The 140,405-nt window shown below is 40.5% G+C and overlaps 5 protein-coding genes and 1 pseudogene across 9 annotated transcripts; 2 read left to right on the forward strand and 4 right to left on the reverse strand.

Annotated features, from left to right (window-relative positions):
* Positions 1–2,167: 2,167 nt before the first annotated feature.
* On the reverse strand, positions 2,168–4,216 carry H1-0 (H1.0 linker histone). The gene has a single exon (XM_007439096.4). It carries the CDS (start codon positions 3,727–3,729, stop codon positions 3,151–3,153), a length of 579 nt encoding a protein of 192 aa, XP_007439158.1. The 5' UTR covers positions 3,730–4,216; the 3' UTR covers positions 2,168–3,150.
* Positions 4,217–9,687: 5,471 nt separating this feature from the next.
* TRIOBP (TRIO and F-actin binding protein) lies at positions 9,688–76,139 on the reverse strand. Of its 2 annotated transcripts, XM_088141052.1 has the most exons (20): positions 76,003–76,139; positions 70,302–70,447; positions 67,941–68,070; positions 63,723–63,897; positions 60,016–60,406; positions 54,938–55,070; positions 51,313–52,704; positions 50,455–50,541; positions 27,284–27,340; positions 26,448–26,516; positions 26,017–26,106; positions 25,164–25,273; positions 22,795–23,338; positions 21,743–21,838; positions 18,067–18,214; positions 14,838–14,949; positions 13,897–14,056; positions 13,138–13,248; positions 12,317–12,403; positions 9,688–11,101 (listed from the first exon to the last, which is right to left on the reverse strand). In XM_088141052.1, the coding sequence occupies exons 1-20, from the start codon at positions 76,114–76,116 to the stop codon at positions 10,922–10,924; spliced, it is 4,332 nt and encodes a 1,443-aa protein (XP_087997178.1). In that variant the 5' UTR covers positions 76,117–76,139; the 3' UTR covers positions 9,688–10,921. The 2 variants fall into 2 exon arrangements, with proteins under 2 accessions (XP_087997178.1, XP_087997176.1); XM_088141050.1 differs by lacking the exons at positions 63,723–63,897; positions 67,941–68,070; positions 70,302–70,447; positions 76,003–76,139 and having other exon boundaries at positions 9,689–10,447; positions 10,948–11,101; positions 60,016–60,401.
* Positions 76,140–82,889: 6,750 nt separating this feature from the next.
* On the reverse strand, positions 82,890–90,587 carry NOL12 (nucleolar protein 12). The gene is made up of 6 exons (XM_007423218.4): positions 90,432–90,587; positions 88,475–88,580; positions 87,807–87,855; positions 86,657–86,799; positions 84,980–85,071; positions 82,890–83,637 (listed from the first exon to the last, which is right to left on the reverse strand). The coding sequence occupies exons 1-6, from the start codon at positions 90,509–90,511 to the stop codon at positions 83,466–83,468; spliced, it is 642 nt and encodes a 213-aa protein (XP_007423280.1). The 5' UTR covers positions 90,512–90,587; the 3' UTR covers positions 82,890–83,465.
* Positions 90,588–90,692: 105 nt separating this feature from the next.
* LOC103063321 (arf-GAP with dual PH domain-containing protein 1-like) lies at positions 90,693–108,921 on the forward strand. Of its 4 annotated transcripts, none has more exons than XM_088141053.1 (11): positions 90,693–90,838; positions 94,998–95,128; positions 96,570–96,661; positions 96,764–96,846; positions 101,334–101,446; positions 101,716–101,862; positions 102,528–102,611; positions 102,869–102,931; positions 103,896–103,967; positions 107,142–107,373; positions 108,584–108,921. In XM_088141053.1, the coding sequence occupies exons 2-11, from the start codon at positions 95,123–95,125 to the stop codon at positions 108,610–108,612; spliced, it is 921 nt and encodes a 306-aa protein (XP_087997179.1). In that variant the 5' UTR covers positions 90,693–90,838; positions 94,998–95,122; the 3' UTR covers positions 108,613–108,921. The 4 variants fall into 4 exon arrangements, with proteins under 4 accessions (XP_087997179.1, XP_025019169.1, XP_025019168.1 ...); XM_025163401.2 differs by lacking the exon at positions 90,693–90,838 and adding an exon at positions 92,910–93,269 and having other exon boundaries at positions 107,142–107,226; XM_025163400.2 differs by lacking the exon at positions 90,693–90,838 and adding an exon at positions 92,913–93,269 and having other exon boundaries at positions 103,899–103,967.
* A 3,150-nt stretch (positions 108,922–112,071) lies between these two features.
* Positions 112,072–114,135, forward strand: LOC103064819 (urotensin-2 receptor-like; annotated as a pseudogene).
* Positions 114,136–124,834: 10,699 nt separating this feature from the next.
* LGALS1 (galectin 1) lies at positions 124,835–132,750 on the reverse strand. The gene is made up of 4 exons (XM_007423220.4): positions 132,612–132,750; positions 129,818–129,897; positions 126,128–126,299; positions 124,835–125,051 (listed from the first exon to the last, which is right to left on the reverse strand). Exons 1-4 carry the CDS (start codon positions 132,615–132,617, stop codon positions 124,905–124,907), a joined length of 405 nt encoding a protein of 134 aa, XP_007423282.1. The 5' UTR covers positions 132,618–132,750; the 3' UTR covers positions 124,835–124,904.
* Positions 132,751–140,405: the final 7,655 nt, after the last annotated feature.

The raw sequence follows: 140,405 nt of genomic DNA on the forward strand, positions 1-140,405 counted from the left end.
AGGGACTCAGGAAAGTGCCCACTGTCATCAAATAAGGTTGGAAAGCATTGACCAGTATGCCAGGATTATTATGCTCCTCCATGCAATATTTACACATGGTTTTATGCTACTCTTTTAGATCTGTTCTGTTTTAGCATGTCATTTACATATGATGAATATTTTTATTCTGCTTGGAGAATGTGTGTATATGAGAACATCTTGGAAAGTAGCTGAAAAGGAGGTGTAGAAGGTTTTATAATTAAAATAATACATTTACTAACTTGGTAACACCAATAACATTATCTTGACATTCAGTAGGATTGCTTAAAGTGAAGTGAACATATTTAGCTGGATTTGTGGGTAAAAATGCAAATCTTGGAAAAAATGAGGCTTGCCAAAACTGTCCTATAGTTGGAAGGAGGATATGCTCTTATATTCACTGTTCTTCTTTGATCACCTGTTTTTACAACTACTACTTTACAGGACTTTATTTCTTTTACACTAAATTATTGCTTCCTCTGATTTTTTGTCACTAGCCAGGATGGAAATGTTCAGGTTTTTAAAAACTGCTCGGGTTTCTACTCTGGTTATATTTCAGCTAAAACTAGAATGACAGTTGTTCCTATTCTATTTGCACAGGGTTTTTTCTTACTTTTTTCAAACTGGAAACCCCAGAGGTTTTGTTTGTTTGCTTGCTTTTTTCAAAGCCAGAGAATAGAGCATTACACTCTATTTTAAAATATGTATTTTGTCTACTTTGTGTTTCAGGAACAGCCTTGTTCCAGCCCAGAGACTTTGGCTGATTTCAGGGATATTTACAGCAATGTACGGTGGGTGCAGGCAGCCAGCAGCTAACGACCAAGCACACTGGCTTAAAACAGTGATTGTGGATGCACATTCCCCAACTGCATCACAAGGCAAATGACAAATATATATCTTCAGCTGTGCTGTGTAGTTCTGTATGGAGAGTGATACAGATGCACACCTCCATCCAGTTTCCCTTCTCTATTTGCCCTTATTTTATATTAATCTTATGGCTAGATGCGTGAGTCATTGTGAAGATTCTGCTACAAAGTAAGGATCCCTGCACAGAAATCTTTCATTTGGAATTTTGATCTTAAACATGTCATACAAATGTCAGTTAAATGTCAATTAACATCTGCATGGATATTCTAGGAGGAACAGATGCATTTGTTCTGTGAAAGTACTCTCTGCATTCCACAAATTCCAAATATTCTATCCAAGTTGGTCCTATCTATCCACTGTTACAAGTTCCAAACCAAGGACTGCTAAGGCCTACTTGCAGGAAACAACTGATGATTTTAATGGCAAATGTGTTTGCAATCTATGTAATAGTATGTAGCAATAGCAGAGTTTTCAACATTGTAGCAGACAATTGTGAGATACACACATATTTGCAATATAAATGTGATTTGGTCTACAGTTCATATAGGGTTTAGACAAGGAACTAAATAGCAGATTGGTGATTTTTACTGCAAAACATTTTCAAAGTAAAATGAGATATCTTGTTAGGCTGACATCTGGTGGCCAAATTATATCGATTTTTCTATGATTAAAACTTCCCTTTTCCAGCCTGTCAAATATCCAGATCCTTCATTAATTCTCCACCAATGGTGCGTCTATATATAATTATAGTAAAGCTTTCCCAAACTCATGCTTTCCAGATATGTTTGATGGAAACTCACATGGTGGCCAAGAAGTATCTGGAGAGCACCAGAATGGAGAAAGCTAGGTTTTGGCACATTTTTTCTGACTGCTTTATTTTAATTATTGGACAGCTATCCCTTTTTCCTTTCAAGTTTATATATTTGATCAACAATAATGCTTTTGATCTGTCTGGTGTTGAAGATATATAACTCAATCTGCAATTTTATAAAAATGATTTTTTACATAACTGTATATCAAAATAATATAAATGAAGAATAACTAGAATGTTAGTCTGTTTTAAATTTTATTTTAAACCCTAAAATTACAAAGACAGCTAAATCTTCCTTGCACAAAATTACACATACAAAGTAAAATGAACAGATATCAATCCTATAAGAATTTGCTTTTGTTTAAACATAAGCATACCTAATTTTTTTTTAAACTGGAGTACTTAAAATTATGTTTTCCATTCCCCTCTGGGGGGAAAAACACTCCAAACCTTAGCAATAATTGTATACAGCTTCCTAGATTCAATATAGGCTACATTTGTGTTATCTATTATCCCCTACATTTGTTCTTCCTCCCTTACCCAGTCAAAAGACACATAATTAAAAAGTGAAGGGGGGGGGAATCCTGTAGACTCTACTCCTTATACAAAAGTTTTAATTTTAGGTGGCAGACACTGCAGTTGGGAAGCATCCAGACTCCAACAGTAGGTAATAGATAGCTTTTGTAACACTTTCTCTTGAAATTGCCAGAACCAGATGGTGGTCAGAGTCCATGCGCACACACACAAATACACTCCGAGTGTTTCTATTATCTTCTGAAGAACAGAATTAATATCTTCACTTTCTTTACTCCATTGTGGCCACATGTACAAATATTAATAGGGAGAAATTCAAACATTTGCAAGATTTTTCACTGACCCCATTTCAATCTTCCCTGCAAACAGCACAGTCCCCTTCTGAAAGAATGAAGTCAGTGGAAAGCTTATTAACCTCAACCGATCCAGCCTTCACTAGGTCTAGAAAGAAACAATCATCCACCATATTAGCTTAATTGGAAGCTTATTCATCCATGAAAAATCAAAGTTGTGTTACAGCGATCAGTTGTGGGTATATTCAGTTGAGGAGATCCAATTAAGGAAGGCCCCTAGCACATTCCCTCCATCAAATATTTCTCAAATCCTCCTCCAGAAACAAGAACATTAAGAATGTCCCTCATTAATCTTCCCTCATGCTCAGAACACAAGTATTGCATACCTTAATAGAGTAGGGAAACAAAATAATGACATAAAAATCTCTTTCAAATTACAATAGAAAAAAAAAACCAAACCAAACCCCAAATGTAGCTTTCCATACGAATGGTTTCTTAAAGTATAGGGCAAGAATTGTTCAGTCTTTATAAAGCTGCAATAGAAATGAGTAGAGAATAAAGAAGAAATCTATTTACAGAGTAGAGGTCAAGAAGAAGGTCCAAGAAAGAAGGTCCCAAACTTGCCCCTCACTTTTTCTTGGCCGACTTCTTTGCGCTGGACTTTGCTTTGGGTTTGGAGGCTTTTGCTTTTTTAGGCTTGGAAGCCTTCACAGGCTTGGCCTTGACAGTCTTTGGCTTCTTGGCTTTCTTTGGAGCAGGTGCTGGCTTCTTTTTGGCTTTCTTCGGTGCAGGCTTAGGCTTTTTGGCCGGGGACTTGGCAGCAGCTTTCTTGGGCTTAGCGGCTTTCTTGGGTGTTGTAGCCTTCTTGACTTCCTTTTTGGCCTTCTTGACCGGAGCCTTCTTGGGTTCATCGCTCTTGGCCAGGCGGAAGGAACCTGAAGCCCCGACCCCCTTGGTCTGCTTCAAGACACCTGTTGTGACCAGCCTCTTGATGGACAGCTTGATTTGGGAATCGGCATTCTCCCCTACCTTGTAGTGGCTCTTGATGTATTTCTGGATAGACTGGCGTGAAGAACCAGCGCGGCTCTTTTCAGCCTGGATGGCTGCCACAATCATGTCAGAGTACTTGGGGTGGTCCGTGGACTTCTTGGCCGCCTTGGCCCGCTTGGGTTTGGCAGCAGGTGCCGCGGTAGAGTTTTCAGTCATCCCGCTGTGCAGTTTCCCTTCAGAAAGAGAGGTCTGCTGTCTCAGCCACCGGTCTTGGGGCTAGTCCTAAACTTTCTCCAGACACGTGGGACTCCTTCCCGGCAACCTGCGTGGTACAGAAGATCCTGCTGAGATGTACTGAACTTTCCCCAACAGTTTCCTTTGCAGAGTTCTCTTTTAATGCCCAAGGAGGATGCCACCTCCTTACAGTCTCTTCCAGGCAGCTGTTGGCAGGGTGTGGTCAGGACAGTCTTCTAAGGGAATGCCCCCTCCTGAGAAGGAGCTCTGGCTAAGGCCTTTCTGCTTCACCAGTCTTTTCGGGAAGCAGGTGTCCGCTCTCAGGCTCGGGGACTGCTTTGTGCCCAAGCCCAGCTCCTGCTTGCCTTCCTTTTTCTCCCTCTCAGGGACTCAATTCCCCACCTCTTCTGACAGCTTCTGCTGCGCCCTGCCTCCGCTTCTTGCTCTGTGTCTGGCTCTCTAGGCAGCAGCCGGCGCATCCGGGTATTTAGCGCTCAGGCGCGGACCGCGGTGAGGACAGGGTTGCTGGCTGCCTGTTCAGGCCCCGAATGGCGCCGCGCCGCCGACATCTGTGTTTCTTCCGCCGCCTAAAGCGGCTTTTTCCCGCTTCTCCCCGTGGCTCTTGGGTTCCGCACCCCTGCCGCCGGCTGCTCCGGTCCTTGAGCTCTTGGTCCCCGCGGCCGGCTCCCTCTGCAGCCGTCCTCCGCCGCTTCAGGGCGCCCCAAACGGCGCTGGGTACGAGTGGGGCGCCTCGACATTTCCCCTTTGCTCCCCCCTAGCGAAGCAGCCGAGGGGAGCTCGGGCAAGAGGGAAAGCGACAAGCAAGGGGCACCCCTGGGCCGATGGGAAACCCCCGTTCCGGCACTCCAAGAGCCCCAAGAGCCGCGCGGGGAGCCCTGGAGCAGACCCCAACTAACACAGGGAGCCCCGAGCCAGCCGAGGCTCTGCTAAGACCTGGCCGGGAAGGGTGGGGGGAGCGGCTCCCCCCGGGTTGGGGGTGTCTCTGGGGGGACCCTCGCCCCCCATGCCGTGGGTCCCGTCCTCCAGCCGCCCCCTCCCCAAGTCCTAGCGCTGAGAAAACTTTCCTTTTTGTTAGATGGGAAGTTTGCAGCCATCCCCTCCCCCAAGGACCACCTGGCAGCCCCCTGCTTGGGGTTGGGGGGCACCTAGCTTGGGGACGCAGCTGGATCTTCCCTCTGACTTCGGGCGGAGAGGGGCAGAATGGGGTCTTCCTTCACTCGCCCCCCGTTACCCCCAAACGTACTTCATTGGCTGCAATGGGATCAAAATAATAAGTATGTCCACATAAGAGGGAGAGGGGAGGGGGACACAACACCCCCATAGCCGAAGTACCCCACTGCCGACTTATCTCAGACACCTCTCATTACTCCCCAGGCTGCACCTGCTTTCGTGCCCCCCGCCCCCCCAATTTGTTTTGTCCCCCACTAAAAGGCTGTAGAGATTTATACGGGCTGTTTTGTTTCTGGGCTTTTCAAGGTGGAGCCTCTCCTCTTACTTAAACACTTTCTCAACATAAGTTCCCGAGAAGGGAAGGGGGTAAGAGGCGACAGGGGCTTGAAGAGCCATTTCCCTAAATGAATTAACCCTAATTTGCCAGCCCTGGCGGAGGGCTTAACTGTTGGAAGACTACATGTACGTGCAATCGCCATCTTGCTGGAAGAAATGTGGTTGTTTTTTTCCCCATCTCCCCTCTTAGGAGTGTTGTTGTTGTTGATAATAAAGATATTAGTGAAAAGCGTCGTGGCTGCAACCCGAAAGACTCGGAGCTGCAAAGTGTCGGCTTGTGGTATCGGAAAAACTCGGGAGGAAGAGTAAAAAAAAAAAAAAAGCACACCTCTAGAATACTTCTTTTAAAAGAGGGAATTATAAGATCGAACTGGCATCCTAGCAACACGGAGAATACCACCGAAAAAACACACATCCAGGTACATTAGCATCTCTCCCCACTTTCAGGATACCCCGTCGCTGCTCAGTTCCAAAAACTGAGTTAGCAATGTGTCTTTGTTTTGTTTTTTTAAGCAAAACCATGAGATGCAGTTATATGGCAGCAGTAGAATGTGAATAATAAAACGTCAGCACCTTTGCAATGCCTGCGTCTTTTCTCTTGGGTGGCTTCCTTAGACTCTTCACAAAAAGGAAGGGGGCAAGCAGGCGTTCGTCGACTTGGAGAAAGTGAAGACCCCCATGTAATGTCAGGGCGTGGGGGAGGGAGGGGGGAGAGAGAGGACAGAAGAATAGAGTTAAACCACAAGGCAGCTGCGGTTTGGGAAGTTGTTCTTCTGCCTCTAACTCCCGAGGTTGACTTCCAAGTAAGATGATCGTAGAGGGGTGGGGAAGGGCCTTGGCCCCAGCCCCCGGCCCGTCTATCTCGATTCAATTGTTTCGACTCCGACATCGCAGATGAAGATTGGGATCGCTAATCTTACTGTTTTGCCAAATGATTAGGTTTCAGGCTCATCAATCTCTATCCTTTGTCTCTATCTCAGTATCCTACGCATTATTCAAAATAAATATTTTTTTATATCTAGGCTACTTTTAATTGGGAGAGTTGGAAAAAAATATGGGGAGGGGATACACGCTCGTGTAAAACTTTTCTTTTAAAGCTGCTTTTACCCTTGATTTGTTATACCGAAAAAAACTGCGAGAAACGTAATAGGGAGAAAGATTACGCCAGTAAATTAAATGTAATTTCAAATTTTTCCACATTCCAGGATTGTAAAGGGCCGGGGGGTGTAGAAAATTAATCGGTGGGATCGAAGGTTACTTACAGGATTCACATAAGATATAAACATGTTACACAAAATTCTAACAAATGTTTTCCCGAAAGTTAATAAATACTGTTTAATTTATTTAAATTATAAAGTGGGATTTTGCTTCCTTAGTGTGTATTACGAGCCAAGTTCTCCGGAAAGTAGTTTTGTATGAGCTGTGTTAAGTATTTAGTGAACAACTGAAAAGGATTGAGATAAGGGCCAGCGATAAAGCAGCCCCATGGGACGTGAGCCCGTTGACAATTCTCTATTGACAATAGCAATAGCTGCTTTGAAGAGCTCTCATCAATCAGCTGATTAATTCTTACAGAGGGAGGGGAATCGGTCAAACTAAACTGGCTTTCGTCGCTAAAAAGCCACCGTAGAACGCGCGAGCAATGTTTTGTGGGAAATGTAGTCGGTGAAGGAAGGCTTGCCTCTACTGTACTGGACAGCACCAACACTGAAAGAAACGAATAAACTCCTCCTCCCTGCAATTCGTCTCTGACAGCGACAACCAAACGCTTATGGATGATCAAACGCTCACGCTTCCTCTTCGCCACAGACTATTTACACGCACGCATCGCCCAAAAGAGGCCAGCCCCCCTTTCCTTTGTTTCCCTTAGCGAAGCCAGAGATGGGTTCTGGGCGCACGTGCCGTTCGGTTCCTGGGCGCTTGACTACAGAATTTGAGTTTAATCTCGGCTTCATCCTTCAGGGACCCCATCCGCTGCTTTAGAAAGCCATTGTGGGGGGCGGCTTACAAAATGAATGAGAGAATGAAGGAATGGCCGGATTAGGGGACGCATATGCGGCTCTTTTCGCCGGCAGCGTGACAAGAACGCGAAAATGACGGTTTGCAGACTGACGGATGACGACTTTTAGTAGGATTTCCTTAAGGTGACTTTTAGCTGTTTAAAATCCAACCATCTTACAAATATTTGCTAGGGCCACGTCTTCTGTCACAGTAGGTTTTTCATGACTCTGTTAGCGCGACATACCGATTCACAACCACCTTACAGCCAGCGGGTTCTGCGAATCCAGCTTATGGTTAATTTGGGTTGAATAAACTATGATTAACTGCAATAAGGTTGTAAAACCAAAGTACATATAACGTCTTCCCAAGCTGTACTCCAGTATTTATGCTAACTATATTCTCTTCTTGGTTCAGTCAAGGTCATTGTTTTTAGAGGGAGAGGATTTAGTAGCTGTGAAACAAGCCTGTTTTTCTTACAAATAAAATTACAGTATAGCTCAAATTGCTTTTTTTTTTTAAACTGGGCTTATATTTTGGCATATTTTGTGAATGAGAAGCCTGACATGCCAGAATTATGACAGAAGGGTGGTGTGTGTGTGTGTGTGTGTGTGTGTGTGTGTGAGAGAGAGAGAGAGAGAGAGAGAGAACAGCTGATAAATACAAGAAATCCTGGTTGTGAACTTACTGCAACTGTGTACCTCATGAAGAACCTTGGATAAAGCCATGCCTATTAAAAATTGGTTATGTGTCTCTGCTTGTTTTATATGGGAAAAGGAGACTAATTGTGGGTTGCCTAATTAAATTGCATGATAGAATGGCAGTGATGGTCTTGCTAATTTTTAATTCAGAAGTTTGACCTTGTGTAATATAGTTAATACAATGATTGTACTAAATGTAGAGCATGATTTTTTTAAAAAAGAGGCAAATTGTAGGTGGGAGGATATCTAAAAGAGGGTAAGAATGTCTTTCATATTTTAATTTTCAAAATATTTACTACTAATAACAGTATTTTAACAATGTTCAAAACATTTATGTTTTATAGATTTTTATAACAGATTTGCAAGAGAGTAGAATCTTTATCTGCATACTTTAAACAGCTTGCAGATAACTTTGGGTTCAGCTGTGGTGTGCCACTATAGTAGAGTCATAGAGTAAGAGCAGAGAAATAAACTCAAGTTCCTAAGTTCCCATTCAGATACAAAAACTAGCTGGGTGATTTGGGGTCAATCTCTACACCATGCTCGTTTACCTTGCAGGAGAATTATCACGAAAAAACACATTTTGCTGAATTTGATCTTAGATAAATAGGTGAACCTTATGATTTATTCAGCAAATGATGGCTTAGTGCAAATATCGTCTGTGGCAGGAGGGAATCAAATCATGCCAATCCCAATTCATTATGTGGTCCCCTTGGCAGAACATTGGTATTTCTCACTAGCAGTTAGGGCTAATGACATCTTAAGCAGCTGGTGAATGGGCTATTCAAACTGTTAAAATAAAAATTATCTAGAACGATCTAGTCCTGCCTTAGGCACAAAGCCAGCTGGGTGACCTTGGGCCTGTCATTCTTTCTCAGCCCTAAGGAGGCAGCAATGGCCATCCCCAACCACTTCTGGCGATCTTGCCAAGAAAAATGCAGGGACTAGTCCGGGAAGTTGCCAGGAATCAACACTGACATAAAGGCAATTAAAAAAAAAAAAAAGAGGAGGATCAAGTTTGGACATTGTAACAGCTGTAAATATGCAGTTGCATTCCTATTTAAGGGATGATTACAGTCTCCAAGTTGAGTCCAGTATCTGGTGATTTTATGTCCATGTAGTTTTCTTGGCAACAACAGAGAAGTGGTTTGTTATTGTCTTCTTCTGAGGTGGCTCTTTGACCTTCCAGTTTAGTCTGCTGTCCTGGGATTTCCTGGTAACATCCCATCCAACTTCTAGACAGGCCAAACCTTGCTTAGCTTCTGAGCCAGCCAAGTTCAACTTACTGAAATAGCCCAGAGCAGTGGGAAACTCACTGATTTACTGCCATGCAGCAGGCATGGATGGATTTCATAGCTACTTTTTCTTTTTTTTAAGGACTGCAGCTTCTATCAACTAGGGCCAAATTACAAAATGCAAAACTACATTTGCAAAGCACTGATTGTAACAGATGAATGTAGGAGTAGAAAAGTTTTCTTGTTGCTATTGTTAAACAATTGGGAGTCAAATATTTGCTGATCTACTGCAAGTCATCCAAATGGTAAATGCAGCTTTCCCCCCCATTTCTGCCTTAAAGGGTTCTAAGATTACAAGATAAAACAGGGAAACTGCTTTGAACCTCCAAAGAGCACTAAGTGCCAATAATGACAATATGAAAACAGAAGGTGCCAACTTTTTGAGAATGCAAAATGGTTCAACATTTGTATCTTCTGCTGCCAAGCAAAAACAACAAGTTTCTATAGTCAAGGATTTTATTAAGTTAACTCTGCAGAAATAAAGAAAATCAGCCGCCTTCATTGTTTGGCTCTGGCAACATCAGCAGTGAAATTTCTCCCCATGAGAACACATCAGTTGAACACAAGCTTTGGGGATGAAGACGGAATTTACAATGGGATGCAAAAACATTTAATCAACATGTTTAAAAAAATCTTCCATTGTTTTGAAAACAATTGGTACTCAAAGATTCTAAACATAAACTCTGCATGGTCTTTGGACAAACCAGTTCCATTGACAAAGTAACTGATACAACATTCTTTCGGCACAGCATATTGCAAACACGGACTGCTGTGAAGCAACCTTATACATCCTGAAGTTGCAGGGTGTGTGATATTGTCTCTCCACTTGAAGAAAATTGGAAGCAGATAGACACTTTTATTGTAAATACAACTAAATATTTGGGAGAAGGAACAATTAGGTCTAAAGGAACTTTAGGGAGAAAAATCTGGTCCACCTTTGTGGTTAACTGCTGGGAAAACTTAAGTATAAAATTTTAAAACATATCCCCCCATCCCCCAAAATATAAAATTTATTTTCATATATAAAGTCCCCAAAAGGTGCTAGCAATAGGATCCAGCCCAAAACATGCCCAAGTTATGCAGACGCATGTGATGGCTATTCTGATAGAGGGTCGCCCTGTGTTCCTGGAGAGGAATGCTGCTTTATTCCCCAAAGTGGTGCACAGAAGGGTAACTAACCTATGGAACAAAGAAAGAAGCAGAATTAAGAAATTGAATTATGTTCAAAAAGTATGTCCTTCATATGTAGCGGGACTTGTGGCCATGCTAAGAATGATGGAAGATTTAGAGTGTCTTGGAGATGACAATTTATATGCTGTAGCTGTAACAGCCTTGACTTGTAAACTTATTTTAGATGCAGAATGAAACTGAGCTCGCCCAGACCTATACAGTAATGGGGACCAACCTGTGGCTTTCCGCCTGATTTCATGGAGCCTTCTGCAAGCAGTTTGCTTATACATTTCTCCTCTGGCATCCCACAGAATGGGGGAGAGAAGAGGAGGCAGTGGTGGCAGGGAGAAAGATTCTGAGCTCTGCCGAGCAATCAGCGAGATATCCAATACAACTGGCATCTCTGCCGCTGGAGAAAAAGAGACCCCCAAACGCCTTCTGCCTTTGCAGCATGGCTAGGTCCACTTTACGTGACATATGTCTTTAGTGCAAGCGTGCTGGTCTTTTACCAGTACTGTTGTGCAGCATCTCTTTCTCTTCTAGGGCTGCCATGGCCAGGCGCAGATGTTCCTTCAGCTGTTCAATCTCTTGTTCTGACCGCTGCTTGATGTGATTCAGCTCCACATAGATATCCTGGTATTTCCCTGAGGCAAACTTCTTGTCCTACATGGGGAAAGGAAGTACCATTGTCCAGAAAGAATGGAAAACAAGGATATAAATGGAAGACATAGGCATCTTCTGACATGAAGAGCATATTATTAATTATAACAGGCTCAAATTATGGAATCTCTTGTGTTGAAGGTTTGTTGCTGAATGTACTAACAGTGGTATACAATTGTAGCAAAGCATATGTAAGAATAAATTAAATGCTTAGCAGATAGTTCAGTATTGAATGGGGAGTAAGACAAGGATATTTGATGTCTTCCTGGTTGTTTAATGTATTTATGGACTTGCAGAGATGTTAGAGGAATATTGGACATGAATGTACATGTACGCAGATGATACTGTATTGGCTGAGAACTTGAATGATTTGAAGTGAATGTCAGATTGTGTGATGCAACAGGGACTATGGATCTGAAAATTAATATATCAGACACAAAGGTAGTTGTGGGTAATAGGGAAAGTGGAGTAAATGTCTGCAAGTAGTACATAAATGGCAAGCAAATGAATTGTATACTATGGCAGAACATTTACTAGAGATGGGAAACTGGATGGAGAAATTTTAAGGTGTGCAAATGCTTCTAGAGAAATAGAGGGTAGGTCTATTGTGAGGAGCAAAAGTTTATCAAAAGACAATAGCTGCATATAAGAGCATGCTTTTGCCCACCTTGTTTTATGAAAGCTACCGCTGGGTATATCAGGAAATAAACATAAAAGCTGAATGCAGTGGTAAAATGAGAACAGGGAGGGTTAAGAATGAATGTGTGCTGAATACTAAATTGAGTGACTAGTATGAAAGAAATCTATTAGTCAAACACAATGAATGAGAATCAAATTGCAAAAAAAAAAAAAAAAAAAGTAAATTGAGATGAAAAGGATGACTGAGTTTGGGGGATTTGATGAGACCTTCAAAAAAGAGAGCCAAGCAATTTAAAGAATAAAAGGCAATGTATAAGGTGAGATATGCATGTGGTGAAAGCAAGGATGATTTGCCAGGACAGAAAGGTATAGAGAAATAGAGAGAACAATTTGGTGAAAAACAGTTTTAGTTGGGTTTTCTTTTCTATCTCATGCCTTTAATTTCTTTGGCTTACTACTTTTCTATACTTTGGATAACACTGCATACTGTGAGAAGGAATGGACTGATGGGTTTGTACTTATGTGTGTATGTATTTCTCCTTGCAAACCAGCAACTTTGATTTTCTTTTAGGAATCTACCTTCTGCATCATTTGGAGTTCATCCCTCAGACACTGGACTTCTTGTTTCTGATATTGGAGTTCATTCTCCTTCACTCGGAGAAGCACCTTCAAAAAGAAGATGGAAAGGGAAATGTTAGGGCACAATTGTCTACTACAGAATCCACTTTCAATGTGGTAAGATAGATATCGCCCTCAGAAAAGAGCAAAAATTAGGTTACCCAAGTATTCTCCCTAGACTGAAATGACTGATACAAAGCAGAAAACTGACAGTGTTCATGAACAAGCCAACTGAATTTCCATGGCTGGGTTCACCTAGCCTGCTCAACCACGTTTGTTCAACCATACTTTATTGCCTGGTGGCTTTCTCAAAAACAAAGCAAAAAAAAAAACAACTTAGGAGTTTGATGCAATGTTTGCAAAATCCAGGTTGATTTTCCTTCAGCAAAGCTTCTTTCTCTATGTCCTTGATTACTATTTCTACCAATTGTCTTGAAGAGGCATTAAGCTGATTGACCTGTAATTTCCCAGATCTCCCTTTTAAAAACTGGTGTCACACTGGCTATCTTCCAGTCCTCTAGTACCGAACCCAATCACATCTGAGCTTATTCAAGAACTCTTGGGTGGATGCTATTAGGGCCCAATGATTTGGTACTGAGTGGACCTTCCAAATCTTCTTGAATATCTTAGGAAGTTGCTACAAATACCTATGTGCTTCTGCCTCTGAATTCAGCAAGAGATTTATTTCAGTCACAATATTATATAGCCAAACTATACCTGAAAGAAAAACTGCAAATTTGGCAGACAAAAAATATCAGGCAACAAGCAACCGTCCTCCTTACCTCTAGCTCACAAGAACTCCTTTCATTATGTGAAGCACCATCATGTGAGCCCCGAGCAGCGATGAAGGCCCGTAACTGGCCAATCTCCTCTGAAAGACGCCTCTGTAACTCCTGGAAGGAGGATGAAATAGTTTATCATATGCATCCTGTAAAACAGGTGCGGACAGCCTTTTTGCAGCTTGTAAACTTTTAAACATTTTTTTCAATAATGGAGGGAATGCTAGTGATATGACAATGTCCTCAAGGGAAACAGATTGTTTCCTACTTTCCCCACTCAATTTCTAAACTTTTTAAACTTATTAAAAGATGAACTATGTATAGGAAAACCACATCTATTTAATTTATTTTGACAAAAGACTCTGGACAACTGCACCACCTTTACTCAGTGGCCTGCTACCATCTTTCAGTAGTGCAGCCTTGAGGAGATAGATCTCGGGTTGCATGTCACCAGGGCTATCTATAAAGCTTGTCTTTCTAGAGCTTAATACAGTGTTTACTATTCTACTGCTTAATTTGACTGGGCATCCTAGGGATTCTAAACAGGCCTATGATTGACATCACAAAAATTGTTGCCAAATCTCCCAGAATTAGCTGCTAAGACAAGGACCACCAGGTGAGATTAATGGAAAGCTCTCTGGAATTTAAATTTAATTTTAAATTTAAGAGATTGCAACTGTCCTCCTTTCATATATGCTACTCTGCTTTGTCACTGTTCTTCCCTTGGAATTCCTGTTACTGGCAGCACCACCAGCCCCTTGCCTGGTTTTGCCGAAGCAGTTCTTTCCCCTCCTGTTGACAATGCTGCAGCATTTGTTCCTGATCTTCTGCCTTTTGCACCAGGCCCCCAATCTCCAGGCACTTCTGGGAATACTGTTCTGAAAGCACCTGCAACTCCCGCTTCAGAGACTCCACATCAGACCTGCAGGAGACATCAGAATTTCAACATCAGCGGATCTACTTCCTTCTAAGTTCCTATGATAGCCTCCTTACAACCTGGTCCCCTCCAGGGATCTTATTTTGCAAATCCTGAACAAAACATGACCATTATGGGATAGAAGCCAGTTAGGGGGCTAGTCTATACAAGTACAGCCTATTACTATCATCCCCATTCCCAGATTTGATATGCCTAGGCATCTTCTTAACTGAGATGTCAGAGTTCCTCCTGTAGACTAAAAATGGTGCAAAAGGGCCTTAATGGTCCTACTTAATTACAGTCCTAGCTGGTCCCATTTGTGGAAAGAAAACAATGGCTTCTAGTGAAAATTGACAGCACAAGCCATGAGCTTTTCCCATAAAAAGGTTTAAATGAGCTTGGAGGTGGTTGTGTATGCATCCCAAAAGCGAATGGGGATAGGTCAAAGAATGAAATACTGTAGAGTTAGGACAAAAATTTAATTTGATCCAAAGCATTAAATTAACACATAACATTAATATGACTACTCCCCAGCTATTTAATATTTTTCCTTTCTATGATATTATTTAAAATAGATGGCAATGGTGGCAATGCATTGCACCCAAAAATTTAGAGGCACAGGGATCACAGGTTTTGCTCTTCCAACAAAGTAATTATACATTCAGCACTCAGGATCTCCCTTTCATCAACTGCCACAGCAGTCAACATTTGTGGAAATGTACAATTTTATCTCCTATCTCAGTTCAGGAGTCAAGATTCCATTAGTCATTCTTCCAGTGTTGCTTACCGATGCTGTTGCTGGAGTGCATCTGGATTTGAAAATCCTTTCTGAAAGTTGCGTGTTCTGCCCAACTCCTTGTTCATTTCCTCCCTGTGTGCCTTCTTCAGTGCTTCAATTGCTAGAGCAAAGGGAAGGGTAGGAGTAGAAAGGCAGGATACAGAAAGGGTCTGTAAAATCTGCTAAACTTGAAAGTGTATGCATCTTATGGATTCAAAACTAAAACCAAAATTTTCTTGGGGAGGAGAAAAATCCAGTGGAAGCGCACGTGTTTTGCACCCATACATTCTATCAAGTGACAAAGACATTTGCTTACTGATGTTTACTTTTCAATGACAGAGATTTCAGTGGCTAGAGCTAAACACAACTTACTATATGTGAATGATACTTTGATCGATCATTGTGAATATTCTTTTCCAAAATGTACTGACATTTATAAAAAGTATGCTGAATTACCAAATTATTCAATTAACTGGAGAAATCTCATATGTTCCCAGTTAAAATTCCTAACAAATGAGGTTTTTACTTTGGGGTTTTACTCTAAGTTTCTCGGCGCAATTATTTGGTGAGAAATTTCTCTGCCTTTTGGACTCCCGGGGCAGTTATGGTGAACTTTCGCAGAGCCAATGGCCATGGCAAAGACCAAGGAACCGGTGAGTAGACCAGTTCTTGGGAACCTCTCTGGACAAGTAGAGGACAGGATATTGTCCACATACGCTCTGGCAGCTGCTCCTCATGAGGAGATTGCAGGACAGTGGGTTTCTGCAGGTTTGAGGTCCAGGAGACAACAGGATCAGCTATCTTGCTTGCAACCATGGCAGAGCCTTTTAAAGGACTCTAAATTAGCAAACCTCACTTTCTAATCACTTTCAGAAATTGCCTATTAACCCTCTTAAAGCTATTAGAGACTTTCAGAACAAGAAGTCTGAAAAGTCTTCGTTAGGTGAGTTTATCTTCGACTCTGAACAAAAGAAAAATTAATTATAAGCTTAAGAACTTTAAAAAATTGAAATAAACAGCAAAAAGCTAAATAAAATTTTGATCTAAGAAAGTTATAAATGGATTAAGGGTCCAGATAAAGTTGGAATACTGACTTTTTCTATAAGATTTTGAAATTAACTATAAAAAATAAACAGCTTCTTGTGGGAAACAGACTTACTTCGGCTACCCTGGCTATTGAAAGTCATAACAAAGATAAGTGATGAAACTGGACACTAGTCATTCCCGAGGTTAAACCCGAGCCCCAACCCTGCTGGCCCTCCGGCAGGCTCTTGAGACATGGCTTTATCCTGGTTGTGCCCGGGGGGTCCAGCGGTAGTGCGGAGCCTGCTGGTTGGCTGCATTGTTAGTAATTCATTGTACTCCCTCACAAATTGATTTTATCGTTTTAATTAACTGTTTTTAATGAGTTTTAATGGCTTTTATTTTGTCTTTATTTCTAATTGTTGCTTTTTAATTATGTAAGCTGCCCAGGGTCACTTAGGTGAGATGGGTGACGATATAAATGTTTCAAATGTTATTCCAGATTAATATTGGTATTAACAAACGGTTAAAAATCCACTTGAGTATACAGGGAAAGACAACTGTGTAAAATGAGTATTTCTTCAAGACTGATGTTTGTATTTAAAGGGATTCCTATGTTTTTATCTTTAGAGATACTATTTTAAGCAGACTGGCACATTATTGAAGTTTTTATGGGAAGAAAAACCCCTATATTCTCTTTATTTAAATTATGGCTATTATACAAGGATGAAGGTTACATGCATTAACTTCACTGATTTTCTTGGGCATCTATTTCAACTCTGCTTCCTTATGGAATTCAGATGATCAAGCTCAAAAATCATTATGGGCATGATTAGAAAGTTTCTATATAACTCTTTCAACAAAATAACAGGGTCCTGGTTCTTTTTTTAGTTAAAATTCTACTCTATTTCCAGCACTAAAGGCTGCAAGGCATATTTAGGGAATGTTGGGATGTAAGCACAATTTGGACTTTTCTTCACATGATATACATTTCGGGATAATTTCAATTTTAAAATTGCAGGTAAATCTTTTTTGGGTAGGAGGAGAAACTCATGGGTCAAAAATATTTTAGATCAAGTGTTTAAAATACCTGATTTATTGCAAAAGGAATTTGGATTGTCTAAAAATGCAGGATGGCAGTTAATCTAATTAAAACATCTTCTGATTTCACAATTTGCTCCTGATGCATTAGCAGCTCTATAGCTCCTGAGAGACCATCAATACTGAAATGCATTTTGGATGATTCTAATCTACAGAACTTCACAAATAAAATAATATTTTTAAGATGGACATCGGGAATGCCCAATGCTAACAAATCAGCAGTTGCAGGTTCAAACTATTAAACAGCATGACTTGGCAGGAAAAGGGGAATCTAGTTCAATGAATCCAATCCTGCTACCTCCAGGACTTAGGCCAATGGAGGGAACAGGAGGCCAAAGCAAGAATCCATACAGTTTGAAGCTCCCTAATGAGGACTACTGAAAAATGAAGTGACAGCTCTTCCAAATCTCTAGTGGAAGCTCTATCAAGAATTTTATAGCTCTGTTGCTGATTACAAGATATCTAACATAAAATCATGGTTAAATTTCCCACCCTTTGATTTCTCCTCTCCTTTTCTTCTCTTTTGTTCCCATTTGTACTGTGAAGACTATCTTCTGTTTGTTTCCACTCTGAAGATATTGCTCTGGTTGACAGCCATATCTTCCTAATTTTTACATGCCCTTTCCTTGGCATTTAAAGGGGTAAATGCAGAATAAGGCCAGCCCATGGACTTCAGTTGTTTTTGATGCTTAGTTGTTTGCTATCAAAGTGCATGCTCTGCTTCTCCCAATCAAGAGAGGGCAGCACTACATGATTTTAAATACTTAGGAAAAAATTGGAATTCATCAACAAAAGACGTATGTATTTATCAAGCTTGGGGCATTAAAAAAACATTCTGTTACCGAGAAAAGACTGCACTCTGAATCTACTTTCTTGGCTTGATGATCTATGGTCTCTCTCTGCTTTTGAACTGGCTCTCTATTAATAGAATGGAAAATTTTATCAGAACTATTGGGCAAGGTTTAATGTTGTATTTAAAAAACGAACTGTTCGTTTGAATATGTATTTGCATTTTTTCTTCTTTTTGTTTCCCTTTTCTATATTGCATATAGGAATAAAGATAAGCATTATGACTTCGTGTTGTGTGTGCCTTGCGCCACTGAGTAGCTTCTACCTGCAGCTGTTGCAGCTGCCTCCTCGGATAGAAGACGCTCCTTTTCCTGCCGCAACCGCTCCATCTCCCACTGGTGGTGCCGCTGTAGTTCTGCCATGACCTGTTGATGGGAAGTTTCCATCTCTGCTAAACTGTGCTCACATGCCTCCTAGAAGGGGGATGGGGGAGAGAAGAATGGAAAGACACACTTTATGTGATGAAATATGAACAACAAGAAATGCATATTCTCCATGGTTGCATCTCTGCCATGGCTGAACACTGAGAACAGGTAATCACAAAAAAATGAACAGGGACTTCTTAACATATTAAAAACGGAGACACAGATATGCATCATGCAGCCCTATTAGGGTTACATTTTAAGACATTTCCAATGGAAAGGCTATGTTAAAATGCAGTGAAAAATTGAGCAATCATTCTGAGGACATTATAAACCAATTTGTAGAAGTCCATGTTTGGGCCCACACGGTGGCACTGAGGGCATCAAAACATCAGCACTTCTGCTCACACTATTTAAGGTAACCCACACCCTACTGGGGAAGGACAGGTTTGACCGCTGTGACAGCAAAACACTGTGCAGATAAAACTGCTTGCATTTACTCAGATCTTGACTTCCCATCAGCAGAATCCAATTAAATAATTGGGGCACCGTCTTGCGAGGTTTCCTCGGATTCTTTTGATCTTGTGGACTCTGAGGATATCAACAGCGTTCTAGAAGGCACAAGTTCTACCACCTGTTTCCTTCAGGCAGTTTAGGGGAGTCAACAGCTGGACTAAGGAGATTAAGGACTTTGAGGGATGGGCTAGTAATTGTCATTTCTTGATCTCAAAGTTACACAACTTCTGTCTGGACTCCAACCTTCCTTTTTTGAAGGTTCTGAAGAAGGTGGTGGGATTATGCTTGGAGAGACTCCTGAATGAAGTGGATTATCTCAATCCTTTGGGTCACGGTTCAGACCTGGATGTGGGATAGAGATTACTGCATGATGCTGTTGGGATCTAGATGGTGGGAGTATGGTTCTGCTGGTCCTATTACATCGCTCAGTGGTATTTAATATTTTGGACCCTGATATTCTCCTGGATTCCCCATGAGGGTTAGGAGCTGGGGGGTTTGTTTTATCACGGTTTTTCTCTTGCCTGGGCAGGCAGTTCCAGTCAGTAGTATAGGGAGAGGAATAATCAAACTCTTGGCTGTTCATATATAGGCTCTGCTCTTTATTTAATATCTATATGAAACTTGGGGAGGTCTGTTGGTTGAGCATCAGATATTATCAATATGCTGACCCACTTATTCACCTCCATCCCTGGCCAAGTAGGAAATGCCGTGGATATCCTTACCCAATGACTGGTAGCAATAAGGCTTTGAATGAGATTAAACAAGTTGAAACCAAACTTTAGCCAGATGGAGCTGCTATTCATTTAGAAACCATTGGATTTGCTGTTGCCCCTCACTGGATAGGGTTACACTTCCCTTAGAGGGGCAGGTCTGCAACTTGGGGGATCTATCGGAGCAGCAGGTGGAATTTGTCCCAAGGAAAGCTTTGCCCAACTTCAGCTGGTCTGTGGCTCTTTTTGGGAGGCCTCAGCAACAATGACTCATGGCCTTATTACCTTGAGACTGGATTACTGCAATGTATTCTACTTAGCCTGCCCATGAAGGCTACCTGGAAACTGCATGCTGGTGGGCGAGAGTCACTTCAGTAGTACAGAATGTATGGGTGCTATATTTGTTATCAATATGTTTTTAATACAATTCAAGATGCTGTTATTGTCCTATATAGTTTGGGTCCAACCTATCTATGGGACCTCAAACAGAATCTGTTCATCCTATTTAATCAATCAGGAAGGGGTGATGTAGCTTTTCTCTCTGAGATTAGGGTGAGAACGTGGAACCTGGAAGTTTTGTTGGTAGTGGCCCCATCTCTCCAAAACATTCTGGAAAGCAATGAAAACATGGCTTTTCTGGTGAGGATTTGGGGTTTGAGCTGTGTGCAATGCAGGGTCACTTTGAACTTTTTAACTGTAACTGTTAATTGATAAGGTTTTAAAATAATTAATTTTATTAAAGTCACCTAGCGTTTATTGAAGCAAGGATACAAACAGTGTAATAAATAAAATAAATAAATCTCATGATCAAAATCATAGAGGGAAATCTAGTGATAAACATTAACATTTTAATTTGTAAATGTACATGTAAATTCAAAATTTAAGTTTAATCTACGCAACTCAAAACACAGCACACATTGTATCTTACTATCAATATGAGTATGAGGCATTATCTTGACATATATTTTAGAATGATTTTATAATTGATCTAAAAAGCTTTGGAGTTTTCTATAATAATAATATAGAAATACTTTTAATAAAAATAAATAACAAAAAGAGTTTCAAAAAAATAAAGATGTCTCCAATTTAGAGTTCCAGTCAACAAGTTCAGCCTGTCCAATTGCTTTTTATTAAAATAATTTAGTTGATGATACTAACTACATCCTGTTTTGCACTGTGAATTGCAGTATACTCCTGAACCTCAAAGGCAATTACTCTTAACTATATGTATGTTCAACCATCTTATTATCTGGAAATGCTACACTATAATTTGGCATTATAAAAACAAGACACAGTGAAACTTGGTCTCACCTTCTCTGTTGGTTGTGCAGCCACCAAGAAAGCTTGAAAACTCTCCCTTCCATTTCAAATTAGTTATAGCTACTGTCTTGCCTGGCCTCAAAAGCACTCCAAAAAGCCTTAACTAAAATTAAAATAAACCAAGTTCATATAACTATGGGTTGAAACTAGTTTTTCAACAAGTCATAGCTACTTTATTTATCCATTCAGTCAGTTTTTAGTCTATAATCATTGCTAAAAGCAATCCAAAAATGGGAAGCAATTAAAAAAAATCTATTTTAATGAACAGATAGGACTTAAGTTGGTGCTAAAAATTCCCAAGAATTGGCAACAACTGTAACTGAGCACATAGGAAACTCCACAGTGGAGTGCCTTGTACTGAAAATGCTGTCTTGAGTTACTGCAGAGTAAATTGTTGCCAAATACAGCAACTTTGTGAATCCATGCCCACTAGATCTTAGCTGATCAGTAAATATGCAAGAGATTCACTCTGTTCAGATGAGGATAATGGCTTCTGGTTAATATGGAAGTAGAAGTTTCCTGCCTCGTCCTCACTCCATATCAGAGGACTCAGGCAGACGTTTACAGTTACTATCACTGGTTGAGACGGAAACAGGCTAGGATGAAATCACTAGAAAAAAATCCTTCAGCCAAGTTGGTAGCAATTTCAATACCTGCAGCCCCTTAGCTATTGCTGAGCTACCACCCTGCCTTAGCCAGCATGGTCAACATCAAGGGGTTCTGCAAATCAAAGTTAGCAGCTCCTGGAGCTCCATAGATTCCTCATTCCTGCGTTAAAGAGCAACGCAATAAGGAAGGGCTTGCGTTAGAAGTCCTTCCCTTCCAAGGTTTGCCACAGTGGCCAGGCACTGACCATGTGTTTAAGGGCATTGTCTCATTGTAGATGCTCCAATCATAGATGGCTCTGGCAGGAAAATGATGGGCATAGTCCCAGCTCTCTTCTTTTCTCTATCCTCACTGGCTGGCTGTTGACTGGAGCGGAGAAAGGAAAAGCTGGAGGATGCAGAGGATTATGCTGGGCTATTACCATTACCTGAGAAATGTATCCTTGGGGCACGTGCCCATTTTTATGGAGGTTTGCTTCACTGTGGGAATGCAAGGACTCCAGCTGTGACCTCAGGACTTGGACCTGTGTCAGAAAAATGATTTAGTAAAAAAACCCAACAACCAAGCAATAATTTTCTGCTAACCCGAGTCCCAGCTCAACAGGCTAAGGCAAGTGGACTTATTTCCTAATCCACCCATATACCCTTGACATTATGGCATAATGACATATTGGCATGCTGATACTTCATTTTAGTACATCCATTTTAAACCCCTCAATATTTCCCTCTTACTGCTGCTCCAAAGTATCATAATCACTGCTGCATGGAAATTTCTATGTGACAATGGATTTTAGATGTTGCTGGCACCATTCAACAGTCGTTTTTCTTTATAGATGACTCTATGCTGTGGGCACTCTACTCAGGTAGCTACAAGGTGCTATTCTGTTTCTGCGAGTACTGAAACACAGAACCCCCAGTGATCTCTATGTGCTGGTTTGGTTCATATTATTATTTAGTGTTATGAGCAAACCACAAAGTTGCATAATGACTTTGTGGATGTGACTGGTTTCATGTACTGTGTTAAATTAAAATATGGTTTGTTCTGTTTTGCTTTAGCATGTTGGGAAAACCCAGACACTATGATTTGTAAACCATGGTTTGTGTCTTATTCAACAAACTGTAGCTGAGCCAGGCCTATGTGTGTGAGAGGGTCAAGTGATCATAATTTAATTGGTGGGTGTTTCAAATTACTCAAAATGAACCTGGCTGGGGACATCTTCTCTGCACAATGATAAAAGCATGGAAGGAGGTCTTTTCCTATTCATGCAGTGTTCTCAGTGCACCAGACTGATGGCATGCATCTCTACAGAGAAGCTCATGTTCCTCCTTCCTCCTTGTTTCAACACCTTTCAAAATCAGCATGAAGATTAGGAACAATTCAAAGAATGTACACATTTGCATTATTCAGGCTTGTGAAAGGGATAGAGGTATTTTCCTGCCCCATATGATGATGCAGAGCTTTGCCAGTGACTACTTCTACCTCTTTCTCCAGTGCCTCACTTGCATCCTCACGGTTCCCTTTGCCCTGGTTCAACAGTGCCATCAGCGGGACCCGCTTGGACTCTTTTAGAGGCAGACGTTCCAGCTCCTGCCACTTCTTCTCAATCTCTTCACTCAGCCGACTCCTCTGAGCTTCAGTAAGAGGAATCCCTGGAGGTTTCTTAGGACAGGGATCCTCTGTTGGACCATCTGTTTGCAGGCCCCCACTGACTGAAGACTCAAACCACTTGCGCCTCTCCTCTGAGCGGAGGGCCAGGTCCCGCTCCAGCTCCTCCCGCTTGGCTGCTCCATCTGCAGTTCTTGTGCTCCCTCTTGGCTGCTGTGGGGACCCCTGATTTAAAGCTGACCCCTGTTGTAAGGGGGATAGCTCAACATAGTCAAAAGCCTGGTACCGCGCTTCAGCCTTCCTGCGGCCCGGTCTGGATATCACCTCACTTCCAGTGTTGGGCTGCAGCTCGGTTCTGAAGGAGCTCTTGGGTGATTTGTTGCTGCGGAATGAGTTTTCCTTGTTGTAGTCAGATAGCCTGGAATCAGGAGAAAAGTCATGCAAAGCTTAGAAGTAGGAATCATGCAGGAAGGTGTTTCAGAAGCTGCCTACAATGGCTCTCCAATCTCAGTGTGGGTTACACCCAGATCTGGAAGCCAGCCAAGTACAGTCAGCCCTATTACCCCACATGGCAATTCAAGAGGAACAAGTTCTCAAGAAGTTACAATAACTAGGTTGCTGGAAATATAGCCAAACATGATGATGAATAATACTAGTAAATATTTTCACCTGGCTGAGTTGGAAAGAAGAGTATGCATTCCAGACTGACAGCAATGGATCAGACTAGACAGTCTCTGGGAATCAGAAAGAGATCCAGCATAGCAATCTAGCTTTCAATCTACATTTAAAGGATCCTAGGTTCAATCACATCAGGGTCGGGGAAGAGGGATTTGTGAAATCTGGAGAAGAGCTGCTGACAAGTGCAGATGGTACTGAGGTCAGTGGGACAAGACTTGATGTAAATCAGTTTCTTCTACTCCTCAACTCCGTAAGAAACCTGTTTTTCACCAAAACCTTTAGCACAATCCTCTACATTTGCTTTGCCTACAATTCCTAACCACTGTGGCTATTAAAGAGCATCAGATTTAAGAAGATTTAAGAAGCTCTGGCATCCCCATTCCATCACCCTTGTCTAAGAAGGAACCTACAGCTGCCAAAGTTTCCTATAGAGCTCTAGGAATTCCCAAATGCCACTAGTTCTTGTCCAAACATTGCCCTGTTGTTGTTGCAAGCCTGTCTTGAAATAGTTGCCAAGGATTTGCTGCAGCAAGTAAAACAACAGGCTTGCAGACTGAGACTGCAGCTCTAGACATGGCTACTCAGAATTAAACCCCCTGAATTCAATGAAACTTATTCCGAGGTAATTGCAAACTGGACTGCAGTAGAAGGCAGTTTAGATTTACTCAAGATAAAAGATAAATTTTTATTTGTTTATCTATTAATCAAATTTGTAAGGCTGCCCATCTATCTAAAGAAATTCTGGGTGATGATCAAAAGTAAGAAACAACAATCATAAGATACAGAGGAAAAATGCAGATCGAGGCCTCCTCACTGAAAATCTCAAAAAACAGCCATACTATACATCTATGACAGAGCTCCAGAAACTAACAGCCTGGTCCCAATACCTTGAGGAAGACCCAGGTTTTCACAGCCTTCTGAAAGGCTGCTAAGGTTGGGGTCATCTGTATCTTTGCAAGCTGTTCTATAGGGCAGGCCCCATGACAAAGAAGGCATGCTTCCTAGGACCCACCAGGTGACACTGTCTGGAGGGGACCTGGAGATTCTGCCAGATCTGGTGGGATGGGCAGAAACCAGTGGGGAAAGGTGGTCCCACAAGTAACCCAGCCCCATACCATGCAGGGCTTTAAAAGTGACAACCAGCACCTTGAATTGCACCTGGAAGCCTACTGGGAACCAGTGCAGCTGACACTGCAGTGGTGTTACGTGGATGTACTACAGTGTACTCAATATTGCATCTACCACTGCTTTCTGGACCAGCTGAAGCTTGAAAATGCTCAAGGGCAGTCCCATGTACAGCACACTGCAACAGTCTGATTGGGAGGTGACAAAGGCATAAATGACCATGAGCAGTACCTCCCGATCTAGGAATGGGTGCAACTGGTGCCCAAGATATATTTGTGCAAAGGCTCTCCTGGCTACAGCAGCCACCTGCTCTTTGAGCAGGAACTGCAACTCTAGGAGGACACCCCCTATTGCACACCAAATAGAAGAACAGTGTTCAACAAACTTTCTCAGTGTATTTAATTTATTTCATTTATTACTAAGCTTAATGCACCACATACTTTGTGACATCAGGCACACTGACTGGACGAATACTCTTCCTTAGAGCCTCAATCCAATTCCGACGGATTCCTGATGTCATTGCAGATAACGTAAAAACACCATCTTTAGTCTGGAAAAAAGAAACATGCAAAATATGGCTTGATTATACATCTCAAGCATACCTATGGTTCATCTTCAACACAGGAAAGGTAAATGGGGCAGATGGAAGCCAGCATATACTAGCAATAGAAGAGAATATATGTAGCTCAGGGTTGAGCTGCGGAGTCTTTCACGCTCTCTGAGCTTGGTTATTTGCTTGCAGACGTTTCATTACCTGACTAGTAGGGTAATGAAACGTCTGCAAATAAGCAACCAAGCTCAACGAGCATAAATGACTCCATATGCTAGCAAGTATTACGAGCAAATCTGATTCACACATTTGAAAGAGTCTTCAGTTTTGGGTTTTGGCTAAACTGGAAAACTATTAGGAAACAGCAAGATTTTTATAAGGATAAAATCACATAAGAACTTCCATACAAACCAAGTATTAATTGAAGCTGAATCCCACTTAGTTTAAGCTTCTGTTCAACAATATTTATGCAAGGTGCAAGCCTAATCCATCTGGAGAACTTCAGTTTAACAGACAAAAAGGTAAGCACTGGGGTTCCTTACTGCTATAATTTTATGACTGTGGCTTAGAAAATAATTTCAATTCACAAGCTAAGTTGCCATCTTTGAATTTGCCTCATGGTGGCAAGACAGAAGCATTTTTTCTGCAGCAGTATTAAATCATCTTATAGTGCTTTTTCTGGACTCTGTAAACTATATGTCCCTTTTATTTCATTCCCAAATGCTAGGGTTCTGAGAACTTACATGTATCTGGAAGCCATAATTCCTCTGCACTGCATATTCTGTCACATCGGTGCATGTACGTAGGTCAATCTCTCCATCTAGATCATCTGCCTGAAATGACCTCCAGACCATCAGTGTTATGCGAGACACCTAGTCCAGGAATTTTCCATCTCCTTAATATGTCCCATGTACACCCTCTCCAGTCTACCCTAGCCTCCTTCCTCTTATCTACTTCAGTTAAATAATTATTTCCAAGCTAAGCAGTCCCATGTTCTCCCTATTCTCTACAGTGTATACAAAAGTACACAGCATTTCTTTGCCTTTTTCAACTAAGCACATCACTTCAAATTTTTTCTCCAAGGAAATACATGCAATCATTACACAGTACTCTTCCCTTGAGTACCTGACTACCACATCCAACAGATTTCATTAAGGCTAGGAAACTTTCTTACCTCTTCAGCATTGGAGTCCCTGTAGTATCTCAGACTTGAATCTGTCAGCACAAACCAGTGCTTTGTCCACTGTTGGCCAAATTGTTAATGGAAGGAGAATGGCAAGACAAAAGAGAAGATTTTTATATGTTCTCAGAAACACAGACCATTCAATACATATGCTGTTCAAAAAGCACTTAGCCTCAGTATGTGGCCCCATAATTTTGAAAAAGAGACCTTCCTGTTTATTTATTAGGATATCAGCCATTTTTGACAGGGAACATGCAACAGAATTGTGAAACATGGAAAACATGCTAGGGAAAGTATCAGTCAAAGGTGATTTATATGTATATATTTCATTTCATGTCACTTTGAAGATTACTCATAAGATATTGCTTGACATGTAAAAACATGAGATAATTCATTTATGTTGCACAAGCAAAAGCTCCTGAAAAGCAACACATTTAATTATGAAGAAAAGTCAAAAGTATTGTCGAAGGCTTTCACGGCCGGCATACGGTGGCTGGTGTGGGTCTTCCGGGCTGCGGAAGGGAGAACTGCTCCTGTCTGTGCTCCTGCACTCTGAAGATGCCGGTCACAGGTGCTGGCGAAACGTTAGGAAACAAAACTTCAAGAACACGGCCACACAGCCCGGAAGACCCACACCAGCCAAAAGTCAAAAGCATATTTAATTTCTACATTTAAAAAGGATTGGTGTAAAATTCTTGTTTCAGTGGGGATGGAAGAGGAAGAGTGGGAAGTAGATTGTGCCTTAATAATTCTTCAAATGAGGAGGAGGAGGAGGAGGAGGAGGAGGAGGAGAGGATGATTGTGTCTTAATAATTCTTCCAGCTTACCTCTCCTGGCTCATCCAATATGGACATCCATCCCTTCTTGAAATTCAGAAGATCTGGCTAGAAAGAGAGATGAAGACAGAGCAGTTTTAATACAGGGCACAAGATTAAGCTGACCCTTCCTTGCCCTTGTACTCTTCAGTGTGTTATGATTATCATTCACAGCTATTGACCAAGATGGCTGGCACAACAGCATTTCAGTGCATTTAGAAGATGGGAAAAACTAGATTAAAGCAAACATTGAGGAAATACAGAATAAATCCTTATGTCTGAAAACTTGAAAGAGAAGTCATACAGACAAACTAGATCCACTGCTGCATTTTCTCCTGCTTATAATTAACTCCACTTTGTAAATAAGTCTCCAAGATAGATAGATAGATAGATAGATATCCCTCCCTCCCTCTCTCTCTCAGCCTGCTGGGTGTTGTAATAATAAGGAAGGACTCAGATGAAAGGGTTTCCTTCCTTAAAGGTCTTACTTGGTTTCTATGCAGGGAGAACTCGAGGGACCAAGTTCTCTATCTCTCCCCAACCAATCCATACTGTCACACAGAATGCTTTTATGTATTCAAAACATTAACATCCTCCTTTCTCCTAAGATCAGAAGAATGTACATTAAAACTGATCTATGCAAAGAATAGCAAGCATCTACACTTACAGCTTTCAAAGTGTCTAGGGGGGTTATAAGCTTACTTAAAAACAGCAGCACACAAACAGGTCTCTCTCACCATATTGCATTATGAGTACCTTTAGGGGAATACAGTAATAAGGATTACTGCTTTTCCCATATTACAGTTGTAGAACTGAAAAGAAAGAAACGTGTTGGCCAAGTTCAGTTATCAGATCTATGACAAAAATGGTACCAAACCCCAAAGCAAAGTGAATTTACAGTACTGTCACTCTAAAAATATAGGAAGGATTTGTTCTTAATATAAAATATGTGAATATACATGTGTGTATAAATGATTTGAACTAGCTGGTTGCATTTGGCCAGATCTCTGCTATCCAAATGAAAATGCTGTTATATTCCATTTTCAAAGAATTAAAATATAGTTTTATTTATTACTTAATATCCTGACTTCCTTCAAGGAGAACAAGATAGCTTATGTGGCATTTATTGCCAGATAAGCAGTTATTATACATACATGACATGCAGCTTATTCTGTGCTTGGCTCTATCCCCCAGTTGCAATTTTGCACTTCCTTATGGCAAACAAAATCTAGGGATTTTAACAAAGAACAAAGTTCCCTGGTCCTGGCTGGTTTGGGTAGCAGGCAGCAGCTGACAATTCTTCTGGTAATTGATGAGTCAGGAACAACTTGTAGAAAGTGAGTTGAGTGTCATTGTGTTGTCTTAACAGTTTCACGCACTGGCGTTATTTAACATTAATGTTGCTTGCAGTTTTATTAGCTCATGCTCATTAAATATGTTTACATTACTACATTAAATCTCTAGTCAACTGGTAATTAAATCACTGATAATCAGATGGACACATGCATATAGTTTTCCTGGCACCAACACAGAAGCTGGTTTTCACCGGTTTCTTTTGGGATGTTTTCTCGATTTCATGGTCTTGCCTACAGCCCTTGTATTCCATGGGGCTCTCAATCCATAACTAGGTCAGGGGCTCCCTTTTCTGAAACATTTTTAAAGGCACTTCTTTGTCCATAGTGACTGAGTAGTGAACACATTTAAACTTACCTACATGAATAATCAGACTTGAAATAAACAAACCACCCACATTAAGTTTTTCTTCAGAAATGACATATTTTTCAGTCATGTAGTCTATTCCAGTGATGGTGAACCTATAACATTTGGGTCAAAGGTGACATGCCATGATGTTTTGGGTGACACACCAGCATTCACCAATACCCAACAAGTATTCTCCCTGTTTGAGTTACCAAAGAAACTGAGTTCATTTTACTCGTATTTCATTTTTGTAATTATTTGATGTTTCTTTATATAATACATAGCACCACATGTGATTGGACTGTTTTTTTTTTAAATAAATGAATATGTAAAGAATTGTTTCTGTTCTGTTCAGGGGGGGGGTGTGTGTGACATGCCAGCAGAGTCAAATTAGGCATTTTCTGAATTTTTGACATCTTGATCCCAAAAGGTTCACCATCACTGGTCTATTCTTTTACCATAGAAAGACAGCATCTTTTTGTGTATTTGAAAAAAATTGAACTTTATTTTAAAGGGGCTATCCTGCACTATGAATCACATCTTAAAACAATACATTTTCCTTTTCCCTTGCATAAGACATGGAGCAAACAAATTAGGGTTAAGCTTTGTTATGTGTACACAAGAGATGTTACTGTATAAATATTAAAATCACCACCCGAGGCTATGGCACAGTCAGATTTGAGAAAAACAACCTTAACATAAAGAATGCAGTAAAAGCTTCTCGGGTGAGCCACAAGCATCTCACCTTTGACCTTCCCTCCCTGTTTCTGCTAGCAAACTCTTGCACCTTATCAACATATGCAGGGTGGATGCCATTCAAACCAAATCTGTAATGCCACAAATGCCAGCTGTTGCTGCACCCCAACCAGTTTGGCTTCCTAGTTCAGAACAGCTGCCATAGGAAGATCTCTCTTGTTTCCGAAAAACAAAAAGGATACTAATCCCTTCAAAAATAATATCTGCATGCACTACGTAGTTATAATTACGAAGAAAAATAAGATGCAAACAAAAATATTAAAATCAGTTATCTACAACTGCTCTTTGCACAAGAAAAATGTCCCTATGCTTATATAGCTTCAAATCCTAGGCTTCCATATGTTATTCAATAGTATCTAGAGCTGATATGTGCATATTTCCACTTCAGCATAGGTTTTCTTATTTCACTATAGTTCTTCGCTTTGTCCTCCCTAAAGTGTCAGGTTCCAATCCTGTTCTAAAGCAATGGGTTTAGCCTGGAGCAACAATAATTCTCAATGCAAATGCACAAGCAGAGCTCTAAAATAACTAGGGCAAGGGTGAACAGATTCTTGATCAATTGCTACTGGTAAATATAATTAGTTGTAGATTTCAGATTCCCAAGTGTTCTACAAACAAAAACTTAAAAAAGACTTCCCCCTACACACATTCCCCTCCTCAAATTCTAAATTATGCTGATAAATAAGAAAGCTTTGGGCAAATGCTGAATTGTGAATGGAAGCAAACTTTGTTCAAATCTGGTATTCAAAATATTGGTTGGCTGAGAATTATTTCAATATAATAAGAAGTCATATCTGATTGTAGTGGTGAATCTCAAAATTCTAATTAAAGAAACCACACCTGCAAACCTGGGATCTACTGTACTTTCTAGCATAATCTTGAAATTTCTAAAGGAACATTTGTTTCCAGACTGTAAGAGTGAAACTTCCATTTCTAAATGCTTATCTCAACCAGGTGAACAGGAAAGCATAAACAGTGAAATAATATATCCATACCAGACAGCTGTCTGCATCAAGAAAAGCACTTAGAGATAAGCCATCCAATGGTCTCATCTGCCACATTCTCCACTCTGGGACACAGTAGTTAGCAGCAGTTCTTGGATGGATATTCAGCTCTTGCTGAGTTTCCAACACTTCTAAGGAAGGATCAAGATGAGTCTGCAAGTCAGCTTGGATGAAACTTTCTCTGCTTTCATCTCAGAAGACTGAGTTCTTTGGTTACACCCAAGCTGATGGGCAGGCATACTGAAGCATGTGTGCTAGGCCCATCCCAGATTGTACAACCTGATTGGATATGGGGGAGGGCCACCTGTTGCTACAACTATAAATCCCAGCCTATCCCTAGCTTGCTGGGGTGTCAGATTGCAGGGACTTGATATCAATAGGAAGAGGGAAAGAAAAACCCACATGGAAACTAGAGCCAGGTAAACAAGGATTCCTCACTCTTCATTTCCATGTGTCTAGCCACTGGAAGGTGAGAGATTGTACATGAATGTGTGAAGACAACAGGGAAGATTAGGATCTTATGTTTGCACATCCCCAGAGTTTATCCATTTGTATTTAATACAGTTGCTTGAGTTCCCCAGTATAGCAGGAGACACCAATGTATGTATAGACATGTCCTTTGATGCCCACCAAGCTTCCTGCCATCCATGACTTGGGACATTTTTAAAAAGAAACTTTTAATTAAAAAAAAGCATCAGCTAATGACATTTTTATTTTCAAGAGTGCCACTGAGCTCCATAAGCTTTTTTTTTTTTTAAATGATGGGCAGCTGCTACCCAAAGTTTTTTTTTGGAAGTATCCCAGCTTGGTTAAAAAAAAAAAAAAAAGACGAACATAATAGGGAGCACCCAGCAGGGGAAGAGAGATGGAGTTATCCCATGTGAATCAGAAAGAGCTCCCCAGCAGCTATTTCACAACAGTGCCTGTGATCTATTCTCAAAATTACAAATGTGCCCCCCAGCCCTAATGGGTTGGAGACCCTGATCTAGGCCATCAGTTGTAGCCCACCATTCTGTACAGATTTAAATCTCATCAGATTCCTAGATGGCAGGCAGGTGAGTAGCAGCAGAAGACAGTCATGAAGAAAATCTGTAAAATTTCGTTATAGTACATGAAAGAACTGCAGGGTGGGAAGTACTTTTTGTTGCCCATTGCTAAGCCTCATGTATGTATTCTACCATGATATCCTAGAGCAGCAATGCATAATCTGGTACCTATACAATGGATTCAAAAAGGTGAGAATCAGTGTATTTTTAGATGGCCTAAGATCAAGGTATTTGAAGGACCATTTGGGTCCCTAGGCGCTTCAACAACCTAGGACCTTCCACATGCCTTATGCTACAATGCTCATCATTCTCCACCAGGTTATAGAACAGCTCTAAAGTATCTTATTCAGAAGTTCTGCTATGTGAGACAACCTGTCTCCTACAGCATCTGCCTGGCTGATTTGATCCTGCAGGGTTGGTGCACTCTGGGTTCCTTTGATTAAACAATGTCATCTATCAGGACCCTGGAAGTATGCCTTCTCTGCAGCAGCACTTACCCTCTGGAATGAGGTTCCCCATAAGATGGCCCCCACTATGCTGTTGTTCAGAAAAGCGATGAAGACCTGGCTCTTCACCCAGGCTTTTGGCAAGGGAGGAGACCCCTTGCTTCATTCAATCTGGTCTGTCACATTTGCCATCTTTTATCTTTAGTATGTTTTATTGATTTTATTATAATTTCTTTGATTGTTGTGAGCCACCCAGAGTTGTTGAGAGTCAAGTGGTATACAAGTTTAAATGATAATAATAACGATCAGATTACTGAAAATTAGAATTTGGGCTTCTTCAGTGAAATTGTTTCTCTGGAGAACTTTTTTTCCTCCTTTTAAGTAACCACTGAAAATTTTTCATCTTTCTTCTTATCAATCATTTCTACTGGCACGTTCTAAATACTTCATATAATTTGTGTTGCATTCCTTATGATTTGCTGGTAAGCAACTATGGTAATATTTTTAATTTTAATTGTAATGTATTCCTGGTTAACTAGGAAAAATGGTGTATGTAGGGGGGAAGTTTGATAATTAATTTTCCAGTGCCTTTTATAATATATGCGCCATCTCAGCTTATATTTAAATACTTAAAACACACAGACATATCCAGTAAAGATACCAGCTTCAAAGTTCACTCACAGAGTAAGCATATCAAATTGAACCAAAGAGCCCCTTTTTGCATCGTCAAGTGAAAATATAACAGGAAGCCAAAAACACATGAGACATCTGGGGCCTGATAAACCGAAGCTTACTTTAAATAAGACTTACCCAAGCTAGCGCCTCATTCTGGCTGGAGTGATAGGAACTATAGTTCCACTGCAGCTGTCTTACACAACACATCTGACATCATTAACATGACTTTCTAACTCCAAAGAATCCTATCCTAACTCATCCTTTTGTCTTAGAATCGTCTGTTATGTTCCAGGGTAGCCAGTGTCTTTAAGTTGCCATTTCCTTTTTTTTTTTAAATATAATTTTTATTTAAAAATTAAGAATTGTAATTACAAAAATAATACAAACTAAACTTAGAGAAAGAGAAGAGAATGGAAAGAAAGAATAAAAAGTACAGGAAAAGAAAAGAATATAATAGATAGAAAAAAGTTGCCATTTCCAGAAAAAGTACTTAAGGAATTTTGCAAGAACTCTAGATGACTAGAGGAACCTGAATAAATATCAAAGTATTTAAAAAAGTAATTCTAAGCATTTACAACCAGATTTTAGAGTGGGCGAAAGATACCCAGCATAAATATTTACGCTGTGCAGCCACTTTTTCCACAGCATTGAAAATCCAGATAGACAGGCTGTTATGCAGATCTGAAGCAATGATATTCCTAATTGCAACAAACATCACAACATGGAGATGGAACACATTTGTCTAATAAAGTTACACGTGTAAGTATTTTCCCCAGTGGAAAAGTAGCAGCACATATTTTAAATATATTTGCAGGTGATCAAGAAGAACTGCAAGCTGCAAGGAATTATACCTTAGCTTGATCAACTTTTTGTATTATATTAAACAGAATTTTAAAAAAATAGAAGGCCATTGATTGCTCTGATTTTGAAAAACATAATACTACCCCCCATGGAAATGACCTTTCTGTCCTTTAGTCTTGTTTAAGGGTTGTACTTAAACGTCTGCTCCTGGTTATTGGCTTTAAAAAGTTGCTGCAACAACTCTAGAAAGAATTTCTATAGGAATGAAACAATGGAAAATTAACAATCAAATGTACCGTTCAAACTTCAAGAGTAAAGCCATGGTTGTAGGAAAGATTCATTTGGAGCTTTGTTTTTAAAAACATGAGACATTGCTGCTTAATGAAGCATTCAAACTCAGACCACACAAATCATCATTCCTCTCTTAAGGAATGAGCAGGTGCTGGAACCAAAGCAAAGTTCTAGTTTTCCTGCTGAAAACTAGCATTTTGATACTGCCACATTTAGGCATTAGACAGCTAACAGCTCTGGCAGTCCTGAACCTCTACTCTAGCCAAAAAAACAGGAGATTTTTGGATCAACCTCTGGGATCCTTCTCAATCTCAGAGCCCAGCAGGACAAAACTAGAACAAATTAGAGCAAGTTCATTGTTTTTTGCTTTGATGCCAAGACCAGCAGTCCAGATGAAGTAGCACATATCCCACTAGTCGCAGAGCGGAACATTTTCCAATGCTTAATTTTTCTATGGAAAATTTTCCACTTCACAAATGCACTGGGAACAATAGATACTAATGGTGAATACAGCATCAGAGAAGTTTGGCAATTCCAAAGCTGAACTGACGTTTCAAGGTGATTATCCCTGGCAAATACATAACAGAAATATCTCTTGTCACAATGTCCAAGGACTCGGTGGAAGAAAAGATGTTTTGCAAGAATAGAAAATTATGGAGAAAATAGCAAAAGTATTGTTGTAAACTAGTTTTAGTGATGTTTCCTTATCTCAAGCCTTTCTTTGTCTTAATATTTCTTACTCCTTTCTATGCTCTGCCTAACACTCTCTACCTCGAAAAGGAATAGTGTGATGGATATGTATGTGCAAGTGCATGTCTGACAGCTCTATCAATGATATGGAAGCTTTCAGATTCAAAATTTAAATACAGTATTTTGATGTAAATTTCCAGAAATCCATGCCAGTTAGCATTATTAACAGACATCTTAGAAACACGGGATCAAATCAAACTAATTACCCATCTAATAAAGTATTGTCCATATCTGTCATCAGCATCCTGGTGTACATTTGAATCCTGCTGTACATTTCCTCTGATCAGCAGGGAGCTTTCCAGGGACTCAGAAAAAGGGTTTCTCTACCCAATGGTGTAACACTTTCCAATCTGGTCTTCCAGGCATTGTGATTTATCACAGGTAATCCTTGCTTACCGATGGTAATTGGGACCAGGAACTCTGTCACTAAGCAACACGGTCGTAAATTGCAATGTCATGTGACTGTGCTGACTTACAACAGCAGTTCTGGCAGTCCCAGTTGCCATCATTAGGCGAATCCTGCATGGTCCCAGCATCCTGCAGTCACTTGCGACCTCCTGATGGCTTCCCCGTTGACTTTGCTTGTCAGAAGCCAGCAACGAAGGTCGCAAATGGCAATCATGTGACTGCGTGATGCTGCAACGTTGTAACTCTGAGCTGGTTGTCAAGCATCCAAATTGTGATCACATGACATAGGGATGCCGCAATGACTGCAACTGTGAGGACCAGAGGTTGTAAGTCCCCCTTGTTCAGCGCTGTTGTAACTCTGAATGGTCGCTGAAAGAGTGGACATTAAATGGGGACTACCTGTACTCCTATCAGCTCTAGGCCATAGCCAGGGGGAAATTTGTGCTACCAAACTCTTCAAATGGTGATGCTAGTGATTGATCTTGGCACCTTCTACATACACAGCAGATGTTCCGTCTTTGAACTCTATTGCCTTCTCAATGCAGCCTGCCCAAGAGAATCCACACTGCTCCCAAAGAAAACCTAGAAAAATGGAATACTGGAGAAGAATAAGGTAGTCCAATTAGATGAAAGTTGGCAATATTAAATTAACAAGATCAGTAGGAAAGATGTGTCATGCAGGAAAACAACCAGCCAATACATTAAATTACATCATAATTGTTACATTTCAGCTTAAAGCAACATGCTCCAAGATGCAGCAAAACAAAATATATATATAAAGAAACCCAAATCCTCTTCCAGGTTTGAAGAGGCCTGTGCTGCATGAGATTAAAAGGAATAAAAAATGCTTAGCCTGCTAAAATGAAGTCGATGGGGAATATGATAACAGTGCACAAGTACGCCAAGAATGTAAATACCAAAGAAGGAAAGGAATTGCTTAGAATGGCAAAATGGGTAGAAGAACAAGAAAAGAATGTTCATAAGACATCAACCAAGTGTGAGGTCTAGTAGTCAGTTTATAGCAAGATCACATAAAAGGAGAGTCCAACAGTTCCTGAGGGAATGACAAATATCTTGTATGTCTCAGCAGTTTGGGGGCTGCTCTCATGCTGTTAAGGACAAAAACTAAATTGTAAAGCCATAAGGTTCTGAACAGTTTCCTCCAAGTCAAAAACAGAAGCCGGGGGAAAAAAGGAGTTAAGCAGATCAGTGATCTTTGGAGCACAATAGCAATCAGAAAAGCAAGTTCAGTGCAACTGCTGCCCAGTTTAAGCAGACTGGTTTTCTGGTAAAATCAGTTTCCTTGCCTATGGTTATTTTGCTGGATTGTTGAGAGGATGAAAATGGCACAGAGTCCATGCAAACTTTGAGCACCAAGTCAAGAGAAAATAAAAAGTCATTTGTAGCATAGACATTAGGGCATCCCTCCAATTCCATGCCTATTTTTGATTTAACAGGGAAAGGTATAATCTTTTTCACATGCAAGTCACAAACAAATACTGCCAAAACCAATTAGTAAATTTAAACAGATGAAAGTTAGCACACAAATTCCCTGCTAACTAAAAGCTCAGAAGCAAGAGTTGTCCACTGAATAAAGATCTAAACTTGATGCAAAGGAGCTGAGTTTGAATTTCACTGCTGCCAGTGGCTGACTTTGCAGCCTAACCTTTCTCAACTTAGTCTTCCAGGTATGCAAGACTTCCTACTATTGTTAGCCAGCATGGCTCTGTGTAGTCAATACACTGGAGGACACCAAGTTCAGGAAGGCTACATTAATGAAATACTTAATAAAGGAATTACTTAATGAATACATTAAGGCATTCTTGGTCACTGTGCAGTTATGCTAAAACAAAACTGTGCCCTCTGCAGCAATGATCTACTTCTAACCAAACTGCATGATCAAACATAAAAGCTACTGGTATCTATAACAGTTTTCTAATTTCTCTGAACTATGTCACATCCCCAATATACCTGAAATTGGGAAACAATGACCTGTTTATGGTTTTCAGAAATGAGATTACAGAACCCGATTGAAGGTGTTTCACAAAATCCATCAAATCAGAATGGTTCATCACAGCTAAATATCCACCCCACTCCAAAAGCAAACAGGACTTCGTAACTAGGGCAGAGAAAAAGCAAGCAAATAACAAGCCATTTAATAAAAAGGTTATGTGACAGAGAATGAGAAATGTTCCGGACCCAGCAGTAGTTTAGTTACAAAGAGAAAACCAAACATGGCATTCTGTTCTCCACCTTAGCTCCAACAACTTCTGTTCTTCAAAAGTAAATCAGGCTTTCTAGTCTGGCACCTTACTAACAATGTGTTGGGACTATCATAATCAAAACCCACAGCTCAATATATCTAGAGGATACCAGGCTAAGAAAGTCTACAAAAGGCCTGACCAAAACTTAAATTTTTTTTTAGTATAACACTGAATTATTCTAGGAGTGTGCAGTCTTCGGGTGGACAAAAGTCACACTTAATATTTGAGGGGGAATCTGAGGGCCACAAAGTGAGTGGGGCTGGGTATTGTTTTGTTTTTAATATAAATTTTATTAAAAGTTTTTAAAAGAAAATAAAAACTAACAAAAACAAAAAAAGAGAAGAAAGGAAAAGAGGAAAAAGAAAAGACAAAAGTGCAAAAAGAAAAGAAAAAAAATAGAAGAAGCTTCCAATTTTCTTTGCAGCAAATACAAGTATAATTACAAAATTATCTCTTACTCTATGGTTACAAAAAGAAAAAAACTATTTTTTCTATTATCTAGTTTGTTTCTAATCATCAAAACTACAAATCATAAGTTCATTTTTTTTCTGTTTATAGAAAAAGCCTATAAGGGGTTTTCAGTCAGCAATAAATGGGTGGGGCTGAGTTTTGGGGGGTTTCACTGTTGATTAACTGATAGCATCTATTTATCCTGTGTTTCACCTTAGTCATGCCCACAGGAACATCAAGAAACCTGAACAAGGATACCTGAGGACTGCATGCAGCTTTGGAGGACTGGAGCATCTGGCTTCCCAACCTGTCCTCTGGATTCAAATTTCCAGTTTCAGAGTTTCATCTCTACAAGCTAGTTACTTTGCTTTGCTCTCTCCTGCAAGACTTAGCACATTTTTCAACACCAACCTGTGGTTTAAGCCAGGAGGAAACTCTGTACATGAAGTGTTATCACCCAAGGATACTAAATTACAATTGAAACTGTTAGGGATTTTGAGTGTACAGAAAAGAGTTGCATGTAAATTTCTTAAAATAAAATTAGAAAACAAAGTAAAAAAAAAATTGTTTTACTGCACTTCACTGCTGATGCAAATTTTCCTATGCAAAGCAGCCTAATCTGCATAGGAAAAAAAACTTCTTTTTTTTTTGAAAAACCATCATCATGAATGGCCATCTTTGCTGCACTGAACCAGACTACTACCAAGGTCATTCCAATCTGCAAGATACAGATCTGGAACCATCACTATAATGTACCAGCCAGGTGAATGTCGCGTACACATATCGCACCAGGATAAGACAGTTGTGGGTATGGAAAAGTCAAATGTTATCCTACATTTTCTTAAAAAGCAATGTTCCCTGATTTCAAATAATTTCTTCTAATAGAGTCATAGTTTTCAATGCTTCTGATTCTGCTCATATGTAAATACAACACATTAGTTAAAAGAACTTTTAAAAAATATCAGTCACTCACTTAGATTGCCTCTCTTGTATACAGGTGATCATGTCGGAACATCCTGTAAACTGTCTCTTCCCACTTACACATCACAAATGATTAACAAATATCTGTGTAATGTGCACAAAGGCTCACTTTTCTGAATTTGACACTTCTACCATCTTTGCTGAGAACCTTGTTTGTTTATTTGTATAATTAAACAATCTATATAGCCATCCATTTTGTAACTTCAACCCTGGGCAGCTCATTAAACAAAGCCCTATCTTAGCAGCCTTGGAATAATTCAGAAAGCTTCTACTGTATCATCATCATCATCATCATCATCATCATCATCATCCATATGATCTGTCAGATAAAATTTGTATACTTAAAGAATTCTGTTTTCTAATAAGTGAAGACAAAATATTTTGTAAACCTCTTCCTCCAATCGACAAAAATTGTATAAAGTATCCTTCAAAGCTATTAAGACCATTTTCCTACTGTGAAAACTGTCACATTGGTTAGACTGTTATTCCCAAAATGCTCATCCAGCACAGGTGCTCAGTGCATTTACAGAGCCCAAAGTGATTTTGTACACATGTATTTAAATGAAATCTTCACTATCAAGAACATTTGAAAATAGCAAGGTTTGCAAAAAAAAGAAAAAATCAAAAACAGAAGGGAACAATATTCAGCTTGATTCTGACTTAGGTTTGGGAGTTGGCACCTTCAGAAGCAGCAAGAAAACCCATCTACTGTGTAGAATACAAAACACTAGAGTAGATCTTTTCTGACCTACAGCAAAATGTAACAAAAGGGATTCTAATTTCGTGATATACATTATTAGGCATCATTCATACATTTGTTTTAATACTTTTTTTTAAAGCACAACTGCTACAGAAATTGGGAATACATCGTGCAAATAGCACGTAATAGTGTACTAACAGTTGAGTTTTTCATATAACTGCACTCTCCCCCCAAACACGTAATTCCTTACTCAAGTTACTTGCATAAATCATATCCATGCAACCACTTTGGTTTAAATGAATGCTGAACAACTCTAATGCCTACATGGTTCTCATAGAAACAGTTAATGGAGAGGACAGGAATAGATTGAGTGGCAAGGCTCTTGCCATAATGCTAAACCATGGGTTTTCCATTAAGAGAACAAATAGCCTCAAACTCTCGCATTTCCTAGTTCATAGTTATCAGAACCCCCCAATTCTTACATATGCCAAGTCTTAAAATTATATCATACTAAGCCAAGGGTTGGCAATAACTACTCTAAGGGTCACTGACTGACTCATTTGCATCATTCTTTGCAGATAATGTCGAAAAGATGCACTTTGACTTGTGAAGCATTGGAGCAGATCATAGAAACAATCTCAGCAACTACTTGTATGTTATTTTAGATTATTTTCAGTTTGTAGATCTTGAACATGCAGAAGATGTCTGCAGAGATGAAGACTACAGTTGGTTAATTAACCCACACTACTCCTGGATCCATACTTGAGATGACCAATGCCTCCTTACAGGGGGAATATCCCCTCCCAACCAAAGGAAAGAGTTAAAAGATGCCTATTGACCAAAAGATCTGTGCAATTATAAGTCACTCTTAAACGTTCAATTTCTGGGAAAAGTAATCCAGACATATCTGAATGTTGATGTTCTGAACCCACATCAGTTAGATTTTTGGTCAATTTGGTGATGATCTACACTGAAACTGGAAAATGGGGAATGCAATTCTGCTAGAACATTTAGACCTCTAAACTGCTTTCAATATTATCAACAAGATATCCTAAATTATCTGATGGGATTGGGCCTTAGAGGCAAAATTTTACAGTAGTAGTTCCACTCTTTCATATAAAAGAATACCCAGAATGTGGTGCTTGGGGACTTCTTAATATTAAAGCTTTGACCTAAAGTATCCCATAGATTCCCTTGTGTCCTCCCTGCTGTACAATATCTACATGAAATTTCTGGAGAGGTCACTTAAAGCACTGTATCCAGTGCTGTGTTATCCAGACGGATGAATCCAGTTCTAGTGCTTATTAGCATCCAACTCCAAGATACTTTTGAGTGCTGCTTAAGTCTGATAATGGACTGGATGAAGGAGAACAAGCTGAAACCTAGATAAGATGAATGTGCTACTGGTAAATAGGTAATTGAACTGAGGTTCAGACTCAGTTGTGTCAGGGTTGTGCTCCCCCAGAAAGAGAAGTTCCATAGTCTGTGAGTGTTCCTTAATCTTCAGATATATTGAATTCAAAGATGGCAACTATGGCAAGAAGTGTACAAGTAGTCTCCAGTTTAAGAACAAGTTCCATTCCCAAGGTCTGTCCTTAAGTCAAATTTGTATGTAAGCTGGAACAGTATTATTGTATAATACTGTATAAGTAGTATTGTGTAATTAACTCAAAGCACTGCGTATTTAACTTGAATTTTGCTACAATAGGCTCCTTCCTTAACTATGAGTCGTCCTTAAACCAGGTGTCCTTAACTTGGAGACTACATGTATTTGCACAATTGTGGCCAATGCCAATGCACTAATAGTAACTCTAAGCCATTTGATAAGTATGACTATGCTGGTTACATCTGACTGTTGCAATCTACTATACATGGGCTACTCTTGAAAAGTGTCTAGCAACAGTACAACTAGTGTAAAATGTAACAGTTCTCTTGGCTAATTGGCATAAAGTATATCATTCATGTACTGAAAGTTGTGCACTGTTTGCCAATAGCTTTTCTAGCTTAATTTTGGGTATTTGGATTTTTTATAAACTCTAAATGTATATAGTTCTGTTTATTTCAGGAACCACTTTTCCTAGTATGAACTTGTTAAAATCCGTAGAAGAGTCCCTTCTGAAGATGCCCTTGCTATCAGAGGTTTGCTTATCTTACACACAGCAGAGGGGTTTCTCTTGGATTGCCCCCCCCCAAACTAGAGAACACATTTCCTTGGGAGTGACATATAGCCTCCACTGTTTTAATGTCTAGAACAGTGTTTCTCAACCCTGCCAACTTTAAAATGTGCAGACTTCAACTCCCAGAATTCCCCAGCCAGCATGTTTAGTGTTTGAGAAACATTGGTCTAGAAAATCTATGAAGGCACAATTTTCACTAGGTTTCTAATTGTTCATGTTAGTATTAACGTTAATTTATGTTTTAATCTGTTTGTTTTTGTTTTTTTAAATCGTAGATGCTTTAAAAATTGCTTGTAGTAGTAGATGGAACATAAATCAAACAAACAATGTTCCACACACTATAATGGCTAGTTTTTACATGCTAAATCAAAAACCAGTAAGATACATTATAGTTTAGCACGGTTGATACTGCATCTTAACAAGCAGTCCATGGCTTATCATAGCTTGTAAATCAAAAACTTAAAACTAATCCTTGTTTGTAAGCTATCACAGATCAGTTACCTCTCTGGATGAAACTCAAAGGCTTTGTTGCAACATGAGGATCAAGCACCGCCAAGTAAGCCTGTGCAGTGTTTTGTGTATATTTCACAAAGATTCAGCTGCTGCAAAATTCCAAAAACTTTTTCTTTTAGCATTTGTCCTGCTTGTTGTGGAGTCTGCTTGTTTGCTCTGTGCTTGCCTACTTCACACAGGAAAGCCATCAAAGCATGATGCAATGAGAGGTTTGTTCTTCAGCTGGCTTGTCAGAGAACTTGATGTTGTTTGGGGGCTGAGAAGCAGGGACCGGGCCAAGGTCATCCAGATGGCTTCCGTGCCTAAGAGAGGACCAGAACCGTGGTCTTCCTACTCCAGCACCTAAATCATCATCACAGCATACTGGCACTCATTCCCAAGAAAAGATGCAGCTGCTTTAAACTCTTGCAGACACATGTAACATTCCTATCCCTGTGTAGTCCACAGCACCTTTCTGGAACTGAACTGGAAGCACTGTCCTGCCCTATCTCCAACTGCCATGCCTCAGGAAGACTGAGACTCAAAGCTCATTATCATATTAAATTGCTTAGCATTATATTTGAACGAACCCCCTATAGCAGTTTTTCTCAACCTTGACAGCGTGAAGATGTGTGGGATGTCTAGGAACTGAAGTTCACACATGCTGGCTGGAGAATTCTGGGAATTGAAATTCACACATGCTGGCTGGAGAATTCTGGGAGTTGAAGTCCACACATCTTCAAGCTGCCAAGGTTGAGAAACACAGCCCTATAGGCAGCTACCATGAGTGACTTATTCCCCACATACTTCTACACAAACTACTGTTTATTGCCATTTACTGTTCTATGATCTACTCATTCCTTTTGTGAAATGCTGAGGAATGCATGCCTGTAACTCAGAGACTTTACAGTATACAGGACATACTGTCTCCAACAGATTCTTATAGAAACACAGCAGAGGTCTGTTTAAGAGTAAGGAAAGATCACCTTACTGTTATGCATACAACAATCTAGAAGAACATTCCTGTGTAAGCATTCACCTTGAAATGTTCTTGAATGGGAACCCACTAAAACTGAATTAAGAAAAATAACACTGTCAAAAGGAAGAAAGAAAAGCTAATACATAATAGCAAGGGGTAAGCATTGCCTATCCAGCTGATATGGAATTCAACATTCTTAAAGATTAAAAAAACCTCTCCCTCTGTACTGTAGCCAAGGCTTGACAATCAACTCCACCCACCCCCAATAAAAACAGGGAGAATGGAAAACCAAAAGCAGGAAAATCTAACCAGGAATTATGCCACTCTTACTGGGGAGGGAGGGAACTGGGGAGGGAGGCTCCACAGGCCTTAAGAGGGAAAATCATCTTCACATGCCCATTTCCTTCTCCTCCTCCTCTCTCAGTAATTATCCTGGGCCAGGAGTGGGGGGTGTCAGAAGGGTAAGAGAAGAGGAAAAGGAGTGGTGTCTCCAGGAAGGATAGGAAGGGCTGCAGGATGTTAACGCGGCAGTAGGAAGCATGGAGCAAACTCAGGGTCATTGCTTTCCCCTAATATGGATGTGAAATCACTTGAAGCCTTCATTCTTCATGCAGCCAGCATAAATAACTAAATACTACAACCGTACACACACTCCCTAATTATCCCAGCCCTCTCTCTCAGACTTCAGGAGATTAAAAATATTCTTAGCTCTGTCTTCAAACATCTGTGGGGATGCATTTCATGGCTGCTAAACTGAAAGGTAAAAGATCTGAGATTCCCATTTATTTTCACCTCTACTTCAATAACAGGCGCACTCATCTTACAATCTAAAAAGCAAAAGGCTTCACATCAGCCACCTACTATCAATGGGCAAACCTTTTTCTTGCCAACCAGCCTGAGAATGTAAGATTATTGCCAGGGACATCAACTTGTTGCTCCATTCGGTTTGTTGGATCTCACACTAGGTAGTTCTGCTCCACAGTCCTAAAGGCATTGAAGGAAGGTCCATAACCCACATTTACAAAAAGCAGCCCAAAGCTTTCAATTGTTTCAGCATCAGTTCTCCTCCACCCCATCCCTTTTCTTCAGGAACTGGGCCCACAACCAGCCCATCATCCTTTCAGGAACAATCTCCTCTCCCTGTTTTGTGAGTTCCTTATTTTCTTATGCATGATAAGAAATACCATTATTGCTAACTGACTCAGAAATTCCACAAAAGGTTGGATGCTGCTCTTCTCTGTAAAGATGTGGAACGAAATGTTGAACATTTTCAGTAAAGAGGAAAACCACATATTGTTTATTTACCGCAATATTTTTTTATAATGTCCAATCCACAGGCTAAGGAGGAGAAACAGATCCAGAGAATCTCTACTTGGCTAGTTTTTTTTTTTTTAAAGCTTTCCACAAAGTAAGCCTAACAACTCATACTTAAAAAAAAAATAAGCTGTCTTTTCCAAATCAACATAATGTTCATCTCAAAACTGTTCCATGCTCTGATTACAACACACCCACTCCCAGGAGGTCAGAGTGGAGAGGAGGAGAAGTTGAAGAAAGGAGGACTGCAACTACACAAAGCCTGTTTTAAGAAAGGCTGGTAGGTTCTGGGACAGGCCAACAGTATTTTCCTACCCAGGAACAGAGGCTCTTCCTAGTTACAAGCATACCTGCTCCACAGATACGGATATCTTATAGACACAATACCCTCGTGGGAATAATACCTTTTCGGTCAGAATAAGCACTCATCATGTTTTAATAGACTTTTCTACAGAATCCTTCTTCAGTTCTCTTACGAAAGGATTCTGTGTTACTGAGAAAGCTTACATAGCTCTGCCTCAGTAACAACGTGAAACTTTTGCCAAGCCGCAGTTGCTTGTCCTGCCCGCCTCTTTTCCTGAGGGAAGAGGAAGGAGCGAGCCGGCGTCCACCGCTTTGAGCAGAGCGGGTTCGGGGGGGATCTCCCGTTCGCGCTCCCTTCCCCAGCCGCCGACGCAAAATCCACCCCAGGCAACACGGCGCGCGCACTCGTGTACAAGCGCGTGACCGCTACCCAAGAGAGGAGAGCGCCCGTGGAGGCGGCAGCAGGCCTAAAAAGGGGCGCCATAATGGGGAGTACAGGTATCAGCCCACCTTTGGGAGAGGAGAGGCGGGAAAAGGCCCCGCGAAGAAGCGACATCTCGAGAACAGCTCGTAGCGGAAAGGGAGCGGACCGCCTGGGGCGGCTCAACCTGACCGGACACGCCCTCCAGAGACGGTCTACACGACCGAGGCCACGAAAGTCCCCAGGACCGACACTTACCGTCATGCTGCCGTCTCAAGCGAACAGCTGTCAAGCCTCCGGGTACGTTTCAGTATCAGCCCCCCCAAGCGACGCTAAAACCAGCGCCGGCAGCAGCGGCACCGATGGCCATTTCCCCGCCTCCCGCCCTCCTCCGGACTCGTCTCACTTCTCCGATCCGCCCAGGAGAAACTTTTTTCCTCAAAACTTCCTGGGAGGCTCTTCCCCGCCAATGGGAACGTATCGAATGGCAACGTTCCTGGGGGGGCACTATTTGCAAGCGGCCAATGAAGAAGCAGAAAGGGAGGTGGGGCGGGGCCCGGCTGCCCAAGGCTAGACGACAGTAACCAATGAGGTGGAGGCGGGCGCAGGCGGGGGGAAACTGAAGCGGCGAGCAAGCAAGGGAGCGGGCGAGATTCAGAAACAGGCGCCCGGGAGTCCCCTTCCCTTCCAGGCAGCGCCGCGTCAACCCGCGCAAAGGAGCTGTTGCCTGAGCCTGAGAGGAAAACACGTAAAGGAATCTACCATCTTACGGAAAGCCTCGAGGCGCCCATCCCGAGCTAAAATCCGAACGGAAAGGCTTGCAGATCAGATTAGAACACGAGAGTTTTCCCTCTTTTTATCACCCCTCTAGATTCCCGCGCGTACTTCCTCCCCTGCCCTTCTCCAATACTGTACTGGGAACTGTTGGGAAGCGGGGAGGCGTCTGGTTGCAATTTAGAGAAAGGAAAAGAAGGCACCCTTAGCTCGGCCTTCTCTCGCGGCATTCTTCCCAACTTTGCATTAATTTTGTAAAGAAACCTGAGAGGGGAAACCTGAATAGGATAAGGGTGTTTTGTGGAATTCATGATGATGGTTTACATATAAACTCTGGCTTGCGCAACTGGGAGTCCGAAAACCTGATACTTCAGCCTTAAGCACACTGGTGGGGGGTGGAATCTGTGGCTCATGTTTCTGTACAAAGGCTGACAAGATCTGACAGTGTATTTGCTCTGAAATATGCAGTCAAAACAAGTATCTGTATTTTTGGCTTTGCCTTAACCAGAGAAACAGTTACAGTTTCTAACCTGCAACCCAAGAGGTATAATAAAGAACAGGAAGCTGAGAATTATAAATAGGGAGCTGAGAATTATAAATAGGAAGATCAGAGTAAAATCTGAGGGTGAGAGCACTATTAGAGCAAGTGAGAGCACCATTAGAGCAAGAATTGTGCCAATGAAATTTCTTAAATCAAAACAAGGAGTCTTATGACAGCTTCAAGAACAGCAGTTTTAAGTATCATCCTTTTTAAAACATAATCTTCTCACATTTCATTTTACTCTGATCTTCCTATTTATAATTCTCAGCTCCCTATTTATGCCTCTATTCCTAGATTAGAATAACTCTCACTATATCAAGTGGGCCGTTTCCATTCACAAAAGCTTGTGATCAAACAATCAAATTGTTAGTCTTTAAAGTGCCAAGATAATGATAATGTTTGCTATTTATGGTCAGCAAACTGAGATGACTGTCTCTTTGGAAACTTAAAAAGCAGAAAACACTATCCGTGCCTCTTAACCCAATAAAGATTGAAACACCTTTGTTAGCAACTTACATACAAACATCCTAATATCTAAAGATGAGACAAGAGAAACAGTTGGGCTGACAACACCATTAAATTGTTTACAAACGGAGTAAACACAACATTCTAGGCCAAATTTAGGTTTCCTCACCCACTACCTGTACCAGGAACCTATTTCCACTGCTCCAGTATGCAGAAGGGTATACAGAAGAATATTTTGGCCCTCAGTGTGGCTAATGAAGGTATTTAAGAGTTATACACAGACTGGACACATAACCGCACCTTGAATTTCCTTACGGAGGCTGCCTCAAAGAAGCCTTTCCACACAGTTGAACTGAACTGCTATCTATCCAGTTCTGAGTCAGGGGAACTAAGGTGGCATGAAATTTGCTGTCCCTTCTGCTGATCCCTATCCTGAGTCTGTTTCAGGTCAGCAGTCTCCTGATTTCCCTGGCAATGGGTAACAAAGGCTAACAGATTTTAGATACCTTGAGGCTGCCTTGCTTAATGCCAGAATGAGGGGGGAAATACTGCTTTAGTAATAGTACAGCTAAGGAAGACTTAAGACTCATTCATGGACTGGGGATGTGATGAAGGCAATGCTATGTTTGTGCCATACGTAAATGTGAAAGGTGGAAAGGCTCCAATAATCAATATGCTGAGTAAAAGTACCCAAACACACTAGAAACTGTCAGTTGACCATGGACACGCTGTCCTTCCAAAGGATTTTCTCTTTTATTATTAAAAGAGGGAGGAAAAAGAATGGTAAGGATTTTCTGGTTAAGGAGGGATTGCATTTATATAACTATACAGATGGGCAGTTTAAGCGTGTAGCAGATTTAATAATATAAATACATCCCACAGAGAAATCTGAATTACTGTTCATTGTTTTTTCTTAAATGGAGTTCTGTCAGGCTCCAAATGAAAAGCTTTGTACTTCAGAGACAATGTCTCTTCCCTTCACATTTTACCAGCACTAACTGGACTTGTAATGACATGATCTCTGGAAAAGCCCTAAGAAATATGTGGCATCACCATCAACAGTTCATTCAACCATGATGCAATAGGCCCTAACTCTGCTTTCCGGGAACTCAAATGACTCTGCAACCTAAGAACCTCTTAAATATATAAAGTAAGGAAAAAGCTATAGGTCTCAAGTACACACGCTTGGAAACAGAAGTACTTGCTTATTGTACAACCCAGCAGCTGAAAACACTTATTTCACTTGAGAAAATCTATTAGTGCTCACTGAAAAAAAGAGAAATTGTTTGATGAGAAGGTTAGCTGCTAACAAGAAAAATGCAGGATGCTGGGAAAACAACACTATCTCAATGATACCCACAGACAGAGAAAACAACTCCAGCAAGCCATCTTCTAAACAAGGTGCTAAGCAGCTGCTTCTGTCTCCCACCTGCCAACCTTGCTTAGTATTACATCTGTTGTAGCAAATCACTTAATTGCTTCCATCTTCAGTTTAAATTACATAGCTGCACTTAAGAAATTGCCAGGTATTTACAGGTTGCCTAATACAAGACCATTTCTTTCCTAGAAGGATCAGAAGCTATTGGCAAAGGTACTTCTACATTCTTTATTCGCAACATACAAATTCTTCACTTTGAACATTTAGATTACAATGCAATCATGCACGGCTGGATTGCTTTATGAACAAAAGGAATGAGTCTACTGCATCATCATCTATATTGCCCAACTCATTTTTGTAGCTGTACTGTTTATTAAAATATGCCAATAGAACCCTAAAAAACAAGTTTCCTTTTGCAGCCATGGAGCATGACATCCAGGGCAACTCCCTACCAGCTGTACCAAATCCCCTCCTCCCCAGAAATCATGCAATTCAGAAAATAATACTTAGATGTAGAAATTCTTTGTAGCTGGTATCTGTAAAAATGCAAATAGAGGCCAATTTTTACTGCAAAAATTTAACTGGATATTGGATTTTGTCTTAAAAAAAAAATTAAAAAGATTGTATATTTGCAAACTTTCCTCAAATGTTATCTAGTGTGTATTACAGAATATAATCTGATTCCACTCCAGAAATATTTGCATATAGCCTTGGGTCATTTCAGTGTCATCACTTCTAAATAGGGATAAATGGTTCTTTCAGGCTATTTACTTTGCTGCTGCCTCCCTTGAGGTGTGTAGCATGCTCAGTAGTGGTGTCTGGAAGAGCAGAGATACAGGTGCTTAGGCTGGCCTACAGCATGCAGGCAGATTCATATCATTCTCTTGCAGCTGCAATTCGAGCAGAGGCTTGTTCTCAAAGTTTTGGGGGTTGGGTTAGGCATTGATGCCAGCTGGCCAGCCATCTCTACCTGAACAACAACAAATAATAGTCCCCAATGTCATCTGGATTCCCTTGCTATCCATGCACCTACTTTCCTAATCAGGTTTTCACAGTCCAGATTCAACACTGCACTGTCCCTGGACCCCATAAATTCAGACCAGTCGGTGGGGGGGGGGGGGGGTTCTCAGTCTTACACCCAGGCATTAATGGAACCGGAATCCTTTAATCTTAAAGGATGATCTAGTACTTTTTAATTCTGTGTATTTCATTTAGTTGCAACTTAGGATCATCTATTTGAAAACAACTGTCATTGAAATCTTCTGCGGGGTTGAATCAGTAGTGTATTTCACAAGGTAATGTATTGTTAAGTCTCCTTCATGTCAAGCTCCAAGTCCTGATGATTTCATAGGTACTTCCATGTGATTTTCTTGGTAACAATCTGGAAATGGCTTGCCACTGCTTTCTTACAATTTTTTTTAAGCTAGCCAGTTTAACTTCCAATCCTAGTATTTCCCAGTGGTATCTAAGTCCAACCCTGCTTAGTTTCTGAGATCAGCCATGGCTGGCTAGGCATCTATTTAGACCAGTTCTGCCAGTCCTCTAAGGAGAGGCACAGTTGCTCAGGGACAGAGCACAAGCTTTAAAAGTAGAAAGCATGCAGCCACTGCCATCTCCTGCTAAACGCATCTGATAAAAAAGGTTGGGAAACTCCTCTGAAGAGCCATTCCCCATCAGAACAGACAGCATTTAACGAAATAGAACAACAGGCTGATCAGATAAAAGGCAGTTGTCTGTATTCCTATGAGAACACACGAACCTCCCTTTCAGATTCTTAGAATTATTTGTCCAAAATATATTAACAGGTATTCCTTATCCAGAGATGCTAAGGATTGAATTTGCACCAAGGAATTATTCTTTCTAAAGAAAAATGCAAGACTTTTTAAGATGCCAACAATAAGCAATCCTGAACAGCTAAATCAAGAGTAGACAACCTGTGGCCATGCAGATAGACTTCACCTACCATAGTCCCTTTCCTTTGACCATGTTGGCTGGAGTTGAAGAAATCCCAAAACTTAGAAGGGCATCAAGTTGCCTATACTTGAGCAAAGGATAAAGTTGTACTGTACCTTATGTTTCTTACTGGTGTCCAGATAAAGGATTTGACTTCTAGAGGAACAGGCACTTGTCACAGCGTGCCTTCCACCTTGCTGCTTCTGCAAATAAATGTGCAGAAAGAAAGCTATATTTTAAGAGAATCTCCATTTTAAACACTGATCTCATTTTCCCCACTCATGGGATAATGAAAAAATGCCTCAAAAAGCAAACATCACTTTGGTTCAAAAGCTGATGCAGGTCTTTGTCAAGGATTTTTTAAAATTAAATAAGCATATCCATACGTCTTTGTAAAACAGCAATTCTAACCTATTTTAGTGCCTTACACAATATCTATGTAAATATATTACTTTACATCACACTGAAAATGTTTATATTCTGTATAGTTCTGATTGCTTATAGCAGTCCTTTTCTATTGTCCCTTCAATATTTCAGATTTGTTCTACTGATCAGGGAAGCCTTCATCTATATTGATATTGCATATACAGCAACCATTCATGGACAATTGGCTAGTTACATAAATCACGGTTTTAGAAATCCTGAGAACCAACATTAGGACCACCCAATCTTCTCACACATGTACTAGCTGCAATTTTCTGTTTTTTATATAATTCCACTCCTTGGCCAACTACTCACACAGTAGCCCAAACTACAAATTTTATAGGCATACACACACGTCTGTCTGTACATACTGACTTAAAAATGAGACATATCAACATTGCTTCAGGAGGCAGAAAATAGGATTTTCAGAAGCATGCCTGCCCATCCCTACTGCATTTTGAGGACTGAACTGCATTCAGAAAACAGAAACAAGGAGTAAATATGAGAGAACATGAAAGCAGTTTCAGGCAGGGTTTTTATCTCTTCCTTACCAGATGGAAAAGCTTTTCCTCATTTCCCAGCTGCTTCTCTGCTGTTGAGGGACTGGGACACCTCTGCCAGTCTATCCATTTATCCTCTGCCCATTTTACTGGGCTTCCTTGGTTTTCCCTGTTATTCTCCAACTGTTTCTGCCCTGGCTTGGCAGAATGGAAGCACTCCCCTTGGCTTACCCACTCTTTTTCCAAGGATGGCATTGGATGCACATGGCTCTGGGAGCTTTCTTGGATTCTTGGACTAGTCCCTGGTTTGATGGAGTGTGCAAGAGCTTCTTGGACCATACTCTTCTGTCCAAAAACTGCAGGGTCTGTGGGGCCAAAGGATGTGCAGCAACCCTTCAAGTCATTTTCCTTCCTAGAAGTGAAAGCAATTGAATGGTCTCTTTTGCTCAGCCAATCACTACTGGTACTGGCCCTTAAACTCCTGGCTTCCCTTTGACTTTTCCAGTTATTCTCTAGGTGTTGCTGTGAAGCAGCACAGCATCTTGTCTGCTCAAGGCACATTTGGCTACTCTCCATCAGCCTCCCAGGACTTGGAGAATGTCTGAGCTCTCTCAAGCTGTTCCAGTTGTCTTCGCTGCATCTTCCTGGGCTGCAAGTGTGTCTGATCTCTCTCTGGCTTCTACCAGTAGATCTTCCAGGACTAAAGCTATTCACGGTCTCTGCACTATGGTTTTTCAAATTGATTCCCATTTCTTTCCTAGGATTAAAAGAATGCTTTTTCTCTCCTTGGGCTCCCCACTGATCATGCCCAAGCCTTGAACAGACTAATGGCTGCTCACCTTTCCCTCTAGCTACAATTCCACTCCTTGGGCCAACAGCACAGATAACTTCTTGGGAGTCTCTTATGTCCTTTTTTGGCTGGTCAACTGTACCTACAAGGAGCAAAGGTTTGCCTCGTGCCTTCCGGTCACTTTCTTTATACCTATCTAGTTGCCTTGTGAGCCTTGCTTGATTCTTGTCCAAAGTCTTTGACGGATTAGCAGCGTGCAAGGCACTCACACAGCTTTTCCATCTGGTCTCTAAGCCATTCTTCCCAGGGCTTTTGTGATGCAAGATCTCCAGTTGGTTCTTTCTACTGTTATCCATTTGCTTCCCATGAGTCATAGGACGAAGGACAGCCCTCTCTGCACTGGAACTCAGATGGGACACAAGCTCCTCCAATTTCCTTCCTTCTCTCTCCATTTTCTGAGAGGTTGAAGTTGCTGAGTACAAAGGCATCCCTCTACTTTGGGTTTCTCTCTGTAACTGCTGAGTTGGACTCCTTATGTGCGAAGATTCACCTTGGCTCTGGCTACTTATCTTGAGTTGCTGTTCTGATCTTCCTATGCAAAGAGAGTCTCTTTTCCTGGACTGTTCTGGCTCCCATGGGAATCTTTTCTTTACCTGAAGCAGGGAAGGAAAGAGAACAAATCATGCAAGTCTCATCTGGGTACCCACTGCAAACAGCTAAACTTAATGAATTATCTTGGAAATTAGAAATCCATCAGAAAAGCATCCCTCTTGCTGAAATTTGTAACTTGGGAATTCAATTTCCTACAGTGGCTGGTTTCCTCATATCCCTGTTTAATTTTTAGTAACGAGAGTGTCCTGCTGCATTTCCCTCACTATTGGATATTCAAGACAAGCCAACATAGTTTGTTAAACAAAACAGAAAACCCAAAAAGCTTGTTCCCATTAGCAGGGGCCAAGATAGCTGCTTCATTCCACTTAATGGTAAAGCGATCCTTACTCAACTCAGACCTGCTTGGTCTTACTGAGATGGCTTTGCTGGCACTGAGCTAGGTCTTCTGTGTATCCTCCACTGCCTTATGTTCCCAAGCAGAAACATTTAATTAAGGCAATATTTTAAAAAGAAATACATATTCTATGTTGCAGGAAAGTGCTGCAATTGCCTTGTTTAGAACAGGAAATAGCAGGTTCTCTAAATGTTGTAGAACTACAATTGTCATCATTGGGAGTGTTGGGATTTGGAGATAAGCAACTAGTGGTCAGCTATTTTTCAGGTATTACAAAAAGAGACAGTGGCATTCTGGTGCTGTAAGATTTAAGGAGATAATTAGGGTTATGGGTATTGCATATGCAAAAAAACATTCTACTATAAAGCTCAATAACTCAAGATCAATCTTTCTCAATCTGACATCCTTCAAGTTAGTTGGGATTGCAACTCCCACAATTCCCCAATCATACTGTCCTGGAATTCTGGGGAATACAATTTCAGCACATCTGAAAACCAGTAATGTAAGTCAAACAAAATGATTAAACATTACTTTGTTGGAGTTAGGCAAACCACTGATTGCTAGTCAGATACTTTTCTAAGACTTCTGAGATTTCATTAGACCTTTTCCACATGCTTACAAGCCTGCTTTGTGGTCCAAGATGCTATGACCTATGCTCTGTGTATACGGTAGGGAGTTCTATAAAATAAATCCAGAACACTGAAGATGCTAAATTCTGCAGCACTAAGGGATTTGCAAAATATACAGAACACTTTCAATAGTCCAAGAAAAGCTCATATACTGCAGTCAAAAAATCAGTATCAGATTATTTGGTCAAACAGGTTATTCTGAGCTCCTGACCTCTGACCTTGAATCCTATGTACTTGCTGCCCTCAGTGATTACTATCAGTATCTTTAAAACAAAGAAACAAACAAGGGTTATTTTGTAAGGACAAAGTAGATTCCTATATCATGTTGGTTCATACATAGTGGCAATTTTTTAGATCTCATGCTCACATCTATTATTACAGGAACACACACGCCTTGGGACTGGGCCACTGGCAGCCACCACTAGCAGTTGAGGAAATTAAAATATAGGTTTCATCTATTTTTAGTTGCCATGCCCACCCATGAAAATGTTCTGCCATCCTTTGGCAAAGGAGATGACCAAGCAATTTCCTCCCAACACCAAGCTGCAAAGATACAGGGGATTTCCTCCCCGAGTTCCAAGGCTGCAAAGTTGTGTTATTTACAGTTAGGGCACCCAAAGCTTTGCATCTTGGAGAAGCCTGAAAGCCCCATCTTTCCTCACTGATTTTTTTCTTCCAAGAAGAAAAGATGCTAGGAGTCCCTTATACTCATGTATCTGCAGTGCAACTCTGGAATCTTTTCAATCCTTTGAAGCCATGGGAATCTGAAAATGTTGAGGTTATTATACAGCCAGAAAGAGCATTCAAGTTCCTTACTGTACAGTGTAAAACATCAGAAGGGAATAACTTCCCTGAAAGGGTTCTCCTGACAAATTTGGTATCCTTACAAAACTAGTACACCAAGGGGAGGGTTGGGCTGGTTTGCTTCTCCCTCACACCATGGTGAATTTTGTGCAACCTGGAAGAGTTTGCTACAACAGCATTTTCAAGCTAGCAACTCTCTACTTGTTTGCTTTGAAGTGGTACAATCTTCAGCTGTCTGCACTATGGACAGGTCTAAATGTCCTCAGTATTCCTCCCCATAGTTGAAAAGCAAAGCTGAGAAAGCAAGAGCTTCATTCTTCAAGGTAGACCGTCACAGGAACCAAAACAAATTAAGAAACACAACACTGAAAATATATTTTCCTTTTCCCCTTCAATATCCAGCTGCTAAATGAAACTGAAATTCTGTGCTGTGGACCAGTCACTCACTTCTCTGCACAGGGTGGGGCTCGACTGCCTTCTGACTAACCGCCCTTCCTTGGCCAGCTTCAAGGACTTACTGTCCAGCCGTTCTAGGAGGCCCTCCTCCAGAGCTTGGAACACTTCCAGTGTCTCTGACTTCCTAACAACCAAAAGGAAAAAAGGCAGTCATTCAGAAACAACTGAAGTAATCTGCAAAGGGTCTTCACATTCAAATACATGGACAATATGAGTATTTATACTCCAGGCAATGTTTTTAAAATTAAACTATTTGTAATATCTATGCAAATGGTTTCAAGGTCTGGTAGCCTTGAGTCATGTTTGATCACAAAACCCATTACTCTCCCAAAGGCAAGGGTATGCTTGGGATAATGGGAGCCTTAATATATTTCAAAGCCATTGGAGGGAAGGCTACTGATTTCAGTCTATATGTAGTTTGAACTGCAAGGATTTTTTTCTGAATGGATGCAAAGATTTGGCTCCCATATTATTTTGAAGTCATGTTGTAAGTTGACTCAATTTTGGAACCCAGAAATTATGGTTTTAAACCATAGTTTATAATTCCATATATTACATAAATAATAATTAAGCAGTGTATGAACCCTAGGTTTGATTACATTTCCTCCTGCTACCCACATCATGCTTGGGATTTCACCCTCCCCTAGGACTGATGTTAGGGGAAGCTCCAGTCTTTGTTTCTCTAGCTTGTAACTGAAGAGTGTGGGTATGTTCCTGTAGCTATGTCTCTGCCTCTTCTCTAACTCCAGGCTAGAAATGAAAAACAGAGCTAGCAATCCCTCCATCTTTCTGGGAGAAAGCTAGACCCAGCCATTTTGGTGACAGGTAACAGCAAAATGAGAGCAAATGTAAAGCTAGGATTATAACAGATCTGCACTAAATGGAATGAACAAGTTCTCTGGTAGCAACCAATGTTGGCTTGAATGACAAGACAAGGCAAAATTGATGAACCCTGAAACATGTTACATATGCATTGGAAAACTACAGTGAATAGTGTAGTCCTTTGTTGATACGCTCAGTGAAAAACCTGAATGTGCAGTCTCAACTATCATTATATAGGTAGCATGCCACTTATGGGGAAGTCTTTTATGTACAGGAATCTGTTGGCACTAAATCTTCTCCAGAATCATAAGAGTTGAAGAAAGTCCTATAGCGCAGATACTCTGGCACTAGAAACTCTCCAACAGATGGGTGTTCAGACTGTACCTTAAGAGAGAGAACTTAATCCCACATGATTGCCTATCAAATTACCCACCAAAAAGCTTCTACTAACATTCATCCAAAATTTATTTTCAACATAGCTTAAGCTCAATAGATTTTTTATAGTAATAAAATACAAGTCTTTGCCTTCTTCTGAAGGTAGCCCTTCAAATGTTTGAAGTGTGCTATCATGACCATTTAGTCTTCTTTAAGTTGAACATGCTCAACAAGCTCCAACCTGTGGCCCTCAGTAGGGTACTCCAACACCACTCACACCCACAGCCTCTTATCAATGGCTAGGCTGTCTGGAACTTGTAGCCCAAAGTATATGGGGGGCTCCAGAATGTTTGATTCTGCTCTAAAGAGACCAAAAGGAATGCTCTCCATATTCTCACAGATAAATCTATGTGGTAATATTATTATCACAAAGGCTTACCCAAGTCAAGTCAACTTTATTACAGTCAATTAGACCAGTACAATATTAAAAGGAAGGGAAAGACATGAGGTATGTCCAATCCAAATAAAATATTATATATCTGAAACTATTCTAGTCAAGATACTTGTCAATTATAATTTAAAAAGTCATTTTACAATAATTTATGTACCATGGGTTAAATATAGAAACACAAAATGCTTATATCAATTTTTCACTATGATACGTCGGCTCTTGAGAGCTGCTGCACAGAATTTTGCCACCTGCGCTGTAACAGTACTCCACTCATCTTTAAGAAGAATTTGAAGATATTCGGTGTCCGAACGGCCAGGATATCTGCTAATCGTTGGAGAAATAAATTTTGATCGTATTTCTCTATAAAATGGACACTGTAAGAGGACATGCCTGGTGGTTTCCACTTCCCCAGAACCACACGGACACTGCCTTTTAGCCAGTGGGACTCCCTTATATTTACCGTCCAGCACGGCTGAGAGTACATGACATCGGGTGAGTGAAAAGGCCCTCCGGTAGTTCGCTACCTCTAGCTGATTAAGATATCTGGCGGCGGCTACAATATATCTAGTGGATTCTGGGGCCAAGAACGATGGAACTTTTTCTAGATCGGCTTGCCTCTCCACGTCTTCCACCCTTTATCTCAGGTTCAATTTTACCTTGTCAAAGCCCAGCTGGAGTAACGAGGATGGGGAGATACCTAGCCTTGCAAGATTACCCTCAACAGCCTTGATCTATGAAGAAACAAATGTATCTTGAAGAATTAATGGAGCAAGGCCTTGAGGGAAAAGGTTGAGTTTTAACCATAGATTTAAAGATGACAGGCAAATTCTTGATTCGACCTTTAGAAGACCGGTCTCCAGGCGCAAGCAGGCATTTGAAACACAGCGAGGCAATTGTAAGATTGCTCTTAAAAATTTGGACTGGACTCTCTCCAGGGGTAAGGAGGAGGAGGAGAAGGGTCCAAGGTATGTCCCATACAGCATCTGAGCAAGAGATTTCGCCTGGAAAAGTTTGATTGCGGTGGGTACATAATGTCCTCCTTTTAAACGTAACAGTTTGAGGATGGCATTAGCTGACCTCTGTCCGACTGCAGCTGCATATTCGGAATGCGCAGTCCTTGAACCAGTAGCATGTATAACCACACCCAGATATTTAAAGGTAGTCACCTGTTCTATACTGTGCCCATTGAGGTACCAAGAGTGTGGTCTTGGTCTTTTGGCAAAGGCCACAACCTTGGTTTTCTGGAAACTGATTTCCAGTTTGTCTTTGTTACAGTACTGGAACAAGACTTGCAGGGCTCTTTTTAGGCCCACAGGTGTCCTGGAGAGAATTATGGCGTCATCAGCATAAAGCAATAGGGCGATACTGCGATTCCCTATTTTAGGGGGGTGATGGTTTGGATTATTTATCCATTTAACCATATCATTGATGTAGAAATTAAAGAGCAAGGGAGCTAAAATGCACCCCTGTTTAACCCCCTTTTGAACTTGTATCGGTTCTGTGAGAGCCCCTTGCATGTTACACCTAACCTTGAGGGTCGTGTTGGAATGTAAGACACGTAATAAATAGAGAAGCCTACAATCAATAGAGGCAGCTTCTAGCTTCTCCAATAGCTTGGATCTGGTGACAGAATCAAAAGCTGCCTTTAGGTCTATAAAGGCCACATATAATGAAGCTGCTCTGCTGGACACATATTTTTCAATCAAGTGCTGCAGGATCAAGCATTGGTCAATTGTGCCTCTCCCCTCTCTAAAGCCTGCTTGTTCTTCAGCAATCAAATTGTTGGAGTTCAACCAGTCCTTAAGTTTGTCTTGCAGGTGTTTGGCATAAAGTTTGCTAATTATATTTAGCAAACTTATTGGTCTATAATTAGCAGGGTCATCTCTATTTCCCTTCTTGAAAATTGGGACCACAATCGCTAAGCCCCAGTCCGCTGGGATATTTCCTGTGGAATCAATGTAGGTAAATAGTGATGCCAGGACTGGGGTCCACCACTCCCTATTATTCTTCAGTAGTTCAGCCGGGATGAAGTCAGCACCAGGGGCCTTCCCTGTCTTAAGTTGATCAATAAGAAATTTAATTTCGGATTTTGAAACTGGATGCCATTTGGGTACATCCTTCAGGTTGTACATTTTTTCCTCGCTGGGGGCATCTTCGTACAGCCTCCGAAAGTGAGACTCCCAAACAGCAGGTGATATGTGGGAATCTGTTGGAGTATATGTTCTAGTAGTTTGGGAAGCTATTACATGCCAAAATAGGGAAGAGTTCTTACTCTTTGCTGCCTCTATGAGCCTTTCCCAGGTGGACCTAATGTCTTGCCTCTTCTTATTTGCCACTAGTCGCTTGTATTGTTTTTTGAGAGTGAGATGTTTGAGTGTCATTAAATTCCTGTCTCCAGTCTTGGTTTTGTATATTTTATATGCTGAGGTAAGGGCTTTCTTTGCTTCCACACAATCCTTATTGAACCATGGCTTTGATACAAGGACAGGCCTCTTAACTGAGAAGTCAGGATCTTGTGCCAATAACGACTGTAACTTTTGCACTAAATTGTTATATAATTCTAGTGCATTTCAAGAAGGGTTGGCTGTTATAAAGTCCAATCGCAGTGTTTGAATATTTCCCTCTGCTAAAGCTCTCCTTACCTTCTGATCAAGGGACTGGGACCAAGCGACTCGACATCTTGTTAAGCCTGCAGAAGAAATTGCAGGCCTAAAATAGACCCCAGAAGGCGTTTGCCAGAAAGAAGTTTTCAGTTGTATAGAGAGCGGTAAATGATCACTTTCTAATGATGGTAAAACTTCAAAGTGTTCTATATCTTGTATTAGGTCCATAGATGTTAAAATATAATCAATGGTGCTGGTTCTAGCTCCCACCATAAATGTCACTTCTCCAGGATGATCTCCTACATGCGAGCCATTTGTTATAAAGAAATTGAGCCTATTTGCCATCGTTGCGAGGCAAAGGCCAGCATAGTTTATTCCTTTATCTTTAGAGAGTCGATTTCGGGGGATACTAGTCAAATCAGAATCCTCCACTGGGGGGAATTGCTGATATTTGGCATACAGTGCATAATCGTTTGTCCCCAATCTAGCATTGAAATCTCCACCTATTAAGACTCTAGCATTTGCATGTTCCATGAGGAGATTACTAACGTAGTGTTCCAAGTCCATCCATAACGCAGTTACTTCAGATTTTCTTTGCATTGGCGGGAGATGGACATTGATTATTAAAAGTGAGTCTAGATCCACCTTAAGCAGAATGGCCATAGCCAAATGTTTTAGAGGGGGAACAGCTACTGGCTCTACTCTCAAGGAGGTTGATATCAATATACCCAACCCTCCTTTCAGTCTCAAAGGCTTACCCAGTTCTCATGCTTGTGGCTAGCAAAGGTTGCAGTTTGGGATGCAATAGCATCTCTTACCTGCGTTCCTGCCCAAAGATCCGTTCTACCTCTGCCCGACCTGGACTATGGGCACGGCTGTGCTCTTTTTCAAAAGCCTTCTGGTGGTGGAGCCGCTTTGCCTTGGGCAAGTCAGCCAAGACTGTGTAGTTCTGCCTCATCAGCCCATGTCGGCCCTCACTGCTGGCACTCTTGCACCAGCTCAGCTCTGAATCTGCCAAGCTGAGGGAGGAAGTGGGCCACCTGCTTGCTCCTGTGGCATTGCTAGAGGCAGGCAGCATGCTATGATTAGTACAGGAAGCGGAAGAGGTCCAACTTGACTCTGATTTACGACACTCCAAAGAGAAATAGCCACTTTCAGCTTGATGCTTCCTCCTACTATTCCCATAGTCCTGGCTCATAGTCCTGGATTCTAGAGGGGAAAGAAAATATGACATGAAACAGTTGCTCAGAAAGATGCACATCCCTAGATCAAATGCACCTCTGAGCAGAGTTGCTTTTAAAACAGAATTGGGCAACAGAGACCCTAAAGCAGTGTTCCTCAACCTTGGCAGCTTGAAGATGTGTGGACTTCAATCTGCCAAGATTGAGGAACACTGCCCTAAAGGACTAACAAAAAACATTCTGATCTATTCTTTTTCAGAATCATCCTTCACAGTGATAGAGTAGTATTATTACAGACTTTCCAGACCAATTGTTCTCCAGACATGTTGAACTACCAGTTCCTATCAGCCTCAGCCAGCCTGCCCCTTGGCTATGCTGGCTGGTGAAAACATGAGTTATAATCCAAATATGTAAGTGATGTCAGTTTGGTGAAGGCTCTTTTATTATCAGTGATGCATGTTGGTGGCCAAACTGACACAGCAGACCCTTCTGGCCAATAGAAAGCTTAATTTAAAAATACTTACAAGACTAGGAAATGTAAAAACAACTTTTTGGAATTCGCATGGTGAGCAAACAAGGAACCCCCTCAATTTCCATCTAATTATTTCAAGATGGTTGAAAGAACCGTGAATGGATATAGGGTAGGGTAGGGAAGAGAAGAGAAGAAAGTTGGTTCTGATGGGTTGCAATTGCAGCTTTTGCACCACTCTTCAGGACAAAACAAGTCTTCATCTTCAGTGATGAGAGTAAGCTGAAAAACAGATAATCTTTACAAAGAAGATTTCTACTAATTTCTTCTAAGGCAATGTGCATTCCATTCCTTCATGAGGCCATTCCATGAACAGAGTCCAATTTCTAGCTCTGAGATGTTGTTATCTGCAGAATATGAGTTTTCAAAGAAGGGAGAAGAGGAGTGTCTAGGTCCCTGGCACACATTTGTATGCACAATGTATGGAAATGTTACTAAATATATAAATATTAGCATTTACTAATACTAAATGTTACTAAGAAATCCAATGAAGACAAGGCTGGGCTTTCACTGGTCAAAGGGAAAGACTTCAGTGCCCAATACAGGTTCACTTCCTCTTCCTCAGAATTTCTTGTTGTTTTTTTTTTCTGTCCTCTCTGGGAGGTTACTCCCAGTTTTTAACCTGCTTCTTAATATTATTTCCTTTTGCGGCTTCTGGATGACGACCTATGGCAGGTTAGACATCCCTGCGAGTGTCTCTGTGAGCGAGGACCGCGGTGAAGATTGGTGGCCAGGCGGCAAGTCCTGGCCGATGAAATTCTCTCCTCAGAAGGAGAGATCGAGAGATTGCCCACTTGTGCTCTGGACAGCTGCTCCTTGCGAGGATACCACAGGAATTGAGTTTCTTGCAGTTGATTGTGGGTTGAGCAGCTTGGACAGCTTGAGAGCTGAGGGATTACCATTGTGGTCAAAACCGCTGGGCAGCCTTTATGGACACTTGACCCACAAAAGCCTCACTTTCTTAAACATTTTCGGATATAATTAATTTACAACTTAAGAGAGATCTTCTAACCAGCAGGAAAAAATAAAGACACTCAGTGAGTCACCTTCGATTTGAAATTGTATTTTGCAGTTTGTTGTTTGGTTTGGATGAAAGAATGGGTGTTGCTGAGAAATAAAAGACTTTTAGAGTCAGAAGAGCATGACCTGAAGTTTGGATGGCATGGATATTTATGGTATGATAAAGTTAAAGTTAATGTGGATTTTAAAAATCATTTTATTAGACATGCCATATTGAGAATATGGAATAGATATAAACCCAGGCTGTGCTCGAAAACACCTCTATGGATTTCAGCACAAGAAGCATTTTACAGAAGAGAAACAGGCAAAGACAAATGATTAACATAGCAAGAATTATTGGAGAATCACCAAGGGGAATATAAAATTAAATGAAGAAAGCAACTAATGGCAGAAAGATATAGTTGTCAATGGTTTTCCCATTTATAATTATCAGAAAGATTTAAGATGGATAAAAGACTTATGGTATGGAGCAAAGAAAGACAGAATTTGAAGTGCAACTGTGTACTAATGATGAACATGTAATTGCTAAAATGTATATTTTGTTGAAATTTGAAATGGAAGAACAGGTTATGAATGTATGATAAAGTGTGCTAAGAATTTTGGTTATAATATACAGATGGATCAATGGGAAAATATGTGGTCAAAAGAGTTGAAATTTACATTATGTTATCATCTTAAAGAGAACTTTTATAAAATGATGTATCTCTGGTACATGATGCCAGCGAAATTATCTAGCGTGTATAAAGGCGCTTCAAATGTATGTTGGAAATGCGAATAACATAAGGGACATTCTATTGTGCTTGGACATGTAAAAAAGCTAAAAAAATGTTGGATTCAAATACACACATTGATACAGAGGGTTTTAAAGATTAATATTCAATTGAAGCCAGAACCTTTCCTTTTAGGTCTGATGGATACACAGAAAAGAGTCATGGAAGATTATTTCAATATATGATTACTGAGGTGAGATTATATGCACAAAGATGGAAAGATTTGGCACTGCCCACCATGGAGGAATGGTTGGTGAAATTGGCCAAACTTGTTGAGGTGGACAAACTGACTTTGAATAGAGAAAGGTCATTACTGACATTCATCAATGACTGGAAACCTCTTAAGGACTTTTTGTGTAAAAAAGAAAATGATTTTGTGACTTATGGTTTGGATGAGAAAGAATAAGTTATAAAAAGATGGGAATTATGATGTAATTTTAGAGAGAGTTTTGATTAGAATTGTATGTATAACTGCTGAGAGGAAGATCAGAAGCCATTTGTTTATATTTCTTTTCATGTTTTCTGTTCTGTTCTTTTTTCTATCTCCTTTCTTCTTTGCCTCTTTTTTCCTTTCTTTTCTTTTTCTCACATTTACTGTATCTTTTTCTTTGAACGTACTTATTATATATATAACATCTTTTAATAAAAACTATTTAAAAATATTATTTCCTTTTGCCCTTCGACCACCTCCAACCTGTCTAAAACCTTCAGGTTTTTTGAAACCTAGATAGGTCTTTCCCCAAAGAACCAAATAAGAGTTAAAATCCAGTATGACAGAAGATTATGTGAATTGAAGACTAATATATCTGGAAGGCACAGTATTAGGGAAGGTTGATATAAATGGTGGAGCAAAATTGTGTGTGTGTGCACGTGTGTTTTGAGAGAGAGAGAGAATTTTTATTTGAATACAGATTTGTCTTCCTTTGCGGAGCACTAGGACAGGGCTCTTTTTTATGAGGTAGTGTATTTCCTAAAAATAAGGTCTACAGAAAGACCAGAGCTATTGTGGTGATAGAAAAATGTACCTGGTTTCAGACAACTCCAGGACACTGTTCTTCTAGAGGATGTTGCCTCAGCCCATCTGTGCCTATCAAAGTGCAAGTTTTCAGATTGTACCTTTTTCTTCTGACTTGCACTGGGTAGCGTGTTTTCTTTTTCAGACTCCAAAATGTTGCTGAGGAGTCTAGTCATTTCCTGGTCCTAAGAGAAAAAGAAAAGAATTAATGTGTCACTGAAAAGGTCCTACAGAGAAGCAGGTTGATTCATGTACTTATATTTCATACAGTGAGAATGCTGAAAAATAGTAAAGCTGCAGGTATCTGGAGGAGTATTAAAATATTGATGTTTTGCTTGTGGAATGGATGTGGAACCTGTTTAATGTTTGTGTGAAGACTGCATCAGGTTCTGACAATTAGAAGAATGCTATTCTTCTTCCTTTGTATAAAGGGAAAGATAGCAAGAGTGAATGCAAGATCTATCAGGGTCTGGTTTGTTAACCGTGCCTGGAAAAGTATTTTGGCAGAATTCTGAATGCAAGGCTACAAGAGGGGTCTATGAGCAAATTTTGGGAAGTGCCATATGGCTTTACACCAGACAGGGAATGTGCAGACTAGACTTTTGCCCTTCAGGTCACTGAAAAATGTATGAATGGAGAAAGTTCATTGTACATTTGATGATTTAGAGACAGCATGGTAAAGAGAATAAGGTTAACTCTGAAATATTTTGCATGCATATGGAATAGTAGGTTGTTAAAGCAGATATGAGAGTAAATTGAATGCTTAATTGTATAGGTCAGCGCTGAGCAAGGAGTAAGACAAGAGAGTGTGATGCTCCTGTGGCTGTTTAATGTATTTATTTATGGTATAAGGAATCCTTATGGCTTCCCTATGGTATGTTGATTGAGGAACCAAGTATATATATATATTTTTGGATGCAGGTGATGCTGTACTGTTGTTTGGGGACCCAAATTATTTTTAGCAAATGACAGATTGTATGATGCGAGAAAGTATGGATCTGAAAATTAATGTCAAAGAGCAAGACAATTGTCAACAAGGAAAGTGGAGTGAGTGGTTTTAAGTTATACATACATGTAAAAACCTAGAGCAAGTAGATGAATTTATGTACCTTGGAATGGTTACTAAATATGAGAAAATGAATGGATTTCATTTTCAAATTTAAGATACACAAATGCTGGTAGAAACAGGGTGGGTAATATGTGTTCGGTTATGAGGAAGGAATGTTTGTTGAAATAAGTGAAAAGGGCTATGTATAAGTGTCTGCCCACTTTGCTACATGGAAGCAAGAGCTGGGGGTGCCTGGAGAAATATGAAGGTTTCATGCAATGGCAATGGAGTACTTAAGAATATATGATAAAATGAGAGAGAAAGTCAGGAATGAATGGGTGCTGAATGAATGTACTAAACAAGTCCCTTTATGTGGTTTGGTCATAAAGAGAGAATGAACGAGGATCAAATTGGAAAACAAATATATGGAGGAGTGAATGGGTTGAGAGGAAGGGGAATACCACGAAAATTGTGGTTGGATGGAGTTGATGAGATGTAGTGGAAAAAAGAATTAGCAAGAATAGAAAGGTATAATAAGATATAGTGAATGGTAGAGTTATACATTAAAATTACATACGTATATATTACAAAATTATATATAATATTCCATTCCACTGTGTCCGATTCTCGGAGACTGCCTAGACAAGTCCCTACAGTTTTCTTGGCAAGGTTTTTCAGAAGTGGTGCCCTTGCCTCCTTCCTAGGGCTGAGAGAGAGTGACTGGCCCAAGATCACCCAGCTGGCTTCGTGCCAGAGGTGGGACTAGAACTCCAGGGCTCCCAGTTTCTAGCCTGATGCCTTAACCACTACACCAGACTTGCTCATTTATTTATTTATTTTACTTTATTCCTTTACATTGCTTTGCTTACTATTTCTTATTCTTTTTGTGCTTATTCTGCAAGGGAACAGTATGATGGGTATGTAGATATGTGTATTTTTAGCGTGCCTTTCAGCATGCAGTCCTTACAAAGTAGTTTACCATAAATAAAAATATAATTTTAAATGAAAATAATCTGGAATAAGCAATATTTTAAAGACCCTTTAAAAAACTGGCAACACTGAAGCCATAGCATTTTAGTGGTGATTGGGTTCTACAAACCTGGGAGCCACCATGAAAAAAACTCCATCTCTCATGAAAGCTAAAATCTCATCTCATATTGAACTCAGCTCCTGGTGACACCAGGGCCACAGCCACATAATTTTCTCAGCCACATTAGAGAAGTGGTTTGCCAATGCCTTCTTTGGGATTTTTTTCCAACTTCCCAATCTGTCTACAGCCCTGATATGCTTTGAACTATCCTCATACTATCCATACTGGATCCAGCTCAGTTTCTGAGTCCAGATAAAGTTATCTAGATGCTTATACTCCTTACCAAAAAAAATCTTATCAACAACCTGGTGAGCAGGCCTCTAAGGCAAATCTTAAAAGATGCAGATACCTCCAAATAAACTGCTCTCTAATCTAAAGCATGAGGATAAAATCAGTATTCTGAATTAGGTCTGGAAATGAATGCAAGGATACAGAACTGTAATTCATGTTCCATTCACTTGCCACCACTAGTATCTAGAAATTCCCATACTTTTGGAGGCAACAGTTCTATATACAGAGCTACTGTATTAAGAGGCCTCCTCCCAAGCTCAATCCAGGAAAATATCCCACAGAATATCATGGGTGGTATTATCAGAAGAGAAACCAAAGAATTGGAGCCAGCTTGGGTTTATCAAGCATAAGCCATGGCAAACAAACCTGTTCTTTTATGATAGAGTGACCACAGGAATGCAGTGGACAGAGTGTACCTTCACTTTAGCAAAGCATTCAACAAACTATCCCATGAGTAGAAAATATGACAAAATGTGGGCTGGACTATGCTACCATTAGTTCAATATACAGCTGGTTGAATTAGTGTATCAAACAGATATACATCAGTGGCTCTGCAGCAACCCAGAAGTGCTGAGTAGCATACTGCAGGGTTCCAATCTAGGCCCTGTGCTGTTCAATATACTGGATGAAGAATTAGAAAATATTAACAAATCTTCAGAAGACACTAAAATAGGGGGAATAGCAAATACAGTACCTTCGAAGGCAATATCAAGATTTAAGAAGACCTTGATAAACTGGAACAGACAGAAACCAGCAAGATTAATTTCAACAGGGAAGCTTCTTGTTGTAGACATTGTAAGGAGAGAGACATGTTAGTTTATGGTGGAAAAAAAATCAAGAATCTGGCAGCATTCCCTTTCATGAGCTGCAGCTCACTTCAGCAAATGAAGTAAAAGCTGATGCCTTTTAATAAAAGGTGTTAGTTGGAAAAGGTGCTGCCAGTTTCTTGATTTTGTGCAACAGGGAATAATATAAAGTCCTACGTGAGTAGGTAGTGGTGATGAGGAACAATGCTGAGCAACAGGACATGCAAGAAGGATCTAGGTGTCTTGGTGGATCGTAAGTTGAGCAAATGCAGCCCTAAGATGCAGTATAGTATCAGGATTAAGAGAAGTCATTGTTAACCTTCTTTCTGTGTTGGACAGACCGTACCTACAATGTTGTGTCCAGGTCTAGCCACAGCAATTTAGGAAGGACATAAATAAACTGGAGCTTATTCAGCAACAAAAATAAGAGGCCTGGAAGGAAAAACATACAGGGCATATCCCATCTGGCTAGTTTCTTTTGCCAGCAGGGAAAGTTTAGAAGTTTCAGAAGCTATGCAAAGTCAGAGATGGGCAACCTTTGTGTGGCCAAAGGCTGCACTTTCTAAAATCTATTTTTTCAGCTACCTAGCATGTATTGTCATTATTGAAGGAGGGGTGGATTTTCTGCTTTTTAGTAACATTTTAAGATTGTATTTTTCAAAAAACGGTTAAGTATTTCAGAGAGTGTATAAACTTATTTTTCTGTTTATTTTTTTTTAATGGAAAAATGTGTTAATATAATCCAGCAGTTTGGTAATAAATATTGGTCATGAAATCTCAGGGTACTTCCCTTTAACTACACCCACAATCAAAGGACCAAATTGTTTTGGATGCTGAAGTAATTTTATCTGCTTTTATTCTGAGAGAGGATATGGAGGAGTGTGTCTGCAGGCATCTAAAGAAGTTCAAAGAGAAGGAATAAAATTACATAAAATAGGAGAGGGGACAGCTTTAGGCTATGAAACAGAGATATTACACACACTTACATCTCACCTCGCTAAGCATGGCACTGCCATCTGGATCAGTGCTGGGGGTGTTGCTGGCATCAGGGCAGATATTTGCTGCTTCAGATTCCTCTTCATTTCTGCAGTTGAGCTGGGTGTACTCCAAGCTTTCCTGCCAGCTGTGGGGCAGGTAGAAGCCAAACAACTGACCACCACCACCATTTCAGGTACAATTATAATGTTAAGAGCTATGCCTATAACAGAAACTTGTTTAGAAGGCTCAGCCTTGCTTAAAAAACCAAGTAAAGGTGGTCAGCGTCAGTGGTTATACCAGTTAGTTAATCTTAATCTCCAGATTTAACAGTTTTTCTTTGTATTACTTTACTGACTTAAACATGTGTCACATGAGGCTGATGCATTTGGAAATTCTTCTGCTCATTCTGCTAAGTGGAATTCTATACTTTTCCCCTGATGTTCTGCTCCTGTAACACCACCGGTCTACGATAAGAGCCAAGAACGAATGTATTAATTTCACCGCTGTACTCTTAGTTGTCTGAAGGAAGAAGGGTGGGTGTCTCCTGTCAGCCAAGAAAGATGTAAGGCTGCAGTTTAAGCAGGAGAAACACTATGTAGAATCTAGCCAGCAATATCCTCCTTTGAGGTATTTTTATATGAATGATTCCTTTCCTAACGTAGCATTATTTCATCCAATTAAAATAATGATTTTTCTTCAGATGTCCCTCTCAAGGAAATATGTATGCATGTGTGCAAGGCACCATTCTCTGATCGTGCTAAAACTGGAATACTAGGTTACTGAATGTTTTAGCTTCCTGGAAATTTAGATGATGTAAGGGAAATACACGCTGCCAAATGGTCATCTGTTAAAAATATTTACACGTCTTCCAATAAAAATATCATTGAAAAGAATGTTTGAATACAATATTGAACCACCAGTTAAATGGACCATACCCAACATCTTCCCCTTATCAAATATTCCAGTTCAATTACTTGGCATTAATTAAAAAAAACCCTTGAAATTAACATATCACACTTTAAAAGAACTGCTTCCAATGTTAATTTTGTGCTTACATTTAACATGCAAAGAGTGGAGGGTTGAGGATAACCATTGACATCACAGCAGGTGAGATAAAAATAATGTATTCCTCTGCTCACATGCTGTATCCCTGCAGAAAATCTCTCCTGTGAGGCTGATATTTATTTCAATAATCCCTCAAATACTAGTTTATGAGTCAAGATGTAATCAGGTGCCACTCCTCCCTATCTGTTGAAATCCCAATAGCTGTCAACTTTTGCCCAGCTGATACCAACTATCTAGCAAGCCAAACTTTTAACATCACCTGGAGTTAGGTTCATTGAGTAACTCATTAAAAAAAGTGAACTCAGACGTGAGAGTAATGAATTATGTTTTGATGTTTTTCCAAAAAGGGAGGAAAAAAACACTATCTTGCCAAGTGCAGGATTAAAAAAAAAAATTATACACTGTTGGTGATAATCTGAGTTTGAGAAACTATCCTCAAACTACGCTTAGGAATGACTGGGATAAGGAGAGCAAATTGCCTTTTGGTGAAATCCAATTCACCAAGTTATTGCCTAAGAATTAACATTTAAATATCACACCAGCCAGCTAGCTATACTTCACACCTACTATCTGGTACAAGAACCTTGCAGATAGTTTACTTGTTGCCATATAAAACTATGTGTGGAGTGAAAAATGTGGCAAGAAAACATTTCCACTCATTCTTATACTATTAAAAAAACTGTGATTATCCACTGAAGCTGTATGAAAGGAGATATGAGACTTTTTACTGTACTCAGGAAACTGGCAATGTAGCATCAAAGATACCACTAGAGGGAGTCCATTAATCTACAGTTAAAAAGAAATAAAAATGAGTAAAACCTTCTGAAATAGTCAAATCTCCCAACATTGGTGTTCTCATTTTAGCATGTGTGTATTATTATTATTATTATTGCTGCTGCTGCTGCTGCTATTGTTGCCTTTAAGTCAGTGTTGACTCTTGGCGAAACCATTTTTCTTGGCAAGATTTCAGAAGTGGTTTGCCCTTGCCTCCTTCCTAGGGCTGAGAGAGTGACTGGCCCAAAGTCACCCAGCTGGCTTCATGCCTAAGGTGGGATTAAAACTCATAGTCTCCTGGTTTCTAGCCCCGTGCCTTAACCACTACCCCAAACTGGCTCTCATGTGTATTAACATTGCTTTATATATAATACCTGTGACATCATTAAAAGTCACATGATATCTACCATGTGAAAAGGTTGCTGATCCCTGTTACACACTTTTGAAGCTTGACCAGGAAGCTCTGAATGCCTACCAGAGAATTGGCTATAAGTTTAAAAAATAAAGCACCTTCTATCTCACGAATGTGGTACTTACCTTTCTGTTCTATCTTCAGAGCCCACACATACGTAGAGCTTACACTGGGGTGCTAGAATGCACAGGGGGTCCCATGGATCACCAGGACCAGATTCGCTGGTACTAGCAATACAATTAGGAGTGTTTATGGCATCTTCTTTGAATACCTGTCAGAAAGAAATGAGAAATCACAAAACATGGGTGCAAAAACACTCCATTGCTTCTCCTGCAGTGCTCAGAGGAAAGACAGGGGTTACCTTCTGTAAACACTTAAAATCAGATGGCTGGTGTGGGTCTTCCGGGCTGTGTGGCCGTGTTCTTGAAGTTTTGTTTCCTAACGTTTCGCCAGCACCTGTGACCGGCATCTTCAGAGTGCAGGAGCACAGACAGGAGCAGTTCTCTCTGTGCCGAGAACTGCTCCTGTCTGTGCTCCTGCACTCTGAAGATGCCGGTCACAGGTGCTGGCGAAACGTTAGGAAACAAAACTTCCAGAACACGGCCACACAGCCCGGAAGACCCACACCAGCCATCGTATGCCAGCCGTGAAAGCCTTTGACAATACACTTAAAATCAGCATTATTCCAATGGGCCTTTGGCCTCTGCTGGCTTGATTATGGGTGCTGATCTTAGTCATTTTAATCATAGATTGTTTGGTTATCTTGGTTATTTTATTTTCATACAGTTTGTTGTTACTCCTTTTGTTTTGATGTTATATTCTGTTCTCCTGTGTTATTCAGTATTGAGACGGCTTATAAATGCTGTTAACTCATGGGTTTCTAAGCAGCACCTCAACCCAAACTATTTATTTATCACATTTATATGGCTGCCATCTCACAAAAAGCGATTCTGGGCAGCATACAACAATTTCAAAAGTTTTGGCCCCTACAAGTAAAACCCCTTGACAGGTGGATATCTACATCCTAGCCTCTTTCATGGCTCTATTTGATCTTTAATTTTTGGTGTTGGATCAGCTTTCTCCATTCTGGTGCCTTCCAGATGTGCAAACTTCAGTTCCCAGAATTCCCTGGCTAGCATAGCCATTGCTTAGCATTCTGGGAGTTCAAATCTATATGGCTAGAGGGTGCGACTCTGAAGGCGGCTTTTATGCTATAGCAGTGTTTCTCAACCTTAGCAACTTTAAGATATGTGGACTTCAATTCCCAGAATTGGCTGGCTGGGGAATTCTGGGAGTTGAAGTCCACATATCTTAAAGTTGCTAAGTTGAAAAACATTGTGCTATAGTTTCTGAGGATCTGATAATATGCTTTCCAACTATGTTACTGACATTGTGATTTTTGTAATTTATTCTATGTGATACCTTTTTTAAAAATTATCACATAAAATCATTCCCTTTGAAGAAGCTAACATTCTTCTCAACCCCTACTGGAAGACAGAAAACAATGTAAAGATTCTTAGCCAACAAGTGTTGAACTTTATTGAAAATACCAAATATTCCTTGCTTGAAAGATCTTTTGACAGTGGCATACTGAGCAACTCTAACCCCTTTTTAATCTCCCTAGTTAAGATTAAGCATGTATCTATCTTAAAACAAAATGACCATTGTAGCTGATGTGGTGTAGTAGATAAGATATTGGACTAGAACTGGAGAGATTAAGATTTGAGTTCACCCTCAGCCATGGGCAATCTTTGGGCAATTTGGGCCAATCATGCTCTCAGACCAGCCAATCAGGTTTGTTGTTAGGATTCTCATGTAAACCTCCTTGAGCTTCTGGAGAAAAGGTGTGATATAAACCTAACAGATAAAGAGGCCCAGTATGTACTTTGAGAAACCTGAATCAAAAAGCTCATGTAACAAAAAATATGAATAGCGCATTACCTACACTTATCTCCAGCACTGCAATCAACTTCACACTACCTCTGGCCATTGGTACATGCCTTTCTTCAGAGGGGATAACTCATCTTAACATTTAAGATCAGTAATCTAGTGCCCCCAACACATTTGCAATCCTTTTTCCCCCCCCAGCCCAGCTGATATAGAAGGGATACAAAAACTACAGTCCAAAACATCTGGAGAGGGGTTAAGCACTAGCTAGTTGTATCACACCTATACCTCTTTATGGAACGCATCCTTGTCTTCCAACATTTCTAAGATCCCACCCAGGCTAGTTCAGACGCTGAGCAAAGCCATGGTTGCTGAACAAGCCATTAGTTGGGTTCACACAACACTAAGTCAAACCCAAATAAACCAATACAGCTTCATGTAACGTATAAACCCAATTACAGGATATTTTTCTTATTCCTAGCTTATGCCAGGCTAATGGAATAATTGTATACTAAAGATTACTCAACTGAATGGCCACCCCTATTATGGCTCAGCATATGCTTCCTGATCAAGCCCATGGTCTATCAGAGCCTATCACAGATGAACCATTGAACAGGAAGCATTGCCTGCACTGCTCCAGAGAAGTGGAGCCGCTAGCAGCAGGGGTGTAGGTAAGTCATCCTCTTCTACTTAGATCCTGAGTTGAATCTCAGATGCACCTGCTGTCCCTTTAAGAGCATCCTCACTGCCTTACTCCTGTAGAGAGTCATTCCCCCCGCCCCATCCCAGTCAGGTTACCTTAACAGATTTTGATCAGCAAAGGGAGGGTCCCTAGCAGACTGGCTGTCAGCACCTCCACTTCCCTTCCATTGTCCTGCTCCAGCCCTGTGGGGGACCGGCTCTGGGTTGCACATACTGCAGCTGAGCCAGGAGGAAATTCTAGAGGGCCAGGACTGGAGAGAAGAAACCTCATTACTATTTCATAATCCTGGGCTGATGTAGCCCAGTGCACAAGATACAACACAAAACCCATTGTTTACAGGATACAAGTTGGCACCCTGTAAGGAGGGATGGCGCTCACGCTTGCCCAGTCAAGAAGAGGCCAGAAAGCATCTTAGGATATTACAGAAAATAAACAGGGCAGGTTTCACCTACTGAATGGCTGCCTGCCATGCAGCAATTGCAGACACAGAATTCCTAGCCTTTTAAAAAAGAAACCTCTCAGGATTCTACAGAGCAGATACTGAGCTGTTATTTTCAGTCATTGACACAGGAGGTCAACACAACCCTTAATATATCATTAAAAGATTTTCTGATAAACTTAGAATTTTGTTCATACTCCTCATTTGCAAACAGCGCTAAAGCAAGCAAGCTACTGGGAAAGGGGGTTCTTTCCTTTCTTTTGCAAGCCTTTATGTATTTATTGTATTTATTTATTGTATTTATATAGCCACCCATCTCACAGAAAGTGACTCTTTATCTTTGCTCTAGAAGTGCTGGAGCTGTTACAGGAGTAATTCCTCCACCTTCCTCGGGATGCCCCAAAACAGGAAGAGAGAGGAGCTGGACAAAGTCAATTACTTTTGATATATGCTTTCCAGCAGCCTCTCCCCGCCTGCTTAGCAGTCTTCAGCATGCTACCTGAGAATTGGGGTGGGAGGGGGAAATCTAAGCCCTGTCAGGGCACCAGGTGGAAGGAGGTTACTTTACAGCACGAGTAATCAGCCTTCGGTATCACAGGCAGCTGCAGAAAGGGGCATTTCAGTAGATGCAGTGCTACAAGGGTGAAAAAAGGCCATCATTTTCAATATTCCCACTTCTTTAAATTGTTACAGGTAAAGGAAGAAGCATGGTCTGCTGGTTCTATGGCTGAAGAGCCCTGGTTAGAGCATCTAGCTAAGCAGAAGTCAAAGAAATCCAGAGAGGACAAAAGCAATAGAATAAATCTGGGGAGAGATCCTAAATGAGAAACAGCCAGCAATCCCAACTGGGGGACTGGGAGCAGCTTGTGAAGAAAAGGCCCCACTGTCAAGTTGCCCTGGTAGGAGCAATGGAGAGGGGATGAGGCAATTTTCTCCCTGTGTTTGGACTACAACCACCTCCGTTATCCCAAACTAGCATAGGGTAATGGACCAGCACATCTAGAATATTCTTGGGTGGAGAGGAGAGACTGCAAGTATTCAAAGTCACCCTGGGTCCCTTGTAGTTCTGAAAAATACAAAGGTAGATAACTTTGTAGAAGGCCTCTCAAAGGTTTCGAGCTACAGTTCCTGCAATCACTTGCCATTATTCATATTGGCTGAGACAGAGAGTTGAAGTCAAAATAGCTGGAGAGCGCTAGCAGCTTATTCCACAATAATCTGATTCTTTATTTCTAAGATAAACTATTCAGCCATTCTGTCACCACTCCACTTTACATATAATATTCCTTCTGTGGCACTGTTCATACCAAGAGGGCCTCTACTGAAGCACACACCTGCTTTAAATGCACCAGCTTTCTCATAATCACCCTGTTGAGTCTGCAGTGTTTGAACCTTCCGGTGCCTCAAATGAAGAATTCCATAGATACATGCCCATTCTTTCAGATCTAGCAAGGCATTACTATTATACTACATCCTTGATGGTCCAACTCTTTAAGGTCCCTGCCCAACCCATGCCCATCACATATTATCACAGTGCCTATAGACTGTTCCAGCAATTTATGTCATCTTCTGTACCTGGAACTGTCTGAGAAATTTGGCTACACAAGTCAAAATACCCTATTTCATGGACTGAAATTGATTAAGTTAACTATTGAAACTTACCTTATGATTTATTTAAAATTACTTTAGTCATGTGATACCATTTTCAATACACCACCTGAGAACCACCAGCTAACGGGAGCAGAAAAGGCCATCTAGCACATACATATATGTGCACGTGCACAAAGATCCTATCATGCATTTGAGGATCTTTCTGATTCATCAGTATAAACTCCACCTGATGAACCCTTTCTGTGGGGACACCTGCTCTGTCTTTGCTATTCTTCAGGAAAATCTTAAATATTTATTCTATCCTGGTTGTATATACTGTACATTAAGCTTTAACTGATTTTATTTATGCATTTTTCTGTTGGTTATTTTAATAAATGATGTATTGTTTCTGGGATCTGATTGTACATTATGTATTTTTAAATTGCAATTTACAGTGTGAGGGTTTCATCCCCACAGAGATAAAGATTCCCTTGAGTTCAGGTCAACTCCTGGAAACTACACAAATACGTCCACGCAAGGTTTGCTGGAGGATTCACAGTATGGAAGTGATCTGCTGTTGCCTTCTTCTGAGCTGCTTTTGCCTTTCAACTTTCCAATTTAGCCGACAGCCATAGGAATTCCTGGTGGTCTCCCATCCAAGTACTAACAATATTAAAAACACTTTTTGCCTTCCAGAGGGCAACCTCTGATGGGTGGCTCAGGATTAATTGCCAAACGCTCTTGCTCCCACCTCCATTCCACTCCTGCAACATCCACAACCTAAATATCTCTACCAACTCTACCACCAAAGTGCCAGTTTCTCAAGGTGTAAATATAAAAATTATAAAGGACAAGAAGTAGGTTAAGTGAACAGGATTGCTACCTTTGCCTTTAGTACTTTTCCCCTTCTTTACATTAAGAATCAGTTTGTTGCTAATGTTTAAAAGGGAGAATGAAGCTGCAGCTGATGCAAGCTTATGCCTTTTAGTAAAATTAGTTAGTTGGAAAAGGTGCTACCAGACTCCTCTTGATTTTTTAAAAGGGGAACTGGACACCATCAACTTAAATCCTGATCACTAGAAATATTACCTCTGTTTTTACTCCTTACCATTGAAAAGTTCCACTTACAACATTTATGATGGAACCCCTCCCAACTCTAAGCATTCCTCATGAATTAATTTTTCCTCCATGTCAAAATAAAGCTCACCTGGTTATAATGTTGATGAGCAGTGATTGTTCGCAAACAGTTCTGGCAACGGTTCTTGGCAAACACATTGGCCTCAAATTTCTCACAGAGAGGATAATCGGCTGCTTCGGACATAGTCCACGCAGGGAAAGAAAGATGCCTTAGGCACGCAGTTTCACGGACAGGTGCAGGGAGGAAAGAGCAGCTGTGAAAGGATTAGGAGACAAGACACAACAATATCCTTTGTTTCTTCCAATCTTATCAAAGAGAAAACATTTTGTACAGCCTGGCATCTACTGGCAATTGCGAGACTGCTCTCATCAACCTGAAAAGAATCTTCAGATGGGAATATCAAAGCCAGAGAGATGCCTACAGCCACATGGGAATCAAACCCTCACCCACATGAGTATATCCTGTTTAAGTGGACTTGCTATGTGGATTTGCTCAGTTGAGCCTGCAGAGTATTATTACATTAAAGAGGTTTCCTCAATCTGCTGTCTTCTAGATACACAACGACTGCAGTTTCTCAATTTTTTTAGTTTACCAAGACCTTCCAGCAAAGGTTATTCTTTGGCTAACCCTGGTTTACAGAGGGAATCCACTGCCTTCACATTTCTTACCCCAATGCACATATTTCAGCAAAAGCATTTCTGATGTTAAGAAGTTGTCTTTTATCATACTTGCATTAATGACAAAACACAGCTGAAAAAGTATTGCTTGCCTAACTATCCTCTGCTCCATCATCCCAGCTGGGAGATATTCCTTCTAACTTTCAGCTACACATATGTGCGTTGCACGCCTACCATATTTGTGCTTATCTTGATGCTTCTTCTTTAAGATTATACAGTGTTTTCAGAAGACGTTTATGCCCAAGTTTATCCCATGCATCCCTTCATGAAGTGTCTGACAAGCTGCTTCTACTTTCTGATTGATAGTGGAAATGGTATGGGTCAACATCAAGCTTATGGCTTTGGAAGGGAAAAAATGAGACCCAAATGATGGGTCACCACCTACTTTTAACAAGGAGAAAGCAATCAATGCATGATTCCATCAGTGTAAGAACTAACCTAATGCCAGTTAGTACTTGCCTGTACTTTTAATTATTTATGCTCATGAGGATATAAAGGTAAGTCAAATGACTGTGACTTAACTAATAATTAAACACAGCTGCCCTTGCCATTTAATATCTCAAACTTAAAACTGGTTTTATATCCTCAATTTCTTCTATATCAATTCATTTTTATATGCTATTTCTGTGTGATTAATTTATGAGCTCTATTGTACTTTATCTGGGTGCAACATCCCCCTAGAAAAAGAATGGCTATAAAATCTAACCCATGCTACCATACAGTTAAATTAACAGATTCCTAGGATAACTTTAAAAAACCAACAAATGTCCATAATATAAGCTTTACACAAGCATATCCCAACTTGCATAGTTGTTCTTCCTATCACACAACAATAAAACTCCTGTTCATTCATTAGAAACCTGATTTAGTAGAAGTACTGTAATTTTTAGAAATAAAATTAGAAATTATTTTCTTACAATGCATGTTATACAAAGAATCAAATTTCATAACCCACATCTGCTACACATCTTCATTTCTGATGTTTCCTTATGCGATTTTTTTCTCTTCTTTTTTCCCACTGTTTTAAACTACCACGCAATACATTTCGAAACACATAAAAAGAAAGCCCAGATACTTGAAACTATTCCCGAGTTTAGCAATAGGGGAAAATGTTATTGTACCCTGGAGAAATTCACAACCCTTTATAAAATCCTACTTTCTGCCTGCAACTGAAGAAAATAAAATAGATTAGCTGTAAATTCATATCAACCACTGGAAAATGTAAATTCTCTTCTACTGAAAATGTAAATAAAATAAAATCCAATTAAGTACTGGGTAGCTTTTAATACTAATCTAAAACCAAATGACTTGGGGCTAAGAAATAGCAAGCTCACACATTATCACTAAACGTAATAGTAAAAAAAAAAAAAAAAAAGCTTGAAAACGCACCTTGAGAACGCAGCTCCTACTACGCACGCCTATACATACCTACAACTGGAACTCTTCCACCCCTGATTTTTTTTTTATGAATACAAACTTTCCTCCGAGGAAGTGGATCAAAACCCCACCCACTAGTCTCCTTTCCATTGGCTGAGTGGACCACACTCATTTGAATGTTGAATCTCAATTGATTGTCCCTGAGGGGTGGGCCGATCAGCAGCGAATGAAATTTCTGGGGATATTGAAAGCTTTGGAGTCAGAACTTTTTCGGCTGCGGGGGTTTTGCAATTAAATCGACGCCTCCTCGCCCCCGGTGTTTTATTGCAACCCACGTTGCAAGGATGCTGGGCGCGTGGCTGATTCTCCCCTTCAACGCTTTCTGTCAGGGTTAGCCTGCTTCCTTTCGTGCAAAGCATTATCTTCTTTTATGCGTTCGGTCTTTTCATTATAAGGAGATAAAAACGCAACATACATAAACAATGGCACGCGCTTGGACACCGCGTGGAGCCGATTATCTTGGTTTTTGCCCTGACAAGAGTGTCTTTGGAATCTCTCTTTCCGTTATGTGCCAACTTTCCCGTGCCCTGCTCTAGGTCAAGCCTGCCACAAGAGTGTTTTTGGCCAGGATGCTGTTGCTACTGATCAAGCGCTGTAGCCTTTTGGCCACACTGTTCATTAGCTGCACGTGCGTGTTTAAGATGTTGTTGCCCAAAATGTCTTCTCAAAACAATTCTGGGTGGTGTTTAATACAGAAATATTAAATATGGAACAGCCATCTCTTCATAACTCATTCTAATCTTCCCAGTAAAAAACCTCACGAAGCCCCTCAGTATTCCAGTCACTCCTGAACTTACTAGCTCCATTTCCTATAGCTCAGTGTTGTCCAAACTTGGCCACTTTGAGTGGACTTCAACTCCCAGAATTCCCCAGCCAGCCATGCTGGCTGGGGAATTCTGGGAGTTGAAGTCCACTCATCTTAAAGCGGCCAAGTTTGGACAACACTGCTGTAGCTCAATTCCCTTCCCTAATCTGCTGCTTTCCATACAGTGTATGTTCTAACTACAACTCTCAGCTGAGAACTGCCCAGCATAACTAGAAGGTACCAGATTCAGATTACTCCAGTGGTATCATTCAAAAGGCTTTGCGTAGCAGATTACTTGGGCCCCTTTCAGTTGGGTTTCAGGTACAGTTATCACACTGAGACAGCATTGCTTGCACTTGTTGATGACCTCTAGTGGGCTCTGAATGCAGGTGGTACATGCATCCTTGCCTTCCTTGATCTTTCAGCAGCCTTTGATACATCAGTCAGAGTACTGTTTTGGGTAGGCATAAGGGGGTGGCAGGCAGAGTTTTACAGTGGTTTTCCTTCTTTCTCCAAGTCTGGTTCCAGTCAGTGTTGGCGATGGGGAGAGGATCATCCCTAGGCCCCTGCATTGTGGGGTTCCTGAGGGCTTGACTCTTTTGTCCAACTCTTTCTTCATCTGCATGAAGCTGGATGGATGAGGTCATCTGTCAGCACAGGGATTAAGCGTCGTCAGTAGGCTGATGACAATCAGCTCTACATCACTGCCCTTGTGATGCTGCTGAAGTTCTTTCCCAGTGCCTGGAGGCTGTGGGAGCCTGGATGGGAAGGAAGAGGCTCCAACTCAACCCTAGCAAGACTGAGAGCTGTTGATTTAGAGTCTCTAATTTCTGGAGATGTTCCATCTCTGATTCTGTCTGGGTAGCACTTCCCCAGACAGTACTGGTATGCAATTTGGGATCCTCTTAGATTTGTAGCTCCTGCTTGAGGAGCAGGTGGCAGCTATGACCAGGAGGGCCTTTGCACAAATCCATTTTGTGCTCCAGTTATGCCTGTTCTTGGATCAAGAGTGATACAAAGGTATCAGAGTTAAGGTCTGGGACTGGCACTGGAGAGATTCAGGTTCAAGTCCACCCTGAAGAATAGAGTGGGTGACCTGGGGCCAGTCGGTCTCTTTCTACCCAGTGTATCTCACAGAGTGGTTCTTATGATGAAAAATGATAGGAGGAAGCACTATGTGTGCCTTCTTGAGCTCCTGAACAATTAAAGAAGAGTATCTTCATTGAATCAGGACATAAATCAAACCCCAACATGTTGCTAAGTTGACTGACAAGGTAGATTGTACTGCAATTATCTCAGTGTTCATAGATCTTTTTTCATTTCTCATATACAATTTAGCATTCTTACAGCATTCTTGCCTCCTCCCTTTTCTCTCAATCTGTCTCTGCCTTGAAAACCTGACTTAACACTCTTTAATTGTTCATTAATCATGATCATGTTTCTCCTTTCTACACAAGGGGAATTTTGACTAAAAAAAACTTAGGCATCTCTTTCTAGACCACCCAACTATTGAAAGCTTACTCTTATGCACATTAGTAGGAAAAACTAATCTGTTGCACATTTAAGTACATATACAGTAATTATGGATGGCTCCCAGATGTAGCAAACCAAATGGAGATAAACCCTGCCATCCTAAGCTGTAGTAGCAGAGAAAAAAGAACAGTATCTAGTCATAAAGCTTTACAATCAATTCTGCCATTTAGTATCTGAGTTCATACAACACACTAAGCCAAAGCCAAATAAGCCACATTAAAACTTAGTATCATCTAAGAACACCAGCCATTTTAGCAGCCTTCTCCAGTCTGGCATCTTCCTTCATATTTCTTGGCCATATTGGCTGAAAATTATGGGAGCCAGAATCGAAACACATCTGGATGGCATCAGGATGGAGAATGGTCTATACATTCATTTAATTTGGGGGGAAAGGAGGCATGGAAGAAATGCAAGAATTCTGCTTCAAGGTATATACACTCTCTGGAGAGTAGGACCAAAGGTGATCTTCCTTCCAATACTATCCAATGAAGAATAGTGAGAATACTAATAATAAACCTCATGTCTTAATTGTTGAATCTCTGGTTGAATACTACAAGATACTGAATCAGATTGGTCTGATCCAGCAGGGCTCTCAAAATTTCTCCCCCCTATTTGTCTGAAGTGTCTCCTCCCTGCAATCCGTGTTATAGAAGTGGGGCTGAGCTATCTGGAAGTTGTTTGTACTTCAGAGCAAAGTTAGCAACCTGGTCTCCAAATGTTTGGACTAACTCCCATTAACCACATTTGATGGAGACAGTGGGTTGCCTATGATTTAAAGTCTTGAGGGAATAGTTCCAAGATGATATTCCTGCTAACAACCCACTTCTTGTGCTTGTTTCTACTACCTTTTGAACGTTTAGTACCAGGATACTTTGCATGACCAAAGTCCACACAGGTGCTGGACATAGCAGCAAATAGTTTTATGCTATACATCTCAATATAGGGGATACATCTCCATGCTCCTGGTGATGAACTGCATTTGGTTCATGCTTAGATTCTTTATTCCAATGTGATAGTGGTTATATTGGAGAGAAACAACACTCATCCTAAATTCACCATTAACTCCAGCGAGTACACATTCAGCCATGGGAAACAGCTTGCTAGCATAAATTGAGATAGGCAGAGGATGCCTCCATGATTTTCCAAGACAGTTACAAAAAGACACCTACCGTATTATTAACCAGACCCACTGAGAGGACCCCTCAATGCCTCCTCTACTGATTGCAGTGCACAATTTGGATGGTATTGAAGGAGGTATTCTTTTAAGTATCTGGATCCTAAACCACTTACAACTTTATAAATTAATCTCAATAATCACAAACAACCCATGTGACACGTTTAGGACCAGTGTGATATGGCCCCCTATATCTAACCCCCTTAACAGTTTAGGCAGTTGCAGTCTGCACCAGTTGCAGCTTTTGGACTGTCTTCAAGGTAACTTCACGAAGAGTTCATTGAAGTAATCCAACCTAAAGGTTACCTGGGCATGGAGCACTGACATTAGGCTATCCCAGTCCATGTAGGATAGTAGCTGGCACAATAGCCAAAGCTGGATATGGGTATGCAAGTGCTATCTTTAAACGATTGTACCACCCCATTTTTTTAAGCGAGGGCTTTCCAAGAGCTTAGAAATCAGAAAACGTACCCCCTCCCCTACCTCCAAAAAGCAGAAAATCACCCACTGCCACGAAGCTGGTGTTTCTGGCATTTAGCCTTCAAAGAAAAGGAGCAAAAAATGCTTTAGCCAGCAAGTGATGCCTTTCAAAATCCTCACATGACTGAGGGTCACAAGAAACATACAGAGTTTGACCTCCAGGTCTCACCTCTCCCCCATTCCCTCCCTTTCACTTCCCCATCAGAATGCATTCTTTCTCTGTTGTTCTGGGCTCTGTAACCAATTATAAATAGATCAGAAATATTTTGGCTTGGTGTGATTATTGCCAGGGCACATGCAACAGCATCTATGCTGGCTTTCTCCCCAGCCTGATGTTCGAACACAATGCAGATGCCTCTTCCTCCTGTCCACTCGCTGGACAGGCCAAACGGTGCATCCAATACAGCTTGATCTGGAGATCTAATTTAGGAATTAAAAATGTTATTGACAGACGCCCTTTAAGCCTAACATTTAAATGCAATTGTGCTCAGACACAGAGTAGCAGCCAACCCTGAGAGAGGGCCTCTTCAGAAGGAAAAACAAAATGCAGAGCTATGGACACGCCTAAAGCAGCATTCGGATCCTGGTCATTTAAAAAAAATCTTTGACAGCCAGCAGATCAAGCGTGAGGCTTTTAACTGGAGATCTGGATTCATTCTGACTACTCCCATAGACTCACTTCCTGGGAGCGCAAGCAAGTTACTCCTTGTGACCTGCTGGGAACTGTGGCAGCTTCTATGTTTTGCCATGACAGCAAAAACAATACAAAAAGTTAAAAACTATTTTTATCTTCAATGCTTGTTCAGTAGTAGCGATGTAATCTGCAAATGTCACAAGGATTTATGAAAAACATGTTTCCTCATCAAGGATGAGCATTTAATATGAATAATAATAAATACACAGAAACAATATATTATTATCTGTGCCAACCTTACCCAACTTGATACTTGACAGATGTGTTGGCACAGTACCTGGGTGTTTGTCCCAACAAGTTGAGGACATCTGGTTGTCCGTGGCTAGTCTTTTATATCTGTTTTTAGGCACTAAGTTCCGGCTCTCCAGCTGAAAATGGACTCAGAATACATGACGTATGGAACCATGGAAGTAAGAGACAGAATGCAATTATAAATTTGATCTCCCCCAGTCTTGGCAAATGTGACATTAATCAAGGATCTAATGTATATCTAAAAAAAAAGTCTTTGTCCACCCAAATAAGTGGAAGGTGAATGAGAGAGACCCTTCCCAGCAGGAGACCTACACAAACTAAGATCAGACATGTTTAACTTGAACAGGCTCAACATTTCTTAGCTCTTGGAATACCAAACACCACCTCTCCTCTGAAATCCTGAGAAGACAGGCTTCGTTCACATAACAGTTGATCCTCCTCTAAGCCAATTAGCAGAGTTTAACCGTCCATGTCAGCCTTTCAGTCTTGGACATGCCTCTTTCTGCCTGTCATTTTCCGGCGCTGGGACTTGCTTGTTCGTCCTGCTCTCATCTTTTGGGCTCTGTTCTTTACCCCTTGTTTGTGGCCAATCTGCTTTCTTTTTCCCTTTTTCTGGCTACGAGAATGCAGTGAAGCAGTGAGGGAAGAAATTCTGCAGATGGGAGAAGAAAATAATGATTTTCATGTCTTAGTTTAAAAAATACAAGCTAGCTTCTAGTTCTCAGGCTTATACTTCCCCCTCATCTATGTTTCTTGCTTTCTCCTGTGATGCTTGTCTTTCTCCTCTATTGGGGAGGTTCACAATACAACTCAACTGGTAAAGCTAATAAGTTTTGGGCTAGAAGTTGCCTAGATGGGAGACTTAGGTTTAATCCATGACCTATCCAGGGAATTCAGGCACCAGAAAAGATCTACAAGACTCTCTTGCAAAACAGATGGTCTGAGTTAGATGGCACACCTGATATGACTATGCTGCTGGTTTCCTCCATTGCACTTAAACAGCTTTACCCACAGGATGACTTCCAGACATGCTGGACTTCAACTCCTCAAAGACCTCATTGCATGAGGGAAGACTCCCAGTACAGTATTGTGGCTTGTTTGGTTTGGGTCTCATACACTGTATAATCTAGCTACCGAGGTTTGCAAACTATAGTTTATACTTTGCAATTTATTCAACAAATGATGATTATAAACAAGGTTCAGAGCAATGTATGAGTCCAGCCAGTTTCAGGATCTTTAAATGTTTTAAAGGCAATTCTGAGCTCTAAGGAGGGACTGCAAACAGATAAGAAAAAAATAGTCTCCTTGGACTAATTCTGACTTGAATGTTCCTACTATTTATAGAATTACCAGTCAATTGTCTTCTCTATTTTCTTTTTACATGCACTAAAAAAGCTGCTGTGGATCTGAAATTCTCTCGGCAGATTACAAGAATTAAACAAAATAATACAAAATGTAGAACTATTGAGATAACAAATCATACTGAGAAAAATAAACTTTGCAGCAATAAACCAATTTAGAACTACAGAAAGAACTAGCACAGTAAAATAAAAACCAAAAATCGCCAACATATTTAAAAGGGCTGAAAAACTAACTCATTTACCTAGTGGGAGAAATATATTTACACAGGCAAAGGGGTAGGTATAGGAGTATTTGTATACTTTCTACGGAAGGTATACCATAGCAACAGAACCAGCAATGAGAAGATTCTTCAGTCACATTTCTTCCTAACTCAGCCAGTAATGCCTTTACATAAATAACACTTTCATATCATTCTCTATGCCCACTTCCACCTGAACATGCCATACTTACCTCTATTTTTTTCTTCCTAACATAACTTGATAGCACATGTCAACTCAGAACAAATGCCCTTTAAATTCAGTGGAATTTACTCTCCCTTCAATGTTAGAATAATCTCTAAGCAAACCTTCAGAGAACAGGTCGGACATTCTGAATCGTTTGGTAATTAAATGAAAGTCACACAATTTTAATACCTCTCAGACAGGAGAGGATCTCTAGATTTCTTAGGCAATGTACACGTGTAGCTGTTGACAGCATCTTCTCCTTCCAGTCCAGTATTTTCTCTCTAAAAAGAAAGCATGTGAGCTCATAAAGAACCACCACAACGAAATCTAGTCACGCAACTAGAAACATGATACGATTTTCTAAGCAAAATATTAAAATTTCAGATTAAATATTAACACTTTAGATTAAATAATAGTAGCTATCATTATACCAAGACCAAACACGTAGAACCAAAACGTGGCATACAGAGTCATTTAGCACTGTGGTGATTGGTGTGAACTGTGACCCATAAATCATGGTTCAGAATCTGGCTTCTCGTTGGATTCAGGCAAGCTATTCCCTTCTATAAACTTTGGGAATAACAGCTTAATAGACATTACTTTCATACACAGTACTAAGATCTTGCATATTTGGATGCACAAACACATATACAGTATATGAGAGACATCTGTAGTATAGTGGTTAGAGTGTCAGACTATGACCATGGAGATCACAGGTTTACACCCAGAAAACAATTACCTCACTGAGTGACTCTGGCCAGTCTTGGGCTGTTCTCCCAAGCTTCTTTTGCATAATTTTTTTTGGGTGCCTCTGAGTCAGTGTTGACTCCTGGTGACTGCCTGAACTAGAAATCTAAAATCAAGTTATATCCAAATATAACTCTGGGTGAGATTATCCATTGGCATGCTAATGGTATGCAGGTTTACATCTCCACCCTGGGCCGACCAAGTGACTTCTTCAGGTTCTTCATGTCTGGAGGCCTTGAGGGTACGGATGGGGAAGAACAAGTTTTGGCTTAATCCAAGCAAAACTGAGTGGCTGTGGGTTTTCACTCTTCCCCCACCCCACCCCAAGATTTGGAGATTTTCCACCTTTAGTATGGATGGGGTAGCACTCCCACAGACAGAACTGGCACACAATTTGGGGGTGCTCTTGGATTTGTGAATCCCGCTTGAAGAGCACCTCCCCATTGGACTATTCTAGCACACCATATATGGGTCTGCCCTTGGCCATCCAGAAGCCACAACTGGTCCAAAATGTAGCTGCTTCGGTACTTATGGATGTACCATGGCCATAGTTAATATATAACCACTGCTTTGCAAACAGAACTGGTTGATCAGCTTCTGAGTGCAATTCAAAGTGCTGGCTGTCATCTATAAAGCCCTTTATGGCACAGGGCTGGGTTATTTGAGGAACCACCTATTTTGGATAGCTGCTCATCCCACAGGATTCAACAGAAAGGGCATGCTTCGAGTCCCCTCCAAGAAACAATGCTACCTAAAGGCTCTACAAGGCATACTTTCTATGTTGTGGTGCCCACGCTTTGGAACAGTATATCACCTGAGATCTGGACAGCTCTGACCTTCTGTAAGGGTTTAAAAACTTGATTTTCCCCCCAAGTTAAGATGCTGGATGAGCCTGTCTGGAAAAAAGGTTTAGGATTTTGACATGTTATGTTTTTGTGCCATTTTATATTGCGTGGTTGTGGTTCTATAATTGTTGTTTACCTTGTCTGCTCTTTACTCCTATGTTAGCCAGCCAGAGTTGCATTTGTGAGTTGGGCAGCCATATAAACAATTACATAAAAATAATTTTATTAAATTAACAAGTGAATAAACAAGTGAATAAAAAAATAGATAAATTACCTCATGGGTATTTAGCCCCAGGAAATGAGCTCCAGAAAGGTCCAGGTCGCTGATGGTAGTAACCGTGACTGTATGGTTTGGGTGATCATAGCTCACCGACTCTGTTTGAGATGTCACTAGATGTTCCAACTCATCAGCTTCCTCTGAGGAGATGAAATAAGGTACAACCCTAATTGCTTGTGCAAAGACAGTTTCTTCAATCAACCTGTTAAAGAATGGCATCTATGTTCCAAATGAAAACCTTATGGAAGGAATTCTTTAAGTTTAGACTTTTCAGACATCCTACCATTACATTCTATTTTTATTTCTTTACGTATGTGGGTTGAATGACAATTAATGCCTCCATCTCCAAAACTTTAAATAGGGATATTTTAATAAATGAAACACAAAACTAATCCTTGAGGCAGGCTCTTTTGTTACCTGCATTTACTCTGCCACATAATCATCACCATTTACTACACAATTCTGCCAATGATGGGCAAGCTTCTTAAAATTGTCATAAAAGAATTCCATGCATGTCTCTTCAACCAGGTCCTGCAATTCTTTCCATCTTTTCATTTGAGTCAAATACATACAGAGTGTGTGTGTGTGTGTGTACGTACTGGAGCCTGTCTGGAAAAAAGGTTTAGGGTTTTGACATGTTATGTTTTTGTGCCGTTTTATATTGCGTGGTTGTGATTCTATAATTGTTGTTTACCTTGTCTGCTCTTTGCCCCTATGTTAGCCAGCCAGAGTTGCATTTGTGAGTTGGGGAGCCATATAAACAATTACATACATACATATATATGATTTTATTAAGAATTTTGATTATACAGTAATAGTATAGTATATAAATTAGCACTGAACATCTGTCTCCCTCCCACTGTTTGTGATTAATAGCTGTGGCCTAAAGATAGTCACACTGAGTACTGTACAAAGCAACACCTAGTACAAATGTGCTAAAGATTACAGCTTAAAAAAAACCCTAATTCATTAACAGAGATCAAATGTTTTAAAGCTCACCATGAAGTCATGGTCTGAATCAAGTTTCATATTTATTTACCCTCATTTTAGACAAACTGTGTTGAACAACCTTCTGTTCTTTTCTAAGCTGTCATCTGATACTTTCTGGGATTCCAGGCTAGATCACATCTTCAAATAGGATACCTACCTAAGGCTTCTTCTCTCTCCTTCAACATCTTCATGTATTCCTTATGTCTCTATGAGAGAAGCAACCAAATACACGTTCCAAAAGTTTTCAGAACATCTCCTAACTTGGCCTCATTCAAGTCACCGGTTAAAATTCTGCCACCCAGAACTCATGTACTGTTTCTTCTAGAGCTGTGTGGTAGCGTTTCATATGAACTTACCAAAAATCAGTTTCCTATATAATATTGCACTATCAAAGCCTACAAGGGGGATTTGGAACCTCCCTTAAAATAAGCCAGCTTAAACCACGGTGCCCCAAGCAAAGCTCTTCCCTTTCTCCCACAAAGCCTCTGCCTCAAAATATGAGCCATGCTCTGAGGTGCTCCGTTTTATTTCCAAGCACATATACTTCTGCTGCTTAGTCAGAAGTAAGGTCAGTCAAATTTAGTAATACGCTGGTATTATGCATTTAGAATGGAATCAAAATGGCAAGGGTAAGCTTGCTAAAATAGCAAGCAAATGCAGTTTACAAATTCTCAGCAGTATCAAAGATAAAAGGCAAAAATAAAGGCAGCTTTCTAAAACCATGTTTGGGGGAAAAAACTCATTTTCAGAAGGAAGCAATTCTGCCTTACTCTTGAAGCTGTTGCAGCCTTCCTCTTTCCAGACAGTTCTCAAATGAAATCATACCTCTTCTTTCATCTTCTTTTCTTCCTCCTTCAGTTTGCGCTTTATCTCCTCCACAGCTGCTTTCCTCCTCTCAACCTTACGTTTGTGAAACCCTGTCAAGAACTCCCTGGAAAGAATAAACACAGTAGAGCAGGCAGCACCAGGTCACGGTCACCCTCCTGCCTATGGAATCATTATGCTACGAATAAGTTATCCTGCAGGATCAGTAGGCAAAAACATACAAAACATTTACCCATATTAAGCATAGTCATGCTGTGGGCTAACTTCCAGGTATGGTCTGCCTCCTGCAGTACAGTCCTTAAGAGTCTAATTCATTTGTACAGGAGGAAAAATGGCAGAACAGAATGGACAATCGTAAAGTATGGAAGCTATGATTTTTTTAAGCATCTCAGGGAGTATTACAGGTGGTCCTCGCTTAACGACTGCAATTGGGACCGGCAACTCAGTTGCTAAGCAACACGGTTGTTAAGTGAAACATCACGTGCCTGTGCCGGACTCATGTCAGTTCTGCTGCAGTTGTTAAGTGAATCACCTGTGGTCGTTAAGCATGACATCATGTGACTGCGACTTGTGACTTCCTGCTGGCTTCTCCATTGACTCTGCTTGTTGGAAGCGAGCTGTGAAGCTCACAAATGGCGATCCTGTGACCACAGGATGCTGCGACTGTTGTAAATGTGGGCTAGTTCCGAAGTGCCCGAATGGCAATCACATGACCATGGGGACACTGCAACAGTTGTAAGTGCGAGGACCAGTCATAAAACTACTTTTTCAGCACTGATGTAACTTCAAACCGTTGCTTAACAGGGCAGTTGTTAACTGAGAACCACTTGTAATTCTGAATTTCTAGGGTTTTAGGCAAGTTGCCTTGGGTGATTCTTTTCCTCTAAGTGGGCTAGCTTTCTTGCCAACATAACTGTTGCCCATTACCTGCCACCTTATCTTAGGTCCAGCTTCTCTACATGTTAGAGAGGGCATGACAAGTGGACTTTGTTGTTCCATTTCTCACTTCTCTCTTTGCTTACCTATGGGGGTGGTGGGTGGGAGGACTAAATCAGCAGCTCCAACAGAGCTACCCTATCTGAGCTGAAAAAGTCCATATGCGTTCTAATGGGCAGCACAAAGAAAACTCTAACCCAGCTGCTATCTAAAGGGTGTCTGGATATTTGCAGCTCAGATACAGTCACCCTAAGTAAGAAGGATAAAGAGGCAAAGGCCAGGGAAGTACGCAAGTAACCATTAATGTCAGCCACAAGAGAGAAAGTTGGATCTTGCTCTTTGACTCAAGGCTGGTTAACTATTTTGTGGGTCATTTTTAACACATAACATCCTTTACTTCAGTGTTCCTCAACCTTAGCAACTTTAAGAAATGTGGACTTCAACTCCCAGAATTCCCCAGCCAGCCATGCTGGCTGGGGAATTCTGGGAGTTGAAGTCCACATTTCTTAAAGTTGCTAAGGTTGAGGAACATTGCTTTACTTACTTGATGGCACCCAGATGAAGAGGAGTGCAACTCCCATCACCCTTAGCCGGCATTAACCAGCCACTGAATGTATTCTGTAACCCAAAACATCTGGAGAGTACTAAGTTGGGGAAGACCGACTTTGGAGAGACTTCCAAAACCCTCACATGTCGCTCCTTTTGTAAACAGACCCATTCTGCCATATATTCTGTTGCACGTGTGGACTAAGATCGACTAAAGCAATGTTTCTCCAACCTGGCCTCTTTAAGATGGACGGGGAATACTGGGAGTTGACGTCCACCCATCTTAAAGTGGCCAAGTTTGACAAACACTGTACTAAAGCGACACGCGTCTGAACCTTGCAGCCAGCCTATGTTCAGCACGGGCTCCCCCCCGGCTAGGCAAGGAGCCTCGCGTGCCTCCAGGCGGGGGGCTTCTGCAGGAAGGGAGGTGCGCGCCGAAAGGCTGCGCGTCTTCCTCCTCCTGCCCCGCACTCACCGTCGACTCTGCTCGTCGAAAGACACGACCCTCCTGAGCGTCGCGCTCCCAACGCGCCGCTCCTTCTTCCTGCGGCCCATGCCGGCGATGACTTCTTCCGACTCCGCCAGCAGAAGCGCGAACAGCCGGGCGACCAGCGCGCCGCCTCTTCCGCCGTCGCCTCCGCGCTGCGTCTTTGGGGGAAGCAGAAGCCCGCTTGGTGGCGGCTCCGCCTCTGCCTTTCGTCAGTCATTAGAAGAACTCGCCAGCGCTGCTTGTTGGGTGTCACCAGGCGCTTCGTTTTATCACGCAGCCGCTACAAAACCTCCGCCTAAAGACTGCCCAGCAAAATCCTCAGTCGGAGTATCTTGGGGCTGGGACCCTAAATGCGGCTGCCTCCCGGGACAGGCTGTTGTCCCACTCCTTCAGTACGCTTTTGGTTAACGAGCAGTCTGATTGTGTAAATAGCAAAGGCTCTGTTGGCATGTGTAGCTTCAAACAGTACATTAAATCATAATATGATTTTGGTTTAGTTTGTACGAACCCAGCAGTGTGGTTTGCAACCTATGGTTTAAATGGGTGCTTCCGATTGTTTATTTAGTAAACCATGATGAAGTCAACTGGGCTAGCATGTTGTGTGAAAATAGCACATATCTCTATCTGTCATCTGAAGTACGTTTCGGTGGAATATATGGCTAGCTTGCACTTTTAAATGGTTTCCACTTACACCTTCTCCAGTATTTGCAGGTGAAACCGCTCTCTAAAAGTTCACTCACCACTACAAGCCACAATACTGGTCTTGTACATTTGTTATAGAAAAGTATAACAGAATGATGACAAGTAACAGTAAGTTCTCCCTAGGGGAAGGCAAAAGGCAGATTGAGATCTATTAGCATTTTGTTGGATCTTTTACAGCTGATCTGCAAAAGTTTCCAGCTGACTGTTATGAACTGCCCTTGAAGATGACCTGGAAGCTACAGCTGGATCAAAATGCAGCAGCGTCATTAGTAATGGGTGCCTGTTGGCACGCCCGTGTGTCGGCACTGCTACACGAGCTGCATTGGTTGCCAGTCGGCTTCTGAGTGCAATTCAGGGTGCTGGTTACTGATATCCTGTATGGCAGAGGCCCTGGATATCTGAGGGACCACTTATCAGCCAGTTGTTTCTGCTAACCTGGTATGTTCTGGCAGAGTGGATGCACTCCAGATCCCCTTTATTAAATGTTGTCATTTTGTGGGATGGAGGAAGTGTGCCTTTTCTGTTGCAGTCCCTACCCTCTGGAACAGCATCCTCCCAGAGATAAGGATGGCCCCCTCTCTCCTAGGGTTCTGGAAAGCTCTTAAACCTTGGCTTTGGTTCCAGGCCTGAGGTATTGGTGTATTGGGTGGGGTGGGGTGGGGTGGGGTGGGGGGGGCTGTTTTGTTTGATTTGAGTCACTTTTAGATTGTTTTAGTCTAGTCTGTGGATACGGTTTTCTGTTTTATCTGTTTTTATGGATTTTGTTTTGTTTTGTATGCTGCCCAGAGTCCATTGGAATTGGGCAGCTATAATAAATGTAAATAAATACATAAAAGTATAAAAAGGATCCCTCTCTAAATTAAGCTGTCAGATTCATTGTTGATCATTGCAGCGCACAACCCTGGGATGTAGTATGTGGCCAGCTTTACCTTTTGAACCGCAATTTGTTTCTGGCTAAACCCAACCACTAATTTGCATGGAGCAGTAGTTGTGGTTGTTCAGCTTTTAGTAAAAAAAAAATAGAGTAGAACCCCAACCCTTGATGCTAGCCTGACTGTGGTTCTACTAGCAGCAAGGTTGGGTGGGAAATTACAGATTCAGTGTGGCACCTCAGTCTCTGACTTTAATGGTCACAAACACATGGAGATTCCTTGAAAATGTGGTAAACTGATCCTGATGCTGAATAGGACCCTGGAGCTACACACCAGCCCTGATGGCTTCTACTGGACAAATTCCAGTCATTGATGCTGAGATGAACTTGCCATTGTGCCTTTTCTTTCAAGTCTTCAACAAGGCAACCGGTTCTGGATTGCAAACATTCAGACAACCTCTGGATAAGAGCAGAATCAGAGTTTTCTGTATCTGATTGCTACCACCTTTAGTGATCATCAGGATGTTTATAGCCCAGATTGAGCAGTTTCATGGAGACTTTCTTTCATGGAAGCAGTAGGCAAAGTGGGTCTGGAGGGTCTTTTAGGGGGCCTAATTCTCATGTGTTGAAAAATCCAGGATAACTTGAACGTGTATGATTCCTCCCCCCCCCTTTTTTTAAATCTCCAAATATGATCCATGGCAATAGGTGACTGATTACAAGTACTCTGAACTTATCAAATAGGTGGAGAAGTTACACACAATATTGTTAATCATGGAACAATCTGCAAAGTGCTTAAACATACTTTCACAAGCTTGTCCTTTAACCCCTTCTGAGATGGTGGAAAATCCGGTTCTGTGGTTAATAGCTGTACTTCCCTTTAAGTTTACACCCACAGGCTGGGTCTCCTGTGCTACAGCGCTCTGCTGTCATTTGAGTGTAACTCCCTTCAGCCTGAACTAGCTTTGGATTACAAAGGCCATCTGTCGTTCAAGTTGCCTTGCAGGGACACGGACTGTTATTTCCTTGTGGCTCTTGCTCTCCCCTGCAAAAAAGAAAAGGAAGAAAAACCCACCTCTCTACCTCTGTCTCATATGCATGTGGTGGAGGGAAAAAAGGCCCTGCTCTGCCTGGAGGGTTCAAAAGCAGCCCAGAAAAAATGGCTGCAGAAGATGAGAAGAATGCAAACCTCCTTCAGGAAGTTTGGAAGAGAGAAGAAAATGCCAAGTGTGCAGATTGTGGGGAGCCTGGTAAATCTCAGGGAAGGGGAAAATGGTGGTGGTATCAGGAAGTGATAACTAGCAAATATAGTCCCTAAAAAAAGCAACTGCAGTAGCTTGAAGAAATTCAGATGGAGGAATTATGCCTGGCACTTAGGACAAGGAAGAGATTGTTAATATTATCATGAGCTTTCTTACATTTGATGTCATGGAATGCTGTGTATATATGATACATCAAATATTTTGTTCTTCTAAGGATTATGAATTCTGTAACTTTGTGTAGACAGTAGCCATCTAAGAAAGGAATGTGTTTGCTGCTGTCCCTGTGACTTGCCATTCAATGATGAGAATCTATGGCAGTCCAGATGTTGCTGAACTATAGTTCCAAATGGCCATCATGATTGGCCATGCTTCCTATGGGTGGTGGGACTTGGAGTTCAACATCTGGGAGTAGGTTGGAAGAGAGATCAGTTTCACCACCAAAGAGTAATAGTGAATTAGCTCCATGGAAGATAGAAATGAAGTGGAAGAATTGCAGTGCTACTGTGTGGAGATTGTTGAGGGCCAGGAAAGCATGAACTCATTGGACTTCATTTAAGAGAAGGACTACCATCCAGGAAGAGACAAATATTTGGAGGTGTCCAGTCCTTTGAGGTATTGAGGAAATGGATTGGTTTACTCGGGAAAACCTGGATTTTTTTTCAAATACAGGAAATGATGTAATTGAGAAAACTTAAGCATTGACTGGGGGGCTGCATTATGAGACTACATGCACATTTGAGGTTTAACAAATCACTTGGGCTGGAAGGCTCTAAGGGACATTTGTGCGGGTGGGCCTTTGACCTGGAACTGATGCAGGCCACTGAAAGGTTTACATGTTAAAACAATGGGGACTTATTTCATGAATCTCTTGCATAAGGTATTTTTGACCTTTGATATTACAAACAGAAGCAGCAGGGAACTACCTTTGACATGGTACAGCTTTTTAATCCTGTTTGTTGCATTTTTTACAGTCTGGGCATTCTGGATCAGAAAGGATAGAAACTTAACAGGTTGTACCTTTGATAGGAAATGGAGTTAACTGGTTCTAAAGCCTTTCTTGATACTCTGATATCACCATATTTTTGCCAGCCCCCTAGTTCCCCCAGAGTATAGGGGACTGTTCTGGGATTTTGATTCACTTTAAAAGGATTTGCAGAGATTTAAGACACCCATAATACCCCGTAAAAATATAAATCCCCCAAATCAATTTTTCTTATTTTGGATGCTAGTCTTAAGGCACCAATTTCACCCTTAAAAACTACCCCAAAATAGAAAAAAGGGAATTAAAAAGTTCCCTTTTAAAAGCTCTGCTTATTCCACTGACATCATAGCATTGCTAGCAATGGCCTATGTACCTCCAGGCAAGACTTTGGGAAAGGCCCCAAAGAGGGTCCATCTCAGTTCTAGGCTGATAAATAATCTGAAGGCATTAGTTCAGTGTTTCTCAACCTTGGCAGCTTTCAGATGTGTGGACTTGCTGCCTGGGGAATTCTGGGAGTTGAAGTCCACACATCTAAAAGCTGCCAAGGTTGAGAAATACTGCATTAGGTTGAGGAAAGTTGTTCCAAGTCACAATGAAATATGAACAAGAAGCAACAGTGGTAACTTTGATTGATGGCCATTTTGACCAAAAGAAACGTAGGCTCCCTAAGATTTATTGTGCTCTGCCTCTCGACAATCAATCCACAGCCACTGATGTTCTTTGATTCTGTTCAGATCCTGGCTGGGTCTCCTGTACTTTGGGTATCTTCATCTGTTTTGAGTGCTCAGAAATACACCACAAGATCCCTTACATAAGTGAAGTTAAGTCAGTAAAGAAGCATCGCTGGGAGGAAAGTCAGATGCAGGTGAGTATTATCTTGAGAAGTTTCTTGCCCTGCTATTTGTTTCGGTCATGTATCCATCTCTTTTCCCCCTCTTTTTTCTCAGAGGCATTCTCAGATGGCAGGAAAGGTAGAATTAAATTTTTCCTTAAGTTGCAGCATCAGAGAAAGAGGGTGTATTAGTGGCCTTGCAGAAAGCAGATGTGTCAGTAGCATTGTTGGCATATGAGAAGCAGAATTTGGATATATTCTGCTTCCTTCTTTCTCTGGCAGATTTCAGCTTAGTTAAGAAACTTCTGTAGATCTTTATAATGTGAGCTGAATAATGGTTTGTATTACTGCTAGGAAATTGTGCTGTTTGTCTGGTTGCTAGGAGAATACTATTCCTACAATAGCAAGGATATTGCTTTGCTTGCTTTCCAGCATGCCTGCTTCAGATTTTGGTTTCCTGTAGTTAATGGAAAGAGGTAGTAATCTTGACAAGAGCTGTTGGGGCAGGGGGAAATCTCACTATGTATGCATCTATATGCTCATCTATAATGTTGTATAGGAGTGGGCAATCTTTTTTTTTTTTTTAATGTTGAAGGCCATGTATCTTTAGGACAAACTCTTGGGAGTTCCATGTCTTTCCCTTTTCCTCTCTTTTTTCTCTTTCTGACCCCAGGAGGTTGCTAGGAAAGGGATGGATGGCTCTTCTCAGAAGGTTGAATTAACTACTTGAAAGATTGCTGAGGGCCACATGAGATCCTATGGCTGCAGACCACTCATGTCTTTGAGAGGCTCACTAAGCAAAAGGGTACAGTGGTGTAAGAATTCAGAAAAGGGTTCAGCAAAAACCCCTCTCTTATAATCTCTGGTGCTGTCAGCCCTTTGATGTAGGCCAGGTCAAGAAACAAGCACCGCAAGGATTTCAGGAATCCCTTTTATTGCAATAAGGTAGAATAACAATATCTTGAAAGCTCATCCAGGTTTCTCTCTGTCCCATCTTTTCCTAAACAAAGTTTCCTTCCCTTCGAATCAGTTTTTGACTCCTGATGACTGCCTGGACTAGTCCCTGTAGTTTTCTTGGCAAGCTTTTCAGAAGGGGTTTGCCCTTGCTTGCTTCCCAGGGCTGAGAGAAAGTGACTGGTCCAAGGCCACCCAGCTGGTTTCATGCCTAAGGCAGGACTCGAACTCCCAGTCTCCTGGTTTCTAGTCTGATGCCTTAACCGCTACACCAAACCGGCTCTCCTTTTTCAAGACTCTGTAACCTTTTCTGCAAGGCCCCCCTTTAACGGCTTGCTTCTTCTTCCCAGAGGCTCAGCTCCACTTTCCTTTACAGGCACTAATTGGCAGACAGACAGTTTTCTATGGAGCATGAGGATCGCTGGGGGTTTGGTAGCTGAGGGGTAGAAGCGCCACCAAGGAAGAACATTCCTACACAAGGGGGAATGACCGAGAGCATCTGCCTTTTCTTGCTTTGCAGTTTCTGGCCCAGCATGGGAATGCGCTGGCCAAAGCAACCTACGAGGCTCATGTTCCTGCTTATTATTACCGCCCAGCTCACAGCGACTGTCAGTAAGTGCTATAACGCTTGTCTAGAGAAGGGATAGGGGATTGGGTGGTGGGCATTCCTGGACTTCTCTTACCTGCTTTATCACTTGTGGTGACATCTCACAGGGTCCTGAGAGAACAGTGGATACGAGCCAAGTATGAACGGAAGGAATTCCTGGAGCCAAAGAAAGAAGTTCTTTATTCCAATGGTAACAATGCTACAATGGAATTTCTCCCTTTATTTATTTACTATGCAAATGTATATGGCTGCTCATCTTAATCAAGTTATCAGTTGGGAAATAACCTTTCCAAACAGCACGTTAGCAGCCCTGAGGCAAAGCCAAGTGGGAGTTGCTCCCACTGTAGCAATCTCTCTCTAATTTTCAGGGATCTTAGCATAATGCACTGGCTCCAGACTTTAAAAGGGAGAATTCCATCAGATGAAGTTTCCTCCAAGTACTTCACTAAGAGGACAAGATGGAATTGGTGGAATTTCCCCCTTCTGATATGAACTAGATTAGTTCTTGTTAGGCTGTCAAGTTCTGGACTATCCATCTGTTTGCTTTGTTAAAGGAAAGGAATTCCACGAAGGGAGAACACAGTCAGGGACACAAATGTAGGACATCTCCTTTGTCTTCTCCTGGGATTGAGTGGTGGGGCATCCCTGACATATTCCTTTTTAATAAGTTAGATTGAGGAGGTAGCCATGTATATCAGGAAATACAAACTTGTTACCAATAGGGCAGTCTGGTTTTGAGTTCTTCCTGTGTAGCATGGCTTGTGTTAGTTCTTGGTTGTCATGCCTGGATGGTCTACATTTCCCTGTCCCTATTTTGAGATCGGGCAGCAGTAAGCAGCCTCACAATGTGATATTGAAACACAGATAAAAGTTATTATGCAGAAGCAATTTTCTTCAGGGCAGTGTTTCTCAACTTTAGCAACTTTAAGATATGTGGACTTCAACTTCCAGAGTTCCCCAGCAATTTGCTTCAGGGCACTGTTTCTCAACCTTAGCAACTTTAAGATATGTGGACTTCAACTTCCAGAGTTCCCCAGCCAGCATGGGAACTGGGGAACTCTGGGAGTTGAAGTCCACATATCTTAAAGTTGCTAAGGTTGAGAAACACTGCTTTAGGGAAAGCAAAATCACAGTTTGGTAGAAGTACGTTTTCTCTCCTAATATTACTTCCACCCATACTAGTTCTATTTAGGAAAGACTGGATTCATTTATGTATTATCAGGTCAATAATCTGTCTTTTTGCATTTGATGTTCAAGGCAGGTAACAAGATATCAATAGACTATAAAAAGAATGATGGGAAAAGACATTGATGTTCCATGTACCAATGATATACAACAGAGGGGAGACAGAACAATAACACTGGGCAAAAGCAGCCACCAATTTAAACAAAAGCCCAATTACTGATGGTTATAATCTTGACAGGTCAAAGTCCTGTTTTTGAAAGGAAAAATCTTTGTTTGCCAAGAGAAGTTTAATAGGAGAAGGGCTGGACTAGTCTTGCTAAGGAGAGAGTGCTAAAGACCAGACTCTGAAAAAGCCTTTCTCTCAATTTTTACCATGCCCCTGTGATACCAGCAGAACATCAAGAGGGCCTCCACCTCAACTCTTGGGGCAGATTTGTGTGGAAGCAGGGAGCCTTTTTTATAACCAGCGGCCATTGTTTCTGCACCTTTTTTGAGGGTGTCTGTTGAGGGGGCTGACAACCACAGGGCATCAATGAAGGGGACAGAACTAGAATTTCCATGATTGGCTTTTTGCTCTTGCTTTTTAGTTTGAAACCCCAGACCCTAAAGAAGTAAAATAGCAGGGACTGGCACTTTAACATGCCTATTTTAATTTGTTTTCTTTAAAAAAAAAAAAAGCACTCACCTCTCACCATTGCTGTAATTTTTGTAGGTTTTTTTTTTTTTTGGCCAGATATTGCTGGCATAATCCTTGGGGACATACAAAAGGGATTGGGGGATTAAATGTGGTCCAGTGGTTCTCTATGCCTGGGGTAGAAGAAAGAAATCTTCCATTCTAGTCCTGGGCTATATAAGTGATGCTGTTTGCTACTAGTGTGTAGTGGCTAAAATATTGGACTAGGCCTGGGGAGACTCAGGTCCAAGTCCATCCTTAATCATGGAAACTGACTGGCTGCTCACTTCAGCAGCACATACACTAAAACTGGAATGAGATGTAACTCTAACAAATAATAAAAATAATTGGACCCAGACATTTGATTTGGCACTGATAGAAATCTGTCTCTGAATATACAGTTCTGCTGAAATGGAAAATACGGCTGTGAGTTGTCAATAATACATATTGCTCTTGTATAGACTCCTGAAACATATTGCTGTTGTTCACATATAATGCTAAGGTATGATTTTTTTTACATTGGTTTGTTGGACAAGCCATAGTGATCTGGATTACACATCAAGACAAGAGACAATGGGTAAGTTCACACAAAATGCTATACCCAAAGCAAGCAAGCAAGCAAACTAATTATGGCTTAGCTTTATGTGTGAATCACACCATTAGGACTAGCTTGCAAAACTGTCTGTAGGAGCTCTCAAAGAAGACAGGACATTGCTATGTGAGTTTACAATGTTGTAGCCTGGGTAGCAAGCATCTGTAGGATGAGAGATTATAATTAAGAGAAAGGCCAGAGTTTGGTGGCAAAGTATGAGGTTTGAGTGCAGAAATTGTCAGCTTCCATTCCTGGCATCGTCTTGTAGGGCTGGGGAACCTGAAACTTTGGAAATGTTGCCTGACTGTGTCTAGAATATTAATCTAGATGGTTCAGCGCTATGACTTGTTCCTATTGTACATATGATACAATGGTTTTTGCTTTTGCTGTTTGCTAGTAAAAACAACAGAAAGGATATGGTAGCAAGTTCAGGTTTAGTACCACTGCAAAAGCTCCTTTGTTTTCAGAAAAAGAGCTTCACACACCTGCAGGAGGTAGAAGACAAATGCAGAGTTCCAGAGATGGTGCTACAGGTGTAGTTAAGGCCGTTCCCCCATCCCACGTTGTTTTCATGGAGGAATTAATATCAGCTCAGCCATAAGATAATCGTTGGTCTGGGTTTGAACAACATGTTAGACCATGTCCAGCACATTTGAACTAACAACAAACATCATGATTGCAAAATGTTGCTAAAGTTTCTCAGTTAACCACAAATGACATGGAAGGTCAAAGTACATTCTATGGGAGAATGCAGCTGCTTATGTTCCTGATGCTTAACCAAGCAGCTATTATAGGGCAGACAATACACTTTTAAGAAACATCTTCCTTCTAAAAGGCCCAAGATTGTTCATAAAATGGTTCTGTCAGTGCCATAGGTAATACCACATTGTTGCCCAATATAGGAAGTGTGATACTCTGACAGCCTGCAAAAGTGCAACAGGAAGAATTGTAGCTCAGTATTTGTGGTCTCTGCATGTTAGAAGATGTGAAATTATACAGCAGAGGGTTTGAAGACTTTCTCATGGGGAGATAGGTAGACCAAATTTAGAAATGAAAAATTAAACATTTGGTAGACCACATTCTTGTTGTGAATGTAGAAGATGAGTAACAACAGTAAAGTTTCCCCTGTTGAATTGCTAGTGCTGAAGAAGATGTAGAAGAATTGCTGCTTGAAGAAAAATATAAGCCAGTGGCACTGCCAGAGTTAAGGGGGCCTAGACAAAATGACCTGTAGGCTCCTCCACGGTACTCCATCTCCATTCTCCCCTTTCCAAGGGAAGGTCAAGGGCCAGCCAGCCAACAGAAAGGGATGGGGAAAACAGGACCTCTGGAGAGATCTCTGTAGCAGGAACCCTGTGTACTCACAAAATAGGGGTGGGGGAACTCTTCATTAAAAGCTGCCCCAGGGATCTGCTGCCAACCACTTCCTTTTACTTTGGGGACTGGAATGCGGCCCCACATCTTGGATTTCTTTTCTGACTTCAAAGAAGTAAAAAAGATGTATCTATTGTTGAACAAAAGCATGCTCCATCTCAAGTGTTGCCACTTATAGAAGCTCCTAAATAGCTGCAAATAAAGAATAGGAAGGAAAAGAAGTCCTCCTCTAAAACAAAGTTTTAGAGTGGAGAGATAGAAGATTTGGCCTTGTAGTTCAGTGGCTGAGGTCTCAGTTTCACTCCTGATTCAAAAGTTGCATGTTGAAGAGTTGCATGTTGAAGTTGCATGTTGAAGAGTTGTAGGTACACAACAATTTAGAATTACCATACCTGGGCTGCAAAAAATCCAAACCACTACTAAATGGCCGAAATGAGATAGTGGTAATTTGAATTTTTGTATGAGATATGGTAGGCCTAGCTATAACTCCTATGACCCCTGGCCAACATGGCCTGTAATTGGAGGTTATGGAATTATAATTCAAAACATCTGGAAGTACCAGGCAGAAGAAAGTTTAGGCCAATTGGGCGATTCTGACTTGATATTCCCCCCTCTGGCCAATGTGTATACAGGCTGGGTTCACACATTTGCAGTAATGGATTTAGTCTTAATGTGGTTCTTTTGAATGTAGCTAAGCATGTTGTCAGAAGCCAACTGTTGTAGTTTATAAACTCTGGTTTAGGATTTAATTTGATATGTGTCCTGGCCACTGTGGCTTACTCAATGCATCATAATTAAAACAAACCAAGACTTAACACAGCCATACTCTCCAGCTTGCATTTTCTTCTCCTAGGACTGAAGGATGGGATCCTGTGGAAACGAGGCCGAGATAATGGGCTGTATCAGCCACGCAGGTTTCTTCTGTCTGAGAAAGAGAGATGTCTCAAATATTTCGTCAAACTGGATGTGCGTAACAATCAGCTTTTAAGTGACTCTTGGTTCACAGAGTTTAGCTTTACTTAGGGACAGAGAATCATTTGAGGATGTTCTCTGGATGTTTTTAAAGTTCCCTTTCTTTCTCACTCTTAACTCAGCTTCCTGCAGAGTTAAAATTTTTAAGCTTACTGGGGACAGAAGGACTTTTCTGAGTGGGAAGGCGTAGGGGTGGAACCTTGTAACATCGTATGTCTGTCCATCAATAATGTACTAATAATAGCAAAACCATTTCTTCTCAGGCAAAAGAACCCAAAATAGAAGTTAAAATTGACACTGTCAATGCCATGTTCCAGCCAGAGAAGATGGGGCATTCTAATGGCTTGCAGATCACTTATCTTAAAGATAACAAGACTCGCAACATCTTTGTTTATCATGAGGATGGGAAGGTATGAGAATCTGGTGTATATGATTACTGTACAGCTACAGGAAATTATGGAAAAAGCTTGAAATAGTGCTGTGATCTTAAAATGGTACTAACCATTTAAGACCATCACTGGAGTCAGTCCAGATCATTTCTGCTTCTTGTTTAGGAATATATAGGACTGATCCTATTCTCTGTCCTCAGCTCTTCCCTAAAAAAGACCTAGTTGCAACACAAGAACTCTCCATCCTCCATAACTTTTGTATTGCCAGTAAATATATCCATGGTTGGAAGCCTAATTTAGGGAAATTCTCTTTAGGCTGGCCTTCTGCAAACTTCTCCAGGGCATGGTTAGAAATTTGTAGATAATATTCCTAACATATCTAAAGAGTGCTCTTTCTTTTTGTATTAATTATATGCATCTCTTACTGTATGCTATAATTCTTCTTTCAAAACTGTTTCTACTTGCCCATAATTAATTTAAGAAAAAGGGAAGTATAGTTTGGCACGTATTTATTGCAACAAAATTCTATTCTAGTGCATACTGGGGTCTTTGAACTCCCTCTGAAGTTATTCATACCAATCAGATAAATTCCATAGAAGTAAAATGGGAAATGCTTCTGAGTCGATCTCCTTAGAATCAGGCTGCCAATCACATTTTAATATTTGTTGTGCCTTTTCTCTTCCTAGGAAATTGTGGACTGGTTCAATACAATCCGTGCTGTAAAATTCCAGCACCTGAAAGTTGCCTTTCCTGGTGCTAGTGATGAAGAGGTAAGAAACTTACAAAACTGGATAGCCTATTAACAAAACTACATTACAGATGACTTGATTTCCTACTGATGTAACTGCTCTAATTACTTCCAGATTTTGGCTTTCTCAGTGATAATTGTATGTCTCTGAACTCATGCATGTTTACTTCTCTGTCCAGTGTGATTACCTAGATAAAATAACAATTCATCCAAATCTTTAATTGTTCAAAGTAGCTAAGGCATTTTCACAGATCATCCTGATAAATTTCTTTGCTGCAGCTGAAAACCCGGTTGACGCGGAATTTCCTGAGAGAAGGTTATATGGAAAAAACTGGACCCAAGGTATAACTGCTACGTATTGCTTTGGATTATTGTATTTTGTTGCCATTCACCAATAAAAGAAGTTCATGCAAACGAAGCATGAAATATAGACACGACTGTAGTTCAGTGATACTCAATTCTAGGCAGTTTTGAATAAAATTGACTATTATTTAACTCAAGAAAGTGTAATGTTTTTGAAGTGAAAAGCCTCACATTGTCTTTGAGCGTCATGGTGATGATGATGGTGATGATTCATGCCATCAAGTTGTTGTCAACCCTTAGCAACTACATAGGAAGATTTTCTCCATGATTATCTGTCCCTAACCTGGTCCTTCAGCTCTTCCAATGGTGCACTCATTGCTACTGTAACTGAGTTTATCCATCTTGCTGCTGGTCATCCTCTTCTTCTTTTTCATTCCTCTTTTCCCAGTATTAGAGCCTTCTCCAGAGAGCTAGGTCTTTGCATAATGTCTTCAAAGTAGAATAATTTGAACCTGGTCATTTCTGCCACGAGTGAAAACTCTGGGTTGATTTGTTCGATAAACCATTTGTTTGCTTTCTTGGCTTGTCACAGTATTCTCAGGAATCTTTTCCAACAACAACGTTCAAAAGCATCACAAGACCCATACTCCAAAAATGGCTGGTCCAGGACTAAATCTGAATTTGATTTATTAACTAAATTGCAACTTCCTGAGTTGACATAATACACACTAAACCATAAGCCATGGTTATATTCACATAATAGAATAAGTCATAAAGTCCAGTCTGGCTTAGTATATGTGAACCCATCATTGTGATGTCCTTGGAAAAGACTGGCTGGCAAATGTAAAAACAGCAACAAAGGAAACAAGGAAACCCAAGATGTCCATTCTAGAACTTGACTATAACATGGGTTCAGAATAAAAGCAGTTTTTAATGCTGCTTTCAAAGAATGACCAGGTGAGGGCTCTCTCCTCTTATAAATGTCCTTGGTTGGTTTTCACAGCAGAAAGAGAGTTTCAAGAAGCGTTGGTTCAGTTTGGATCACCGAAGGCTGATGTACTTCAAAGATCCTTTGGTAAGCCAGTAATTGATTTTGCCTTTTCTCTCATCTTCCTGATTTACCTGATTTATTTAAAGTACATATTGTTCCAGCAGAAACTTGGCCATTTTGTTGCTTGAAATAAAAATGGGGTGGTTGATTTTTAAACTAGATCCTGTAGCCACCCAAAAACACATTACGTCAAATTTCATATTCTTTTCCACTTGATTTTTGCATATCAGATCTCTGTTAAAAGCACATTAACAAGCCAGACTCTTTTTCCTTTTATTGATTGTGTACTCTAAATTAGAGAGAAGAATTATCCCCTCAAATGTGAAGTTGGAGCAGCCTTTCCCAATTCCTTCCTTCCTTCCTTCCTTCCAGATATGCTTGAATTGCATCTCCCTGAATTTCCAGCCAGGATACTGAAGGTCATTCATTTTTAATTTCCATATAAGATTAGTACTAAAGATTGAGGGGACCTTGTCAAGAGCCCAATTGTGACATTTCCCATTCCTATGCATTGTACTTGTGATCCTTTCTGTCCCCAGCGGTTATGCTGGGTTCGATAAATATTTATTGTCCAGCACATCTGAAAGGAACTAGATTTAGGAAGATTGTGACTGCTGATGTTGCTGGGATCTTGAGGTTCCAGTAATAGCCCAGGGGTTATTCAAGGGCTATTACTTAAGGTTAAGCAGTTACCATCTTTAATCCCTCAGTGTAACATGTAAATCCCAAAACAAATCTGTAATATAAAAAAAGAATAAAAGAAAAAGAAAAGAAAAAGACAAATAATATATATATATATATATATGTATGTATGTATGTATGTATATTTAAAACAAAACAAAACAAAAATGGGCACTAAAGAACAAAAATAAAAAACGGTCTAATGAAGCAAAATGCACACGTGTTACAGTAATATGCAAAAGTGACTCAATTTTTAAACAACAACTTCAACTTTGCCCCAAAGGAATTATATTGATCATTCTTTCCATTAGCTACATAAATAAATTCCAAGTTTTTGGCTGGAATAAATTTAGCTTTACATTAATATATTTAAACTTTATTTCTCTTCCCAAAATTATATTGACAATAATATGAATATAGATAAAAATGGGACAACCACAGGGCAAATCCTTCATGGTCTTGTTATTTGAAGAACCACCTTTCTCTTATGGTTTCTGGAAGATGCAGCATGCTTGGGGACCTATCTGTCAAGCAGTGTCATCTGATGGGACCCAGGACCCTTCTCTGTTGGGGCACCTGCCTTCTGGAGCAGCATCCTTCCAGAAATTCATAAAGCCCTAATTCTGCTCTCTTTTAGACATGTCTTAGGCCTGGCTCTTTCCCCAGGCATTGGACTAAAGGTATGGTGTGGGTTCATTGTGAGTTGGTTTTATTCTTATTGCATTTGTTGACTCCTGTTTGGCCATCTTTTCTTTTTTATGGTTTGGATTGTTTTCTGATTTCTTTCTTTTTTTTTTTCTAATTTGTGTGCCACCCAGAGTCATTCTGAAAGGGTGGCCTACAAATGTGACAAGTAAATAACTAAAGGCTAAACCATATGTGTTCCTTAGACATATTACATTTTTGTAATTAAAAAAAGATTGATTCCCAGCCCTTCTTAAACATTCATAGGGAGGTCCATTAAATATAGATAAGAATCTCTTGATGAATTACTTTCATGTTAAGGTCATAAGAAGCATATTTCATGTTTTTTAAAAGTGACAATTTATTTGTTTTAAAATAGGATATTCCAATTCTGTACAGTATTCTAAAGTTCTTGCAAGTTACAAACTAAGCTCTTCAGTCAGCTGTAGAAAATTTTAGCATCTGCATTTAGAACAGAAATTGGGCAATGGCTCACATGGTCTGCTAAGTCTTAAACCAGCTTAAATATGTGTGGAACAACTCCCACTTTCTCTTTCAGGAGGGGCTGGACGAGTTTGTAAGTGCAGGCGTTCTCTCAAAGCAACACAAAGAAGAACAGTGTTGAAGCTGGCTTTTTTTGTTAGTTTTAAACTTCAGGGTCAAAGTTTGCATAGAAATACAGCCAGTTCCTTGTAACTTCAGTTTGGTAATCAACAGTCAGAAATGTCAGAGGAGAACAGGGAGAAAACAACCCAGGTACAAAAGTTTAGTTCTTTTTGTAGAGAAGATCTGAAAACTTTTGTTTGACTGGCATTTGCTGACTCCTTGAAAAGCTGCATGTGTAACATAGTTTTAACTGAAGATTCTGAACAGTGCTTGGCAGATTCTTCCCCAGTGACAAAAGGAGGAGAATCTTGAAGGGGGTTGACTGGTGAAATCAGTTTCTCCTGCATTAAGCCTAATAGCAGGACTTGACCTGAAATGTTCAACAGGCTAGAGTTCTTCCTTCATCAATCAGATATCCAGCCTCCTTCACTATGCTTCCCTTAGCTGATCTATGAAGAATATAGAACAAAAGTCTTTTGGCTTTTTACAAGTTATATAAGCCTCATAAAAGAGACCTGGGAAAAAGTCCATTTGCAAAGCAATGTGTTCTAGCCATGCCTTTTAGAAGCAGTAACAGGTTGTTGTATCACCCAAGTTAAGTTGGACTATGTCCATTTGATTTGCATCTGGTCTGAAGTGATTACAGCGGAGGCCAAACACTATAGCCTGTGTGAGAAATACACAATGAGTTGAAGTTTGCCATAGTTGAGGTGGGAGGTACATATACTACACTCAGAAATGCATCAGAGAGCATTAAAGGTGACAACTACCTGTTGCAGTTATCAGCTGAGCAGATATTGGATGAAAGCATTGCCTGCTTGGAAGAAGATATCTAGAGGAAAAGAAAGGGACTGGGGCCCAGACAGGATGGACAGCAGGGAACATGAGAACTTTGCATGCAGCAGAGAATGTCTTCGCCTCCTCATTGTGCTGATAACCCCAGCCTTAAATGTTTCTGCTGAGAGAACTTTGGCTATTGTCCCGATTGGGAATGAATGAACAAATGCTTTTGCTGTTATTTTAGTTCTTCCAGCTGCTGCTCCTTTTCCAAATGTTAGGATCTTGTAGTTAAGGTATTGGCACATTTCTCTCTTCTCAGTGGTGTCCCAGGAAAACTACCTGATCACCCTGACAGGGTTCTGTTGTTTCTAGGTTCTCAGTCATGACTATAGTCTAGAATCCCAACAGGGTTTTAAGGCAGATGTGTTTTTCTCTCACCCCATGCAGGATGCTTTTGCTAAAGGTGAGGTTTTCCTGGGCAGTGAGGAACAAGGGTATGCTGTCATAAAAGGATTGCCACGTGGCACGCAGGGTAGGTTTACCTGGAAATATGGCGTCATTATTGTAACTCCTGACCGCAAGTACATCTTCACCTGTGAGACTGAGAAAGATCAGGAGGAATGGAAAGCTGTTTTCAGCCATGTGATGGAGCAGCCCATGACACCCCAGGAATATGCAAGTAAGCCCAGGGGGATATTTTCATTCTATTCACCCATGAGATATTAAGGACAGCGGGTTGCCCTAAGGTGGTTACTGATTTTTCTCTTGGTGTTCCTGCCCTCCTGACTTGTAAAAAAAAAAAAAGAATTAAAAAGTAAGGAGTGGCAAGCTTCATTGTAAAGTGTGTGTGTGTGTGTGTGTGTGTGCGCGCGCGCCTTCAAGTCAGTGTTGACTCCTGACAACTGCCTGGATAGGTCCCTGCAGTTTTCTTGGCAAGGTTTTTTGGAAGTGGTTTGCCATTGCCTCCTTCCCAGGGCTGAGAGAGAGTGACTGGCCTAAGGTCACCCAGCTAGCTTTGTGCCTAAGGTGGGACTAGAATTCACAGTCTTCTGGTGTCTAGCCTGGTGCCTTAAACACTACACCAAACTGGCTCTATTGTAAAGTGGCAACCTCTAATAATACTTTTGGGACCCAATTGTACCCTGAAAGCTTGATGGGAAACTGCAGTTTAGTGGCTTGTTTGTGAGTGTGCCAACATACCCAGAAAAAGGACCAAGGTAAGCAATGGCAGTAGGGAGAAGATGGCAGATAGCATTTTGTTAAACTGGTGTTTTGTAACTGGTTGTCCCCTATGGAAGCCACTTTCTGAATATTGCGAGACAGCCCACTACATGTTCTCAACATTTCAAATATAGCCACCAACCCAGTATTTCTCAACCTCAGCAACTTTAAGATGCATGGACTTCAGCTTCCAGAATTGTCTGGGGAATTCTGGGAGTTGAAGTCCACGCATCTTAAAGTTGCTGAGGGTGGGAAACACTGCACCCACCCATTAGAATCAGGAAGGTCATCTAGATAGATAAGGAGAGATGAAAGTTGAACAAGAGGCATCCTGATCCATATCCAATATTTTCCCTACTACATTACACAAGCATGTCATATTTATCTATACTGCTTAAATTATTATGCTTTCACTAGTCACAGGGCAAGAGGACCTTTTTTGGACAGTAAAATGCAGCTGTCACTTCTTGCTGCCACTAGGCAGTGCCCACAGCCCTTCTAGCTTGTCTCTTCAACCAACAGGACTAGAAAAGTAATCTTAAAATAAATTATGTTATACACTCATAACTGAATTGAGTGTAAACACAGAGTTGCAGAATCACCCCTGCCCCTTTGCCTATGCCTACTCATTTTTGCATGATATAATAGATTTCTCAATTTCTTTACAGTTGAAGCTAATTTCAAGCTCAAACATTAACATCTCTGAAGAAGAGTAAGTCGCTGCTATTCTTCTTGGTCCACAGTTTTTGGAAAACAGAGCAAAAGAAGACGTTCTGGAGTCAAAGCAGCCTATGTATTCTCTCAGAGCAGGAAGAAGTGTTGAAAGAAGTAAAATCTATTCAGAAAACCCTCTGCCAAAGAACTGCTGGCCACCTGGCCCTCAAAGTTCTCTGCCATTTTGATCTAGAGAGACACTTGGTGTAGAAATAAGCAGCACAAAGACTGATGTAAATCAGCTGATGGATGCTACTGCCCTGCTCTACAATAAACCGAACAGTTCATTTCATATTGGCCAGAAAATGCAGCTTCCCACCTCTGTGCTACTACTGCTTGCTGCTTGTTGGCTGCTGGCTTTTGTGGGTTTGGGTAGGAATATGTAGCAATCCGGTCAGGATGATGGTTGTGGCTACACAGTATCCAACAGATGTGCGGCCTATATAGTATAGGGTGCCCTTTCTGACACAGGCGCTTGCCTGTCCTTCTGTGATTATTCTGATTCCGAGGTGACCGTTCTCCCCGATTTTGCTATCTGCTCAAACCCATATGATAAGTTGCCATCTTTGGCATGCTCGTACTCTGAAATCATCTTCAAAGGAAGGTGGGGAGAAAAGGCTGCAGGCCTCTCTCTCAAAACTGATGGTAAACAATTTGCAAGCCTCTTTTAAATGGTGAGGTGTACAAAATGCTATTTTTACATCGGTTTGTTCATTCTTTTAATGGCATTCTTTTCACTTTCCCCAGTGATACCAATGTGAAACCCCACCAGTTTTCTGCTGCCTATAACTTCACTGGCTTCCTATCCAAATGACTGAAAATTCTAGGTATTCTACAATGCCCTAATCCAGTGTTTCTCAACCTTGGGAACTTTAAGATGTGTGGACTTTAAGATGTGCGGGTGATCACAGATGGCAGCAAAGAGTTCTTTGCTGTCATCTAGTGGTCATTTGGATTTTTGCACCTCAGATATGATAGCCTAATGCACAGATAATTTCACCAAATGCTACTACAGTCTTGGTAGTCCTGCTTCTGCTGACCGTGTGGCAGATTTGGGGAATGTTTGGTTTCAAGCTCTGACATGCAGCCATCAGATCCACCACGCAACCACATCCATGCCTTCTTGTGTAGTGCTGACGAACAATATCCATTTGACCGTCCTTTTTGTCTATAGGCCTGGGAGTGGCAGTGGCAGACCAAAAATCTGCTGCTACTTACCTTGCTGTAGATCAGCAGTAGTTTCTCACTCCTGGCTTGAATTAAAACAAAAAGGCTTCCACTTACTGAAGTTAGGTGCATCACAAGATTCCATGCAGCCTTCCCCAACCTGCCACCCTACAGAAATATCCTGTAAATTCTAGAATTATCTGCCAGAACTGGTTGACTATTCTGGGAATAATGGTCCAGTGTATTTGAAGGCCCTCAGCATGGAGAAGACTGGCAGAACTCATAGAGTACAGCAAGTAAGCAACTGATTTCACTCCAGTTCCATCATTTACTTACCTTATTACAGTGTTGTCCAAACTTGGCCACTTTAAGATGAGTGGACTTCAACTCCCAGAATTCCCCAGCCAGCCATGCTGGCTGGGGAATTCTGGGAGTTGAAGTCCACTCATCTTAAAGTGGCCAAGTTTGGACAACACTGCCTTATTATCTCCCCTACAACCACTGCTTGCTCCACTTGCCTGGCATTACCAGACTTCAGGGTGCTGATAAAAGCAAAGCAAATTCTAGAACAAGTCCAAAGAAAAGCAACAGGGAGGATCAGCAGCCTGGAAAGTAAACTTTGCGTGCTTCAAAAATGATTTGGGATAATTACTTTGTACCTGGCAGGAGCCCAACATCTCTTTGCTATTCATTATAGCAGCCTGTCTTTTTTAGGCTTCCATACAACCCTGAAAAAAGACGTGTCCGTTCAATGGTTTAACTCATTACATTTAATGTGGCTTAAAGCAGCTGAATCTTTTTTCCCCCCCAGTTGCATGAAAAAAGCAGGGTGCTTTACTAAATAGCAGAAAAATGGGGTGCAAGATTCATAGCATGTTTCTTTCAAATCATTCTCAAATTTTCTCTCCTGAAAACTATGTCCTACAGGAAGAGATTACAGGAACTGGGTATGTTTAGTCTTGAAAATGAGGGTGGAGGGTGGGAAATAAGATACTGTAGCTTTCTTCAAATACCTAAAAGGATCCCGTACAGAAGAACGCCATAATCTGTAAGAGTAAAACACGGAATAATATCCTTAAATTCCAGGAAGACAATGTCCACCAGAATGAAAAGAAAAGAAATCCTAAGCAGTTTGACAGCAGAGCTAATTTCCAAGATTGGTGGTGAGGTCCTCTTCCCTGACTGAGTTAAGGTAGAGGCAGGAAAATGAGGCTTGCTTTAATTTGGATTCTTGCATCGACTGGGGGCTGGCCTCAATTGTCTAAAAGCTTTTTCTAACTATGATTCTCCAGACCTGACCACATCTGTCACAGGTCACTGTGACAGATGATGAGCGTCGTGATTAGATCAAGACAGAGATCAGAGAGAGATGATTTGACTAAAAAGCCATCTTTTTATTCCATGTATATTTAAAAGATTATGTTAAAATTACAAGCAGTTGTGTGGTCCCATTCTTTAACACTTAAACATACCAGAGGGGGAGTTCTTTTCAGTGCCAGCACTGTCTGTGATACCATGGAAAGCAAAGTTAACTAGTTTGTCAGATTGATTGTCTTATTCCATCCTACCCCTCTTCTCTCCTAACACTGCCTTTAATTTTCTATTTTTGTCCTAAGCCAATTAAGGACCTTCCTTTCCTATTACAGCAACCATAAACAAAAAGGGTGAGGCTGAGGTTGGAGAAAGCAATGGAGAAACTGGCAGAAAGATGAAGGGAAGAAAATAGGATAGGTGGGAGGGAAGACATGTTGGTGTGGACACAGTGTCCTTCATTCTTCATAGTCCAGTAGTTACTGCTGAGAGTATTGGTATTTGAGTGCGAAGCTGTGAGTCAGACACATTCCTCCATCAAAAAGGGGAATGCTATTTTTGAGTAGAGGGCAGTTGGACAGCAGAAGAGATGAGGAAGAAATCTGTTTGATTGCTCTGGGAAGATTTCTTTGCACTAATGGGCCAGCAGATGAAAACTGGAATAGAGAGAGACATTGAAGACACACAGACACACAGAGGACACAATCTATGGAGGCTGAAAGCAGCAAGAGGAAACCATGCTGTTTAATATGGCTGTACTTCTTTCAATCATGATCTTTCTCTAAGGAATGGTAAGAAGCATTGCTGAGCATGACATGCGAAGAAGATTCTTCATTTCTTATGAAGAATAGTGTTTTTTTTCTCACATCCAACCTATTTTTGATTTCTTCCCACTAGCATTCCTATCCCTTCTTATTGACCCTAAGTTGCCAGAAGTGCGAGGCACAACATGTGGCTGTTGTAAGTTTTCTCTAGAATTGGAGTGCATTTTGGCTAGTCAGTGATGGCGGAACTCATTGAAGAACCATCATGGAGCAATTTCTCTGATGAAGAAGTTGACTTTAGGGAGCACAGTTCTCTCACGGGAGTTTTGGGAACAATCCTCCTCCTGATGTGCCTCATTGGGATGGCAGGGAATATTTACACACTGGTGGTGGCATTTGGTAGCATGGCAATTCGTTCAGCAAGTTGTTTGTGTGTATATGTTATTAACTTGGCCTTGGCGGACTTACTCTACCTTTCCACTATTCCCTTTGTGGTCTGTACATATTTTGCCCAGGACTGGTTCTTTGGAGATGCAGGATGCAGATTTTTGCTTAGCTTGGACTTGTTCACAATGCATGCTAGCATCTTTCTGCTGACAGCCATGAGCTTGGAACGTTATTGGGCAGTGACCCGACCGCTAAGGGCTAGGATTGCTGGGAATAGTTATCACAAACTTGCCAGCATTGCTATGTGGCTTCTCTCATTGTTGCTTACCATACCAATGATGGTCATGATCCAGCAGCAGGAAGGCAGAAGCCATAAACATATTTGCTTTCCCACGTGGACACCTGATGCCTTCCGAGTTTACCTCACAGTTCTCTTTGGCACTAGCATCCTAGGGCCTGGCCTTGTCCTAGCTGTACTGTACTCACGTCTTGCATGGGCCTATTGGATTTCCACAAAAGCTATGCAGCCTCAGGTAATGGGCAGGATACTGAAACAGAAGCTGTTCTCCAGGATCTTCAGCATCATTGTGGCCTATTGGGCTTGCTTTGTACCATTCTGGGCCTGGCAATTAGCCAAGTTGTACTGGCCAACGGACTTGGAGATTGGGCCTACTACTCAAGCTTACCTCAACTTTGGTGTTACCTGCTTGACCTATAGCAACAGTTGCATCAACCCATTCCTTTATACTCTGCTAACGAAGAATTACCGTGAATACATATCAACTCAGTGTGAGGAAAGACAAGGCAGACAGTACGCCTTCTTTAGGAGGGTGAGAGATGCAAAACCCCAAGCAGAACTTGTATCTGCAGCACAGGGAGTTGCACCAGACTGAAGAAACAGAAGATATCCATTGATAATTAATGCCAAAGATGCCATTGTCCATAAGGTTCATCTTACTTAATTCCAGAACTTCAACCTTTTTGGGTCTGTGGGCACATTTACCTACCCTCTGGAGACCCGTAAGATGCTCTCAGCTTACCTTTTCCTTATTCTGAGGAGATAAGCACACTTCCAAATTAAGCATGGGCTGCAGCCACTCAACATTTTATTTCCTAGGATTGCTAGTGGGGATTATGAAGACTTAGAAGTATTACTGAGAATAAAAAATAATGCTAGAGAGTGGGACATTGCTTTGAATTCCCATTTCATTTTTCTTCAAAATCAGTTGGGGAAGGAAAACCAGTTAGCATTAAAGGAGATACCCATGGTAAATTGGTAACCACAAGCACCTTGCTGCAGATACTAGATATAGGTGTGCAAAATGTAATGCATTTTGCTGTCAGTGATTCAGTCAGGTGGCCAAAGGGGATGGATCAGCCTGGCACCTACTGGCCATTTCACTCTCCTCCAGGATCATTCTGTTTTAGGGAGACAGAGAATCCACCTTTTTCAAACCAGGCTTTCCTACCGCCTTGTGGAAACTGTAGATCACCTCCTGGCCAGGCTCAGGATGTGGCACTTATGAAAAAGCCTCCCGCTGTACCTGTTACCTCCCCGAGTCCATGGATCAGCTGTGCAGTGGGCATGGACTTGGGGAGGTTTTTTTTTTTTTTTTTAAGGGTGGTTTTATCTGTAAATTGAATGCTCTTTCAAAACTCTGTACCTGCACACACCACTGTTGGTGAGGGGAATGAGGAAAGGATGGATGAACCATTGCCAGGAGGAGGTTCAGAAAAGATTACTCAGTCTTGAGAAAGAAATTGAAAATAGCCCTGCCTTGATTTTGTTTGGTATAAGATGTAGTAGATAAAAACTCTGACAGACTTACTTTCATGGTGCTGTTATTATACCCTACAACAATAAAAAGCATTCCTGAAACCCATGCTGGTCTGTTTCCTATCTGTTTACCTCAAAGTGCAGACAGCAGCCCATTTTCTTCTGTTCCAGGGTGGGTGGGTACCCCTTTGAATATGTGGTGGGGAAAGGCCCAGCGTCTCCTCCTTGATAGTGCTTAGATTCTTTTCTCAAAGTTGAAAAGACGTTGTTGGAAGTTGGAAGTCAAATGCTAGGTTAAAATCCCACAGTCTCAAATGCATTTAAGAATAAATAAATAGCTACCTCCTGGCTTTCGGTAGTAATATTGTATTCCTGGCATGTTGCCATTTTGTTAATGGGCTGGGTGCTATTTCTGTGTGAGGGCTCTGCATTAATTCAAGTACAGCTCTAGACCTCTGTGAACTCATTAGATTGCCCTGTTTAAAAGCTGGATTAATTTATTTCTGGCTCAGCTATGGTGCATTTGAAATTACTTTTTTCTTTGAAAACACTTTGGCTCTTTTGAGCCTGTGGATGATCATTTCCCCTTCTTCAGAACTCCTGCCTCATCATGCCCAGAGTTTGGGCTTCACATTTTTCAAGGGATCCAGTGACATGACAGTTGTATAGCTCTCTATAATTCAAACCACTGGATTCTGGTTTTTGTTTTTATTTTACATACCACCAGACAAGAGCAGACAACAAGAATTATGGATGTGTATCAGGCAATTTATTTCTCTTTTGGATAGAATGGGGGTGAGGGGATTTTTGTTAGTGCAGAACTTGTGGCAACTCTGGGTGGGTCAGCGATCTTTGCCTCTCATTTTCAGCATTTTGAAGTTGGCAGGTTTGACGAGGATGGCAGGTTTTTGAAGAATTAGGAAGTGGAAATGGTGGTAGTATGGAAATATCCTTAGAGTCATTAAATTAATATTAAGTTTAGTTAAGCCATGTTGATTTCAGCAAGACTATCCTGGGATCCGGCTTATTGTTTCTAGTCTGGATCTAGCCTATTGTTCTTAAGTTGCCTGTCCCTGATATATGCATATTGATTGATTGATTATGTGCCATCTAATTGTAGCTGACTCTTAGTGAGAACTTAGATAGATTTTCTCCATAATGATCTGTCCCTAACCTGGTCTTTCAGATCTTCCAATGGCATACTCATTGTCACTGCAACTGAGTCCATCCATGCATTCTAGCATATTATCTTGCATACAGTACAGAACAATTGGCATTATTCCCCCCATAAATTATATCAGTCTGATATAAGTTCTGGATGGCTGTAATGTCCTAGAAGGAAATTCTATTATCCCCTGAGTCCCCAGATTTCTCATTCATTGTAGATATGTAATAAGCTTCTTACCAAAGCCAAGATGGTAAAAAAAGGACAAGTTTAACAGGTAATTTATTGAAGTAAGTGGCTACTTGGCAAATTGTTGTCTATATGTTTTCTCAACTTCTATCATGTCTGTGCTATGCAGAGATGCTAGGAATTATAATCCAGCACATCTGGAAGACATCAAGTTGAAAAAAATTGTCCTAATATATATATATATCACCATTTGAGATGTAGTCCATTACTGTGGCATCAGTATAATCATCTGGTAAACTGTCTCATTCTCACATGTTGAGCCTTAAGCCTATCTTTTGCTTCCCTTGATTTTTCTGATCTGGTACAAACTGATAGGGCAGTATAGATTATCGAGGAAAACAGTTGCATTTACTTTACTTTATTCAAGATTAAAAATGGGCTTATCAAGAGATTATCTGCACATGCAGTGGAAAGCTATCACTTGGTCAGCGATGATAGACTTACAGGAGAAGTTCAAGGGATGGATATTCCAGTTATGTCCTGTGAACATTTCCAGTACTGTAGTCATGGAGAGTGCAATCTGGCTTTTCATCTCCTTACCTTCTGAAATGTTGTTGCTGTGTGGTATGTTACAGCCACATGAGACATTCTTTGTTTGAGTGAAAAAGACACACCCTGCCCGGAGATCTAAGGCTGATTTATAGCCTGCCAAAGTTTCACAGATGACAGTAAAGTCATTTGTGCATTGGTTAATATTTTTAATCACATCAAACATCATGATCTGAACTCATCTTACTTCGGCAGTTGCCGGAAAACTCTGCCTGCTATATTATTCACTGACTCTACAATAGCTTTCCCTGATTTAGCTTTGGAGGCGACTTGTGTTAGCAAATGGAACAGAGCAAATACTTTTAAAAAGAAAACAGAATTGCATACAGTGGTAGCCTGATGTTTTGTCCAAACTGCATTTACTACAGCTCCTAACTGATGGATTCCTCTCCTTCTTTAGTCCTCCAGGAGGGTAAAAAGGAAAAAGAAAACACCATAGATATACTACTGTTTTATGTCATCTGGACCAGAAAGGAAAAGCAGTACAACTCTCGGTAATTTCACTTGGTGGAAAAAAAAAAAAGGTCCCTATTCCACTGTTCTACTCTTCCTCTTTATTCTTCATAAACTTATATGAAAATAGGAAGTCCAGCTTTTTCTACTGGTGAACTTGTAAAAATGGCCCTGGAGGGCAATGTATAGTAATCAACTGGAGGAGAGGGGTTTGCCTATAAAGAAATGAAGCATAGCAGATGGGTTGAATAGCTAAACCAGCAAAAGGCATAAAGCAGTACTTTCAATGTGTAGCAGAAACAGAAAAGGAAAAGTTGTTTTCCTGGTGGGCTGGAGTCAGGTAGAGGATGACATTGTGTGTTCCTGACTAAAGTGATTGGCAGCCCGTATTCATGCTGGGGCAAGTTAGTCATGCAGATCAGGCCTTAATCCCCCAGCTAGAAACCTGTCTGGACCCCACCCAAAATTCAATAGCAAATTCAGCAGTATACTGATTTCTGTTTTAAAATGCCTGTAAATAGGCATGTTAAGCCTCCAGTAGACTTAATGAACCTGTTTTGCTTATAAAACAAACAAAACATAACATAAATGTTCAGTTTAAACCACGCCTTTTCTGGCAACAGATATTTAAAATGACAACAACTGAAAATCCAGGCCATAGCAATGTTGGCCACCCAAGCAGAGAGCATAAAGGAGGGAGCATATCAGAGCTTTCCCTGAAGGAATACAGACAAGAGCAAAGGGGCACTCTTGCTGCAGGTGGGAAGACCCTCGGTTGCAAACTATCCCCAACCTAGATGGTCTGGGTTACACCTTTCACAATACCAGCCCTTCCAGCCATCTGGAAGGTGGGAGATTAAGAAAAACTGATCTCAGAAGGATGGAGGCATTTTGAGCTGACTGCTACTTTCACTTTAGGGCAAAGCTTCTGTATCCTACAGGGATGTTTGTGGTCGCTGTTGAAGACTGCATCATCTCTCAGCTATGAACTGTTTTGATCGCTAGGGCAAATGAGGAAAGATAAGTAAAAGGAAGGATCTTCATGCTGTCCTTGGGTGTATTTTGCACCTGGCCTATTGTTAGTTAAGTGGGTCTCTGTATTTAAGTGACAATAGGAACTTCAAAAAGAGTCTAGTAGCACCTTTTTCTGACTAATCAGTTTTATTCAAAGGTGCAAGCTTTTGTTTTATTCAAAGGTGCAAGCTGTAGCTCACGAAAAAAGGTGCTATCTATTGAGAATGACTATTATTTCTCATCTATAAAATGCTTCTTGTGCTGAGAGCCATAAAGGTGTTTTCAGGCACAACCTGGGTTTGTATTTATTCCATATTCTCAATATAGTATGTCTAACATAATGATTTTCAAAATCTACATTAACCTTGACTTTATTGTACCACAAGTATCCATGCCACCCAAATCTCAGGTCCTGTTCTTCTAACTCTAAAAGTCTTTTATTTCTCAGCAACACCCATTCTTTTATCCAAACCAAACAAGCTGCAAAATACAATTTCAGATCAGGTTAACCTAATCCTCCTCTTTCCTTTGCATCTTGTAATACCTTATATTTAACTTGTGGCTTTTTTCCTTGCCATACAAACTTGGATATATCTTTTTGCCATTGTTTAAATGGTACATCCATTGTCAAAACAGGTATAGTCTGAAACAAGAACACCATTCTAGGCAAAATATTCATCTTTATCACATAAATTCTCCCCAACAATGACACTTATAGTTTCTTTCATCTTAACATGTCCTTTTTAATTTCATTCCATATCTTAACATAATTATTTTGAAATAACATACAATTCATATTAGTCATAGTGATACCCAAATATTTTACTTTTTTCTCAATCTTAAAACCAGTTTTTTCATCAGTTAGGTTTGATCCTCTATTTTCATATTTTTTGTTAACATTTTAAACTTCTGATTATTAATCTTAAAACCTGCTAGCATACCAAATTCTTTTAATTTCCCTATTAATATTTCTATCATTCACTTTAATGGATCCTCCAAAACCCATACCAAATCATCAGCAAATGCCCTTAAATTATAAGTTTCTCTTTTGATCTTTACTCCTGCAATTGTCTCATCTTATCTTATCTCTCTGTTCAATATTTAAAGAACTAAAATAAACAGGAGCAGAAACAACAGGCGCCCTTGTCTTGTTCCTTTTTGTATCTCACAGGGTTTTGTTAGTTCTCCATTAACAATTATTTGTGCTTTCTGTGAGGTGTAGATTGATCTTACCCATTTAATAAAATTCTCTCCAAAGTTCATATCTTCCAAAACTTTAAACAGGAAAGCCCAGTTCAAATTGTTGAAGGCCTTCTGTGAGTCTAAGAAAATCAATGCAGCTTGTTTTTCATTATGTTGCTCCAACACATAATGTCCAAAATGTCCAACACATTTCTAACATTATCCCTTAACTGTCATTTAGGTAAAAACCCAGACTGATCTTCATGAATAAATTCTTGCAAAATTATTTTCAACCTCTTAGCCAAAATCATTGTAAACAACTTAAAGTCATTATTCAATAATGATATCGGCCGATAGTTTCTTGTTAGTCAAATCTTGTCCCTCTTTAGGCATGAATGCAATATTAGCCTCTTTCCAGCTATCCAGCATCTTTCCCTTCTGTAAAATAGAATTCATCATATTTTGTAGTAAGCGTTCATCTTCAAAATATTTGTAATAAGATGAAATACTTTTTTGCATGTTCATATTATCTGCTACTACAGTATTTCCCTTTTGTAATTTTAATATCATTTTCTTTTCTTTTTTTTTTGTAATTTGTATGCCAGCCATTCCCTGGTTTATTTGCAAACTCAAAATTTGTTTGTTTTGCACAATTCATTTTTATTTCCATTTCTCTTACTGTTAACATAAATAATTGTTGCTGTAGAAGCTTAATTTGTTGGGAAATACTTATCTTCTCTGAGAACTTCTTTAATTCTTCTTTTCTCTTTATCTCATCGAAAAGCTTGTATTTTCTCTTGCCTCTTCTTTTTGAGTTCCCTATTACGTTGTATAAAATATCATCTCATGAAAGCTTTACTTGTGTCCCAGACCATCCTTACATCTGTGCCTTTATTAAGATTATTTTTAAAAAATTATTTTAATTTCTTTTTACAGTCAACGGTTCAACCTCCATCTGAAATAACTACGTTTCTTTTTAAAAACCAAACTCACTGGGTTATGATTTGAAAAAATCTTTGGTAGAATCTCTCCTTTGAACATTAGTAACTAGATTCTTTGAAATCCAAATCATATCTCTCCTTGAAAAAGATCTATGTCTTTCAGAGAAATAAATATACTCTTTTGAATTGCCATTTTTATGTCTCCATACATCAACAAGCTCTAAATTGTCCATCAGATTAAAAAAAACTTTGGTAATTTACCTTGGGTAATTTAAATATTTTTTTCAAAAGTTCTGTCTTCTTGTGGGGAAACCACTCCATTCCCATCCCTCATTAGACACTAATTTTTATAGGAAAAGCCATTAGCCATTATAAAAGTCTTTTATAAAATGTTACTTTGTCTTCATTTGGGACAACATTAAACATTTCTAATTAAAAAAAATAAACAAAAACGTGTTACCTATTTTTGCCATCATAAACTAATATGGATGTTCCCCTGTAACGTCTGCAACTAGAAGGAACTTCCTGTCTCTTTCTCTCTCTCTCTCTCTTCCACTTGTAGTTTAGGTAAAAGCAAGGTTTTTCTATCCTCATGTATTTCTTAATAAATCTACTTTGTACTTCTGACACAATTAATGTCTGTTACCATTTGTGGACAGTTGGACTAAAGTCATGTTCTTCACCCAAGACAACTAGATTATGAACATTTTACTTTTTTTTTTTAATGGGGTGGTCTGTGACTTATTTAATCAGTGTTCTTCCGGTACTTTGCTTAGGGTTACAATAGGAAAAGACTGGAGAAGAAGGCAGAGCTAAACCCAAAGGGTGGGAAATAATGCATTCTGGGAAAGAGAAGAGGATGCTTCAAAGATAGTGGCAATCTAAGCTATTCATCTTGACCGTGGAGCAAGTGCTCCAGTTTTTTTAAATAACATTTCTTTGTTGATCTTGATCATTCCTTTTTTTTTTTTTTACTTTATATTGTTTTATTGTATTATTATAAAACACAGGTAATACATTGTGTTATTTGGGTATGGCAGTATATATACGGTATTGACTGGAGATTATTAACACTCTAATATTTAGCTAACTTAAGCCTTTAAAGATAAAGAACGAAAGAAGATTATCTCAATATTAACTATGATTTCTAAAATGCTAATGTTGACAAACATAAAGTTGTTTAAATTTCACATCTAAAGCTAAATGTGGCATTAATACATTAAAATATGTTATTTAATAAAAATTCCATCTTAAGCTTAATACTTAATACTTAATACTAATATCTCCTCTGTATTACTTATTATTGTTTGTGCATATCTTAAAGAAAAAAACAAAAACAAAATAGCAAGAAAAAAAAGGTTTAAAAAATTTAAAAAGCTATTTGGTTTCTAACTTCCCCCTTTTTGTACTTCTACCAATTTGCAGTACTCATAAGCATTTAGGCCCTCTTAGAAGCCATACTGTAAGTGTTTATATTTGCCATGCTGTGTAGTATATTGTAAATATGGGAAATATATTTTGTTGATATATTCTGGGATTATACCTAGTAAAAAACAGTTGTGTTTTCATTTCAAATTTAATTTCCAAAATTGTCCACATTGTACTATGTATAGCTTTCTAGTTCTTTCAAGAGTTTTTTGCATGTCTACCACATGTGGTAAAATGTTCCTTCTGTTTCATGGCATTTCCAACATGTATTACTCTAGGATTTATCTGTCTTGAAGATTATTGATGGAGTTGTGTATCATTTGTAAAGCATTTTGTACCAATTTTTTTTTTTTAGATTGTAGCTTGGAGTAAATTTTATGGATTTGGTCCATAATTCTTCCCAGTGTTGTGTTGTGACTGTTTCTTTAAAAAGTTGCATCCATTTTATCATACATTTTTTAATTTATTCTGTCTTTGTATCATTTCTAAGTAGGAATGTATATATATGCCCTAGCAGATGGTATTGGTTTTGTATAAGCATTTCAAAGTCTGTCTTTTTTCTTGATGTCCTTCCTTCATTCTTAAAATCAGATGTTATCCTGCCATCAATTTGTAAATACATGAACCGTTATTAACCATTATTAATAATTAAATTATTCCACTGAATAATTTTTCCTGTGTCTTTAATCTATTCATTGAATCCAAGTGGATCTTGATAATTTCTTGATGATCTTGAATCTACAAAGAACAGATCATAGTAGCAAATGGAAAGTTCACCAAATTAAAGACTGTATGATAAAATGGGCTAAAAATTTTTGGATATAACATACAAATGGAACAATGGGAAAATATGCGGATGAAAGGGCTAAAATTTACACTGTGTTATAACTTGAAGGAGAATTTCTATAAAATGATGTATGCTGTAGATGGTATTTGTCACCGGAAAGATTATCAAAAATGTACAAAGGGGTTTCAAACATATGTTGGAAATGTGAATAAGAAGGGACTTTTTACCATCTTTGGTGGACATGTAATAAAGCCAAAAAAATTTGGACCCAAATTCACATATTAATTCATAAGATTTTGAAGGTTAATATACAGTCAAAAGCAAAGACTTTCCTTTTGGAACTGATGGATAAATAATTGAGAAAAGTTCATGGACCTTTGTTTTTATATCTGATAACTGCAGCTAGACTTTTTTACGCTCAAAGGTGGAAAGACTCGACATTACCTACAGTGGGAGAATGGATGGTGAAGTTGATGGAGCTGGCTGAGATGGCAAAACTGACAGCTTTGCTTAGAGAAAAAACATTGACTAACCTTAATACCAGTTGGAAGCCCCTTCTGGACTTGTTGTAAGAGACAGAAAAAAATGAAATCATGGTATATGGATTTGATGATTAGTTAAATTAATAGGTTATACAAAATAGTTTGTATAAACTACAAAAGATGTAGTTTTAGAATAAGAGGTTATATGATTTATCTATACCTGCTGTACAAGAAGTCAGAAGGTATTCTTTTTGTATTTTTTTCCCTTCCTTTTCTTTACTTTCCATCAACTTTTGTATTCTTTCTTTATCTCTAACTCTCTTGTTCTCTACTTTTTTCTTTGATTATTAGTTCTTGGGGGTTTTTTTACCTTTATGCTTTTCATAACTTAATAAAGTTCTTATAAATAAAAAGTTTACGAGGGTTTGGAGAGGCTGTAATAAACCAAGGATGGAGATCTGCTGTTGAAAAGAACAATATCAGAGTCTGAATCTTTCAGAATGGATTCCCCAGAGAGTTGTGAATCCTCTGATAAGAGAAAAACAGCTGAGCTTGTAAAGCTAGCAAAGCAGTGTAAAGGGAGAAATTGCACTGAATCTTGCCACAGCAAACTAGGCATTCAGAACATAAAGCAGAGCAGGAAGATATGGCCATAAATTTCAAAACTGCAAACTGTGTAAATGTGCCAATTAATGCTGCTTTGTGTGCTTACCTGGGAAAGGTCCCTGAGAGTTACATAGTATAATCCCTAAAAGGGCAATATGCAAACAGAAATGTAAAGAGGAATTGGACATTGGTAGATTCTTTTTAGCTCTTCCATCTTCAGCAAGTCCATTTTGCCAGACAGAAGTCCGCCTGCAACCTGCAATGCAGCCTGCAGTACCCCTTCCTCACCACCGGATGGCTCACCACCTTCTTGACATTAAAGTCAATTTAGATAAAAGTGGGATAATCAGGAACATGGTTGACCAGGATGCTCCTTGTGACATATCTATCTCACATGCCCAGTTTGAAGCTGAGCCCACAGCCAGGTGGGCAAGGATATCACCTGATGGATGACAGCACAACCAACAGTAGACTGACCTTTTCTAAGATTGGTCTTTTATAAAATTGGCAACTCACTGAGGCACAGGCATTAGCCCAGTGCCTTAACCACTACACCAAACTGGCTCAAGTATATTTCAGAAATCCCCAAAACCTGGATTTATCCCCTCCCTTCCACTTTTTATAAGATCTCCCTGCTGACACGAAGATCTTAAAATGTATTCAAGTTTGATAAATTTTGTGTTAATAAAAATCCTGAATATTTCTCTAGTAAGGATTTTAGATTTGCCCTTTTTACCACACTTTTGTAGCCATGAATGTACAGTAATACCTTCTGTTCTTGAACAATTTGGTTCGCGAACAGCAGCGTTCGCAAAATTTTGCTTCTGTTCGCGAACTCCGCATCGGGTGACGAACACGACCCGTGGCCATCTTCTCTGCTCTGACATGTGGTCGTGGCTTCCTCTAGGCGAGATCGTGGTCGCAGACAGACACTTGCTGTGAAGCTTTTTGGTTTCGCCTCAAGCAAGGTTAGTGTTTTCTCTCTTCATACTGTACTGTATGTACTCTGTTTCATATTTTTGTGGTTAAAAAAAAAATACATATGGTTCAGAACGGATTAACCTTATTTACATTGAACCTTATGGGAAAATTTGATTCGGTTGGCGACCAATTCGGCTTGCAACCAGAATCATGGAATGAATTAAGTTCGTGAACCGAGGTACCACTGTACTTTCAAATGCTTGCATGGCACTTTGAGGACTTTTTCTGAGAAGTGGCTCATATGTTTTAAATGAAGAAGATTATTGTACAATTAGGTAGCCTGAAATTAAGTGCTCCCTTTTTCTTGCACAGTTACTCCAGGGAGGGTGGCATATAGATACATGTTCTGCACTTCTAGAATATTCCTGATGTATTTACGGCTGCAGAAGTAACAAGTTGGCACTTGGAAGTTTGGGTGAATTTTCAGCAGCTGGTTAAGCATATCTTCCAATAGTTGAAGTAGGCTTCTGCTAACCTTTTTTTTTTTTTTGGTGCCTTCGAGTCAATGTTGACTCCTGGTGATTGCCTGAACAAGTCCCTGCAACTTTCTTGGAGAGATTTTGGAAGTGGTTTACCATTGCCTGCTTCCTAGGGCTGAAAGCAAAGGACTGGCCCAAGGCCCCAGCTGGCTTTGTGCCTAAGGCAGGACTAGAACTCATGGACTCCTGATTTCTAGCCTGATGCCTTAACTACTACCCCAAACTGGCTCTCTATTTCTGCTAACTGGTGTCCTCCAAATATCTTTAATTAAACTCTGTATTGGTGAGAGTACTGTAGTTGGACAAAACTGAGATAGGCTTATCTCCTTGTCTTTTCCCAAGGTCAGACTTCCTCTGTGGCAGCATCTGCTCTGCCCCACTTCCATGATACACCAGGCCTCAAATTTCAGCCATCCTTTAAATACATATGTTTTATGCTGGCTTTCCTCAACCAGTAACTCAAAAGACACATCACCAGAAGACCAGAATTCAGTTGCATTTATTTTGTTGCCTTATTAAGCAAGAAAGGTGAGTAGGACAAAGGAAAGGATGGTTAAACAAGTGAGAGGGATCTGAAATTCAGGTCTCCATCTATGCAGACAAATTCAATGTTTTCCAAACCAGTTTCATTGGGAAACTTGACCTGATGGTTGCCAGGCAGTGTAATAATCACTTCTTTTTTGTCATGTGTGAACAGCACCTGAAAACACAGTGGAGTGAGATATAAAGAAGAGTTCAGCAGAAGAGACAGCATCTATTTAATTAGCCCAATATTATGAACCATAAGTTAGGAAGCAGCTGGGTAGGTGAAAGAATTGTCAAGGAAGATCTGATTACATGGTTGGTAATTTCATAGAGTTTCTGGAGGTTTAATTATGGAGGGTTGGAGAATATATAGTCTTCCAAATGCAATAGAATCCAGTTCTCATCAATCTCACCCAACACAGCCAGTGATCAAGAATGTTGGGAAGGCCACAGGTTCTCAATTTCCTCTTTATTATCTACAACAGACTTCCACAATCTGAGACCTTCAGATATGATGGACCACCATCATCTCCAACAAATTCTTCATCATTCAGTCTTGTCACTAGAAAGAGCTAGGAGCTTCCTATTGTCAAGGAGGATAGGTAAGGAGATAAACTGCTCCCAAAAGCTACCCATCCAAAACCTTCAAGAGCAGCAATTGCAACTATTAGAGGAGTAATTAGAGGGATTATTAGAGGAGTATTAGAGGGATTATTAATGGAGTATTAGAGGAATAATGTCTAAATCAGTCTTCAGGTGTGTTGGAATAGAATGCTCATAATCCACTTGCTGGGAGGAATGGGAATTTTTATCAAACATATCTGGAGTAAATGTTGGGGAAAGCTCCTCCATATGTTGTGATAGATTCTCCTACAGTTCTTAATGGATCTAATAGAAGACCTTCCAAAAGTGAAAATGAGAAGATTCACTACCAGTTTGGATAAAAAACAAGGGTGTTGGGATTCCAGCTATAGAACCATCTGCCTAATTGAACACTAGGGAATTCTCTGTCCCTGCACAAGATGTATCTAGTTCTAAGCCAATGTTTTTCAAATTTGGCAACTTTACAATGGGTGGACTTCCACTCCCAGAATTCCCCAGCCAGCATGCTGGGGATAAAGTTGCCAAGTTTGAAAAACACTGCTCTAAATTTACCACAAGCATATCCAATGCATGCATGCATGCGCACACGTGCCCATGCATGCACACACACACACACACTTTCTCTCTCTGTGCACTTTCAAGTCTCACCTCAGCAGTGGTACCCTCCTGGAAAGGGAAGTTGGTCTCCCTGAGTTCTTTCCCCCATTGTCCTTTGTTCTTGGAATTGCACACAATGGTCTTTACATCTCCATGAGCATCAAAACGTGCATTGAAGTGTAGTAGAAGAACATCTGGGCTTTTGCCCAGATTTATTGCAAAACTGTGATGGATGAAAAAAAAATATTGTAAGGTCCTCTTGCATGAAGAATAAAAGAAATAGATTGGTTTATGGTGCTTATATCCCTCTGTTCCAAAACCACCAAACAAAAACATTTCCAGGACAACTTCTTACAGAGTAGAATAAATTAGTCCCTACAGTATTTAATACAATGTCCTGTGTTTAAGCCTAGGCTTTTATGAATTTATCAGCTTAGTTTAGCAAGCAGCAGCCTAATGGGTTGTGTGAAAAATAGTGACAATACATGAAGTATTTGCATGGCACCCTCACTTACTCATACTTTACTCTATAAACCCAATTTTTTTCTCACAAGACACTGAAGTATAAACTAAATGGTCAGACTGAGTTCACACAACCAAGCAGGCTGAAGTGCGATTGGCTAGTTTGCAGTATGCTCTACAAATGCAGTGATCGAGAATTATTGTGGCAGATTTCCCCTTCCCTCCTTCACATTGTAATCTGAAGCAAGTTCTGGTCCTGAATAGGTGTTCTCTCTCTCTCATAGAAATGTTTCCCATTGCATACTTTTGTAATCTGATAAAGAGAAATAAATAAAGAAAAGAATAAGCACGCATGTTACTTCAATGTTCTGTTCCAAATCTAGGGGCAGATCATCTCTGGAGGTATCTAACTCAATTCACCATCATGTGGATCCTAGCATGTTCCCTATGTTTTAGTAAGCTTTGACATTATTTTGAAAGCTTACCCAGTCAGATTTGACATAAGCATCTTTCGTGTTTCCTCCCCTCAAGATTGTGTTGGTTTGAAATGTTACATTTCTTAAAGAGATTGTAAACTCCGAGAGGAATTCTGCATTCTGAACTAGATACAAGACAGGGGCATGAGCAGAGAATTTATGGTCTTATGCAAAGGTAATGGGATTCAGTGGGAAAATTTCTAGGATGTACTTTTTAAAAATCCTCCATATAAAGAAACGACGTAGGGAGTTGCCAATGGGCGCATCTCTTGAAACGAACAAAATCGGAGAAAGATCTATGTCTCAAACTTCATGGGACAGTCAAGTTATTGATATATGCAGAATCGTAAGAAAAACAACTTTGGGAAGAATTGTTCCGTTCTTTCTTGGGATCTGTCCCCACTTGTACCTAACTACGACACAAGCACAGCTGGTCGCATCTTTTCCCTGCCTTGTCCCCATGACATCCCCATGAACTTTTCCCCAGTCCGTGAGTGGGCCAGGCTTAAGGCATGCTTGTCTGTACTGTTTTTTGCATAGCTGCAGCTGCACTGGCCTTGCCCTCCCTTACTTTGGAGGGAAGTCAGGTGACCGTACTGAACTGAAATAGAGGCGGGATGGGGATCACCAATGGGGATGGAAAATTCCATGCTGGTAGTTTTATGCCAATTTCAGGATGGGTGGGAGCACCGCAACATGGTAATGGGGAAAAGTGTCTGCCAGCATTTCCAAGCTTCTCCCATCCCGATTTACAGCCTGGCAGCTGCCTCTTCTTGCCCTTAAGGCAAGCTGAAGCAGTCACACAATAACTTTCTTGCCTGAGCATCTTTCCCAAAGATGATCAGTTTTCTTGGCTTTAATTAGTATCATCTGTCTCTTTCAGGGACCTTCCCTGCCTTTGGGGCTCAAGTGGGAGGTGTGTGAGCCAAGGAGTGGGAATGATTTTATTAGCAGTCAGGGCATGTTGATCCTCAGAATAGTCTGTCCCCAGTGACAAAATCCAGACTCCCTCAAGAGGCCCCTTTGTAACAACCACAGACAATCTAGCACACACACACACACTGACTGGTGCTTCCTAGAAGTGTGCTACAATTCCCCTCACCAAGCCTAGGAGTGATGGGAGCTTAAAAGCAGCACATCTGGAAGTCACCAGGTTGGGTAAGTCCATTGTGTAGACAGAATGTCATCATTTTCATTATATCTTGCAACTTTTCCTTGTGCAATGTGAATTCCTTTTTTTTCTTAAATGGCCTACAATGACTAGATTTTACTGCTATAATATATACTTCTTCAGCATATTTTAGGGGGGAGTAGTGCTGTCTCTATGCTACTGTTTTTTGGCAAGATGCTCCACTGTTCTATCATGTCTTTCCTTGGGGTGGTTTCTAAAATATTCTGCCCAGACCTGCTGCTCCACTCCAGACCCATCACCCACTTTTGCTTTCATGTCAAGCCAAGCATTAAGGACTGAATACAAATTACAAAGTAGTGCTGATCATGCAGCTTTTTCCAAGGAAAGTTGTCCCCAGTTCCTATCCTGTCATTGGTGAGAACTGGAAGAGCATAGCACACAATTTTAAGACTTTTTAGAGGCACATGTAGTCAAATATCCTATTCTGCAAAAAAGGATAGCCAAATGCCAGGGTTTGAAAAAACATCAGGATAGTTTTTCTCAACTTGATGTCCTTATACATCTCCCAGGATTCCTAGCCAGAATGGTATTTGAATATGCTGGCTTGAGGTTTTGGGCTGTGATTCAACACATCTGGAGGATACTTGGTTGAGGAATCCTACAGTATGACCCAACAAGTAGACAAACGTGTGTGTCTAAAACAGAGGAGACTCAAAATGGAAACCACACTCAGAAAGAGCATATGTGCAGTTTTCAAATCATCTTGCTCATTCTTCCTAGAAGAACACCAAACATAGTTTACTCTATGCAGTGGACAGAGGAGAGATACGTTCCAAGAGGAGACAGAAGGAAGACAGACAGTGGGGCTGTTGCCCAACAGCTGGTTTTATTTAGTCTCTTGGCAGGAGGAGCACAGAGAAGGGCTGGGGGAGGAGGCCATTAAACATGTTCAGATATGACTCATTGGAAAATGTTACAGTAGGTGGCATTAACCCTTTTCTAGCAAGTATTCTGCTCTTTTTAGAATAAGAGGGGGGAAGAAGAAAGGCAACAGGATTCTTCTGCTTTGTTTAATGAAAACTGTACACAGTTCTTCCTCCTACTCTCATACACCTAAGGTCATATATCACAGAAGAGTATATCGGTGTAGAGAGTTAGGGAGATGATCTTGATATAATTATGAAAGGACCTTTACATAAACAAAGAGGGCTGAAACATTACTTAAGTCCTGGGAAGCAAGATAGTATTCGGAAGTAACTCAGGCAGTCTCCTCCCTGATTCACTGGGATACAAGAAGGAAGGCAGGTAAAGCACAGTCAGGCTTGTAAGATTCTGGTATTATATCCTATCTCAATAAAGTATAGTTCTAGTTTTTGTGTGGAGTTGATTTTCTGATCTAGCCTAACTGATGGGGCTGGCAATCAGATAGGTACAAAGAAATCTCTGTATGTTACTTAACAACAGTTCCCAGGGGTTTTGGAGGAAGCCATGATGGTTAATTTAGCTTTTAACCATCTGGTGTCTTCCAGATGTGTTGGATATCAACTTTTACTGTGCATCTGGCTATCACCTGGTGGGAAAGGAGGTTAGAGCTGTATGAACCAATACAAGGTTCTACTATACATGACTGTAAGCATGTTCCAAATCATCTTACTAGTGAGACCAACTTACCTCTTAGCTCCTGGTAGAACATCACCTTTCACAGCCACACGCTGGCCAGGTGCAATATTCAGGTTAGTACAAACAATTCCCTAGAGAAGGAATTCAGAAAGCATTTATTTAATTGCTCATGTAGCTCCTTCTGTAGAAAAAGTAAGTTGGAATCTAAACCCATTATGAACAACTGCTGTTGGGCTATTTGAATCCAACAATTTGTTGCATTGATAGGATATATAATGTATTATACTGGGTGGGAGGGAAATATGGTCATGCAGCACTTGAGGTCCTTTAATTTCAAAACAGATGAATATTTGAATTAATATATTAAAAAGTAAGCAGTTAAAACCCTTTAAAATCTAATGATTTTATTATGGCAAGGGATTTGGCAAGAAGGATTCTATCCTTCCCTAAACTGAAGCCCTCTAAATGTGTAGCACTCCAAGTCCCATAATCCTCAGCCAATATGGCCAGGTTATAGGGAACTCATTTTTTAGCACAAAAAACTCCCTGTGTTGAAGTTGCTGCCATGTTGAATGCATTCAATGGGGAGAGCTGTTTGGAATGTTTTTTTTAAAATCAAATGTACAGATTATTAAAAAATACAGTTAGATTTTACCCAGTGTTACCAATTCAGAGAGCCATTCCAGAAGTGATGGATTGCAATACCATCACCTCAGCCAACAATGATGGTATCTAACCTGTAATATATATAGAGGAACACTGGGCTGGGAAAAGGTGTTCTGGGCAAATAAAACTGGTACAAAGTTATTTGGATTATCAGAAATAAGGTATATTCATGAATTGCCCCCATAATGCACTTTGATATCTGTTCTGTTCCCCAAACTATGATACTGTCACATAGCAAAGTGGCTTGCTAACCAAATACAAATTCACATTTGTACTTCTCTGCTAATCCAAATACTGTAACTTTGTACCAGTTTTATTTGCCCAGAACAGCAATAAGATTGTAACAGAATGAGGTTTCTGCATAAATCAGAAGGGACAACATAACTGGTTATTTCTACCCCTGTTATATATCTTTTTAGATGGCAGGATTTATAATCTGTGCTGTAATTTCCATAAAAATCCAGGAAATCAGTTATTCCATGCCTGGTGTATTAAGATCTTATCTTTTAAGTAGGCAGCTCTGCTGGGAATGAAAAGATAATCATATAATTAGATTATTTGCTCCTATTAACAGGTAAAACAGGAATCATCACATCCCTTCCTTTATGTATGTTAAACATAAGGGTGGCTGTAACTTTGACCAAACACTCTAGCATTTGTCATTGTGCAGTTCTAGACAGCTGCATTGAGGCTACCATGAAACTGCAGAAAGAGTGTCAGCTGACATTTTTATCCTGTTCTCTCTGAGCTGACTTTTTTTTTTTGCCCTCAGAGCATGATTACTGCAGCCTCATCCTGCTGTTTTCTATCCTGTGAAACACGACAGAGCTGAGAGGAGAGAGACAAGAACCAGGCTGAGTCATAACAATGCCTTTCTCTTGCAGCAGCCTTGAGTTTCACTGCTGGAAAGGCTGGGAGAGTAGCAGAGAACTGCTTTGAACCCCACAGCTGGCTCCTGCAACGAAGGGCAGCCCCTGCCCGTCTATGCAAGGGATATTGGCGAGACAGCTGGGCAGGATACCTCACCCTCTGATAGTTAACTTCTCCACACTAATCCACAACTAGAAGCATGTGAAAAATCTCAGGAGTAAAAGATTGCAACAAGAACAACAAAGTTTCCATTCCCTTCTTTTATGGAAGGAAGGCTACGTTCAGATTCCTATCGTATTGATCCTGAATGCCTGATACGATTTTGCTCAGGGAAACCATTCTCAGTCCCTGTCTGCTATTCAGAGAAATGGATACAAAAGCCTTTGGGGTGTGCTTTAGAGATTAAAATTGGAAATGCATATTTTATGAAGAGGTAAGAGAAACCCTAGTTGTATCTTTTTCTGATGTCTATGCTTTTTATAAGGCACCCAAAACAGAACTCAAGCAAGCAGTACTCCTTCTTGCCACTGACCTAAAGAAATGGGAAAAGATTCATTCGTTTAATTTTTTTTCCTGCTGTAAAAGTTATGTTCCCCATAAAAAAAGAAAATGGTAGATAATTTGGGGGAAAGGCCTAATAGGGCAATGCCCCTGCACGTGGATGCCAGCCTGAGCCACGCCCAGTTGCCCCAACACTTTGAACATTCCTGATATGCCCCCCAATGGATGTCTTCAGTTCCTTCAAATCTGTGGATTTAAAATCATGCTGGACTTCAAACAAGTTGCAAATAATGGGATTACAGAGTCTGTGAAACTAAGGCTTCTGTCCGTAGCTTTTTTCAACAGCTTTCTGCAGCCTCTACATGATTGGGAGAAAGGTGGTAGGATGAGAATTGGGAGAAAATGTTGTTAAGCAAATCTAAGCCAAACTCCCCTTCCCAGATGCACTTCCATGAACTTTTCCCAACAAATGAGACAATTACAATAACCTCATAGCTATTTGCTCCTTCACAACCTGTGAACCTGTGCTAGACTGCAGCCTGTTAAGAGACCAGACACTCTATTTAACATTTTTTAGCCAACGTCACCTTTCACTGTGGAACTACAATGAGAGCTTTTAAGAAAAATCAACCATCCAGCTCAAAATCAAGGTCCCCTCTACCATGAAGATCCAGCCTTCTTTGCCTCTTAGATGGTAGTTTCCAACAGCTAGGAAGGCAAGGTACCCTAATCTGATTTGAATGTCTGGCTCCAGTGACAGCCAGCATCCTTAAGCATCAGTAGCTACATCACTGCCCCATAAACTCACAGGCATGGCTCTGTCCCTTGTTCCTGCAGCTCACAGAGAAGATCCTGCACAGAGATGACGGGAACTAAGATGCCACTCCCTTGCTTTTAAATACTCTGCAACTGAGGAATTACAAGCTCCACCAGCCAATAGAAAAGCAGCAGTGAATGATGGCTGGAAGGATTATCAAAGCAGTTGTTTGTGGGGGATGTGGCATAGTTTTTTTTTTTTTTCATTATGCATTGAGGCCAATGGAAAATACTTTTACAATGAGTGGGTTTTATTGTCCAAGATCCCACCCTCCCCCCAATCTAAATAGAGTAGTTGGCAGGCACTTCTAGGCCTCTTTATTGAAAAAGCCTATGTAGATCAGAGCCAAAAGATTCAGAGATATTTGAATAAACAGTCTTATTAAAAAAAGAAGTGGGGGAAGCCTAAACCAGAATTGTTGAATTAACCTATTGTTAAGGCATGATTCTTATATCTAACTCAGGATATTCTAATATCTAACTCAGGATACTCTTGTTCAACAACAGTGATGGACATTAAAACACATTCATTATAAGAGTGTTCTGTTGTCTGACAGAATCTTTTATCCTAATGCTTTACTGATCTGTCATATCTCCAGCGTTAAGCAGAAATATAGTTGATTTTGATCTCAGGAAGGATGGTGGTATGCTTTTCTTTAATTGGAATTATTCTATTTTAGCATATTATTTTGTGGATCCTTCAGGCCATGTTTCCCAAGAAAAGAGGACATAACCATCAGCAGTTAGTATGACTGAAACTGAAATCTTATGATCTTTGGGAGGGTTTTCCAGGGATCATAAGATATTTTGGATTTCCCCTTTGAGGCTGGAGAGTGGGGAATCTGATGTTGAAGAATTCTTCTGCAAGGTTTCAAAACCACATTTTTGTGACATTAGAAAATCCAACATTGGGAAGGACCAAAAGGAGGTTTGCAGGGTGAGAGTGTAGTACTGCAACATGCTAGCTGGGAATTCTGGGAGTTTCAAACTCATTATTTTTGGAGGACATCAGGTTAAAGTTAGGTACTATATCTAGGCTTCTTTATTTAGGCCTCTATTTCCTTTTCTCCATGACATTAGTGGCCAGTACTTTATAGCATTGCTCCCATCTTTGCAAGTTCCATGCAGTGACCTCAGGATCTACTAAGCATCACAGTGACAAAATAAGCATTGAAACTTTTCATCAAGAATTGTAAGAAAATATGCTGTAGGAAGACCAGGACAGACGGGGAGCCATGTAATGGATGTTCCCATTGAAAGAGATACAGTAGAACATTATGTAGCAAAAAATCAAGCTATATTACGTAGCATAAAAAAACAAGCTAAAAACAAGCAATAAACCCCACACTCACTCATACTGATGGTGTTACCTAGTTGGGTAGTGAAAAGTCTGCAGCAAAGAACCAAGCTCAGAGAGCAACAAGAACTCCACAGTTCAACCCTGAGCTACAGATATTCTCTTCTATTGGAACAAGCCATAGTACCCAGCAGAGAGTAGAACCATTGTGTTGGCTTTGTCAATTTGGTAGGTCATCTCTATTGGTTTCTACAGCTAATTTTTTTTCTTTTACTTGCTCCAATATAAAGTCATCTGATGAGAGCTCAGATATGGCCCAACACTGCCAAAAGGCAAGGTGGGTGAAGTTCATTAGGTTGAGGGTCCCTGAATTCTTTAGGCAAGTGGCCAACTTTCAGATCTAATCTAATCCCTTATGCGGTTGTGGCTTGGTGACAAAACAACTGGCTTCAGATGGAGTATAACAGAAGAGTTTGGTAGAAAGGCAAAGGCTTCTCAGCAATTTCTGCATAACTTGAGACTGACCAGTTTTTGGTGTATCACGCCAGTTGTGAATCACTGCACCGGAAAAGGATTTTTTTCCAAGGTGGAGGATGGGGGGGGTGGGGAGAATAAGTTACATCTCTGAAGGCAGTCAAATGCTGTATAATTAAATCTGCAGAGTAAAGGAAAAGGAAGCCAGAGGCAAAACGTCTATTTCTGCGGTTTGTGGTTTTACTTGTATTTTCATCTCAAGGCAGCTGAAGTCCTTCCAAGAGTTTCAGAACAAACGGTTCTCTTTTTCTCTACTATGCTAGCTTCTGCTTGCTTATGGAAATTGTATTAATGGATCTCATATTAGCATTCTAGTGGAAACTCCAGAATGAAATACATTGATGTTATAATAAGTGCAAAGATAAGAGACAGTTGCAGAGCTGGATACTGGATGTAGAAAGTGTGGGGTTATCTTCTCATCCAAGCACTCTTCAGCAACAAAAACAGGATATTAGCCCTGATCTAGCATTATAAACATAGCATACGATGGAGGGGTAGGTAGCTGCTGGCCTTTGCTTCATATACTTAGAGCTGGTTTAGCTGCTTTTCTGTAGTCCTTTAAACTCACCAGGCATTATTTTTCTGCTCTCCCCATTCTCCCCTTTCCCCTTTGGGGCAAACAAACATGAAAATAGAGGTGTTAAGCCTCCAATGAGCTTGTTTTAGTTTTCTTTTTCTTTTTAAGCAATCCCAATTCCTATCGCTCTCTCAATCTTGAAAATTGAGGCTGGATTCCCTCTAGGAATGCTACCATCTGTCATTGCAGTTCTCCAGGCAAAAACTTTGCCTACCCATGAATTAAGCCATGGAAGTGAAAGTTTCCTGGTTTAACCAGTTTCTCTCCTACAGACCCTTTACAGGGGTAGATGAGAGAAATATTTTGGAGTGATCAGCAGGTCATGGCCAAGCATGAGCAGCGATTTTGCGCTATTTCTCTTCTTTGTTTTGGAAGGCCTACAGGAGCATCTGTGCAGATTCTTCCAATTCCAGCAGATTCAAAACAAGACAGTGTGAAATCTTCCGGATATATAGAAAGGGGTATATGTGGCAAAACATTTGTGAAGAATACAAACTTATGCTGAAAGTTCATATATAACGCTTGCTTTTACAGTCTAACTGGGGATTCCGGGAGCTGCAGACCTACGACATGTGGAAGAAGCAGGCTGGTGTTAGCAAACTAATGACAACTTTCTTTCAATCAATATACTTCTATATACTAATTCAGGATCTAAAAGTAGCTGGGCACTAATATATCTTTTTCTTTTATGCCTTCAGTGTTGACTCCTGGCAACTGTCTGGACAAGTCCCTGCAATTTTCTTGGAGAGATTTTGGAAGTAGTTTCCCATTGCCTACTTCCTAGGGCTCAGACAAAGTGACTGGCCCAAGGTCTCCCAGCTGTCTTTGTGTCTAAAGCAGGGCTAGAACTCACAGGTTCTTGGTTTCTAGCCTGGTGCCTTAACTACTACTCCAAACTGTCTCTCTCTAATATATCTAAATACTGATATTGTTAAAATCTAGCTTTATACAATTATTGTTGTTCCCATTTCTTTCTGGTATATCAGGAAAAGTGGTGAAATTGAGATAATTCCATCATCTTGGATAAGAATTTCTTGTAAAAATATTATGGATATCATCTCTGTGTGTATATACACACAAAGCCATCTCATATATATCTATACATGAAACACAGAGATCTTTGTTTGGCAACCCCACTGACACTTTCTCACTTCAAAATTGATCCAGTGATTGTCATATAAAGCTGGCAATAAAGGGAATCCCTGCTATTTAACACAGTTTAGTTGTAAGCTGTAAGTTGTAGTTGTAGCTCATCTGTGAGGATTCTAGAGACAGGTGAATTATGAATAATGTTTACCTATATTTTATAGCATGCTAACAACCATTTTGCAGTCAATTTCCATTGTGTCTTGTTAAATCCTAAATAATAGAGACTGTTATAGCTGCTGAATCACCTTTGCTTTTTGCATCCATTCACAAAGCTAAGCAGGATTGTGCTAGATAGCACTTGGGTGGGAGACCAACTAAGAATACCAAGGCTGTAAGACAGACTAAGAAATCAAAAAGCCATTCTGTAAAAAGGCAGTGCCAACCCACTCCCATACTGTTGCTTTGAAAACGACATGGATTTGCATAACGTCCCCCCCAGGAGAGAAGCTCAACCTGAGGAAGATTACTTTTATGAGCCCGCTTATTTATTAGGTGCTAAAGCACAGGAGCAAAACCCTGTAAATGAGGAAGAAGGGGGTTGTAGAAAGGCTCCTTAAAATAAGAAACTCTAACTAGTTTAAAATGAGGGGGCTCAAGAGCTACATTGCCACAGAACTAGAATTATGGAATGTTAAATCAGTTAGCCCAGTAGAGGGAAAGGCGGGGAGACCAGGTAAGGCAAAAGCTTAGGATTCAGGCCAGCTTGAGCTAGGGATGGGGAGACTCCAAACCTGCAGGATCTAGTTTCATTTGTTTCTTCAACAACCAAAATCAGGTACAAAATAGTGGTTTGAGAGGATGCAAAGAAATCTTGACCTTACAGTTGAGGAACAACCACACCTCTGAACACACATTCAGATCAGAATGTGTTTCCTGCACCAGAACGGAACTTACAGTACAGACACTTATAAAAACTGCTCCTGCTTTTCATCCATAGCTTTCTTCCATCTTGACACTATAATTTAGGAAGGGGTTTTGGTTGTGTTAAACAACTGGGAGTCATAAACTCAGATATCTACAGCAAACCACTGACATTTACTAGTTGGTAATCTCAAAACTACATTCTCCCCAGCCATGGTCTAAATAAGTAGGAGATCTGTTCTGGCTATGAACCTGGTATATACAATTTTTTTGGACCAAGGGACACTCTTAGGTTGCCCATACACCTCTACTAAAAACTGTTCTTGTCTAGGGGTGGATTTAACAGGTGAGAAACAGTGGATTCCATCTGGTTAGGAACAGGGAGAAACAGAGCAAGAACTAAAATAGATCAAAACTTACTCCTTGGCCTAAATAGTAATCAGCTCCATTCCACTGGGCACCACATTTTGCCTATAGTGGAGATTGCATCAGATTGCAAATGTACTAGCCTGCCACTCCTTGGATGACTCATCCTTACAAATTGGTCCCAAAGTATCTGGCAACATCGGGCTCTGAACAGAGACTATATTAACAAGTCTATGATGTTAATAAAGTTCCAGCTATCAGGGTTTATTCTAAGCTATTTTTTCAACTTTACAAGATGGTGACATGGACCATCATTCACTGTACAGTCAATGACCACCTTCCAAATGTTTTCTAATTAAAAAAACCCCATAACCATGAGAAGTTAAACTGATAATAAATAAGGAAGTATGACATTTCTATTTCTTTCATTTTTGCTCACATATTTCCACATCTTTTAAAAATTAAATCCCATATTCCCAACTGTACAAAAACCTAGTTCTCACTGCACTATTCCACTCCGCCCCCCAGTATAAAATGAGTCTAGCTGCACCTGCCATTTATGTAATCAGGCCTGGCATAGGCCACCCACATATGTAAGTTATCACTAGATGTTGCAGTAGCCATGCAAGTTGGCAGAGTTATCGGCAACATCATAAGAAATCATCCTGGGAAGCCCATGCTGTTTTCAAAAGGCAGCAGTTTGGTCTCCTCAATGAAACCCAAGATCAACACTCCTGCTCTGGTGGAGTATGGCAAAATTGCTCAATCAGGAGAATTTGCAGTGAGCTACACAGGGACCGTTGATGAAATCAGAACCAAAAATTCTCCTTTGTTTTTCCATCACTTTCCACCCCCTACATCACTCCACTGCAGGATGCCAGAGAAGATAAGAATCACTTCTGTTAGATATTGAATTGATCCCTTGTATAGTATAAAGCTTTTGAAATGAAGACCATGGACCTTGGAAATTAAAATGAGGCCTGCCTGTGTGCCTGAGCTACAAGTTAACCCTTCCTGCTTTGAACATTAAAAATAATTGTAAAATAAAAGTTCTATAAAAAGTGATGATTCTCTCCTCATATGGATAACTCTACTTCTAGGAAAAGGCAGGATATTGTGGGAGAAGGACTACATTATCTAACTCCTCCTTGCTATCAGAACTGACTACCAGTCTGTTTTCTGGCCCAGTTCAAAGTGGTGGTATTAACATGAGCCTCATCAGATGGCAGCTGCTGATTAACTTTGTTTAAACTCAAGTTGAGCAGGGTCAGGCCTAGTTATTAAGTGGATTGAAAGTCTTCAGAGAACTATGTCTGTAAGCTAAACTGGGAAGCTGAAAAATCATTCCAGGAGAAGGCATTGGCAAACCACTTCAGTATTGCTAGTGAAGCTACAGAACCTCAGCTTGAAGAGTTTCCTTTATTTATAGTCTTTCTATAAAGCCTAAAGGTAAAGTCTCCCCCTCATTTATCTGTGAACCCTTGGACGCTCTTAAATATATTGGGCAAAGATACTTGAACAAGTCTTTCCTCCCCTATTTTTGGATCAGGATCTTATGTTCTTCACCTCTGTCTCTTTTCTAGGTTTCTCTATACAAAAAAGCAAAGTGGGAACAAGAGAAAGAGACTTTTCAGTGGTAGGAACCTTTCTGTGGAGTGCCTTCTCCAAAATAGTTTGCTAGAAGCTATACTATAACCTATAGAGTCCTTGCAGTTCTCTGAGCTTGGTTGTTTTCTTACAGACATTTCATTACCTGACTAGATAACAGTTCAACCCTGAGCTATATGCATTCTCTTCTATTGATATTATGACCTCTTTGGTGCCAAGTAAACATTTTTTTTCTTTTTTTTCCTTAGCCATTCAAAAACATCAATGATCACTGAGATTTATTTTTTTTAATGAAAACACATCAGAGCTGGTAGGAAGTTATACCTCTCCAAGTAAGAAAAAGGGGAGAAAAGTGTGTGCAGGGATGAGTAAATAGAGGGTTAGCTGTCCAATGCTGACTGGAAATTGTGAAGCTGCAATCCCAACAAATGTGGAAGTTACCAGACTGGGGAAATGATCTAATAGAAGAGGTGCATCAGAAAATATGCAGTTAATAAATGATAGTGTGAGGCCATTCTGGAATTGTAGCATAGGAAATTCTGTTGCCTAATAACTCAGAGCGAAAGAGAGGTCAGCTGAACAGATTTCAAAACAATGGACCAAAAAGGCCATTGAGTTGCTCTCACTAGACAAAAAAGGTTCAACTGGAAAAGGAGGTGAAAATGGCTCCATAGCTATCTCCAAAAGGAGAATTCACCATCAAACATCCACACTGACGTATAAAGAATACTATCTCTTTGTCTTTAGCAGTGGAAAATTCTGTGTGTAATAGGCTAGGATATGCTTTTTAATGCTATGAAATGACTGATGCTGTCAGCCCAATGTAACGTGGAAGGCCACGCCCTTTCCCTAGTTGATGTGCTTGTAGTTGTTCTTGCCTACAGCTTGGCAAGTCCACACAAACTCTAGATTCTCAAGCATCTCTACTGAGCTCAGAATATGTAAAACGGAGGATCCTGTTGGACCTGTCTTATTACCTGCTTGCACACAGGAGAAGTACTAAGCATGTAGACATCCCACACCTGCTGTCCTCTCTGCCATCTTTGTACCTTTACTCTCCATGCTTGAATTTGAGCAACTGTTGATGGCTTTTGTCTATTCACCAACAATGGCCATCATCATGCCATGTCTGGTGCCAGGTTCAGTGATGAGGGACAGGAGAAGCAACCTCTCCACCACCTGTTCCAATCTCTTATTCTTGTATAGCATACTAAAACATGGAAGGATTCTTCTAGTCTAAGTATCCTACAAAATTACTTTACACTGAGGCAGTTTATTAGCCTATCAAGTCAGATAGGACCTGGAGGTAACAGTGCTTACTTGCTGCTGTTCCCCAGAAATAGCTGTTCAGAAGGAATAAGCAAGCCCTCTAACTATTGCTGGACTACAGTTCT

This window comes from Python bivittatus, unplaced genomic scaffold (genome assembly GCF_059951505.1).
Source record: "Python bivittatus isolate LINGU-HERP-01145 unplaced genomic scaffold, Pbiv_v1 ctg000330_np1212, whole genome shotgun sequence".
NCBI classification, from domain to species: domain Eukaryota; kingdom Metazoa; phylum Chordata; class Lepidosauria; order Squamata; family Pythonidae; genus Python; species Python bivittatus.

What these genes read in the sequence shown, in the direction of transcription:
- H1-0 (XM_007439096.4), bottom strand. Translation starts at nt 3,729, where the DNA reads ATGACTGAAAACTCTACCGCGGCACCTGCTGCCAAACCCAAGCGGGCC.
- TRIOBP (XM_088141052.1), bottom strand. Translation starts at nt 76,116, where the DNA reads ATGTCCGAAGCAGCCGATTATCCTCTCTGTGAGAAATTTGAGGCCAAT. An exon ending in TCTGAAGATAGAACAGAAAG is followed by an intron (nt 68,071 to 70,301) that starts GTAAGTACCACA and finishes CCTGCCCCACAG; the next exon opens with CTGGCAGGAAAGCTTGGAGT. An exon ending in GGCAGCTGCAACAGCTGCAG is followed by an intron (nt 14,950 to 18,066) that starts GTAGAAGCTACT and finishes CCTTTGCTCTAG; the next exon opens with CAATTGAAGCACTGAAGAAG.
- NOL12 (XM_007423218.4), bottom strand. Translation starts at nt 90,511, where the DNA reads ATGGGCCGCAGGAAGAAGGAGCGGCGCGTTGGGAGCGCGACGCTCAGG. An exon ending in TGGGGCTAAATACCCATGAG is followed by an intron (nt 85,072 to 86,656) that starts GTAATTTATCTA and finishes CTTTCTTTTTAG; the next exon opens with AGAGAAAATACTGGACTGGA. An exon ending in GATCCTCTCCTGTCTGAGAG is followed by an intron (nt 83,638 to 84,979) that starts GTATTAAAATTG and finishes TCCCATCTGCAG; the next exon opens with AATTTCTTCCCTCACTGCTT.
- LOC103063321 (XM_007423219.4), top strand. Translation starts at nt 93,179, where the DNA reads ATGGCTGCAGAAGATGAGAAGAATGCAAACCTCCTTCAGGAAGTTTGG. An exon ending in CCAGCTCACAGCGACTGTCA is followed by an intron (nt 96,662 to 96,763) that starts GTAAGTGCTATA and finishes GACATCTCACAG; the next exon opens with GGTCCTGAGAGAACAGTGGA. An exon ending in CTGGTGCTAGTGATGAAGAG is followed by an intron (nt 102,612 to 102,868) that starts GTAAGAAACTTA and finishes TCTTTGCTGCAG; the next exon opens with CTGAAAACCCGGTTGACGCG.
- LGALS1 (XM_007423220.4), bottom strand. An exon ending in GTTCTACCAGGAGCTAAGAG is followed by an intron (nt 126,300 to 129,817) that starts GTAAGTTGGTCT and finishes CATCCATCACAG; the next exon opens with TTTTGCAATAAATCTGGGCA. An exon ending in AGGAGGGTACCACTGCTGAG is followed by an intron (nt 125,052 to 126,127) that starts GTGAGACTTGAA and finishes CTGTGTTTTCAG; the next exon opens with GTGCTGTTCACACATGACAA.